Consider the following 117,325-nt stretch of genomic DNA (forward strand, 5'->3'; position numbering starts at 1 on the left):
TAGAGCAGTGTTTTTCAACCTTTTTGGGGCAAAGGCACACTTGTTTCATGAAAAAAATCACGAGGCACACCACCATTAGAAAATGTTAAAAAAATTAACTCTGTGCCTATATTGACTATATATAAAGTAATTCTCTTGAATAGGAATCAAATAAACACAAAGAAAGTATTTTATAATTACTTTATTATGAAATAGTAAGTAAACAGAAATATGAAAAATTATAAAATACTTTATTTTTAAATCTTTCGAATTTTTCAATTTTTCCCACGGCACACCAGGCAACATCTCGCGGCACACTAGTGTGCCACGGAACAGTGGTTGAAAAACACTGCACTAGAGCAAGTGATCTTCCACAAATTTGCTGCTGCGCTGTTGCAGTACCCAAACAATTAGGTTGGTGTTTGTACATGTGTTTGCTTTGCAGTAGTTGGCCTCCTTCCCATGATTCATTAGAACTAAATCCAGGTCCCTTGAACTCCCTGTACTATTATCATAACTAGATATTTATTTAGTAGTCAGTGTAGTCAGTTATATCACTGAAATCATTAAACCTTCTAGCTGTTGTACACCATGGCTGATTCAACAGTGTGCTAAAAATGTACAAAGCGTTCCATCTAGTTTTGTAAATCTTCTTTCTCTTTATGACTTCCACCTCCATTTCAACGGGAATTACCGGTATTTTCTATTTTAAACCAGCCCCCACTTAAAATCCCATTCTAATTCACATTTCCTTTACTTGCCATCTTTTCCAGCATAACTGTTGGATTTTAAAGCAAAAGTAGGTGCTGAATAATTTGGACTTGCATGCCTGATATATTGCAGGCTACAATTAACTAGCAGTGACAGCGGATCAAAGAAAGAACATATAAATGTTCTTTTGCCATCTTAGTCAGCGACCTTAAGCAACATAGTGCAGGAATTATGCAACTCCTACAAGGTTTAAATGGTCTGGAAAGGCTCATTTTTGAAGCTCCACAAACATTGGGCTAATGTTTATTATAATTCCATGTTTAGTGTACCCGTCTCCTGACAACCGGCACAGAGAGATGTTAACATTCTTTAGAGTTGGCAAAGCAAGATTTGGGCACGGAGCAAGTTTTTCTTCTTGATTTATATATGTAAAAAAAATTATATGCCACACATCAATACAAAATATTTTGCGGGCAAATAAAACAGATAGAACAAACTACGGAACACACTGCATAATATCCCACAATCAAGTCCAAAGATGGCTGATAAAAGCAGTGTAATAAGAAGAGATAATAATGAGCTAAAAGGCCTGGGCAGAAAGGTCTTCAGTGGACCTTGAAAATACATCAAAGTAGACACCAGGCAAACTTTTATGGCAAGAGCTTTCCACAAGCAGAGTACCCCCATGAAAGCCTTTTCCTCTCATCAGCACCCAAGTGAGAGGAGAAGCTGGAGGGTGGCATCCAAAGGTGATCACTCTGTATGGATAGACTTGTACCAGAGCAGAATTCTGTGAGGGAAGGTGAAAAATGACAAATGACAATGACAAACCTAGACAGCATCTTAAAAAGCAGAGACATCACCTTGCCAACAAAGGGCCGTATAGTTAAAGCTATGGTTTTGCCAGTAGTGATGTACGGAAGTGAGAGCTGGACCATCAAGAAGGCTGATCGCTGAAGAATTGATGCTTTTGAATTATGGTGCAGGAGGAGACTCTTGAGAGTCCCATGGACTGCAAGAAGATCAAACCTATCCATTCTGAAGGAAATCAGCCCTGAGTGCTCATTGGAAGGACAGATCCTGAAGCTGAGACTCCAATACTTTGGCTACCTCATAAGAAGAGAAGACTCCCTGGAAAAGACCCTGATGTTGGGAAAGATGGAGGGCGCAAGGAGAAGGGGATGACAGAGGACGAGATGGTTGGACAGTGTTCTCGAAGCTACCAGCATGAGTTTGACCAAACTGCGGGAGGCAGTGGAAGACAGGAGTGCCTGGAGTGCTCTGGTCCATGGAGTCACGAAGAGGCGGACACGACTAAACGACTAAACAACAACAACAACAACAACAAACAGAGCCAGCGTGGTGTAGTGGTTAAGAGCAGTAGACTCGTAATCTGGGGAACCGGGTTCGAGTCTCCGCTCCTCCACATGCAGCTGCTGGGTGACCTTGGGCCAGTCACACTTCTCTGAAGTCTCTCAGCCCCACTCACCTCACAGAGTGTTCGTCATGGGGGAGGAAGGGAAAGGAGAATGTGAGCCGCTTTGAGACTCCTTCGGGTAGTGATAAAGCGGGATATCAAATCCAAACTCTTCTTCTTCTTCTTCTTCAAATACATTTTGAAGGCTGCTGAAAAGTTTGGGAAATTAAGGGGGTTATATTCCGCCGGCTCCTCTGCTGACATGTACAGTACCTTAGGTGCATTAGGGCTGCCAATACAGTTTATATCACCTTGGTGATACAAGGTTTCCAAAATGAGGCAGGATATTGTGAAATATGTTGGTCTGCTGCATTGAATGCTAAATGCAGACTCTGGTGCCTCTCCTATTGTTCTTGGTTTGGCTCCTGCTTGGTCACCAAAATAACCAGAGCCTGTCCATAGGAATTATTTGAAATGCATCCAATGTCATAAAACTGGTCCTAGATCACAGTTTAAGATTGGATTTGCTTTCCTAGGTATGTGGTTTATTTATTTTTGCATACAAGACCACTGAAAGGGCCATGAGGACTACAGTCCAGCACATGTTTACTCCCCATCAGTTTCAATGGGATGTGAATGTAGTAAATTATGTGGGACTGTACCTTAATGCTGCAGTCCATGCAAAGTTATTAGGTTCCATTGAACAACTTGGGGCAGACCTTCAATGAAAGATGTGTGGGAGTCAAAACTGTTAAATTGTTTAGTGAAGTTGCATTGAAGAGAAACTGCTGGGTGGAAAGAAAACAAGGCCATATTTGACATGATTGAAAGGGAGTAGGCAAGCTATGTTACAGATAAGAAAACATTAGAAACATCAGGATATGGAGAATGCAACAAATGCTGTAGCAGCTTCAGAGAGAATTGTAGATTAAGCACTTGTGCCTAGCTGATGATGTAAAATAGGGTAGCAAAAAATGAAACTAACCGCGCATGTCAAAAGGTGTAAACTGCTAATCGGTTAGTGTAACTAAAATATACTTTCTGTGTTGAACTAACATAATGAAGGGGTTGGTTTTATGATTTTAGGTTGCTATATCTATGCTCGTTTTGCATCTGAATCCTTTGTAGCGACTTCTGCATAGGGGTTGCCACCTTGGACATGCAATAAATGTTTATTGATTCATACCTTCCTATTATTGACCTCCAGTATGGGAACTTAGAGAGGGACGCGGGTGGCGCTGTGGGTTAAACCACAGAGCCTAGGACTTACCAATCAGAAGGTCGGCAGTTCGAATCCCCGCAATGAGGTGAGATCCCGTTGCTCGGTCCCTGCTCCTGCCAACCCAGCAGTTCAAAAGCACATCAAAGTGCAAGTAGATAAATAGGTACCGCTCCGGCGGGAAGGTAAAACAGTGTTTCTGTGCGCTGCTCTGGTTCGCCAGAAGCAACTTAGTCATGCTGGCCACATGACCTGGAAGCTGTACCCCGGCTCCCTTGGCCAATAAAGCTAGATTAGCGCCGCAACCCCAGAGTCGGTCACAACTGGACCTAATGGTCAGGGGTCCCTTTACCTTTACCTTTATGGGAACTTAGAATTCCCCTACAGATGCAGAGGAGTAGAAAGCAGACGCCCTAAATTTTAGCTGAAATTCTACTTCCTTGCCCACCCATCCCCTTGGCTTGTTTCTACAGGTGCAGATATTAATAGAGGCCAGAAGTTAAGCAGAAATGCTTACTTAATGTTCCTTTTAAATTATCAGTCAACATGGGACACATTGTAATTTTATTGGGTTGACTTTTTAATAGTTGCCCTAGTACACCAAGTCCTGCATTAGAGCACAGCCTCTTCATGTTCATCAGGCTTGCACTGATTATGTGTCTCTGCTACCATTCATTCTCTTTGTGGCAAATGCTCTATTTAGGTAAATTCCACTCCATGATTTGCATAAAATGGATGCCTTTGGGCACCAAAGGCATCACTGATTCATAGAACTTAGAATTCTATATCTTTGCCAGCCATACAGTTAAGGATAGGTAAAGGTAAAGGGACCCCTGACCATTAGGTCCAGTCGTGGCCGACTCTGGGGTTGCGGCGCTCATCTCGCTTTACTGGCCGAGGGAGCCGGCGTGCAGCTTCCGGGTCATGTGACCAGCATGACTAAGCCGCTTCTGGCAAACCAGAGCAGCGCACGGAAACGCCGTTTACCTTCCCGCTGGAGCGGTACCTATTTATCTACTTGCACTTTGACATGCTTTCGAACTTCTAGGTTGGCAGTTAAGGCTATAAAAGAGCAAATATAACTGGAATATATGTATGCAGAGTCCCTTAGGAAGATCAGTGACATTAAAATTATAAGTCTCTTTTAGGGGTAGGGAACCTGTGGCCAGCCATTATTGGGACTCCAACTCCAGTCAACATGGCTTGTTTTAAAGCTACACAGTGTTTCCTGCCTCCTTTTACTTCCCAGGGTAGGAATCATACACATTTTCTTAGTCACACGAAACAGATTCAAATATAATAGAAATTGCCTTCTTGGCCCCATAGTAATCAACCTCAGGATAACAGTGTTCAGTTTCTTCCCTTTCTTTGGTTTTAGTGTTTGAACTCATGCTTACTGCACAGCCCAGATGCCGTTTTATAAACCCAGCATGTTGAGATCTGTGAATAATCAGACTGCATGTCTGTAGACTCCCTGGGCATTTTCAACCCATAAAACAAGGGTAACATGTAAATACAGAGGAAAAATTGGACAACCAAGCTTTACACAGCTGTTCCTGCTCCCATTGGGGCCTATTAAATGCTATACAAACAAAGCTGCCTCTCATTTAGGACTCGGCTAGCATTCTTTTTGTTGTTGTTTTTTCATAATGCCATAAATTGTTTTCAAGTGATGTCGTCATGATTTTTTGATGTTTACTTTCTATGGTTTGAACTAGAATTGTGGGGTGTCTAATAGTAAAACTTGGACAATTTTTATATAGTGTATAAGTTCAGTTTTGCCTTGAAAATGGATTCTGAGTGAGGCCATTCCTTATTTCAGGTCTCAGATTACATGAAATGAATGTAATCTGAATTTACAGGTCCTAAAAACAGCAGAACTCAAATACTCTATGAATCAGATTTGGCTTCTCTACATTTGTTATGGATTTAGGCTACAATCTAAACTCCACTTACCTGGGAACAGGGTTGGGGGAGAAATTCGATTCAGTTTGCATTTAAAGCCAAATTAATCATATGTGCATTTTCTGAAACAGTACGAGAGCCAAAACATAGCCAACCTTCAAAATTCACAAGTATCTGAATTTTACAATGCCATTCTCAATCCAGCCAGTGCATATATGGGGGGGGGGCGGATGTGCAAAACGAATATATTAGTAAAAATAATATACAAAAATGCATTACATTAGGATTATATTGCTTGCAAATATCTGTACATTAGTCAAAACTGCAACTGCATACCAAAATGTGTTTATTAGGAGAAAGTGTTGAAGAATTTTCATGAGGATTTTTTAAAAATTGCAAATTGATGCAGAAACACAGAGAATTGAATTTACTATTGGAACAGTGAGAAACTCAGAGAACTAAAATTGATAGTTTCTTCTATCCTTACATGGGAGTAAGCCCCATTGATTTTTGAGGGGTTACTTCTGAGTAAACAAGCTTTGGATTGTATTTACTTTTAACCTTGGTATTTGCTGCATTGATCTGTGTACTGGCGAGCTATATATGAATAAGATTCCTGGAAACCAGTGGTTTTGTTAATCTGTTTTATGTATGTATCAAATGCATTTATACAGTGTCTTGGATATTTCTGAACCTGTAATGAAAGTAAGGGCATAATGTGTAGGAGTGTGTGTGTGTGTGTGTGTGTTCTGCATCGCAGTAGAGATACTGACTGTATCAGCAGTCCTTATATGTTCTGCTACAATTAGTTGCAATGTACCATCTGTATCCCCAAATTTTAATATGCTTTCCCAGTTGATTAAATATTCCCATGGAGTTCAAAGGAGACATATTGGGTAGCCAAGCTTCTTCACAGATTGGTTTGGAGATCTTATTTTCACAGCATAAGGTGGATGAAGACGCAGTTAACTGAACTCTTCCCCACCTTACTTTCTGCATTACGTTGCTTCAGGCACACATTTCGCATATCTGAAGTGAATCAGGTCATGTGTGAAGTGAGAAAGCAAAATGGGAAAGGGTTCGGTTTCCCCTTAACATCATGTCCCCCTTTTGCTTTAAATGTAGATGACAGACTCATGACCAAACAAGCATGTTTGCCCCATAGCATCTATTCTGGTCCAGAATGCAGTTAGTACATGACAAATTGCTCCATTATTGGGCACACTAGGACATTCTGCAGTTCTTGTTGAATTGTTAATTCTGACTGCATCTACCTTTCAAGCACAATGTGTTTCGGAATCCATTTTCCAGTACTGGAAGGGCAAATTGTTCTTCATGGTAAATATATCTGTGCTCAAATGTAAATGATTTCTGCCTCATGTGTTCTGCCTTATAGTCACGGCACAACACAGTTCTTTTTTCACGCATCAACACACCCATCTCAAATTTGAGTGTCTCCTTCGAGTTTACCTCCAGGCCAGGAAGTTCTTCCTTAGCATCTCTTAGACTAGGGTGTTCCTCTTTGGTTGAAATGTTATGAGTTCTACCACCCGGGAAGAATGGCAGATGAAGTTGATGGACTATATGGAACTGGCGGAAATGACTGGCAGAATCCGAGACCAGGGAGAAGAGTCGGTGGAAGAAGACTGGAAAAAGTTTAAAGACTATTTACAGAAATACTGTAAAATTAATGAATGTTAGAAAAATGTTGGAATGAAGTTATATGGCTGTAGTAGAAATGTTATAAGGAATTAAGTATAAATAGATTATTAGAGTATTAAAGGAAAAAATAAGGTTAGAATATGTTAAGATAATTATAGGACAGAAAACAGAGGAAGATGGAAAGGAATTGCTGAAACAATTAACAGAAGTGGAATACAAAAAGGGAGGTGTGAGGAGGTCGTTGAAACAAGTGAATGAAAGATAAGATATTGAAATTGTTTGATGTGTTTTAAACTGTCTTTGTTTTGTTTTGTTAGTTTAATGTGTTAGTGTTATGTAGTGTTTTTGTATTGTATTGTACTGTGTTTTTTTGTAGTGTTTAATTTGTTGGAAAAGTAATAAATATTATTTTTTAAAAAAGAAATGTTATGAGTTCTGTATACTAATAAGATAAGGCTAGTATATAAGAAAGAAAGCTCAGTTGAAGAATTATTGTAATAAAAAGATGGAATTAATGGCTAATTTGCTAATGAGATTTCTTTTGGGGGGAGGGGGTAAAGGTGGTGTATTTTAAAACCCTTTCCTGAAAACTTCAGAGGTCTCTCCATTTGCAGAGGCCTCCTTAAAACTGTCTTCCTCCAGCCGATTCTTGTGTCTCGTGTGCCACATACTCACTTTACTAAAAGAGGAAGTGATTACAATGGTAGCGCAAAGCAGAAAGGGCAAAATCAATAAGACTGAGTTCAACTTTCTCCAACTCTTGTGGTTTCTTATAACACAAGGCTAAAATTAAGACATCTACAGGGAAGAACTGAATACATATGTCATATTTTTCAACACATAAACTGGGGGGAGGGTTGCTTATTGTTTTACTCAGATTATATATACTCTGCCTACTAAATGAACTTTCTGAGAGACTGCTCAGTGCCTCTCAGCCTAACCTAACTCATAGGGCTTGTTGTGGGGATTAAATAAGGGGGAGAACAATGTATGCCACCTTGAGCTCCTTGCAGGGGGGAAAGTAGGATATAAATGCAATGTACATATTTTTCCGTGTATAAGACGCCCCCATGTATAAGACGTCCCCCCCTTTCTTTTTTAATCCAAAATTTAAAAAATTAAGTTGTTTAGCTTTTTAGGGGGGTGGGGGAGGTCACTTCCGCCAATCGCTCACCTGCCTGCCTGCCACTGCCGATCGCTTGCCACAGCCACTGCCGATCGTACACCTCGCCACAGCCGTCAATCGCCTGCCCAATTGCCGCAGCCGCAGCCACAGCCAATCGCCAGCAGGCCTTGCCGCAGCCACCAATCGCCGCTGCCAATCTCCTGCTTGCTGCTGCCATTAATCGCACGTCCCCCCTCTGCATTCATTCTCCGTGTATAAGACGACACCCAATTTTTGCCTAACTTTTTTTAAGCAAAAGGCATCATCTTATTTTTTTATATACATAATTTTTATTAACTGGCCAATCACATCAAATTAAATCACATCACATAAATTCCAAATTACAAAGCCAAATTTTTAAATTTTGTTGGGGGAACCCATACTTCAAGATCCAAAGGGGGATTCAAATCATCTTCTTATTACTGCGTTAATGTCCAAATCAGTCCAGACAAAATTCATAATTCTATCCAGTCTTACCTTGGTGTTTCCACATCATATCTTGTTCATATAATTTCTCTTTTTCTTTTACGATCTCTTCTGTTGGTCTCCTTAAGCCGATAAGCAAATATAATAATCCTGTGTGAATTTCCCGTTCTTCCAATCTAAGTCCAGATGGTTTCCATATATCTCCTTCATATATAACATCACTCTTTCCATCATAAATTAGGCATTTGTCACTTTTAAGTCCCACTGAGGAGTTAATCCACGCTATGTAAACAACTCTATTTCTCTCTTTCTCCTCCCAGACTCAAAAGCTCCAATGCCTCCCAAAATGGCGACGGCATTTTTAACTGCGTCATTCCAAAACTCTTAACTTTCCAGCTTCGTCTTGAAACATTGCTTTGGTTCAAAAGTTTATCTCCACACAGCCTTAAATCCACAGCTTAAGTCCTTAAAGCGACATTTCTGACTCATTCATTAGGGGAGGGTTTTCTTGTTTAATCACATAAAAAAGGAAAGGAAGGGTTTTTTCCCCCTCCCCCCTCAGTCATTTGCCGTACCGTATCTTGACGCATCTTCTCATATTTTATTCTTGTCTTGTTATCAGAAATCTTGTTATCAGTCTTTACTCCCCCTTTTTCCTTGAAGTATGTGCAATTTATCTCATCCAAATTGTTTCTTTTGAAGATTCTTGCAACTAAAGGTGCGGATCAGAGACGGCGTCCAGGAATGCCGGAATCCCACAGGAGGGCTTTGTGCCTAGTGCCCCCACCCCCACAAATTCGGGGGTAGTATAGGGCACAGCAGGCAAGGGCTGTCCCCCCCCACAATCCTGGGGGGGTTAAGGAGGCTAATTACCCCCATCATAGCCTCCAAATTACCTCGTGTGGGTCGGAGAGATGTTATTGTCAGCCATCTTCCGATGCGTCACCTAGTGGCCCCGCTAAGGCATCATCTTATACACAGAAAAATACGGTAGGTAGATAAGTAAGTAAGTAAAATCATTGGTGGGGAACCTGAAACCTGGGGGCCAAATATGGGACTTCAGGCATCTCTGTCAGCCCCTTTTACTCTCCCCAGGCCATATCCCTCCAAGACTTGGCTGCACACCCCAAATGTTTTTGTCTGGCTGGAATGTAGCTTTGAACTCTGAAAATGTGCATTGCTTCCCTGGGTGACGGATACAGAGGGGCGTGTGAGAGTGTGTAGAACCTAGCTGTGATGGCCTGGGATTCCGATTCAGAGGACGAACCGGAGGAATCCCAGCCTGCACATGAGTCCCCGCCTCCAGGGCCGGCTGAACTGGGGCAAGGCCTAGATGCTGAAGAGCCTGCACCTGTGGCAGAGCACCAGGAGCTGGCCCCAGGTGAAACCCTTCTGGCCCCAGAGGGGCTTGAGGACTCAGTGGCTACAGGTGAGCCTCCTCCAGGGCCCAGTAACCCTTCGGCCTCTCCTGATCTGCAGAGGCTTAGGGCAGAGAGGTGAAGGGAACTGGTTGCTCCCAGGAGGAGTGCTCGCCTTAAGGCCAGAGGAGGCGGGGCTCCTGGGGGCCGGGACCGCCCCTGGCCTTAGAAGAGGATAAAAGCCCAGTCTGCCCGGCCCCAGGTTGCGGGAGCAACGTCGTTGTTGGCTTCGGACCTTCCTGTGCTCCTGTTCCCTGCTCGGCCTCCTGTTCCTGACCATCCAGTGTTCCTGTTCCCTGCTCAGCCTCCTGTTCCAGCGTTCCTGTTCCCCGCCCGGCTCTCCGCCTCGGACCTCGCCCCTCTTCGTGTGGACTCTGCTTACGCCCACGGTACCTTACCCCCGGGTCCAGCACACTAGCCTACTATAGAAAGATAAAAATCACAGTTATTGCTCCGCCCACTTTTGCCTGTGTCTGTGTCTGCCACCAGCATGGAAAGCCCAGAAAGCCACCCAAAAGGACATGCAGTCCTTGGGCTGAGAACTCCCCCTGCCCCAGCAATAGACAGCATGACAATGTCCATAATTGCAACAAGAATATGTATGTTTCCCCCAGTCCAGAAATGGCTGTCCAAGCAGCAGGATGTTCAGTCTGACAAGTCATTGCTTTCTCACTGAGTTCCTGGCCCAGATGGCAGAGGCAGGCGGTGATGGAAGCCTCCCTCAAGGCCACAGATATTTCAGTCGCCGCTCTACAACCCAGTGTTGGTCCAGGCCCATGCAGAGCTTGTCTGAGGCCTGCAGGTGGGGGGAGTCTTGTCCACGAGATGTACCACCGCGGCAGCACCACCTAATCTGATCTGATACTACACACTAGTACACAGTAACTGTTAGTTTCTGTTTTGCCACTGAGCAGCTGCTTGGAATCACAGGACTCTGTTTACATTCCAGAGTCCTTCCAGACTGTTGGAAGTCTCACGGGAGACGGGAGATGGGATGTGCCTTTAGTGGTTTCCTGGTTCCTTTGTTCCTTTGTTCAGTTGCTCTCTGCTTTCAAGGAGAGAGGATGTCTTTTCTGTCTGCGTAGCTTAGAAATAAAACTCTTTGCAATGTAGCCCAAACCTCTCGTCTCTTTCCTGTGCTGGAAACTCTGCTGAAGAATGTGCCTGAGGCCTTATCAAAGGCTCAGGTCGTTAAACACGTCGGGAGGCGATTCCGAAGGACTCGGGGGAAGAAAATGACCTTTATCAGCTTGGCCAAGCGGAGATCCCAACAGTAACACGGGTCCAAATTTTACTGTTGAAGCATTGCAGTGCATACAAACTGGCATGGGCATTTTGCCCATGGTTGTTAAGCCCATTAAGACCCCGGTCATTTGAGAGGCATGGGGTGTTCTTGACATGACAACGTGAGTGGCTGCCTGCATGCTCTGCCTTTGCTTCTCCCTTACAGACCAGGACTTTCCCATAAGATTCTGGCCCTCTTGGCCGATCCAGAGGGTGCTGTGGCAGCAAAGGTATTAGAAGCCTCCCCCCACCCCACCCCCATTCTTTGGTATAATGAGTATCTCATACAAAATATGTTTACTTGGGTATTAGGTCATTACTACTGCTTGAAATCTCAGTTGTTTAGTCTTCCCAGTTGTACAATTCCCATTAGCATTGCTGAGACTTAACAGCAAGTATCAAGAGGAGTACATAATAGAAACTAGACCAAAGGGAATGTGACCGGCTAGTTAATAGATGATTAGAACAGTGGAGCTTTAAGCTTGATTGTCCCTTGGCTATGTACATGTACTGCGTTGTGACATACAGAGAGAGCGTCGCCTCCAGGGACAAGATTCAGAGCAGTTACTATAAACCTTCCTACTACAGAAGTTGAGGCTTTCTAATTAAGCAAATGGGAGGACTGGCAACTATGCTGCAAGCTGAGCTTGCATATTCAACAGTTTGCTAGTTAAAGCTGAGCTCCGTTTGTGGTGATATTGGCAATTAGAGAGCTTAATGAAAAGATGCTTTATCATCTAATTCAAATATGCTGGAAAGTGGGGGACTTGCCACCAAATATTTGGCTGCTTAGTGTAAATAAGGTGGGTGGGGGTTGACTTGCAGTCCTGGAGTTGTACCTAGACTCCAACTCCCATCATTCCTGATTCTTGGCCATCTGCATAATCATCACTTAGCTTGCCCCCTCCCCCCGCCAGCTTAAATTTAGTGGTCAAATTCACACAATAGCAAGTTTGGCGTCTCTTACAATAGCTTCCGTTTGATATTTCATAGTGTTTCCTACAGTTATTACAGCTAACAATGAATTATTTATATTATGATCAGGTATTTCCCTCCAGAAATAGCCATGTCTTCTGGGTGATGAAATTTTGTACCTTTCAGAAACAATAATGAGATGTTCTGAGCTGCATAGGGTTGCCAACTGGCCAGGGAAAGAACAGGCCTTTCATTTTCTTGTTCCGTTAACATAGGTTTGATATGCATACATCAGCAGGTAGTTTTTTTCTTCACATGAAACTAAAGTTTATCTCCTGCTAATTGCTGTTGGGGGACGCGGGTGGCACTGTGGGTTAAACCACAGAGCCTAGGACTTGCTGATCAGAAGGTTGGCGGTTTGAATCCCTGTGACAGGGTGAGCTCCCGTTGCTCGGTCCCTGCTCCTGCCAACCTAGCAGTTCGAAAGCACATCAAAGTGCAAGTAGATAAATAGGTACCTCTCCGGCGGGAAGGTAAACGGCATTTCCGTGCGCTGCTCTGGTTCGCCAGAAGCGGCTTAGTCATGCTGGCCACATGACCCGGAAGCTGTACACCGGCTCCCTCGGCCAGTAAAGCGAGGTGAGCGCACAACCCGAGTCGGCCATGACTGGACCTAATGGTCAGGGGCAGTGGCGTAGCGTGGGGGGTGCAAGGGGGGCCTGCCGCACCGGGCGCAACATCTGGGGGTTAGGGAAATCCACGGGTTAGGGGGTGCAAATCCATGGGTTAGGGGGCGCAAATTACTTGCCTTGCCCTGGGTGCTGATAACCCACGCTACGCCACTGATCAGGGGTCCCTTTACCTTTTAATTGCTGTTGATCAATCTTCACATTAAGGGAAGATAGTTCCCAGGAGGAAGGAATTCAAATGATGGCATCCCTAGAACTGTGGAAGAACGGACGCACACAGTTGAACATACCTCTGGGGTTCTAGAATAAACAAAAGCTCTACATTGCCATCTGATAACCTTACTTATGAGGAATAGTAGAACAGCTACATTGTTCAACTCCTTGTAACATCAAGATATTATGCAATTTTTATGTTGCTGCTGCAGAAAGTGGCATAAATTTAGCGGGTGGTGGTTTACTGTTTCCTGATCATAAATAGAAGGAAGGAAAGGCAGGATACACAGAATACATAGAAAGCTGCCTCAGACCATTGGTCCATTTAGCCCAGAATTGTCTACACTGACTGGCAGCATCTCTCCAGGGTCTGAGGCAGAGGACATTCCAAGTTCTACCTGGAGATCCTGGGCATTGAAGCTGGAAGCTTTTGCACCTTTACAGTGCAGTTCCAACCATGTTCATTACTTGATAGTTAGATGCAGTGATTTAAGTTAAATTTTCTTTCACGGAAATATACCTAGGTTTACAGCCTCAGAATGGAAAGGAAGCGAATGTTTTCGCGGAGATGAAATCTATCCATGGCTCTTTACCATAATACCAACAGGCAGGAACGGGGAACCCCTGGCTCTCCAGCTAAAGCAAATTTTACCTCTTTAAAAATTGGACTGAACCACTCATTTATGAAAATGCTCTAAGGTTTCAGTCCTGTGTTCATTTACCAGGAAGCAAGTTCCGTTGAACATAACCTCTGGCAGTTGCTGCATTTTCAATTGTCAGTGATTCCCTGATACCGCAATATGTTTTTGATTGTTTTAAATGAAGTCGTGAGCTTTGAGTATATTGCACAGAAAGCAAGCTATAAATGTATTAAATACAAATAAACGTGCCTATGATCAGGAACAGAAAAATCTCTCTGTGTGAATAAGGAAACCTGGGAGTTCCTGAAGAAGCTAGTGCTGTAAGTTATTTCTCTCCTCTTACCACCATCTAGTGGGGAAGTAGAACATGTTCTTCTAGAGCATACTGCAGGGAGGGAGAAGAACAACCTGAGTCACGTATCCAAATAAGACCAAAGAAATGTACTTCTGTGACAACCATAAGGGCTTTGATACATAAGTATTTCCAGCAGTCCTGCTCTCCTTTTATATAAACTGCTTGTTAACTTGATGCAAAGAAAACTGAGTCTTTGGAAACAGCAAGGGCAGGAGAAGGGATTATTTTGTGGTTGTGTAATGGATTATGGGGCGGGGGCGGGAATACAAAACCATGGGCTCATGCTGGTGCTTAAGGGAACCTTTTGGATAGGAGAGAAATAAGCAGAAACAGAGATGGGTTATGGGTGTGAGGAAGAGGAAATGGAAATGAGGAAATGGAAGAGAGTGGTATCAAATAAAGAATAATAATATCTAAGATTTTTGTTGTGCTTTCAAGTGCTCAAAGCACTTCATATGCATTATTATCCTGTTGTAATCCTCACAGCAAACCTGGGAGGCAAATCAGTGTTACGACTGCCCATGTTGTAGATGTCGGAGAGGGAAGCTAATAATAATAATAATAATAATAATAATAATAATAATAATAATAATAATAATTTATTTATACCTCGCCCATCTGGCTGGGTTTCCCCAGCCACTCTGGGTGGCTCCCAATCGAATATTAAAAAAAACAATACAGCGGTACCTCGGGTTACATACGCTTTAGGTTACATATGCTTCAGGTTAAAGACTCCGCTAACCCAGAAATAGTACCTCAGGTTAAGAACTTTGCTTCAGGATGAGAACAGAAATCGGGCTCTGGCGGCGTGGTGGCAGCAGGAGGCCCCATTAGCTAAAGTGGTGCTTCAGGTTAAGAACAGTTTCAGGTTAAGAACAGACCTCTGGAATGAATTAAGTACTTAACCCGAGGTACCACTGTACAGGATTAAACATTAAAAACTTCCCTCAACAGGGCTGCCTTCAGATGTCTTTGAAAAATAGGATAGTTGCCTATTTCCTTGACATCTGTTGGGAGGGCGTTCCACAGGGCAGGCACCACTACTGAGAAGACCCACTGCCTGGTTCCCTGTAACCTCACTTCTTGCAGTGAGGGAACCGCCAGAAGGCCCTTGGTGCTGGACCTCAGTGTCCGGGCTGAACAATGGGGCTGGAGACGCTCCTTCAGGTATACAGGACCGAGGCCGTTTAGAGCTTTAAAATTCAGCACCAACACCTTGAATTGTGCTCGGAAACGTACTGGGACCCAATCTCAGGACCAGTGTTATATGGTCCCGGCAGCCAGTGTTATATGGTCCCGGCAGCCACTCCCAGTCTAGCTGCCGCATTCTGGATTAATTGCAGTTTCCGAGTCATCTTCAAAGGTAGCCCCACATAGAGCGCATTGCAGTAGTCCAAGCAGGAGATAACTAGAGCATGTACCACTCTGGCGAGAGTGTGCTGAGAGTGTGCATTAGTGTGTGGTTTCCCTAAGGCCATGTAGCAAGTTCATGGCAGAAGTGAGAGTCAAACAGGGGACTTTCTGATTTGTAGATGAGCCTCAAACATCCGTACATATCAGGTCACACACACCTCTGCCACGAGTTCACTGGAGACAGGCCAGAACCCTTTGCTTCTCCTGAGGGGAGCAAGCTAGTCCGTGGGGTGCATGATAGGTCAGCTGCACTTGTGCCCCCATTGATGGAGCGAGGTATGTAGATAAAAGTACAAGGAGTCCAGGCCTGATTCTACTGCCAGTCAGTTTCATACACTAAATATTTGTGTAGTCATCCTGAGTAGATTGCTGTTATGTCCACATCTGGAAAAGGTTTGTGATACACAGAAACACCTCTGGGCACAGACACCTGGTGAACTGCTGGAAACATCAAATAATAATAATAATAATAATAATAATAATAATAATAATAATAATAATAATAATTTATTATTTATACTCCGCCCATCTGGCTGGGCCTCCCCAGTGACTCTGGGCGGCTTCCATAGAAACCAAAAATACAGTAAAATATCACACGTTAAAAACTTCCCTGAACAGGGCTGCCTTAAGATGTCTTCTGAATGTCAGGTAGTTGTTTATCGCTTTGACATCTGCTGGAAGGGCGTTCCACAGGGCAGGCGCCACTACCGAGAAGGCCCTCTGCCTGGTTCCCTGTAGCTTTGCTTCTCGCAATGAGGGAACCGCCAGAAGGCCCTCGGCGCTGGACCTCAGCGTCCGGGCAGAATGATGGGGGTGGAGATGCTCCTTCAGGTATACTGGGCCGAGGCCGTTTAGGGCTTTAAAGGTCAGCACCAACACTTTGAATTGTGCTCGGAAACGTACTGGGAGCCAATGTAGGTCTTTCAAGACCGGTGTTATATGGTCTCGGCGGCCGCCCCCAGTCACCAGTCTAGCTGCCGCATGCTGGATTAGTTGTAGTTTCTGGGTCACCTTCAAAGGTAGCCCCACGTAGAGTGCATTGCAGTAGTCCAAGCGGGAGATAACCAGAGCATGCACCACTCTGGCGAGACAGTCCGCAGGCAGATAGGGTCTCAGCCTGCGTACCAGATGGAGCTGGTAAACAGCTGCCCTGGACACAGATTTGACCTGTGCCTCCATGGACAGCTGTGAGTCCAAAATGACTCCCAGGCTGCGCACCTGGTCCATTAGCTGTAACACGGAGGTACTTTTAATCCCCTAGAGTGGGGAACCTGTGTTCCTCCAGATGTTGTTGGACTGCAGTTCCCATCATCCCTGATCATTGGCTGTTTGGGTTGGGCCTGATGGGAGTTGGAGTTCAGCAACAGCTGGAGGGACACAGTCCCCCACTCTGACCTTGAGCCCTCTATGAGGATTGTGTTTTATTCCTAGAACTTTCTGTGCCATCTCCCACGTAACCCGATTCCTTTCAGAAGTGTGGGTTCTTTGTAGAAGTGGTGGCGCTTAAAAATAAGCAAATCAAAATCTAATTTTCTTTTTGCCTTACAAAACAATCACCTGTCAGATTCTGGTTTGCTGGTGAGCCAGCCGTAAACAGTTTAAAGCAGTCTATTTTATTGAGTAATTTGATGACTGGGCTAACTGAACAAGCATTATTGCCATTTGGATGGGGACTACTGCACTATAGCGCAACAAAAGCGGGATAACCTTACCCCCCAAACATTTCTAGCATAATAGATGCTCAATTTCCACAGAAAGTTATGGGACAAGCACAGTTTGGAATGATGTAACGTCTGCAGGTGCAAACAGTATTGAATGCAAGATCGCACCCAACTGCCCTGAGCATGAGCAATCATGGAATCACTTGAAAGTGTGTGCCTGGAGGTGCTCTCTGAGGCCAGAGGTGGATTTGGGGCAGCACAACCAGTTCCACCACACTAGGTGCCAAACCTAGGGGGTGATGCAGGGCACCACAACTATGATGGAGTGAAATGAGCAGAACGGAAGATGAGAGGCAGGTGTGCACACACCAAATTTTGTTCTTGCCCAGGGAGCTGCTGAGATTTGAAAGACCAAGGTCTGCCCCTGCTGAGGCTTCCCACCTACTCAACCTTAGACACAGTCACCAGAGTTCAGGTATGTATATCTGTCTTTACCCTTAATTGTATTGAGGACCACTACACTGGTTAGTTACCCTGGTCCTCTTTATGGGCAATGTACTGTCTTCTTTTCTGGGACGCAGGTGGCGCTGTGGGTTAAAGCCTCAGCGCCTAGGACTTGCCGATCGAAAGGTCGGCGGTTCGAATCCCTGCGGCGGGGTGCGCTCCCGCTGTCGGTCCCAGCGCCTGCCAACCTAGCAGTTCGAAAGCACCTCCGGGTGCAAGTAGATAAATAGGGACCGCTTACCAGCGGGAAGGTAAACGGCGTTTCCGTGTGCAGCTCTGGCTCGCCAGATGCAGCTTTGTCATGCTGGCCACGTGACCCGGAAGTGTCTCCGGACAGCGCTGGCCCCTGGCCTCTTAAGTGAGATGGGCGCACAACCCCAGAGTCTGTCAAGACTGGCCCATACGGGCAGGGGTACCTTTACCTTTACCTTTTTACTGTCTTCTTCTATAGTTGCCACATATAAGGTCATATCAGGACGCGGGTGGCGCTGTGGGTTAAACTACAGAGCCTAGGACTTGCCAATCAGAAGGTCGGCGGTTCGAATCCCCGCGACTGGGTGAGCTCCCGTTGCTCGGTCCCTGCTCCTGCCACCTAGCAGTTCGAAAGTACGTCAAAGTGCAAGTAGATAAATAGGTACCGCTCTGGCGGGAAGGTAAATAGTGTTTCCGTGCACTGCTCTGGTTCACCAGAAGTGGCTTAATCATGCTGACCACATGACCCGATCGGCAAACGATCAGCAGCTTTGTGTCAACACCCACTTCCCTCTTTCAAAAAGAAAAAAGCATGATCTGCCTTTTGCCCCTGGGCAGTTAGGCTCCAGGGACCACGCATTTGCTCCATAAGATGCACAGACATTTCCCCTTACTTTTGAGGGAGAAAAAAATGTGTTTTATGGAGCAAAAAATACAGCACTTCTTGTGGAAGGGAATTGCATAGTTTTAACTATGTGCTGTGTGAAGACGTCCTTTCTTTTGACTGCCACAAGGCTTCCAACATTCATCTTCATTGGATGGCCTTGAGTTCTACCATTATGAGAGGGACAGAGACATCTCCCTTTCCTCTTTCCCCAGACCGTGGAGAATTGTAAACATCTCTATCATGTCCCTTCTCGCTCCCCATTTTGTTATGTACTGAAGTTCTCACCCTGGGCCAGCAGGGGGATACTGTAGATAGTTATGCAAAACTATCGAAAGTGACGTTCAGTGATTGGATAGTTTAAGAAAATTGTTACAGTTACGTTGTACTAGAGCTCTATATAAGCAGGCTGACTGAACCCTTCAGTTCAGTTCAGTTCAGTTCTGGCCTGTGAATAAACAAGAGCTGTTTGAAGAATCGCTGTGTCGTCTGATATGTTCACCCACAACTTAACACTTTTCTCTAAACGAAAAGCCCCAAATGTTATAACCTTTATTCTAAGGTTATCTTGCTCATTTTGGCTGTTTAAGCTCTTTTATTGTAAATTGCCCTGTGTTTGATTTTTCACAGGCAGGGGATGGGAAGTAAATGCCCAAGGGTTGTATTTGATGCTGTCCATGCATGAGTGGTATGGACCTCTGCTCTTGCAAGGGTATTTCACCTTCCTCTCCCCCTGTGTACCCTGAAAAACTGCTCTGGGGAGTTGGGGGGGGGGGTCTGGGCAGGGATCTGCAGGGTGGAGAAAAGAAAGATGAAATCCCATTGCGCAAGCAAGAGTCCATTTGTGAAACGTCGGATTCTCCCCGTAATAACTGAATAAAAGCACATTTGGCAAATGACTGGAAAAACGGGGCAACTAAATAATTAAAGACTTAGAAATCCCTGGTATGGAAAAGTTAGTGAAGGGTAGGTACCTGAACAAGAACTGAGCACAATTCTGCCACTGCTGCAAAGGCAAGCTCTCCTTTTAACACTCCCGCAACTGCTGCTAATGTGATAGTGCAATGGTAGTCCTGGGTGAACCTTCTGACAGGGAGAAACACAGTCAAAAGGCATACAGAAACGTTGGATAAGGGCTGTCAGATTGTTCGCGTTAAGGGGCCTTGTTGAGAGGGGTTTCTTCTGGTAATATGCTTTGATTACACAGCTCAGACTGTGTTGACGGCTAATGAAATTATTTATTTAGATATATTAATGATTCATCCTACACTACTCTGCTGTTACAGGTTTTTGTTTTTTTATCAACAGCGTTGAAAACTACCTTTTCCTGCAGGCGGAAACAAAGCAGCTCTTAACTGTACACCTGACACCTATAAGTAAGTGGTCATCATTATTAATTATCATCAATCCCTTTGAATGGTGCAAGACAATGGCTTGGTTTGTTGTTGTTTAGTCATTTAGTCGTGTCTGACTCTTCGTGACCCCATGGACCAGAGCACGCCAGGCACTCCTGTCTTCCACTGCCTCCCGCAGTTTGTTCAAACTCATGCTGGTAGCTTGTAGCAGACCATTTTTATAGTGGCAATCTAGTCTGCTCATAAAATTGTTTTTTAATGCCATAGTGTTGAATCTTTTGGTGTTTGAAGGATAAGCATAATTCATCAAAGGTTCATGTAGGGAATTCTAGAACTGTTTTTTTTTTAAAAAAAAACCAACATGACATGATCAATGTTATTCCTGGCAGTATTCAAGCGCATGAGGGTTATTCTTTGATCTAAGATAAATAACAAGACACTTCACAACTAAACACCACACCCACTTTTCCAAGTTGAGGGGATCCTATTTTCATGTGCTATGCAGAAACCAAGACATCAATCCTGCAAAGATATACATGGAGACCTCACCTTATTTTTATCATAAAACAATGGGGGGGGGGTTACCTGATTTTGTTTCCCATGCCAGTCCCACTAAAAGCAATAACCCAAAGGTTAATGGGTCTACTCTGAGTATGACACTGAGTATGGCATTGGATATCATAGAATCATTTAAATGTACAAGTTAGAAGGGACCCAAAGAGTTTAATCATAAGCTGCTTTGGGTGGGCATTTCCCAGAAAATTGTCCTAGAGTTTTTTAAAAAAGGGGCCTTTTAAAGAAAATTAATGATAAAAATAAATAAATGATAAGAATGTGATGGCAAAAGAGCTTGTTTTAAAGAGGCAGCATTGCTGATTTAGTATATTTGAAGTACAATTTGCACAAGGATAACTGTCCTTAAAAAGTTCACATATTGACACGAATGTCAGTTAAATAAAATGTGACAAAACCTAGGGAGAAAACACAGGTTTCCAGCTCCTTTATTACAAAGGTCAAAAGTTATAACAATTTCAATTATTCACATGAACGCAGCTGGTATGCACGGTTACACAGACACAGGACCATCTTTATTCCATGAGTGAAGCAACTTTCCACCTATTTTATTAGAGATAAGAATGTGCTTCTCATTTGTCACAGCTTTGTAAACAGGTTTACATAGGACATAGCACCGGAGTTCAGTCCCCTGCGCAAGCTTATGCAACTTTCCTTTGACTTTGGAAAGAGCTCTGTTGTGATTATGCTTAACCCGAAAGGCTGTCATTCAGTGCAACAGAGCTTTTGCAGCTCCAAAGTGACTAGCAGCCCAGTTTCATTACATTTCACATACAAAAATATCACTGGTAACCTGAAAACTCAATGGGCTTGATACATGACCATTATACTGAATTACTGCATATTCAGGTATTAGCATTATACACACAAAAAAACTTAAACCATGGATGTATCGTTTCACCACTCTCTTCCACACTTCTCAAGAACTCCACCACTGCTGTTGACTGTAAGAGTTGTTTCAGAGACTGGGAAACAGGAAAACAACATCTCACAGGATAGGAAAGGTTTTACAAGATCCAGCAATCACACTCTCCTTACCCCCTCCCCTGGAACAACCAGCTTGATTAGGGCTGTGTGACTATTGTGGTACCAGATGTACCATCATTGGGAATTTGCATTCTTCCTGTGTGCCATGGTAGAAAGAGATTACTAGGAAGAGGTAGGTAGGGAGGTAGGTGTATTGAAGTTTATGGCACGTGGCAGGCAGGCCACATTGAAGCGCCTACTAACTAGGGTGAAGGAGCACAGTGATTTAAACAAAAAGCACAAGAAGCTGTCACCAACATATTGCAGCATGGGATAAACATAGCTAGGAGCCTTCAGATAGGGTTGCCATACGTCCTCTTTTTCTAGGACAATGGCCTCTCTTTCATGGGTATGTAAAATGAGAGTTCATCATAGCGATCCATACTTAAAAGCAGAAGTTGGCAAATGTGTCCTCCTTTTTTGCTCTTCAAAATATGGCAACCCTACTTCAGACCTCGATGGACACACCTCCAGTGTTCATTATAGCGAAGGTGTGGGAACAGTCAGATTGGGGAAGAGGATAAATGTCAAAATCCCAGTAACGCTGATGTTACGCCCATGATCTGGAACACATTCACTTGGAAACAAGTCCCATCGATTTCAAAATAAGCTTATCCCCAAGTGAGTGTGTGCTTTGAAGTCTCATTTGTCAAACGAAAGCATCTATACAGAGCGCCTCTGTTAAGGCTTTGCACTGGTCTGAAGATAGGTTCTTTCAGCCAAGAGATTGTTCTTTCGCCTCTGCCTCACTTTGCTTCAGAAGAAGGTTTCTTTGTTGATCCACATGAGGCTGCGGGTCTCGTTCGGCTTGCACTCATACTCTATGCAGGCAAAGCTGTTTCCCCACTGACAGTGGTCTCGCTTGTGGTAGTTGTAGAATTTGACTTGCCAGACTGTTTCAAAAGCGCCGATGTCAGTGACCTGGAGAGAGCAAACCCAATTCACTTCTTGTTAAGAGCCAGAAAAACCATCATCATCATCATTATTACTGTTATTTTATTATAAGAATTTTAGAGAGCCAGTGTGGTGTAGTGGTTAAGAGCGGTAGACTCGTAATCTGGTGAACCAGGTTCGCTTCCCTGCTCCTCCACCTGCAGCTGCTGGGTGACCTGGGGCCAGTCACACTTCTTTGAAGCCTCTCAGCCCCACTCACCTCACAGAGTGTTTGTTGTGGGGGAGGAAGGGAAAGGAGAATGTTAGCCGCTTTGAGACTTCTTCGGGTAGTGATAAAGCGGGATATCAAATCCAAACTACTATTTATAGAAGGACAGAGTGAGAAAACTAAAGAAAAAGTGAGACTGAATGAAAAAATGGAAAATACAGTATTTTTTCTTTTTCTTAAAGAGCTGCAAAATCGGCACGACTGCAGATTCAGAGGTCCTGTGAATACCCTGTAGCCTGACAAACACTAACCTAAACAACTGTATCAGAATGAACAGAGTTGCTGCTCATTAAATAAAATAAGTTCTTTGAAATAAAGCTTTCGCAGGACAGTGCTTGCTTAACTCTGTGGCATGAGTAGCAACACATCCCTATGCATGTCTAATCGGAAACAAAATAGACTGGAAAGAGAAGTTGCTGAATTGCAGCTTATTACCAAACTTAAGGGATGCGGGTGGCGCTGTGGGTTAAACCACAGAGCCTAGGACTTGCCGATCAGAAGGTCGGCGGTTCAAATCCCTGTGACGGGGTGAGCTCCCATTGCTCGGTCCCTGCTCCTGCCAACCTAGCAGTTCGAAAGCAAATCAAAGTGCAAGTAGATAAATAGGTACCGCTCCGTCGGGAAGGTAAAACAGTGTTTCTGTGCGCTGCTCTGGTTCGCCAGAAGCAACTTAGTCATGCTGGCCACATGACCCGGAAGCTGTACGCCGGCTCCCTTGGCCAATAAAGCTAGATTAGCGCCGCAACCCCAGAGTCGGTCACAACTGGACCTAATGGTCAGGGGTCCCTTTACCTTTATGGGAACTTAGAATTCCCCTACAGATGCAGAGGAGTAGAAAGCAGACGCCCTAAATTTTAGCTGAAATTCTACTTCCTTGCCCACCCATTCCCTTGGCTTGTTTCTACAGGTGCAGATATTAATAGAGGCCAGAAGTTAAGCAGAAATGGTTACTTAATGTTCCTTTTAAATTATCAGTCAACATGGGACACAGTGTAATTTTATTGGGTTGACTTTTTAATAATTGGGGTGAGTTCCCGTTGCTCGGTCCCTACTTCTGTCAACCTAGCAGTTTGAAAGCACGTCAAAGTGCAAGTAGATAAATAGGTACCACTCCGGTGGGAAGGTAAACGGCGTTTTCCGTGCACTGCTCTGGTTCGCTAGAAGCGGCTTAGTCATGCTGGCCACATGACCCGGAAGCTGTACGCCGGCTCCCTTGGCCAATAATGTGAGATGAGCACCGCAACCCCAGAGTCGGCCACTTCTATGACAGATACTTATGTCAAAACAAAGTCAAATCTGGCTTCATTCCACAACAACTTATATTGGGCAAGAAGATGCTTTAAAAATTGTGATAGCAGAAAAACCACACACAAAGTCACCTCTCTAGGATCAGACACCACTTACCATATGGACCTGTAGGACCAGACTATTGTAAGGGTAGACAAGCCTATCCAGATACGTGGATGTGCTTAATCTCCTGTTAGTTTACTGCTGATGGCAACTGCTTTTAAAGCATTTTGGTTACTTTTAAAACTGTTTTATTGATAATTCAGATATTTCTTATAAACCACTTGCAGGGTATGTTACAATCAAGCCGTCTAGAGGGGCTGGGAGCTGGGGGCACTGTCCTACAGTGGTTCCGCTCCTTCCTCCTGGGCCGTGTTCAGAAAGTGGTGGTGGGGGATGAGTGTTCAGACCCCTGGGCTCTCACTTGTGGGGTGCCCCAGGGTTCTGTCCTCTCCCCCATGCTTTTCAACATTTACATGCAGCCTCTGGGAGAGATCATCAGGAGGTTTGGGCTGGGTGTTCATCAGTATGCAGATGATACCCAGCTCTACCTCTCTTTTAAATCAGAACCAGTGAAGGTGGTGAAGGTCCTGTGTGAGTGTCTGGAAGCGGTTGGAGGATGGATGGCGGCTAACAGATTGAGGTTGAATCCTGACAAGACAGAAGTACTGTTTTTGGGGGACAGGAGGCGGGCAGGTGTGGAGGATTCCCTGGTCCTGAATGGGGTAACTGTGCCCCTGAAGGACCAGGTGCGCAGCCTGGGAGTCATTTTGGACTCACAGCTGTCCATGGAGGCACAGGTCAAATCTGTATCCAGGGCAGCTGTTTACCAGCTCCATCTGGTACGTAGGCTAAGACCCTATCTGCCTGCAGACTGTCTCACCAGAGTGGTACATGCTCTGGTTATCTCCCGCTTGGACTACTGCAATGCACTCTACGTGGGGCTACCTTTGAAGGTGACCCGGAAACTACAACTAATCCAGAATGCGGCAGCTAGACTGGTGACTGGGAGCGGCCGCCGAGACCATATAACACCAGTCTTGAAAGACCTACATTGGCTGCCAGTACGTTTCCGAGCACAATTCAAAGTGTTGGTGCTGACCTTTAAAGCCCTAAATGGCCTTGGTCCAGTATATCTGAAGGAGCGTCTCCTCCCCCATCGTTCTGCCCGGACACTGAGGTCCAGCTCCGAAGGCCTTCTGGCGGTTCCCTCACTGCGAGAAGCCAAGTTACAGGGAACCAGGCAGAGGGCCTTCTCGGTAGTGGCGCCCGCCCTGTGGAATGCCCTCCCATCAGATGTCAAAGCGATAAACAACTACTTGACATTCAGAAGACATCTGAAGGCAGCCCTGTTCAGGGAAGTTTTTAATATGTGACATTTTAGTGTATTTCTCATCTCTGTTGGAAGCCGCCCAGAGTGGCTGGGGAAACCCAGCCAGATGGGCGGGGTACAAATAATAAATTATTATTATTATTATTATTATTATTATTATTATTATTATTATTATTATTAGCTGTATATCAATTTGGCTAAATTATAAAGTAACAATACATCTAAATTCTCTTATGAAAGAAAGCTGAATTCTCCCACCTGAATAAGTTACAAATTAAGGAAACTTGCACATGGGTCTCAGGCTGGCACTTGGGAGACCAGGGTTCAAATTCCCCACTCAGCCATGAGGCTCACTGGGTGACATTAGGCCAGTCATAGGCTCTCAGTCTAACCCATCTGACAGTTGTTGCAAGCATAAAATGTGGCAGGGCCGAAACTAGACTTTCTGTCACCCAGGGCAAAGACCCGGTTCAGCACCTCCCCCTACGTGTGTTTGCACACACACACACACACACACACACACACACACAACTCAACACATTTGTTCATAAAGGGCATAAAAAGTAGTTAGAGACTGGAGAAAAGATAGTGTCTGCAAATAGTAGAATTGTCTGTGGCTTTCAATTCAACCTTAAGTAGATCTCCTCAGAGAGTAATAGATCATTTGAGGAATTCTAAGACTGTATGACCAAAGGGAAAATGAAAAAGGAGGAGTAAATTGAAAGGGTTTGCACAGAAGAACATGACATTAAAATACATGGGTGTGTTTGTCTAACTTATCCTGTTTTCCTAAGATCCTGTTACCATGGGGGGGGGTTATGTGACTGGGGTTCCCTGTTAGCTTGATTGTCAAGCAATTATTCCCTGTTTACCTGGCTTTTTTTAAAAAAAAAAAATATTTTATTGAGGGTTTTCTTGTTTTACAGAGGTAAGTGTAATGCCTCGCATTTTTTCCCCCATGTAACATTTTTACAAATCCGTTTCATTTGTTGAGGCATTAGGGGGAGAAGAAAAAAAAAGGGGTGGTGGAGGGAGGGGAGATGGATGGGGGTGGGGTCGGGTAGCGGTGTTTCTATTATGCTTAATGTATGTAGAGTTTGGTGTCAGTGTGCTTGCGTTGTTCACTTGTGTTCCTTTGGTGGTGAGAGAGGTTGGGGTTGGCCTAGGGTGTGATTGTTTGTTTGTGATTGGCAGTGGTGATCTTTGTTTTCGTGTGTGAGTGAGGTGGGTGGGTGTTTTGGATCAGGTTAGCCATATTGATTTGTATGCTGTTGGTGGATTATTGTCATTGTCCTGTTGGGCTGTGTATGTGATAAAGGGGAGCCATACCGGGGTGAAGGTGTCTTCTTCTGTTTGTCCCCGTGTCAGTTTCAGTTTATTAGTTAATTTTTCTAGTAGGGCTGTTTCCCATACTATTTGGTACCATTGGTCCATGCTTACTCCTGACAGGTCTCTCCAGTGTCTGGTTATGGTGTTTCTGGCTTCTGAAAGTAGGTGGGTTATGAGTGCTTTGTGGTGTAAATGGGCATTGTTGTCTTGGAAGATGTTTAGTAGGGCCAATTCTGGGGTGAAGTCTAATACTTGCTTGGTTATTTTACATATTTCTTGTATGGCTGTTGTCCAGAATAGTTGGATTTTGGGACACTCCCACCACATGTGGAGGTATGTGCCTGTGGAGGTGCACCCTCTCCAGCATTTTGGTGAGGTTCCTGGGTGTTTTGACTCACTGAATGCTCTGTAAATGAAGGATTAAGATGAAATGCTTATCTGTTATCTCTACAAACTGCAGGTCCACTCCACCTCCACTTGCTGACAGGTGGGAAGCCTGGTGCCCTTGGGAAAGGGTCAGAGATACTGACTGCCCCCCCCCCACTGGCTGCAGCCCTGAATGGGGGCAGGAAAGTCCATGTCCACAATCTTGAGCAGAGGAAAGGTGGGATATAAATGTAACAAAATATATTTTGGACTGTGACTAAGTTTTATTCAAAGTAGACGCACCAAAATTAATGAACAGGACTATGTTAAGTCCATTAATATCAGTGGGTCTCCTCTCAGTAAAAGGGACATGGGTGGCGCTGTGGGTTAAACCACAGAGCCTAGGACTTGCTGATCAGAAGGTCGGCGGTTCGAATCCCCGCGACGGGGTGAGCTCCCATTGCTCGGTCCCTGCTCCTGCCACCTAGCAGTTCGAAAGTATGTCAAAGTGCAAGTAGATAAATAGGTACCGCTCCGGCGGGAAGGTAAACGGCATTTCCGTGCGCTGCTCTGGTTCACCAGAAGCGGCTTTGTCATGCTGGCCAGATGACCCAGAAGCTGTATGCCAGCTCCCTCGGCCAATAAAGCAAGATGAGCGCCGCAACCCCAGTCGGTCAAGACTGGACCTAATGGTCAGGGGTCCCTTTACCTTTACCTTACTCTCAGTAAAGCCCCACCCTAACTACCAGAAATCTTGTTCTATATTTCAGCTGCAATTGCCCATGTGTCTTCTAGTACAGGACCAGCCTAATACATTTTGCTTCAAATTGCCCCTGCATCTCCCCAGTCAAGATGCGCAGTAGACAAGGCTGGCCTGCACCATAGACAGAGAAGCTCATGAGCAAACTCTTTCCTTTCCTTCCAGAAGTATAAATATAATAATAAACTAAACTATTCACTTCCCTTTCATGACACTACGCTCCATGCTTCTACAGAACTCTGGCAAAACCACAACCCTACTGCAACCCCAATGAATTTCTACCCCTTCACCTCTTAGTTTTTTCACCTACAATTATGTCTCTTGCGTTAGTATATAAAGTAGAACCTGGTGCAGCTGGTTGCACAAATAAAATGCACAGCTGGGGAAACATCAGCAAGAAATTAGCTTGCTTCAAGAGGCAGTGACCACCAATATACTTTTTGAAATAACTTCATTTATGCCCACTGAAAATGATGACCTGTTATGACTTGGACTACTGCAATGCACTCTGTGTGGGGCTACCTTTGAAGGTGACTCACAAAATACAACTAATTCAGAATTTGGCTGCTAGGCTGGTGACTGGGAGCGGCCACTAGGACCATGTAACAGTAGTCTTAAAGGATCTGCACTGCCTTCCTGTACGTTTCCAAGCACAATTCAAAGTGTTGGTGCTAACCTTTAAAGCCATAAACGGCCTTGGCCCAGTATACCTGAAGGAGCATCTCCACCTCCATCGCCCAGCCTGGACACTGAGGTCCAGCTCCGAGGGTCTTGTGGTGGTTCCCCCACCGTGAGAAGTGAAGTTACAGGGCGTCAGGCAAAGGGCCTTCTTGGTAGTGGCGCTGACCCTTTGGAATGCCCTCTCATCAGATGTCAAGGAGATAAAGTATACAGCTATTAGAAGACATCTGATGGCAGCCCTGTTTGGGAAAGTGTTTAATGGATGATGTTTTGTTATGTTTTTTATATTCTGTTGGAAGCTGTCCAGAATGGCTGGAGCAACCCAGTCAGATGGGTGGGGTATAAGTAATAAACCATTATTATTGTTGTTATTATGATTATGATTAGGCCAGGAGCACTGGAAAACGGAAACTGTAAATCACAACTGACAAAGACTTGTTGCAGCTACAGTCGACTTGCTTAAATCAAAAGGTCTTGAAAGATGGGGAGGACAGAGAGAGAATTGAAAGCAGTTGGTCATGTTATTACTGACAGCTAATCTTTGTCAAGTGCCTTCATCCCAGTGATCAAGAGCTGACCTTTGCTCATCTAAATGCATCTAAGATTTTCCAGACCAGTGATTATTGTGAGCAATTCCAGGATGACTTTTCAGCCTAGTCAGAATCAGAAGCTTGGAGCCTCACCTAACAGACATGAAAGGGGGGGGGGGCTTGCTTGTTATTAGATTATATAGTGGCCCCAGGGTACGCTTCTGACAGAATAACAGGAGAGAGAGATCTCTGTCCCAAGGAACTTACAAATGAAATTAGCAATTGTTAGCCTCACAAGAAGAGAATGGTAGAAAAGGAGAGGCAAGGGTTAACCAGGATGCAGTGGCGTAGCGTGGGGGTGCAGGGGGGCTGGCTGCACCGGGCACAACATCTGGGGGTTCGGGTTAGGTGGCGCAAATCCACGGGTTAGGGGGCGCAAATCCATGGGTTAGGGGGTGCAAATTACTTGCCTTGCCCCGGGTGCTGACAACCCACGCTACGCCACTGCCAGGATTCACATGACTTTGCCCACATTTCCAACTGTAAAACCTATGAGCTGAACTTGATGGTTAAAAAAACAACTCAAAGCAGTTTACAAAAGATAAAACAGCAGAATCGAGAAAAAATTGCAACTACCGTATTGACCCGAATATAAGCCGCACGTTTAAAATTGGAGGTGGGGAGGAGAAAAAAAGGAAAAATACCCAAATCTAAGCCACTCCATTCCTTGCTGCTTCTGGCTGCATACTGGGGGGGGGGGGCGTGCTGCGTTTCCGAGGGCCTTTCCCCTTCCTCGCTCTCTCCCTTTCCGGCCCTGGGGGAAGAGGACGGGGGGGACTACTACATGCGGGGAGGGCCCCCGCTTTGCTGCGCCCCTGCTGCTGTTTGCCCTGTGCTCCTGGCCCCATACCATAAGGTCACAAATATAAGCTGCACTTCAACTTTTCACAGTCGGAATTTGGGGGAAAAGTGAGGCCTATATTCAGGTCAATATGGTAATACAGATTAAAATTAACAAAACTTTTAAAGCATCTGGGTAGGATTGTCTAAACAGGAATGTTTTTAGCAGGTGCCAAAATGACTGCTGTGAAGGTTCTCAATAGGCAGGGAGTTCCAAAGTGCAAATGCTGCCGCACCGAATGTCTGAGTTGCACGATAAGCCTCCCACTGACGACATAAACCAGGGACCTCTGACCTTTTTGGACCCGGAGGCACATTTGGAAATTTAAGAACTGTCACAGGCGCACAGAACACCCATTTCACAGAGGATGCTCATCTCCAGGCAGGTAAAGCACCTATGCTCCCCCCAAATAAGAACATAGATAAAACAGGCAACCAAACCTCTCCCAAAGCCCACAGCTTTAAAAAAATGGAAGGAGCACAGGGCCTTGGTGGGGACAGTAGAAGATATCTGAAGATGCTGTGGTGGGCCCACGGGCGCCACGTTGGGGAACCCAGGCTGAAGATGAGTGAAGGAATAATTGCTTAGGCGTGCCAGAGATGTTTGCAATCGGAACATCTGTTCATAGGAGATTTTCAGGGATCTTACGTAACAGCTAGGCTTTCAGCTCCTGTGCAAGGCAGCAATGCAATGCTTATTTGAGCCCAGCTCCCAAACCATGATGTTTCTGCCACTACAGATATGTTAAAATCGGTCCGAAGGCTGGAACTCTGCCGTCTCATCTGCTTTCAGGCTTGCAAGGTCAGCGTTCTTCCTGCAGAGGTGCACCCTGTGCCTTTAGCACAAAACTGCACAAAGCAATGATGCCAGGAAGGAAAACCTAGACTTGCAAGGTACTGGTTTTTACACGTCTCCTGCCTGTGTGAGTTGTTACCACGCATGGCAGCTGTTCCATTCTCCTGGTCTTACTATGCAGGCTGCTCAGCAATCGTCATGGTTTATATGCATACACCTTACAGTTTGTGGCTATCTGATGGGGTGGGCCAGGAATTCTGCCCCCAACACCCTCCATTTCCATTGAAATGTAAAGCCCAGTTCTGGTCTCCGTTTCACAGTTATAAGAATGCAAGGCTTCTATTATGTTTAATGTATGTAGAGTTTGGTCCATCCTCCCTCTCCCCACCCCCCCTTTCTTTTTTCTTTCTGTTTTCTTCTCCCCCTAATGCCTCAACAAATGAAACGGATTTGTAAAAACGTTACATGGAAGAAGAAGAAGAAGAAGAAGAAGAAGAAGAAGAAGAAGAAGAAGAAGAAGAAGAAACGAGGCACTACACTTCTGTAAAACAAGAAAATCCTTAATAAAATATTAAAAAAAAAAAGAGTGCAAGGCTTTTGAGATGCAGAAGCTCTTAACAGAGAAGGAAAATAAGTGATCTTATAAAGGTGTTCACAGCTAACAGAGATGCAGATGCCTTGCAAAATGGAAAGGGCTTTACTCTGGAGTGTGTGGGTATTACAGCCAAATATGATAGATGATATAAATAACAAACAACACCTTGGAGCTGATGTGTTGACAGAGGGTGCCATAAGCTGAAAAATGCAACTCAAGGGGATTAAATAACTTAAAGGGGCACAGTTTGCCCAGATTTGGTAGCTTTTGCTAAGTGTCTATATGGCAGAGATTGCTCTTTCAGTGGGACGAGATGGGTGAACATAAATCCTACACAGGTTAAAGGTAAAGGGAACCCTGACCATTAGGTCCAGTCATGACCGACTCTGGGGTTGCGGCGCTCATCTCGCTTTACTGGCCGAGGGAGCCGGCGTGCAGCTTCTGGGTCATGTGGCCAGCATGACTAAGCCGCTTCTGGCGAACCAGAGCAGCGCACGGAAACGCCGTTTACCTTCCCACTGGAGCAGTACCTATTTATCTACTTGCACTTTGATGTGCTTTCGAACTGCTAGGTTGGCAGGAGAAGGGACTGAGCAACAGGAGCGCACCCCGTCGCAGGGATTCGAACCGCTGGCCTTCTGATCAGCAAGTCCTAGGCTCTGTGGTTTAACCCACAGTGCCACACAGCTTACATTGCTGCAATAGCACAATACAGCAGTAAAAGATTCCTTGCACCTCACCACCAAGGATGGCAGGGGAAAGCAAAAGCTGTAATCCTTTGCTCTGGATTCAAGAACCCTGAATGGAGTCTCCCAGTAAGGATAAAGAGATGATGGAAAACATGGGAAATGCTAGCATGTTAATGGTCACCACAGCTAATTCTGAGTGTTTTAGCCAAGGATGCATATCTTTAAACTAATGCCCAAGCCAGAAGAGACCAACCTGGTTCCCTCTAGAAAATATTGGACTCCTGTCAGTACCAGTCTGCATTGTGCTTGCCTCTGAATGGCCCAGTTTTGCTGCAAGAATATGTCTAGTCACGGATGACCACGTGTCACTCCTTAAACCTCAGGTGAACTGGAGCGATGAATGGGTCAGCTGAGGTCATGGGCTCTGCAGAGTAATGGCCAGTCGGCCTTTGGAGGTTTGCGCTGTCACAGATGCTTAAAAAGATAGAAGTCCAAGGTAAAGGGGAATTACAACAGACAGTGCTATGTTCTTAAGTGCAATACCTTTTAAACAGAATGCACTGCCCGTGCCCAGGCAACATGATTTATGCTACCCCACACCCCAAAATACACACTACCTGTATGTTGATTTGTATGGGCTGCCTCTCGCCACTTTTAGTGTGAGTTACGCCTTCTGTATCGTAGATTCCAGTGTAGGTAACAGCTTGGGGGTCTCTTGACTTCTCTTCCAGCGGAAACGTTACTCCCCCTATACCCATAGTCCTGAAAGAGTAGTTAATATTCTTAGCAAGCCTCTCTTCCTAATGTGGAGAGAGAAAGTAAGGTTTACAAGCAAACATCTGCCATGATTATAACCAGCTCCCTTTAGTCTTCTGTCCATATATCAGAATGTAACAGAGAAGGGAAGGCAGAATAATTGCCATGCTACTGTCATTCATTACAGTGCGGCGGGGGGGGGGGGGACATACAATGGACAGATACTCTCAAGAAACAAAGAAGTATTCCGTTCCACCACTTTCTGTTCAGGAGGCCATCAAAGAAGATGTGCCTCCTCCACATGAGATCCAGAGGGTGGCAACACAAGAACAGGGCCTTTTCTGCAGTGGCTCCGTTTGTGGAATGCTCTCCTGGTTTGTGGCCTCGGTCCAGTATACCTGAAGGAGCGTCTCCACCCCCATCATTCTGCCCGGACGCTGAGGTCCAGCGCCGAGGGCCTTCTGGAGGTTCCCTCATTGCGAGATGCAAAGCTACAGGGAACCAGGCAGAGGGCCTTCTCAGTAGTGGCGCCCACCCTATGGAACGCCCTTCCAGCAGATGTCAAAGAGAAAAACAACTACCTGACATTCAGAAAACATCTTAAGGCAGCCCTGTTCAGGGAAGTTTTTAACGTGTGATATTTAACTGTATTTTTGGTTTTTATGGAAGCCGCCCAGAGTATAAATAATAAATTATTATTATTATTATTATTATTATTATTATTATTATTATTATTATTGCTCCCAGGCCTTTGAATGATTCACATCACTTTTAAATGTCCTTGTGGGAGAGAGGGTTATGGGTTTGTTTTGTTTTTTGCATTTTTATTTTGTATTTTATGCTGTGAACTGCCCTGAGATAATCATACACTCTCCTCCCCAAGGGATGCCCTAAAAATATACTGGCAACTCTTTTTGCAGGTATCTGTCTATGTCATATAGCTGCAATTCAAAACAATTTGATTATCTGCCACTAATCTCAATGAATACAAATGAGTAACTAGTCGAACAGTTTGAACAGAAACGCCACAAAAGCCAAAGAAGAAAAGTGGGCTGTAACAAGGAGAAACTGGAGGGGTTTGTTTTAAAGCCTGCCTTTTATGACTCAGAAGAAGATACCTCTGTGTTTGTCCTGTGGGTGCCTCAGAACATAGCAAACTGTTTTGTACCAAGGCAGACCATTGGTTGAGCTAGCTCAGTATTGTCTGCAGAGATTGGTAGTGACTCTCCAGGATTTCAGGCAGAGGATTTCCCCAGCCCTACCTGGAGATTATTGGGACTGAACCTGGGACCTAGTGCAGGCAAAGCTCTACCAGTGAGCTATACCCCCTCCCTTAGAGACAGCCAGCTCAGCTACCAACACTTCAAAAATGGAGCTATGGTGTCAGGGGCATAGAAAGGGGGGGCGGTCCACCCCAGGTGTTATCCTGGGGTGTGTGTGACAAAATCCCCCCTGGGCGGATTGCCACCACACTGATCGCACCCCTGGGTGGGCCGCTGCCATGCTGCTGCCCCCCCCCGGCGTATCACTGCCACACTGATCACCCCACCCCTGGGTGCATGGCAAGCGTCTATCTCCGCCGCTGTATGGTGTCTGGACAGTTGCTTCAATGTGTAAATAGAACAGGATCTATTATACAGATTACATCCATCAGGCATATCTATTTTGGAGCTGGGAAGTGCAGTAATATTGTGTCAAGTGAGATTTATGGCCTTGGTTCAAAGAGAGCACAGTGCAAGACGTGTGTCTGGTGCAAACACCATTCCTTGCTTTGAAAGGGAGGGAAACAAGCAAGGAGTTTGTCAGTCCTTAGATAAAACATGTGATCATGTGTATGCACATTTAAACTCACTTAGGAGCATAGCACCACCATGGAATAAAATGGACCTTCTGCTACCCAGAAGCAATTCATATTTAATTCAATGGGTTCTGCTTCCAGCTACAGTGGCGGACTTTGGGCTTTCAAATTTCAACAGCACCAAAATTTGGTGGCCTCTTGCCTTCCATTCCAAGTCATTGTTGTGACGCCCCCTGCAGCACGCTCTTGGCTCAGCACCTAGTGCAGGTAAACCAGTAGCATTCCCCTAGATCCACCTCTGCCAGGTAAGTGGGGAAAGGTTTGCAACTTCACTTATGGAGCTCCTAAGCTCCATTTCACTGTATAAAAGGTAATACCTTCTTAAAGTAAAAAGGAAAGGAAAGGGGGGGCTCAGACTTTGGGGGTCCATTAGATTGCTGCATTTTAGCTTGCTTATTCAGTGAGTTATTAAATTTGTACACTGCCCTTCATCCAAAGATCACAGGGCAGTTCACAACAAAATGAGAATGCAAAATGAAACAAAAACAACCCACTAACCCCAACCTCCCCTCCATTTAAAAGGGCATAGAATGCTAGTCAAAGGCCTGGTTATAGACAAACATTTTCACATTCCACAAACGGGGAGTCACCCTCCAGGCCTCTCAAGGAGGGGGCAAAGAAGAAGGGCCTCAGATGATGATGATAGCAGGGTCTGGGTTGGAGACAGTGGCATAGCGTGGGTTGTCAGCACCCGGGGCAAGGCAAGTAATTTGTGCCCCCTAACCCGTGGATTTTGCGCCCCCTAACCCGTGGAGCGCGCCCCCCCAGTGGCATAGCGTGGGTTGTCAGCACCCGGGGCAAGGCAAGTAATTTGCGCCCCCTAACCCGTGGATTTTGCACCCCCTAACCCGTGGAGCGCGCCCCCGCCAGTGGCATAGTGTGGGTTGTCAGCACCCGGGGGAAGGCAAGTAATTTGCGCCCCCTAACCCTAACCCCCAGATGTTGCGCCCGGTGCGGCCGGCCCCCCTGCACCCCCCACACTACGCCACTGCCCCCAGATGTTGCGCCTGGTGCGGAAGGGGCCCCCCTGCACCCCCACGCTATGCCACTGGTTGGAGAGGCGCTTCTTTGGATGCTGCGGCATTTATTACTTTAAGGTCCTGATTTTAATGAATTCGTCTTTGACATTACCCTAATATCCCCACCCCACCCCCCAAAAACCCGTTTGAATGGAAGGCAGAAAATGAATGTTTTAAATAAATGTCTCGCTGGCAAACGCGCCCCCCTTACAAATTCCGAAGTCAAGGATGCTGCAGAGACCAGGATCAGTCCCCTGGCGGTCCGGGAGTCAACCCTAGGCCCATATGCTGCTGCTGCCCCTCCTCACCACCTGCAACTCTGCACCAGGTCACCGGGCGGGGGACTGGCGGTGTCCCCTGATTCCAGAAGCCCTGGATCCGCCCTGCTTCCAAGACACCCCTAGAGGATGCGCGCAAGAGGGGAGGCCGGTTACATAAGCAAAGCCGGAGCGAGGACGCCAGGCAGATCCGCTCCATTGTCCCCCGCATGCCCTATGCGTCGCCCTCCTCCGGTCTCCAGCGCCGCACCTCGCCGGGCCTTCGAGCCCAGCCTCTCCAGCCCCTTCCCTGCACCCGCACCGGCCCTTTTCTGCTGGCAGGGAGCGGGGCGTTTGCTTGCAAGGCTGGCCTTCGCTAGCAGGCTGCTCGGCGCTTTATTCCTCGGGCGCAACGCAGCAAAGGGAGCTCGGTTCCTTTTTTGCCAAGGTCCTGTTGGCACTGCGGGTCCAGCTGGCCGCTGTGCGGGGTCAGGACGCAGGGATGCCGAAGGGAAATAATAAGAATGGGGATAAAGATGGAAGCCTGTCCCTTTGCCAGGGAACAAATCTGGGCGGGCAGGCGCGCTGCAAGACGCAGACGCTGCTCTGGGGAGGAAAAGGTGAGGAAGGCAGGTAGGTCCCACTTACGTGGCCTGGATGGCTCCGGGCTTAATGGCCACCTCGACTTTGTACTTGGCCCCCGTGAGCAGCTTGATGGTCCGGTTCTGTCCGAACCTCTGGCCGTCCACCTTGAAGTAGACGGGCCCGTCGTTGGGCTGGATCTTGAGCGAGATCTTGATCCGCACCACGGTGGGCACCTCGGCCATGGCTGCGTCTTTGCGCTCCGCTCCTTCGGCGAGGATGGAAGCGCCAAGGGAAGAGGAGAGGGAGGAGGAGGGCAGGATCTTCGCCCGGATCCCCCTCGCCACGAATGACGACGGAGGCCCGCTACACCCCCACCCCACCCCCCTCCCGCGCGGGTGCGCGCTCGGGTGCGGACGGAAAGAGCGGAGCGCGCGCGCGCGCGCGCCGCTGGGTCTGTGCGCAAGGCGAGGCGCGGAAGTTAATCCCCGCTGGCCTGATTCTGGGCCGCCCCCGAGCCAAGCCGGGCGCCTCCCCGCGGACTCGGTCAGACGCGGCCAGCCGAGAAGGGAAACCCCCCCGAGAGCCTCGCGGGTGGGGCTGCTTTACGAAAATCAGTGCGAAGGGGGGCTTTGGCTCGGATTTAATCGCTCCGGGTGGAAACAGCTGTCTGCCGACGAGCATCTTCTCTCCGGGTGGCACCACGAAGAAGCTGGACTTTGGGTGCCGTAGATTGATAGAATCGTCGAGTTAGAAGGGACCCCCGGGGGTCATCTAGTCCAACCCCCTGCAAGGCAGGAATCTCAACGAGATCATACATCCAGAGGTGGACTTTGGGAATATGGTGCCCTGAGCGAGGATGACGCCCCCTCCCTAATATTTCTGATTTTCAACAATTCATTTCTGTGCAGTTGCTTTCTTAGATCTTCTCAGTAGGTGCCCAAATAAATACAGTGGTACCTTGGGTTACATTCGCTTCAGGTTACAGACACTTCAGGTTACAGACTCCGCTAACCCAGAAATAGTACCTCGGGTTAAGAACTTTGCTTCAGGATGAGAACAGAAATCGTTCTCTGGCAGCGTGGCAGCAGCGGGAGGCCCCATTAGCTAAAGTGGTGCTTCAGGTTAAGAACAGTTTCAGCTTAAGAACGGACCTCCGGAACGAATAAAGTACTTAACCTGAGGTACCACTGTATAGGTTTTATTATGATCTTCCATACTTGCTGGATGGGTTTTGATGCTGGGTGTCATCAATGTTACCTCTCTCTCCTTAGGTCCCAGCAAGGTAGTGAGGTCCAGGTGTCTGAAGTTGGTGGTGATAAACTGGGTGACTGAAAGTTAATTCAGATTGGTTGGTGGGAAGCAATCTGGTTGATCTAGGATCAAGTGCTGAGCTTATTCTGGATGGGGTTTCACGCACCCATCCTTGAAAGAGAAGATTTGCACCTTGAAGGTGCTTGTGAGTTTGGCTATTACAGGATGAACCAAAGGAGCAGCGGCCAGTAGTTTTGCCTACTACACCAGTTGAACAAACTTTTAGCCACAGAGATGCAGACCACAGGAACCTCAAAATTAGACTACTGCAATGCATTCCACATGGGGCTGCCTTGGAAGAGTGGTCAGGATGTGCAACTTGTTCAAAATATGACAACAAGGTTCTTGATGGGCTTCTAGTTTGTATCTCACACATCTGAATCGCTTACCGGCTTGTGTCCTGGCCTTATTGAAAGTGCTGCTTTGACTTTCAGAGCCTGAAATGGTCCGGAACCAAGCTATTGGGGAAAAAGGGTGTCTTCTTACATATTCCCCTACTTACACCATCTTGGGTTACTTACTTTGCTGACCCATGGACAGTGAGAACCACATCACAGGCTTTCTCTGTGGGATTCCTTTTGCAGGAGGAGGCCTCTGGCTCACCTTTGTGAGTTTATGAGGGCAGCCAAAGCTTTCACATTTAGGAAAGCTTTCATACTGCTGGACAAGAAGAGCCAGTGTGGTGTAGTGGCTAAGAGCAGTGGACTTGTAATCTGGTGAACCGGGTTCGCGTCTCCGCTCCTCCACATGCAGCTGCTGGGTGACCTTGGGCCAGTCACACTTCTCTGAAGTCTCTCAGCCTCACTTACCTCACAGAGTGTTTGTTGTGGGGGAGGAAGGGAAAGGAGAATGTTAGCCACTTTGAAACTCCTTCGGGTAGTGATAAAGCGGGATATCAAATCCAAACTCTTCTTCTTCTTCTTCCTTTTGTCTTGTTTTATCTTGTTTGATACTAGTGAATGATATGTTACTTGTCAGCTCTGATTGTTGTTTTCTTTGTGTATAATTTGCCAGCTGCTGCAATAATGTACAGAGCGTGCAGGATACACATGTCACGCTCAGGGACAGGGATCCCAGTTATAGAAGATCTAAGCCACAGGTAGGCAAACTAAGGCCCGGGGGTCAGATTCGGCCCAACCGCCTTCTCAATTTGGCCCGCGGACAGTCCTGGAATCAGCATGTTTTTACATGAATAATAATTTTTTAAAAAATTATACCTTGCCCTCCCCAGCCAAGGCCGGGCTCAGGGTGGCTAACGAGCAATAATAAAAACAAGTTGAATGAATACAACTTAAAAACAAGATTAAAATACAACATTAAAATATTGAAACAGTAAAATATTAAAATGCAGCCTCATCACAGGAGGAGAAAGGAAAAAGAAAGGGGGAGGGAATCAAATTGATTCCAAGCCAAAGGCCCTGCGGAAAGAAATCAGATCCTGCAGGGCCCTGGTCTCATGAGAGAGAGCATTCCACCAGGCCGGAGCCATCACTGAAAAGGCCCTGGCTCTGGTTGAAGCCAATCTAACTTCCTTAGGGCTTGGGACCACTAGGGTGTTGCTATTTATGGACCTTAAGGTCCTCTGTGGGGCATACTGGGAGAGGCAGTCCCATAGGTACGAGGGTCCAAGGCCATGAAGGACTTTAAAGGTCAAAACCAGCACCTTAAATCTGACCCCTGTACTCCACCGGGAGCCAGTGCAGCTGGAGAAGCACTGGGTGAATATGCTCCCATGGCAGAGACCCCGTGAGGAACCTCGCTGCAGCATTCTGCACCCGCTGGAGTTTCTGGGAGTTTTTGAGTAGACTGTGTCCTTTTATTTAAAATGCATCTCTGGGATATGGGGGGGGGGGGCTGCCTGGTGTTTTTACATGAGTAGAATGTGTGCTTTTATTTAAAATGTATCTCTGAGTTATTTGTGGGGCATAGGAATTCGTTCATTCCCCCCCCCCCCAATATAGTCCTGCCCTCCACAAGGTCTCAGGGACAGTGGACCGACCCCCTGATCTAAGCCTTCACCAAAGTACTCATCAGTGTGGGGAGGGTTGCAGATGCAGCCCAGTCCAAGCAAACCAAGGTCAAGTGCACATAATTAGTCTAGGTCCAAACATGATCCAGAGACAAGGCCAGTTGACAGTCTAAGGATTTTGATGGTTTGAGTTAAATACATTTAGATCTGGCAGGATTAGTTGAACATTCACATATTGACCAGCTTCTATGGTGTCACGTCATGCTGGCTGACAGGCAGCTAAGGGTGGGTGTTATGTATATTTGGATGATACTGCTAGCATCTTTATATAACAGGCCCATGCCTAAAATGTAGGCCTTTATTCTTGCATTATTTGTTTCTCATTTTTTTAATGTGCTGGATTTGGGATTTCAATCCAGCGTGTCTCTTTCGAAGATTCAAGCAGATTTTTATCTACAGATTTGACTCATAACCTGGTGCCTGGGGAAGTTGTGTTTATTCTTCTTTTGGGAGTTTCCAGAAAAATGCTAGACCAGAATCTACTGCCAGGGAATCCAATGTAGTGCCCTTCAGATGTTGTTGGACTCAGCCAGAACGGTTGATGGGAGTCCACCCACATCTGGAGGGCACCATGTTGCATACCCCTGATCTACCACAATGTTTTGCGTACAGAACCAATGGTCAACTGGTTCTTTTCATGCTCTGCTTTGTTGGAATCCTTTTTCCTGAATTTCACATACATTAGAAGGATACTTTCACAGTACCCTTCAATTTCTGCAATCAGCTCAGAGGGAATGAAGGTCATTTGGGCGACTAGTAAATCCATCCTTTACTTTTCCTGTTTCTTGAAGCTCAAAATGTTAGTAATATGCATCTATATTAATGCTGCCTTAGCATTGGTAGCTACAGGTAGGTAGCACTGTTGGTCTGCCGTAGTCAAAACAAAATTAAAAAATCCATTCCAGTAGCACCTTAGAGACCAGCTAAGTTTGTTATTGGTATGAGCTTTTGTGTGTATGCACACTTCTTCAGATACTGGACTTCCATTTCATGTGGCTCAATGTGGTGCCTTCCATGGTTCTAGTTACAGGTAGTAGCCATGTTGGTCTGCCGTAGTCGGAAAAAAAATATCCAACAAACTTAGTTGGTCTCTAAGGTGCTACTTAGTGATGTATGGAAGTGAGAGCTGGACCATAAAGAAGGCTGATCACCGAAGAATTGATGCTTTTGAATTATGGTGCTGGAGGAGACTCTTGAGAGTCCCATGGATCAAACCTCTCCATTCTGAAGGAAATCAGCCCTGAGTGCTCACTGGAAGGACAGATCCTGAAGCCGAGGCTCCAATACTTTGGCCACCTCATGAGAAGAGAAGATTCCCTGGAAAAGACCCTGATGTTGGGAAAGATGGAGGGCACAAGGAGAAGGGGACAACAGAGGACAAGATGTTTGGACAGTGTTCTCGAAGCTACCAGCATGAGTTTGACCAAACTGTGGGAGGCAGTAGAAGACAGGAGTGCCTGGCGTGCTCTGGTCCATGGGGTCACGAAGAGTCAGACATGACTAAACAACAGCAACGAAGGTGCTACTGGAAGGAATTTTTAAATTTTGTTTCAGCATTGTTAGTTTTGAGAGATGGGACATTGAACTAAAAAGCAATCTAATGTCAATTGTACATGAAAAGTGTGCATGAGAAAGGGGAGTATCAGCTGTTTTCAAGAGTGGAGTTTACATTTGTACTGAATTATTTCCCCCCAAATTTACCTAAATTCAGTTTTGGGATGTTTGGAAAATCCATTGTACTGTGTTGATCATAAACAGTACAGTTATGGTGAACTGAGATATACCACTTGATATCACACGATGAGGGTGAGAGCGTGGTCAGGATATCATCTTGTATTTGGGGCTCATTATAAATGCTTGCGAGTATTACATTTTTAAGGTCAGGGTTCATATTGTAGCACCTACTTACTGCTACAGCTATTATTATTTGAACTTACATTTTAAATGCAAAGTTAGTAGATAGAGATAGATAGATGATAGATATAGATAGATAGATAGATAGATAGATAGATAGATAGATAGATGATAGATCGATAGATAGATAGATGATAGATAGATAGATAGATGATAGATAGATAGATAGATAGATAGATAGATAGATAGATAGATGATAGATAGATATAGATGATAGATGATAGATAGATAGATAGATAGATAGATGATATAGATAGATAGATAGATAGATAGATAGATAGATAGATAGATAGATAGATAGATAGATATAGATAGATAGATGATAGATAGATATAGATGATAGATAGATGATAGATAGATAGATAGATAGATAGATAGATAGATAGATAGATAGATATAGATAGATAGATAGATATAGATAGATGATAGATAGATAGATGATAGATGATAGATAGATAGATAGATAGATAGATAGATAGATGATAGATTGATAGATAGATGATAGATTAGATGATAGATTATAGATAGATGATAGATAGATAGATAGATAGATAGATAGATAGATAGATAGATGATATAGATGCACAGCCACTTGCACTGGGAAAACAGGGCAAATTGCTCTTTTACCACTCATTAATCATCCTGACTATACAGGCAAATAGGCAATTAAGGCTGTACTAAAAAAGTAGGTCATTTGTGCAGAGTCATCCTGAGGACACACCCTTAGAACACTTGCATAATCGTAGGTGAGAAAGGCATCTGGCTGTGTCATACCAACATGATAAATTGGCCAACAAGGAAAGTTACCATAATACTTTGCAAAAACAGATTTGGAGAATGGAAAGCACATGGGGCAGGGGGTGAAAATGCCTGGCAAACAACAAGTACAATACTGGTGCTGGCATGTGAGAAGAGGACTAGAGTTAAAAAACCCCCAGCAATGATGGGATCATTCCCGTTATAAAAATGTTTAACTTAGCTCTAAGTATGTCTTAGCAATGTAAATTATTGACATGGGGTTGAAAGTTACTCCTGTCTAGACACCCAGGGTTCTTTCAGCACCATAGATGTGGACAGTTACCAACTAAGAAACTGATTTATACACTGGTAAAAGACAGCTACTCGATGTAAACTCCCTCCCCCTAGCTACAGTGGTACCTCAGGTTAAGTACTTAATTCATTCCGGAGGTCTGTTCTTAACCTGAAACTGTTCTTAACCTGAAGCATCACTTTAGCTAATGGGGCCTCCTGCAGCTGCCGCGCCGCCGGAGCACGATTTCTGTTCTCATCCCGAAGCAAAGTTCTTAACCTGAAGCACTATTTCTGGGTTAGTGGAGTGTGTAACCTGAAGCGTATGTAACCCGAGGTACCACTGTATTTTAATTCCTACAGAGCCCAAATCTTGTGAGTCCCAGCTAATCTAACATTTCATTATCCAATTGAGGAGTAACAAATGATAACACAGGAAGGTACATGCATAGAAACAAATAGTCAAACTATTAGCAGAACTAATAGCAGAAGGCAGAATGCCAGAACATTGGCTAGCACATTGGCTAGAATGAGCAATCAATTAGAACTCTCGCTTGAGTGGGGCATATCATGGCTGGGTAAATTGTGTGGAGCTGAAAATATTGATTTGAATTTACTTTTCTCCTAAACAATAGGCTGGATCTATAATGAGTTTAAATCCATTGCCAGCCTTTTATATTTATTCCATTTGAACAAACAGCTTTATGTAGACAAAGGGAGAGTGGCATTTTTATTTTCTTGTCCTGGGAGTTTTGCAGCATAATTTGTTGTTGTTGTTGACCTACCCTTCACTCAAAAATCCCTGGGTAGGTTGTTGGCATCCATATGTTTTGGGAGACAGTGGAAGAGTGCACTTTTGGGGGTGAAGTCAAACTGTTGGAAGGTTATAGAGCCTGCTGTGGCTGTAGAGACCGATATGGGAGAGAGATGTTTTACTGCAGCTGCAGAAGTTGAGAACAGTTTAAGATAACTTACAATTACAAAAATGGGGTGGGTCCTGAAAATATCTCAAGTGTTGAAGACCAGGGTTCAGAAGTGCTTTCAAGGAAATCTGTGTCGTGAAGGTGACAGATGCACTACAGTGGAGAGGGAGTTCCACAAATGAGGTGGTCCTTCAGAGAATGTCCTCTCCTGGGCCAATATCTCCTCAAGCTTCTGAGAGTGGTAGAGCTACTAAGAGTGCTATCTATATCTATCTATCTATCTATCTATCTATCTATCTATCTATCTATCTATCATCTATCTATCTATCATCTATCTATCTATCATCTATCTATCTATCATCTATCTATCATCTATCTATCTATCATCTATCTATCTACCTATCTATCATCTATCTATCTATCTATCTATCTATCTATCTATCATCTATCTATCTATATCTATCTAATCTATCTACAGTATCTAATCTATCATCTATATCATCTGTCTATCATCTATCTATATCTATCTACAGTATCTAATCTATCATCTATATCATCTATTTATCATCTATCTATCATCTATCTATTATTTACCTACCTACCTCCTTACGTATCTAAATAACTTTTTATTAGGTTTGATAAATAAGAGTGATAGGAATAATAAATGATGTAAATAAATAGACCTAGAATAAAGGGCTTTCTTTTTCATCTCATTAATTAAATGTGGGCCAAGTTCTATCAATGCTGTGGCTTTGTCATAATGCTTCATTGAAGTAAATTTGGCACTCAATCCTTGGGAGCCCAGCTGCTTTCAGGGCCTTTTTGCTCTCAGTTGTCGTAAGCATGGGTGGGCACACACACATTTGCATATACAGTGGTACCTCGGGTTAAGAACTTTCTATGCTCCTATGATTGCCACCAGAATCTGACTCTGTTGCACCCTATTGCATTGGTTTATGTCCCTACTGCATTCTGACTTCTCCATACAGTGGTACCTCAGGTTAAGTACTTAATTTGTTCTGGAGGTCCGTTCTTAACCTGAAACTGTTCTTAACCAGAAGCACCACTTTAGCTAATGGGGCCTCCTGCTGCCGCTGCGTCGCCGGAGCCTGATTTCTGTTCTCATCCTGAAACCCAGTTCTTAACCCGAGGTACTATTTCTGGGTTAGCGGAGTGTGTAACCTGAAGCGTATGTAACCTGAGGTATGAGGTACCACTGTATTCATGTGTGCGCATGGCGGGGAATGTGAGAAATGTTAGTTTCTTAACTAGTGCACTGTCTTTTGAGGCAGCAAAGCTGCATCTGCCGCGCAGCCACAACCAAAGAGCTGGGCTTACGTGCCACCTCCCTGAGTATGCGACCTCATGCGCAGCAAGGCAAGCAATACATTCAACGCAGCGGCGTAGCGTGGGTTGTCAGCACCCGGGGCAAGGCAAGTAATTTGCGCCCCCTAACCCGGGGCAAGGCAAGTAATTTGCGCCCCTAACCCCTAACCTGCCGCCGCTGCCAGCTTCTTCTTGCTGCTGCCTGGGCTGGGGTATTTACGGTAAGGTAGCCACAGCGGCGGTGGGGGGTCCGTGTCAGGTGATGTGAGGCGAGTTGCCGCTGGCGCTGGCGCCCAAACGATGCCGCTTGCCTGGAGGAGGAGAAGGGCAGACTAGGCGAGGAAAATGCAACATGGCCCAGCAGCTGCAGTAGCGGCGGGGCTGTGAGGAGGGGCTGCCTGGCGCGCCCTCTGTGGCGAACGCTGAGAGCCGCTGCCTGCCGGACGCCTTCAGCCCAGACGCGCGCACAGCTCGTCAGTTCCGCGAGACATGGGGCTCTGCTACAGCCTGCGCCCGAGGCTCTTCGGCGACTCCGGAGTCGGCGAGAGTGCCCCCCCCCCGATGTTGCAGCCGGTGCGGCCGGCCCCCCCTGCACCCCCCACGCTACGCCACTGATTCAACGCAACCCTTCAGATTGGCTCTGGGGCATATTACATTTTTCTGTTTTCTGCCTTTCTCAGCTTGTGACCGTCCAGATGTGGCTGCCAGAGTATATGGAACAGTGAGGGCAAACTGGGAAATCTTTCTGTTGTGTGCATTTGTTTAGACTCATTTGGTTTGGGAAGGCTTCAGCGCTTTAATTAGTGGAATGAAGCTGAAAGTCTGCTCTTCTCTAAAAATAACATCCTGTGAAATTTATGTTGCAGGCTGTGAGCTCAGTTGTGGCATTGTGGTTTTTTTTATTAGCTCATTTCATACCTTTTGGGATTTTTCTCCTGCTTAGAAAAACAACTGGGTTTTTTAATAGCCTTAACAGAATCAATGGCTATGTAGATTTGTTACCCTCTTATTATAATTCTGGCAAACAGCTTTTGACTCTGCTCTTCTCTCCTTGCTTAATAGTCTATTGACAGGTGGAGTCAAATCAGCACCAGATTTAGGGTGGTGCAGGGAGTTCTGCCAGCACACAGGGTGCCAAGCTGAGGGGGCGCAAAGTAATGATAATAATAATAATTTTTGTTCTTCAGTCATTTAGTCGTGTCCGACTCTTCGTGACCCCCTGGACCAGAGCATGCCAGGCACTCCTGTCTTCCACTGCCTCCCACAGTTTGGTCAAACTCATGCTGGTAGCTTCAAGAACACTGTCCAATCATTTCGTCCTCTGTCGTCCCCTTCTCCTTGTGCCCTCCATCTTTCCCAGCATCAGGGTCTTTTCCAGGGAGTCTTCTCTTCTCATGAGGTGGCCAAAGTATTGGAGCCTCAGCTTCACGATCTGTCTTTCCAGTGAGCATTCAGGGCTGATTTCCTTCAGAATGGAGAGGTTTGATTCATTCAAACCGAGAGTCCATGGGACTCTCAAGAGTCTCCTCCAGCACCAGAATTCAAAACATCAATTTTTTGGTGATCAGCCTTCTTTATGGTCCAGCTCTCACTTCCATACAGCACTACTGGGAAAACCATAGCTTTAACTATATGGATTTTTGACGGCAAGGTGATGATGTCTCTGCTTTTTAAGATGCTGTCTAGGTTTATCATTGCTTTTCTCCCAAGAAGCAGGTGTCTTTTAATTTTGTGACTGCTATCACCATCTGCAGTAATCATGGAACCTAAGAAGGTAAAATCTCTCACTGCCTCCATTTCTTCCCCTTCTATTTTCCAGGAGGTGATGGGACCAGTGGCCATGATCTTTGTTTTTTTGATGTTTGAGCTTTGGACCATATTTTGCACTCTCCTCTTTCACCCTCATTAAAAGGTTCTTTAATTCCTCCTCACTTTCTGCCATCAATGTTGTGTCATCTGCATATCTGAGGTTGTTGATATTTCTTCCGGCAATCTTAATTCTGCCTTGGGATTCATCCAGTCCAGCCTTTCACATGATGAATTCTGCATATAAGTTAAATAAGCAGGAAGACAATATACAGCCTTGTTGTACTCCATTCCCAATTTTGAACCAATCAGTTGTTCCATATCCAGTTCTAACTGTTGCTTATTGTCCCACATAGAGATTTCTCAGGAGACAGATGAGGTGATCAGGCACTCCCATTTCTTTAAGAACTTGCCATAGTTTGCTGTGGTCGACACAGTCAAAGGCTTTTGCATAGTCAATGAAGCAGAAGTAGGTGTTTTTCTGGAACTCTCTGGCTTTCATAATAATAATAATAACAATAACAATAATAATTAATAATACCACCTATATTTATATGGTACATTCTGAGGAGATCTCTAAAAAACAAGTGTACCAAAATGAACTATTGTGAAAATAAGAAATATTGAAGGGTGGGGCACCAAATTTTGTCCTCACCAGGGCACCGTATTACCAAAGTCTGCCCATGGTCAAATGCACCCCAACAGCGCTGAGAGAAAAATCTTTAGACAATATTTTTCTGGTCAACTGGCTACCCTAAGGTTGAATGCATATCAAACCTCTAGCAAGATTAGGATGCACATATATGAGGGCTTTTCCTTGTGGGAAAAATAAGCATTCAAATTTGCTATAAGATGTGAAACAGTATATGCAACAAGATAATCCGTAGGTGTTCAAAGATGGGTTTAAATACTCTGGGGCTACCATATGTCCAGATTTTCCCAGACATTACTGGGATTAAAAAAGCAGAGACATCACCTTGCCAACAAAGGTCCGTATAGTTAAAGCTGTGGTTTTCCCAGTAGTGATGTACGGAAGTGAGAGCTGGACCATCAAGAAGGCTGATCGCTGAAGAATTGATGCTTTTGAATTATGGTGCTGGAGGAGACTCTTGAGAGTCCCATGGACTGCAAGAAGATCAAACCTATCCATTCTGAAGGAAATCAGCCCTGAGCGCTCACTGGAAGGACAGACTCTGAAGCTGAGGCTCCAATACTTTGGCCACCTCATGAGAAGAGAAGACTCCCTGGAAGAGACCCTGATGTTGGGAAAGATGGAGGGCAGAAGGAGAAGGGGACGACAGAGGACGAGATGGCTGGACAGTGTTCTCGAAGAGACCAACATGAGTTTGACCAAACTGGGAGGCAGTGGAAGACAGAAGTGCCTGGCGTGCTCTGCTCCAGGGGGTCACGAAGAGGCGGACACGACTAAACGACTAAACAACAACAACATTGGGATTTCAAAGCCAGAAATGACGTCTGGGGTGGAGTGCGATTTCTTAAAGGCAGCACTTTGTCCTGGGTCTTAGGCAAGTCAATAAAAAATGTTTTTTGGAATTTTTCTAAAAAGGGGGGGAGGGGGGAAGTCAATAACCTCAACAATTTTTGCGGTGTCCTGGTTTTTACTTTTTGAAATATGGCAACACTAAAATACTTGTATGTCTGAACCTGAGAATGTAGTAGGAGAGTCTGTTATAACCTTGCTTTCCATCTACCAGTTTAGCTGAAACTTTAGCAGTCTAGTGTCACATTTGACTACAATGAAAGAAAAGGGGGCCGCCACACAAACACATTCCAAAATAGGTACAGTGGTACCTCGGGTTAAGTACTTAATTAGTTCCAGAGGCCTGTTCTTAACCTGAAACTGTTCTTAACCTGAAGCACCACTTTAGCTAATGGGGCCTCCTGCTGCTGCCGCGCCGCCGGAGCACGATTTCTGTTCTCATCCTGAAGCAAAGTTCTTAACCCGAGGTAATCATTCTGGGTTAGCGAAGTCTGTAACCTGAAGAGTATGTAACCCAAGGTACCACTGTACATCCATAGAAACAAACATTTTATAAATATCTCCGGTTGCTTCTAGTACCAGAAGGGGGCGCTTCTATAACTGAGAAAAACAGCCGAGTAGACTATGGTGAAGTAAGCATGCAATTTTTAAATCTTACCAGGAACAGCGATTTTTAAAACCCCTAAAAACCCTACAGTAACTATACCGTTCTTATTGCGGGGCACCCTGACATCTTTCCTCAGCGTAGCCCTTGAGAGGATATTGAGTTGTTCTAGGACTGTGCTTTGTCCCTTGGAAAATATGCCCTATGGCTAACACATTCATTTCAGTTGTGAATATGACTGGAATTCTACCACTGGATTGTGTCTGTGGCAACAAATCATTCTCCCATTGCACACTATTCTGACCTGTATGTTATATATGCTTCTTTTTAAAAGCAGTGAATTCTAGCAGAGCTCTCCTTCTGTAGTAATGCTTCATCTTTGGGGTTTATTTAGTCTTTTATATAGAACAGGGCTGGAGAAACTTGTGGTCCCACCAGGATTTTTTTAGCTACAGGTCCTACCATACCTTTCTGTTGGCCATGCTGGAGTCCAGTAACATCTGGAGGCTCCCCGCAACTGGGTGCTCAAAATGCCTCAGATGCCTTATTCTATTGTGATCCTGACCGCAACCCTCAAAGAGCAGATGTTCCACTCTGCTGTTATTGTATTATGTATGTGTTGTCATACCTGCGTGATTCTTTATTAGAGAATTTGTATATCACCCTTGATAAATTCCAGGGTGATTTATAATACAGTGGTACCTCGGGTTACAGACGCTTCAGGTTACAGATGTTTCAGGATACAGACTCCACTAACCCAGAAATAGTACCTTGGGTTAATAAGTTTGCTTCAGGATGAGAAGAAAAATCGTGCTCCAGCGGCAGTGGGAGGCACCATTAGCTAAAGTGGTGCTTCAGGTTAAGAACAGTTTTAGGTTAAGAATGGACCTCCAGAACAAATAAAGTTCTTAACCTGAGGTTACCACTGTACACAATTTAAACACAATGTGAAAACTAAAGCAAACATATCATGGTCAGTGTTGTTACTCCCACATTTCAGAGAGGGAGCTCCTCTAAGTGGTGTACATGGAATGCAAGACAATGAAAAGAGGTTAAAATGATAAAATCAGAATTGAGTTAACATGCCTGCTGGCACTGGAATTTCAATAGGGGTGGGGACAGCCTGACCTCATATGGGAGGGAGTCCCGCAAATTTGGGCCCACAATAGTGAATGCATGATTCCTGGTGGACTTGAGCCGTGTGTCCACACCATAGGAGACTGCTAACAGTGATGCCCTCAGAGACCTTGGTGATCAGGCAGGGACACCAGGCAGACCTTGACATAACCTGGACCCAAAACACCCACCCACCCCATTCACACACGGAAATGAAGATCACCAGAGCCAATCACAAACAAACAACCACACCCTAGGCCAACCCCAACCTCTCTCACCACCAAAGAAACACAGATGAACAGCAGAGAACCCACACGAGCAACGCTGACACCAAACCCTACATACATTAAGCAAAATAGAAACATCGCCACCCGACCCCACCCCCACCCATCTTTCCCCCCTCCACCCCTTTCCCCCCTCTAATGTCTCAACAAATGAAACTGATTTGTAAAAATGTTACATGGGAAAAATACGAGAGACTTTACACATAGTTCTGTAAAACAATAAAATATTTAATAATAATTTAAAAAATAACCTGGACCCAAGTTGTTAAGGACTTTCAACCTTGAACTCCACCTATCAGCATATGGGCAGGGGGAAAGCATGGCTAATAATAATAATAATAATAATAATAATAATAATATAATAATAATAATAATAATAATAATAATATATTTATACCCTGCCCATCTGGCTGAGTTTCCCCAGCCACTCTGGGCGGCTCCCAATCAGTGTTAAAAACAGTACAGCATTACATATTGAAAACTTCCCTGAACAGGGCTGCCTTAAGATGTCTTCTGAATGTCAGGTAATTCTTTATCTCTTTGACATCTGATGGGAGGGCGTTCCACAGGGCGGGCGCCACTACCGAGAAAGCCCTCTGTCTGGTTCCCTGTAGCCTCACTTCTCGCAATGAGGGAACCGCCAGAAGGCCCTCGGCGCTGGATCTCAGTGTCCGGGCTGAATGATGGGGGTGGAGACGCTCCTTCAGGTATACAGGACCGAGGCCGTTTAGGGCTTTAAAGGTCAGCACCAACACTTTGAATCGTGCTCGGAAACGTACCATTGCTATCCAAAGATGATAGATGGAACAGGCAACAGAGCTTGCTGACTAAACCTCAGTTGGTGACCAGAGTTATCCGGGGAGAATCCTACCTCAATGTTCTTTATCCTAAACAAAGCTGAAAAGATGTGTTGTGATACCATTGCTGCCGGGTCATTGTCATTAAGAGAACTTCATTGTTTTTGTCTGGGTCAAATATCCCAGGCTGCCACTCCACAAGAGCACCTCTTAAAATGTGTACTCACTTAATTTAACAAGAGAAGCTCTGTTCTCCGAGACTTCTGGAAAAAGAAAATACATTGGTGGTTATTTCCCCCACCCAGTTTGTGCTAAGAGCTCAGTGTAAACAATGTTATTATTAGTTTATACTGTATTTTTAAAAGCTCTTAACTTACCATGTACACATGGTTCTGCATTTCCTTCTTCCGGAAGAGGAAATGAGCCTGCTTTCATGTGATTAACAAGCAGAGGGATTTGCGAAAGTGACAGCTGTATAAATGCAGCTGGCGAAACCTTTGCATTGTCAGATGTGTTTGAATTCTGCTGGAGCAGAAGGAGCAGCGCGGAGATGGAACCCGAGCGAGAACCCAGGCGTATCAGGGAAGGATACCTCGTCAAGAAGGTACGTGCGAACCATTTTGGACAAAAGCTGTGGGACGGCAATGCTTGATCTGAACAAACTGAAATGCCAAGTTCACTATGCTTGAGCGTGTGAACCTCAGAGCTATAACTCTCAGGCAGAAAGACAGGACATTTACGTAGAACGTAAAAGCCTTCGCTAATCTCTGTAATATTTACCGTATTTTTTGCTCTATAAGACTCACTTTTTCCCTCCTAAAAAAGTAAGGGGAAATGTGTGTGCATCTTATGGAGCGAATGCAGGCTGCGCAGCTATCCCAGAAGCCAGAACAGCAAGAGGGATCGCTGCTTTCACTGCGCAGTGATCCCTCTTGCTGTTCTGGCTTCTGAGATTCAGAATATATTTATTCTTGTTTTCCTCCTCCAAAAACCAGGTACGTCTTGTGGTCTGGTGCGTCTTATGGAGCGAAAAATATGGTATGCTTGAAATACAGAGTGCCTTTTGTTTTCTGTGAGCATGCAGTGGCAAGCGGGGCAGGGGGGCAGGGCAGACATGCCTCTTCCATGATATCTCAGTTGGTAGAGCATGAGACACTTCATCTCAAGGTCCTGGGTTCAAGCCCCATGTTGGGCAAAAGATTCCTTCATTTCAGGGGGTTGGACTAGATGACCCTAGTGGTCCCTTCCAACGCTACAATTCTATGATTCTACACATGGAATTATGCCTGTTGTGGAGAAATTGGATAGAGAGACAGCATAATTCAAGAAGATGGACTAGCCAAAAAAGCTGGCATCAGCTGGTGAAGGGCAGGCTATAAGTACAAATAATAAATATTTATTTGATGATGCTGGATGAGACCACAGAAGACTGAACTTAAAGCAAGTGATCTTTCTCTCTAAACCAATGAGAATCCTCCGGGGTAATTGACACCCACATCCTACAATACAGGATTGATGGAATGTTTGATGAGTAGGAAAACCCTACAAGGAAATGCCCAGACCACAAGACCAACTAAGATGGCAAGGGAGGAACCAAAAGAGGCTTCTTGTGTGCTGATAAGGAACTTGCCAAAGCAGAAGCTGTTCTGTTGGGGAATTCTGAGTGCCACAAACAAGAACAAAAGAGTTGGCGCTTCATCTTTGCCTAAAGTTTATTTTGGACATTTATACCCTACTTTTCGGGGGCAATTCATATGAATTAACGCCGAGGGCCTTCTGGTGATTCCCTCGCTGTGAGAAGCCAAGTTACAGGGAACCAGGCAGAGGGCCTTCTCGGTAGTGGCACCCGCCCTGTGGAATGCCCTCCCACCAGATGTCAAAGAGAAAAATAACTACCAGACTTTTAGAAGACATCTGAAGGCAGCCCTGTTTAGGGAAGCTTTTAATGTTTAATAGGTTATTGTATTTTAGTGTTTTGTTGGAAGCCGCCCAGAGTGGCTGGGGAAACCCAGCCAGATGGGTGGGGTATAAATAATAAATTATTCTTATTCTTATTATTCTTATTATTAAAAACAAACTTAACAAGAAAACAGCAGTGTCATAACACAGTGTTATAAACACCGTTATCAACAGCAGACAAAAGACATATCAAAGGCTCAAATAAAAAAATGCCCACTTGATTGAATTAATCTTAAAAGCAGGAGAAGGCGTGGGGCCTCTTTTCACAGGCTATTCCATAGTTTAGGTGCCACAACTGAAAATACCTTCTCTCTTTAGCTGGTGAAGGGAAAACCAGAATCAAGCAGATTCATATGGAAGGGAGTGATTCCTGAGATGTGGTGGTCTGAGGCCTCAGGTCTAGGGGTAGAATGTGGCCCTCCAAGCATCTCTATCTGGCCCTTGGGACTCTCTCCAGGCCACTGCCCTCAGCAGCCATGCTCCACATGCTTTTGCCTGGCTGGAATGTGCTCTTTCCCTGCAATAATGCCTCTTGCTTGCCTGAATGAAGTTATCTCTCTCTCTCTCTCTCTCTCTCTCTCTCTCTCTCTGTGTGTGTGTGTGTGTGTGTGTATACTTCTGACTTTTACACGGCTAGAATGTAGTCAGCTATACAAAGGTAACAGATGCATTTAGGAAATACACAAAGCAAAACACAGCCATTCTTCCAGATTCACACTTCTCTGAATTTTGCCACTTCCCTAGCCAAGAAATATATGAGGGTTAAATGTGGATAAAAATACATGTATCAATAATATTAACATACAGAAATGCATTATATTCAGGGAGAGCGTTTTGCAAAAAATATGTGTGTTAGTAATTCCACATACACACAAATAAAATTGTTTACTGGGAGAAATTAGCACTAAAATGTGATCAAGTCTTCATGAGAATTTAGAAAGATAAATATTTGCACATTCCTGCAGAAATGACCTGAACTTAAGTTGGAAAAATGATATGCAAATGAACCCAAATTGATAGATCTACCCACTCCTAGATCCATCTGGGGCTGGGTTATGACAACAGATGTGGGATGGCTTTCTCATCTGGGGCAAGCTGGCCATGGGCTTGACTTACCAGCAGAACATATGTGGTACAATTCTCAGTGTTCAACAGGTGGGGCAGCAGCCGTTGTGTTTAGGCATGTGGTGTAACAGACTCAAAGGAAAGGAGAAGTGGTATTTTGGGGAAGTTGCCCAGAGGCCACACTTCTAGTTTTCTATCTCTTCCCCTCCTAAAAAAAGAAAAGAAAAGAAGTATTATTCATTTGAGAATAATATTCAGGGAACTTCTGTCTTGGCTCCGTTCTTTGATTGATTGAAAGAGTAGACAACAATGGGTTAAAACAAAAGCACATTGTGTGGGGGGGAGTGTTTGTAGATGCAAAAGAGGACAGGTCTCCTGCATCTTTACTAATTGCATAGGAATTTCAGCAAGTGTAGCTTTGCGTCTATATAATTATTTACCGTATTTTTCGCTCTATTGGACGCACCAGACCATAGGACACACCGGACCATAGGAGGGGGAGAATAGGAAAAAAAATATTTTTTTTCTTGTTCTCCCCCTCAGAAACAAGGTGCGTTCAAGGTGCGTTCAATAGCTGGCCTTGCCGCTGCCCCCCGAGCTTGTGGGGCAGGCGGTGGGGGGAAGCGCTGCTTTCCCCCACCACCAGCCTCAAAGATCCCTGAAGCCTTTGGAGCGCAGCTGCACTCCAAAGGCTTGAGGCTTCGGGGACATCCTTTGTAGCCTCTGCGGGGCGGTGGGGTGCCTTCACTCCGCTGCCCTGCGGAGGCTTTGCGCAGCCATCCCAAAGCTGGAACAGCGAGACGGAGGGCTGCGCAGCGCCCCGTCTCACTGTTTTGGCTTTGGGGACAGCCTTTCAAGCCTCTGCAGGGTGGCGGGGTGCCTTCACCCTGCCGCCCTGCGGAGCCTTTGCGCAGCCACCCCGAAGCTGTGCGCAAGCCTGCGGAGCCTTTTGGGAACTCCCGCCGGGCTCCGCAGGCTTGCGGATAGCTTCCTGAAGCCTGGAACGTGAGAGGGGTCGGTGCGCACTGACCCCTCTCGCTCTCCAGGCTTCAGCAAAAGCCTGCATTCGCTCCATAGGACACACACACTTTCCCCCTTCATTTTTGGAGGGGGAAAAGTGTGTCCTATAGAGCGAAAAATACGGTAAGTTACAGGAGCTCTGTCCTCTTTTCCATCTGACTAACCTACTACACCACAGGAAGTGAAACAAATCCCTCCCTCCCCTACATGAACTCAGTTTGGGTTCCAGGGGTTGGGGTTTCCAAAGCCAAACTTCTTCCAGCTTGCCTTAGAAATATTACTGCGAGCTCCAGGCATGCGTGCCAGGAAGAGAAAGCCCTAGTCATTTGAATATCAGTTCTAGAGAACACAGTTTGCCTCTCATGTACATCACAACCTGTGAAGCCCTACAAGCTCTTCAGAAATGAAATCACCCATTAATTATTTCCAAGCCAGAGCCTACAAGTCTCTTTTGGGATGGTGCACAATGCGTATGAGGATAGAACTTTGGGAGCAATTCCGAAGAAGAGATTTTGTGGCCACGATTTCAATGTAGAAAATCAGACTCTACATGAAATAGGACAAAATTGCCATTATAAGCCGTAAGGTATCACAGAAGGCAGCAAAGATTCTCTGGCCTTCGTGCACAAAGAACGGACATCCCATACATGTAAGAAGTCCTACAATCTTAGTACAGTGGTACCTCGGGTTACCTACGCTTCAGCTTACATATGCTTCAGGTTACAGACTCCGCTAACCCAGAAATAATATCTCGGGTTAAGAACTTTGCTTCAGGATGAGAATAGAAATTGTGCTCTGGCGGCGCAGCGGGAGGCCCCATTAGCTAAAGTGGTGCTTCAGGTTAAGAACAATTTCAGGTTAAGAACGGACCTCTGGAACGAATTAAGTACTTAACCCGAGGTACCACTGTATTGATTGATCTAGTTCAGTATGGTTGACACTGATCAGCAGCTCTCCACAACTTCAGTCCTTTCCAGCCCTACCTGGACACCCCAGGGATCAAACAGGAAACCTCTTGTCTGCAAAGCATACTGTATGCTCTGAACTGCAACCCTTCCCCTTTCAAGGAATCCCTACCCAGGCCCAGCGCCAGCTTTCAGCACCCTCAGGCAGCAGCAGCTGATCAGACGCAGCATCATTTGAGTCACTGTGGGAGATCTGAAATGGCAGCTCCCTTGCCTTGGTCATGGTGCTGCCGCTGAAGCAAAAATCTGCCTGTCAGCTAATATAGACCGCTTTACCAAGACGTGCCCTCAGATCTCCAGTTGTCCCTGACCCTAACCAGGACCGGCCTAGTGGTTTGTATTGCGAAGCCTTACAATATGAATAGGTAACAACAGCAAGCTAGGGAGAAAGCAATTAACGGTATACAATGGTACTCTAAAGCTATAACCCTATACAGTGGTACCTCAGGTTAAGTACTTAATTTGTTCCGGAGGTCCATTCTTAACCTGAAACTGTTTTTAACCTGAAGCACCACTTTAGCTAATGGGGCCTACTGCTGCCATCGCAATGCCAGAGCATGATTTCTGTTCTTATCCTGAAGCAAAGTTCTTAACCTGAGGTAGTATTTCTGGGTTAGCGGAGTCTGTAACCTAAAGCATATGTAACCCGAGGTACCAGTGGCATAGCGTGGGGGGTGCAGGGGGGCCCGGCCGCACCAGGCGCAACATCTGGGGGTTAGGGTTAGGGGGCGCAAATCCACTGGTTGGGGGGCGCAAATCCACGGGTTAGGGGGCGCAAATTACTTGCCTTGCCCCGGGTGCTGACAACCCACGCTACGCCACTGCGAGGTACGACTGTACTGAGTTACTTGGGACTCAAGAAAGCTCAGTGTAAGTCTATGGGCTGTAAATCTGAGTAGACGTATGTGACCAGGGGACAGAATCTCAAACCCAGGGTTGAATGCAACCTCTCTACCAGCCCTCAGAATTGCACTACATTTCACAAACAGCATACATATTGTAACGAAAGAGAACGCTTCTCGCTTTCACACGGGACAGCACCTTGTGGTTTTCTCAGCTTCTTCAGTTGAGAAGTGCTGGGGAAATTACACGATTTGCCTGTTAAGTTTTGCTTCTTGATCTCATGTGAGTACAATTATGTGACCCTAACTGTACTGTGGTGAGGACAGGGCACTCTGTGCTGCTCTGAGGCACTTTCCTGAATGGTTATGTCTCATGTTTCAGGGCGTTGCCCTGGCACTGAAAAGGGATTCTGGGCTCAACTTTTACAGTGAGCACAGCAACAAGCTGTTAGCCCTTTGTGTTAACATAACTCCTTCTATCCAAAGCGACTTTCTTTTCCTTTTTCTTTCTAATGTGTTTTTATTAAAAGTGCATACCGTGTCTCTGTATCCAATCACAGAGTCCTTCATGCGGGTCAGTTACATTCAGTGTGACATCACTGTGCAATGTCAATGAGCAGTCATCATTCAAAGGCAGTCCCTGAGCCTTATAGCGCCCTCTCTGGCCCTTCCACTTCTCTCTCCTTTCTGCCTGCCATCCCATCCCCTGGAGCAACCTTGACCTGAGCAAGCAATGACATCCTTCTGTGATGTGTACAGAGCTTCTGAACTGAGCCAACATTATGCCTTCAAACCATGACTGAATCAAATAATTCAGAAACCCCAATATGGGCAGCAATTAATTAAAGCTTTATGGGTCTGGTTTTAGAGACCTCTTCTTTTCAACTGCTTTATGTTATAGTGCAGTCCTGCTGGCCACTACTTACAGGTACACAATAGATCATATATATGTTATTTTCCTAATCACAAATTACCAGCCTCTGTCAAATAATCAGGGGCATCTTGTTTTTAAAACCCTGTCCTAAAGCCATACAGCTGAACATGCCTGCTTTCTTAATATATTGGTATGTTAGTTTTTGCTTCTTGGAGAAACCTCAAAACAGCCAGTATAGTGTGAGAATTAAGTAACCAAGCTAGTTGCTTCACACTTTATACAGAACTGCGAAATTGCAAGTCACCGCTAAATGCTGTTCTAACCTAACCACTGTTCATAATGCTCAGCATTCCTTTTCCCTTAACCCCCTGTTCCCCTATTATTTTTCAGACTACTGCAGAGATCACATGGCATTTGATACAAAAATTATATTGTCTAAGGTGTTTGAATATCGGGTCAGTCAAATTCCTCTCCCAGCTCTAGGAATAGGCACGATTTACTTAGTTATTTAATTTGCATCTTGCTCTTCTTCCCAGAGGAGCCCAGTGCAGCAAACATCAAATTTGTTAAGAGTAAGGCATTCTTCCAGAATGGCAGCTGAAAAAAGTAAGAGAGGACTTCTGCAGGAACCCAAACCTCTATTGGGTCTGTGCCTGTTGTATACGCCTTTCATTTCATTAAAAGGTAGAATACACACATAAGAACAGATCAACCCCATATATACAAAGCACATTTGATGCACCTTTAAAGCATCAACGTTAAAGGTCAGTGTTTTGATTAGGATTTCGGCATCAGTGTCAGCCCTTGTGAAAAGATAACCGCCCAATGGTTCCCAAGCAGTTATCTTTTCACACGGGCTGACATTGATGCTGAAATCCAGCATCGCCTGAGCTCTGCGGGTGCAGCTTTCTCCTGATTGAAGTGCACAGTGTTTGAGGTTTGGGACATTCGCAGGGAAACCAAAAGGCTTGTTTACAAAGCTATTGTACTACCAACCTTACTGCATGCTTGTGAAACATGGACCGCTTATAAACGCCATCTCCAACTCCTTGAAAGTATCCATCAATGGTGTCTCCAAAAAATGTTACACATCATTTAGGAAGACAGACAAACTAATGCCAGTGTACTGGAAGATGCAAAGATCACCAGTGTCAAAGCAATGATTCTTTCAACATCAACTTTGTTGGACTGGTCATGTTGTTCAGATGCCTGATTATCTTCTTCCAAAGCAGCTACTCTATTCCGAACTTAAAAATGGAAAGCGTAATGCTGGTGGTCAACAAAAGTGGGTTAAAGACTGTCTCAAGGCAAATATAAAAAAGTAGTATAAACACCGACAATTGGGAAACACTCGCCTGCGAGCGCTCCAGTTGGAGAACAACATTTACCAAAGGTGTCATGCTCAAACTCAGGATGAAAGGGAGGAAGACATGTTGTGTAAGGATGTGTGGATCCAGAATTGGCCTCCACAGTTACTTATGGACTCACTGTTAAAACCATGTTCATGGAAACCTCCTTACTCGGATATGAGTGATTGCCAAAGAAGAAGAAGCTTGGGAGCCATTGGGTTCCATGATAGAAGAAAGGAAGGATCTAAATGTATGGGTGGGGGAAATGAATAAATAACCCTAATACTGTATGTTACATTGCTTTCAGAATCTCCTTGTGTCTTTGGGGATTGATAGGTGCTTGACATGTTTTGGATAAATAAGGATTTATTTAGACGCAACTTCATTAAAAATGCTTTCATTGGCATTGTCACAGGATGCATAGATAATTTTGTCTTGTTTGCATACAGGGTAGCATGTTTAACACCTGGAAACCCATGTGGGTAGTCTTGTTAGAAGACGGAATTGAATACTTTAAGAAGAAGACAGACAACAGCCCTAAAGGAATGATTCCTCTGAAGGGAAGCACCTTCACAAGTCCCTGCCAGGATTTTGGTAAAAGGATGGTGAGTATGCATGTCTTCTGAAGTACACTGAAGAAAGCAGGCAGGAAGGGGGGGGGGTTAAGCTATGGATTGGTTTTTTTCCACTGTAGTTAAGATATTGTCAGATCTTGCTGGCTGCAGAAGCTGATACTAGCCTTCCTAGTGTTTAGAGAGGATGCTATGCAAATTCAGCCCAGCAAAATGCTAAGACAGGGTGGGGAACCAGATGATGTTGGACTCAAACACCTATCAGCTTCAGCCAGCATGGCCAATGGTCAGGGATGATGGGAGCTGTAGTCCACCAGCACCTGGAAAGCTGTTGGGTTCCCCAGCCCTGTTCTAAGAAAACAATGCTGGTCGTTTTCTTTCTAAGGATAGACTCAGGGCTTATTCACAACTCCCTTTGCCCTGCCTCTTTCCCCTGGGGTAACCCAGTCAGAACAAGTAGCCTTGGGGTTTTTCATGGATTGATGTTCCAATTTTGTGGTGGGACAATGGCAAAATCACTTGGACCTGTGCCTAGAAAGATGGGGAAAGCAGAAAACCAAAGCATGGGACGAGCGGAAGGGTGGACAAGCCCTCGCTTGACAGATTTTTGTTATTATGGGAATTTACATGAAACAGAGTTGTTAAGGTCCAGCATGCATCTCAACTATACTTTGACAGTGCAGTTCTTCATACAGATAAAGAACTGGGGCTATTGATATTGTGGTGAGACAGCTTCTCTGTCTTCAAAAAAATCACATATCTGAGTGAGGGGCAGTAGGAATTGTTGGCTGGAACTAATGCTCTTCAGTTAGGAGGAACAGCAGTCTGAGCATGTAACTGTTGCTGAACTGGATGGGACCATTTCTTTCCAAATCAATATGTACAAGATCAGACTGTGCTAGTCTTCCAAGATTGGGGCAAATTGATTCAGTGTTTCCACCCCTGGAACACTGTAGTAGTCTGAGTGCTCGGTGCCTTTCTCAGATATCCGTCTGGGCAGAGAAGTCAGAAAGATGATTAGACCACTGCAGTTTTCCGGAACGGGCAACATGAGAGCAATAGTTTAAAATAGTCCTACTTTGGAAAGCATGCATGTGATCCCAAGTCCCTTTCAGTTCAAACTGTTGTATCCAACTTCGAACAAACCCATTAAAATGAATGAACCTAAGCAAGTCATTTCCATTAGCTTCAATGGGTCTACTCTGAGCACTCCTTGGATACAACCCTATTTTCTTCAATATTGTGTGGATTGTGCTAATTCCCTAGCCTAAGATAAAGTAGATACTCAGCTTTTCCTATGTTGTGTCTTTGTGTATAAACATGAATGTTTCCTGGTTATTTCTGTATTGCATGATCAAACCAAGGTTACAGGTTTGATGGGACAGCTGCATATTTCTGCAATGTAGGAGGTTAGAAATGATCCAACTCTACAATTCTATGATTCTAAGAGCAGGATAATGGTGTAAAAATTCTATTCTGTTCCATACTACTTTACAGTTCCTTCCCAGCTTGCCCAGTTTAAGCAGTTTATACTGCTGTATTTAGGCTGCAATTCCATACATACTAAGGGACACGGGTGGCGCTGTGGGTTAAACCACAGAGCCTAGGACTTGCTGATCAGAAGGTCGGCAGTTCGAATCCCTGCCACGAGGTGAGCTCCCATTGCTTGGTCCCAGCTTCTGCCAACCTAGCAGTTCAAAAGCACGTCAAAGTGCAAGTAGATAAATAGGTATCTACTTGCGGGAAGGTAAACGGCATTTCCGTGTGCTGCTCTGGTTCTGCCAGAAGCGGCTTAGTCATGCTGGCCACATGACCCGGAAGCTGTACACAGGCTCCCTCGGCCAATAAAGCGAGATGAGCGCCACAATCCCAAAGTCGACCACGACTGGACCTAATAGTCAGGGGTCCCTTTACCCCTTTACCTCTATACATACTTACCTGGGCATATGCGCCATTGAACTTGGTGGGTATTACTTCTGAGTAGGCAAGTGCATGCTTGTTTTGTTAGTTGCTTGTTCATATAAGCTGTGCTGACAAATATATGTAACCTGCACACACTGTACCTTTAGAGCACATTTGAAGCATATTATTTCTCTCAAAGAATTCTGAGCGTTGTAATTTGCCTTTCAAAGAGTTATAATTCCAAGCAATACTTAGCAAACCACAGTGCCCAGAATTCTTTGACGGGGAAAATGTGCTTTAAAGGTCTAGGGTGCATGCAAGCCTTATGCAATGGACAAGTGTAAATCATTATGAAATGGTTCTCTTCTAGTTTGTCATGAAGCTCACTACAGCTAAGCAACAGGACCACTTCTTCCAAGCCTCTCATCTCGAGGACAGAGATGTCTGGGTGAAAGACATCAAGAAGGCCATTAAGTGCATCGCGGGAGGTCAACGGTTTTCTAGGAAATCTACCAGGAAGTCTATTAAGCTTCCAACCACCATCAACCTGGGGTTTGTTAAAATAGACTTCTTCAAATATTAATTTAAAAGGCAGGAACATATCCACTTGTTTACTTAGGGGCTAATTACACATATGGGATGCGGGTGGCGCTGTGGGTTAAACCACAGAGCCTAGGGCTTGCTGATCAGAAGGTGGGCGGTTCGAATCCCTGCGACGGGGTGAGCTCCCGTTGCTCGGTCCCTGCTCCTGCCAACCTAGCAGTTTGAAAGCACAAAGTGCAAGTAGATAAATAGGTACCACTCCGGCAGGAAGGTAAACGGCGTTTCCGTGCGCTGCTCTGGTTTGCCAGAAGTGGCTTAGTCATGCTGGCCACATGACCCGGAAGCTGTACGCCAGCTCCCTCAGCCAATAAAGTGAGATGAGCGCCGCAACTCCAGAGTCGGTCACGACTGGACCTAACGGTCAGGGGTCCCTTTACCTTTAATTACACATAAATGTGATGCTATGATTTCAAAAAAGAAAAGAAGAGCAGCCTTGAGAGATGGAAATTTGGGCTGGAGAAGTGATGGGAAGGTAGAGGAGTGCTTCATCCTTTCCCCAGCTCCCCCCCCCCCCCATCGCAGTTGTTTATCCTCCAATGGAGCCTGGAAAAAATACATATTAAAATTGTGAGTAGAGAAAGGATTAAACACACACACATCCTCTTCTCCAAATTCCCATCTCTCAAAGCTGCTTTTTATTTATTTAAAGGATATATGTGTGTGGAGCTATTTTAACGGCATTCATGCTTGGTTTGTAATAATCTGGTTTTATTTAGTCATCATTTCTTTACTTTTCTGTGACAGTAGCTGTTGGGCAGATATGTAGGCATCAGGCATTGTCATAAAGCGAAGCTTTGTTTCCCCTATTCCCAAAATGCACAAGAAACTCAGAACCTGGCTAGAACAAAGCAGTGAGATTACAAAAGTTTAAAATATTAATTGACAGAAGAGGAAGGTGATTTTTTTGTTTGTTTCCAAGTCCACTTGCAATTTGACTTTCACTTAGATTCAGTTAGGGTAGTAACATAAAGAGCCTTGCAGGCTCAGTCCAAAAGCCTATATATAGCCCAGCATCCTGTTCTTACAGTGGCCAAGTAGATATGTGTTGAAAACCCACAAGCAGGACATGAGTAAACCAACACTCTTCCCCACTTGTGGTTCTCAGCAGCTGGCAGTTAGAGCCATCCTGCCTCTGAAAGGGGAAATATGTGCTATGAATTGGTCTAACATCCTTGTAAAGCCATCCAAGTTGGTGGCCATCACAACATTCTGTAGAAGCAGAAAGTCCAGTCTTTGAGGGAAGCAGATTTATTGTGCAAGAGCTCCAAATCAACTTTAATTGTGCAACCTGAATTTGCTGGAATGTGATTGAATCCCACCTGAAAACAGGGAACAGCCTGGAAGCAGCCTGTGTTTAGACTTATGTCTGTATGATTATCACAACTGTGTTGTTGTTCTTCAGTCGTTTAGTCATGTACAACTCTTCATGACCCCCATGGACCAGAGCACACCAGGCACTCCTGTCTTCCACTGCCATGGTCAAACTCATGCTGGTAGCTTCGAGAACACTATCTCGTCCTCTATCGTCCCCTTCTCCTTGCGCCCTCCATCTTTCCCAACATCAGGGTCTTTTCCAGGGAGTCTTCCCTTCTCATGAGGTGGCCAAAGTCTTGGAGCCTCAGCTTCACAATCTGTCCTTCCAGTGAGCACTCAGGGCTGATTTCCTTAAGAATGGATAGGTTTGATCTTCTTGCAGTCCATGGGACTCTCAAGAGTCTCCTCCAGGACCATAATTCAAAAGCATCAATTCTTCGGCGATCAGCCTTCTTTATGGTCCAGCTCTCACTTCCATACATCACTACTGGAGAAACCATAGCTTTAAATATACGGACCTTTGTCGGCAAGGTGATGTCTCTGCTTTTTAAGATGCTGTCTAGGTTTGTCATTGCTTTCCTCCCAAGGAGCATGGACAAAAGCTTTCATAGAAAGGCCACTTATTAGTTGTCTAAGTTATAAAAGCATGAGGTGAGCCTCCTTAAAGGATGTAGGCTTTTCCTATGCCTGTCTAAGGCAGGGGTAGGCAACCTAAGGCCCATGAGCCACAAACAGCCCACGGGGGTCATTTAACTGGCCCAAGAGCCACCTGCTCAGTGAGACCCCGTCTGCTATGCTAAACCGGCACAGTGTGGTGCTGGGACTCGCTTCTGTGGTGCTGGAAGTCACGTCTGCACATGCACAGATGCCGAAAATCACTTCTGCGCAGATGCAGATGCCGGAAATAACGTCTGCGCAGATGCTGGAAATCGCGGGCGCATGCTCATGCGCACACAGTCCAGCCCACGGAGAGATCTCCGCTGGAGTGAACTGGCCCAGGTGAGGGAAACCTTGCCGACCACCCCTGGCCTAAGGCATCTTTCCCCCTGTCTGCTACATTGTCAAGTGGGTCTGGTAATTGCCTTGTAAATATGCTTTGTACTGCTGGCTGGGTGAGTGGTGAAGCAAGCCCATCGCCACTTCAGAAGAAGAAGAAGAAGAAGAAGAAGAAGAAGAAGAAGAAGAAGAAGAAGAAGAAGAAGAGTTTGGATTTGATATCCCACTTTATCACAACCCTAAGGAGTCTCAAAGTGGCTCACAATCTCCTTTTCCCTTCCTCCCCCACAACAAACACTCTGTGAGGTGAGTGGGGCTGAGAGACTTCAGAGAAGTGTGACTGGCCCAAGGTCACCCAGAAGCTGCATGTGGAGGAGCAGGGAAGCGAACCCGGTTCCCCAGATTACGAGTCTACCGCTCTTAACCACTACACCACACATTGGACTCAAACCATATGCTTAAGTGGTGATTCAGGTTTGAGCAAATAAGGTAGAAGGAAATGCCTTCTCGCCGGTCAGGCTAATGGTCCATTAACACGATACCAGCTACCCTGACTGTCAAAAGCTCACAGTCAGGTGTTGCTTTCTCAGCCCTAGATGACAGAGTCTTCCTATTACCCAGAAAATATGTGCTCCACTATGAGTTATCTGCAGTCACTGGTGGAGGAAGGGGGCGCGGGGGGGTGGTGTCCGCCCCGGGCGTCATCCCTGAAGGGGGGGTGACATCACCCCAGCCCCCCTGGGACAGCATGTGCCAGAGCAGCTAGCTCTGCCTCTGACTGCAGTGAGTGGCCTCATTAAAATGGTGCTTTTAAAACACCCATCTTGGATGCCCCTACACAATGTGCTCTTTTTTGGTTTGTTCATCTGTATAGAAGCTCCCCACAGAACACATCTGATTCTATAATTAGGGGGTCATTAAGGACTGGAGTTTGCAGAGTCCCTTTGATGCATTTGCAGAAGGAATTTAAACCCCAAAGAGCCAAATCGAACATTGTTTCCTAATTCTGCCCCACTTCTCTCACTGCACAGTGAACTGTATCTCTCAATGAAAGACCCCGACAAAGGGATACGAGAAATGAAGCTGGAAAAGGACAAGAAAATTTTCAACCACTGCTTTACGGGTAAAGAGCTCTTATTTTTCCCTTTCAAAAAATGCTCCGTTGAGTAAAACAGGTGCTAGAAAATGGAGTCGCGACAGGAAGCAGTTTGATGGGAGGAAAATGTCAGTTGGCATTCCAAAATAGTTGAACCTGCCAGTTCCTGGAGAAAATGTCCTATAGATATTGGACAGACTGTGGCGGCATTGAGACGAGAAATTGTTTCTAGTAGACAGAATGTGAAAACCGCATGGTCAAGGCTCTCCGATGAAGTGGGCTTGAGTTTTGAAAGCTAATACCACAGCAAATTTGTTAGTCTTTAATATGGACTGGACACAGCCCTAAATACTTCATATAATTTACATATTCACTGGCAATTGGAATAATTTGCAGAGCCTGGCTCAATCCAAGTCCAGATATAGTCACCACTGGCTTCATATTTCCAAACTGTACAGTGTTACCTCGGGTTACATACACTTCAGGTTTCATACGCTTCAGGTTACAGACTCCGCTAACCCAGAAATAGTGCTTCAGGTTAAGAACTTTGCTTCAGGATGAGAACAGAAATCGGGCTCTGGCGGCGCAGCAGCAGCAGGAGGCCCCACTAGCTAAAGTGGTGCTTCAGGTTATGAACAGTTTCAGGTTAAGAAAGGACCTCCAGAACGAATTAAGTACTTAACCTGAGCTACCACTGTAATTGCAATTTGAATTTAATTGAGAACATACCGTAATTTTCGCATCAGACCACAAGACGCACCTAGTTTTTGGAGGAGGAAAAAAATATTCTGAATCTCAGAAGCCGGAACAGCAAGAGGGATCGCTGCGCAGCGAAAGCGGCAATCCCTCGTGCTGTTCTGGCTTCTGAGATAGCTGTGCAGCCTGCATTCGCTCCCTAAGACGCACACACATTTCCCCTTACTTTTTAGGAGGGGAAAAGTGAGTCTTATAGAGCAAAAAATACGGTATCTCTTTGATTTGCTTAACTACTTGCAGTCTGCAGTACTTCATTTTGTGCCTTTCTGCTCAAATGCCTTGGTTCATTTCCTTGCCCTTAGGTAGTTGTGTGGTTGATTGGCTCCTGTCAAACAACTCTATCCGGAATCGCCAAGAGGGTCAAATGTTGGCATCTGCCCTGTTGAACGAAGGTTATTTTCAGCCTGCTGGAGATATATCCAAGAGTGCACTAGAGGGCCTGTCAGAAACTTCCTTCCTTGACCACGAAGACGCCTATTATTATTTTGTAAGTAGCAATGCATGACACTTCTTTGTGAGATCGCCAGAGGTGGGGCAGCACGGGAACCCTAGAAAACATAGCTTTCCAGACTGGCTGCAATATGAGGGTCTCATCTAATGCAGTCTCTGTGGGTAGGTGTATACTGTATATATGTGCATGTGTGTTGAAATATATGTCCATGTATATTTCCTGGTGGGACGCGGGTGGCGCTGTGGGTTAAACCACAGAGTCTAGGACTTGCAGATCAGAAGGTCGGCGGTTCGAATCCCCGCGACGGGGTGAGCTCCTGTTGCTCGGTCCCTGCTCCTGCCAACCTAGCAGTTCGAAAGCACGTCAAAGTACAAGTAGATAAATAGGTACTGTTCTGGCGGGAAGGTAAATGGTATTTCCGTGCGCTGCTCTGGTTTGCCAGAAGCGGCTTAGGCATGCTGGCCACATGACCCGGAAGCTGTACGCCGGCTCCCTCGGCCAATAAAGCGAGATGAGCGCCGCAACCCCAGAGTCGGTCACGACTGGACCTAATGGTCAGGGGTCCCTTTACCTTTACCTTTACCTTTCCTGGTACTACACTTGGGCTCCCCATTGACTTTTTTCACAGGGCGCATACTCCACATTGTTTGATACAAATTAATCACCTTTCACTACTGCAGTTGGTGAGATCAGAGCTGAAAGGTGGTCTGTTTGGTGCAAACATCTTCAAATATTGATGCTACCTGATTGGCCCCCGAAGTTTCATGATTCATCTAATTTTACCTTCAACCAGAATCCTTCCTTCTGTTTTTAAACTGGATGTGTTAGTTATGCAGTAACAAGGATTGACTTTTGACTGTTACAGGATTGCAGCATTGGTTTGGTTTTTCCCCCTAGCTGCCACAATTTTTTAAATATGTCTTGGATACTTATATTTAAATCTCTGCTTCCCAGCCTTTAATTTATTTAATTTATTGCAAAGCACTTGGGAGGAAGAATGACTTGGCATCCCTCTGCTTCAGCAGAAGCAACAGAGCAAGCCAGCGTTCCTCCGAAAGCTAGTAACTGTGAATCACTGAAGTGCAAGACCTGGCTTCAGTTAGCTGTCATTTCAGAGGAAGCTGCCTTGACTTCTTCTGTAAATGTATTCCATTTACATCTTTGTGGGTATTTTCCTATCCTAAGAGGGTTAATTGTAAATATATGACTCCAACCATTTCCACAGGCCTTCTGGAAATACAGGGTTGAATTCAGTGAAGTTCTACTCAGGGTAGATCCATTGAGGTTAATGGGCTGAAGTTAGTCCATTTATTTGAAGGGTTCTACGCTGAGTATAACTAATATTGGATATTATGAGTGGGAATCAACAGAGTTGCTGCATGTATAGAATGTGGTCTGCCCATGTAATGGGCCTCTCCAGTGTCAGGGACTGGCTGGATCAGGAGGAGTGATAGAGGCTGCCAGCCCAAGAGGATGACAACTTAGAGTAAGGTTACCAGATTTTTTTCATATAATCCAGGGACACTTTTTTTAAAAATAGAGAAAAAAAGTTATTATTTTTTTAAAAAAAATTAAGAAGTAATATCCTTCCTCTGGGCCCCGGTCTGCTCCTTTGGAGCACTAGCTGCCATAGAGTAGGCTCGGGTCGGGCTTGGGTTTGGCCATGTGTCCTTGCCCTCCCAGTGCTCTCCTACTTCTCCTCCTAAGCGGTGGCGGCAGTGGTGCGGCAAGGTCAGGGCTCCTCTCTTTTTTCTCCTTCCTCTTTCTCTCTCTTCCTTCTCCTTCTCCTCTCCTCCTTCTCCCTGCATCGGCTCCGGGGATTTCCTGGCCCTGGAGTGCCGCTGGGCAGTCGGCTGGGTAGCCGGGCGCTCTCGCTCCCGACTCAGTTTGGGTCACGGGGGGAGGGGTCTGTGGTTCCCCCTTGGCAGTGGCAGTCTCAGCAGCCCGGAGCCAGCCTGGTAGTGCAGTTGGCTCTTGCTGGCTTCAGGAGCTGCTCGCTGCCATGGCGCTCACCATTTTGCCTCGCTGGTAGTCCCCATATGTATGATGTGTATTGAAGCAATCATGCAACATTCATTCCCTACTAATACATCTACAACACTTAAAATATAAATCCGGGGACATTAAATGAAATCCGGGGACATTCCGGGGACGGATTTTGTCCGGGGACAGATTTGCAAATCCAGGGACTGTCCCCGGGAAACAGGGATGTCTGGTAACCATAACTTAGAGCCCAGAGCCTGGGGGGGGGGGAACGACTGAGGAGCAGTCAGCAGAAGGGATGAGCTGGGAACTGATAGAAGCAGGAGACCTGAGCGGTCAAGGGTATAGAGACAGTCCCAGTCCTACAGACTCTCTTCCCCCTCTGACCCCTCGCTCCAGGAGGGTCCTATGCCAGACAGGCCCAGAGGAGGAGCTCACCCCCTCAACACAGCCTTCGTTTGCTTGGGAGGAACCTAGAGTGAGAGCATAGATGGGAGGGGCATACCTAGGGTTTAGTTTCAGCAATGCCTTCATCGAGTTAAGATGAAACAGGGACATTGATGTATTGTTGGTAAGTTGTTCTTGTTATTGTTTTGCTAATAATAAGCTAATTTCATTCCGTGCCTTCTGTATATGTGTCTACCCTGTGGATAACCTGGTTCTTGACAGCTCCTTGACACCCATCCTCTCCCCCCCCCACCCTCTAATCTGCTCTGAAAAGTACAGATGCCTCGCAAGACGAACGCCTCGCAAGACGAAAAACTCGCTAGACGAAAGAGTTTTCCGTTTTTGAGGTGCTTCGCAAGACGAATTTCCCTATGGGCTTGCTTCGCAAGACGAAAACGTCTTACGAGTTCTTGCGAGTTTTTCCCTCCCCCCCCTTTTTCTAAGCTGCTAAGCCACTAATAGCCGCTAATAGCGCTAAGCCGCTAAGCCGCTAATGGCCGTGCTTTGCAATACGAAAAAACCGCTAGACGAAGAGACTCGCGGAACAAATTATTTTCGTCTTGCGAGGCACCACTGTAAGGGGAGCCCTCAGAAAAGGTTGGGTGTGTGCGTGAATGGGGGAAGGAAAGAGGGGAAAGTCCCATTGCATGAGTAGACCTCATTCCCCATGTCCATACTCTACTTAGCACTACAGTGAATTCTATAAAACCAGACCTTAGATTTGGTACATCCATCCTAGTGAGTTTGAGATTCTACTTTTATCACTAAATGGAGCTCGCGGGGGTGGAAGAGGGAATGAACCTTCTCTTTCACCCTCTTACCTCCCCCTGTTCCACTGCTTGAAGACTTTTGGAATTGGAGTTTGTGGTGTGGATTTAAGCAATGAAGCATGGGAAGGTAAGGAGTAGGTACATTGTACTCCATCCCCTGTGTGCTTCACTTCATGACAAAAGTGCTTTATAACCAGTGCACAACTGTTTGTTGTTGTTTAATCGTTTAGTTGTGTCCGACTCTTCGTGACCCCATGGACCAGAGCACGACAGGCACTCCTGTCTTCCACTGCCTCCCGCAGTTTGGCCAAACTCATGTTGGTAGCTTCAAGAACACTGTCCAGCCATCTCGTCCTCTGCTGTCCCCTTCTCCTTGTGCCCTCCATCTTTCCCAACATCAGGGTCTTTTCCAGGGAGTCCTCTCTTCTCATGAGGTGGCCAAAGTATTGGCGCCTCAGCTTCAGGATCTGTCCTTCCAGTGAGCACTCAGGGCTGATTTCCTTCAGAATGGAGAGGTTTGATCTTCTTGCAATCCATGGGACTCTCAAGAGTCTCCTCCAGCACCATAATTCAAAAGCATCCATTCTTTGGTGATCAGCCTTCTTTATGGTCCAGCTCTCACTTCCACAACTACTTTGGCCTTAAGACTGGCCTTCTCAGTCTTCTGTATGCATGATTATCTAGATTGCCAACTTCATTTGCTGATGCTGTCTAAGGGAATGCTAGTTGCATAGCTGTTGGCAAGGTCCCATATAATCAGTCCTGAGATTCTACAACTCTAGTTGGCAACTTTTTTAAGAAAGAAAAACAAACACACGCCATATTTTGTTGCTGAACAATTATGGTTGTGCCATCTGACTCACTCCTCCATGACAAGGGCTTCCTTAAATTAGGTACTCTAAATTTCTTTTTCATAGAATGCCGATGAAGAGAAGAGTTATTTAACCCTCCCTTGACCCCACCCCACCCTGCTCCAGTGTGACCAGTGAGAGGAAGAAAGAGTACTCTCCATATTCTGCATTTCAGTTGCTCAATCCATTTCGCTCGGATATTGACTTGTATGCACAAGAAAGCAAGGCGAGAACTTTCTCTGAGCCTCTACTGATCACATCAGAGAGGAAGTACCTTAAAATGCTGTTTGCCACAAAGGAAAAAGGAATTTGGTGCATACTTCCTATACACATGCTTTGTGCATGGTGCATGCATTCACTACGATGCATAAATCTTAGCCTGTAGTCCAGGTAAAAGAATGACAAGTGGGATCCCAATACTGGGATAGGGGAGAGATTGAGCTCACATCCTATTTGTTTGGAAGCTTTGGAAAGTTCAGCAGATGCTGACATTATTTGCTGCCTTATTTTAAAATACTTTTAACCTTCATTGCAAAGCAATGAATCTAGAGTAACACATCAAACTTGAAATATACTCGGAGTCGAATATGGATTTCATTCTCTTTATTCAGCTCATAGTAGTGAGGAATGAAACTTCCCCCACAATATCTGCTTTATGGACATTATTTACACAATGGGTCAGAGGTGATTGGCTAATTCTGGGATTCTCCTGTAGGCCAATCAGGTTGCGGATTCACTTCCACCTGGAGCTGGATTGGGTGGCTCCTGTGGACCAGTCATACTGCTGCATTGTTCTAGGACCAATAAAACTGCTGCATTCTGAATCCTATTGTTCTAGGACCAGTCAGACTGCTGCATTTTGGATCCCATTGTTCTAGAACCAATCAAACTGCTGCATTTTGGATCCTATTCACTCAGTACATATCAAAACTCTTTCAGGTGACGTTAGCAACATGGTCTTGTTCTTTCCTTAAAACAGGCAGACAGTGGATTCTTCAGTGAAGGGAATTCCAGTGATGATGATGGGATCTTCAAGGAAGAATTCAGAGGCACAGTGGTCAAACAGGGATGTTTACTGAAACAGGTTGGTATAGACCTTGGTGGCTGTGATGGCTCAGAAAAGTAGTCAATATAGTACAGAAATATAACCCTTCTTAGGAAAACTGCCTATGCTGAAACTTCTCTTGACTCTCATAGCTGTGCTGTGTTGCTCAGTAGCGATCAGCATCCTTCAAATCCTCCAAGGGGGATGTCACAATCAATCTGGTTTTGCCCAATTCCAACAGAATTGCAACACTGCCGTCACGCACGGGGCATATGAAGATTTTATAACCATGTGACTCACTGAGCTTGTCACTTGCTTCATGCAATCCTAAGAAGAAATTGCAGCGCTGAGAGGAAATGATCACAGACTGAATCCACAATAGAACATTGGCCGTCAATTTTGAGGCACTTTCAGGAATATAAGTGGCACAGTATCCAAAATGTGAAGGGGAAATGAATTCTAAATGTTGTGTTTTCTTTCTAGTACTTTAGAGACATTCTTTAGTCTGAATTATTTCAAGAGATACTGAGTTTTATAAGGAAGCAAAAGTACCACTTTATAAAAAGGGTGTGTATTTGGAGTTACCCAAGCGAACACTTTTAAGAGGCTTTTTGATGTAAGCATTGGTGCAAGAAAAGCTTGCATTATAGCTAGTTTGAGGCTGAACAATATATTGCCTAAGGTCTACAACTGACCTGTAAAAGCTGTTGCCACAGATCTTCATTCCTTCTTGGGAATAATACTCTTATAGTCTGTGCTCTAGACCAGGGGGTCCCAATCTGTGGTCTCTAGACCACCAGTGGTCTGTGAGCTTTATTCAGGTGGTCCACAGCATGTTCACATTAAATTGACATATTGATTTTTTTATTGCTTCTTTAATTTCTTATATTGTACTTTGCTGGATTGCAAATTGAATTCTGTGGAAGGCAAATAAAAGATAAGAAATGAAGGAAGCAATGGAAACAGTAAGAAATCATACAGCATCTAGCACATCGCATTGCAATTGCTAAAACAGGCAGAAAGAATCATTAAGTGGTGATTAGCAATTTTCAAGTGGTTCATGGGAAAAATAGTTTAGAGCAGTAGTTGACAAACTGTAATGGCTATTTCCCACCCAAGAAAGAACCAGCAGGCTTCTGAAAATGAAGATACTGTATGTGGCAATTGGTTTTAGAGGTCAATTTTAATTGCATTGGGAATTCTATAGAAGGGTGACATATACATCCCTAAAATAAAATGAAGTGAAATAACTTTTAGGGTCTTGATTGTGCTGAGGCAGCAAAAACAGCAGAACTCCAGCAAAAGCCATGGATACTCTCCTTCTGACATTCCTGGGATGCAGCCAGGGGTTTTTTTGAGCAGAAACGTACCTTTTTAAAATTAATTTTGTGTGTTAAACCACAGAGCCTACGGCTTGCCGATCAGAAGGTTGGCGGTTCGAATCCCCGCGACAAAGTTGCTCAGTCCCTGCTCCTGCCAACCTAGCAGTTCGAAAGCACGTCAAAGTGCAAGTAGATAAATAGGTACCGCTCCGGCGGGAAGGTAAACGGCGTTTCCGTGCGCTGCTCTGGTTCACCAGAAGCGGCTTAGTCATGCTGGCCACATGACCCGGAAGCTGTATGCTGGCTCCCTCGGCTAATAAAGCGAGATGAGTGCCGCAACCCCAGAGTCGGCCACGACTGGACCTAATGGTCAGGGGTCTCTTTACCTTTACCTTTTCAATTATTTTTTTGGCCAGGGGAGAGGGGAGCTGTAACAGATATACACCCAATGCCTGAGCCAAAAATCCACCTATATCTGTAATCAATAAAGTTGTGGCCATTTCTAATCCAGATCCCTGTCTGCTTGAGTTTATTAATAATATCTTACATTTAGCCACTGCCCGGGGGGGTGGGGTGTTGCAATGTGACTGGATCTGCAATAAACAAAACAAAAAAACTTACTTCTTGGTGAGTTTCCCCAACTCCCCCCCCCCCCAGAAAAAAAGCACTGGGTGCAGCTACGTCACCATTCTTGCTTAGCTACCATAGTGTTCTTCAGTTCTGTTTTTGGGATTTGTTCTTGCAGTGCAGAAAATGAAAGTCATACATTCATTACATTTATTTAGGGGCATCGGAGGAAAAACTGGAAAGTACGAAAGTTTGTCCTGAGAGAAGACCCTGCCTACATGCATTACTATGATCCTGCAGGGGTAAGTCCGTTTTCTGTGGTTTTGCTGGACATTTGATATGAAACCCGCCTTCAGAATCATGGGTTTGAGTGGCAGGATTGTTTATGTGAATTGTGTTCAGTAGCTGGGACCTCTTCTTTTTAAAAATTAAAGCATCTTCTTTTTAAAGCATCTTCTTCTACTTATTTATTTTATTGAACAAGAAAAACCTTAAAATACATTCCATACCAACATACATTCCATACATTCCATAAATTATAAAGATTATAAAGAATTGAAATAGAAGGGGGGGGGAGAAAAGAAGAAAAAGAAAAAAGGAATTAAAAGAAATAAAAGTATAAGTAGAAAAAGGCTATACTTTTATCTGAAGTACACATCAGCAAAGGAAAAGAAACTTCCAACTAAACCCATTGTACTATTTTACCTTTAAGCTATTATTTACACAGTTTCCTAAAGTTGTTTCTCTTCATCTTAAATCTGATGTTTTCCAACAATTACTTTATATTACATGGCTCATTCAATATCTGCCATGAAGTTTTCATTGTCACAGTACCCTTTGAGATATTCCTTAATTACTATCCATTCCTTATTAACTTCTTGTGTTGAGTTTCCTCTCATTGTTCCTGTTCTCCTTGCTAATTGTAAATACTCTATCAATTTGGCTTGCCACTCAATCTTTGAAGGGATAATTTCGCTTTTCCAATTTCTTGCTATTAGAATTCTTGCTGCTGTATCTTCAGGGCTGTATATTCTAATATATTTTATCAACTTATTTATAGGCCACCTTTCAGGGCATAACCCCACGCAAGGAAGCTTATGTGTAATAAAAACGCAATACAATGCAAAGTGAAATGGCAGCAGTACAATCGTTTTTTTAAAACATGGGCTAGTTAAAATAGGGCCGCCATATTCCAAAAGTTAAAATCCAGACAAAGTTGTTGAGGTGTTTTTTTTGGGGGGGGGGGCGGTAGGTCAAAGTTGTTGAGTTCTTTTTGGGAACATTTCCACACAAAAAGGAAGAAGTTTCCGGCCTTTTTTGGAATTTTTTATGGATTATTTTTTTGAAAAAATGACACCTCTCCCCACCATATGTCTGGGTTTCCCAGACATTTTGCAAATTCTGCAAAAATCCACCTGGATGCCATTCTGCTGGCTGATTCCTGGACATGTCCGCAAAAATCCGGACATATGGCAGCCCGAAGTTAAAATAAGTGAATAAAATAACTGAATAGATTTATGCAGCCAAAAACGCTGTATGTTCTAAAACAGCTCTCTAGTTTAGTCACATTTAATAAATACCTAAATAAAGGGGAAGTATCCCAATTTTGGGGTGTGTGCAGTGAGTACAAAATGCACCTTTTTCAGAAAGGCTTTGTCAAATGAGCTTCAGTCAGCAAAGTGGCTCCCATCCCCCAACTTTTGCGGCTTGTTCTGTTGTTCTAGCACAGTTTTTCTTCCATCTGTTCTGACCGTCTGCCAATACACTGAGTTCTAACGTTATGTGTCTGAGAGAGAGGGGAAAAAACCTTTTCATTATTTCCACATGGTTCATAATGTCAGTAACTCCGGGTGAAACCTACTTTCCTTCACCTTTCTTCTACACTGAAGAACCCTGATTTTCTGGTTTTACTCCTCGATTGCCTATAGCCCATAGCTGTCAACGTTTCCCTTTTTTTTAAGGGAAATTCCCTTATTCCGAATAGGATTCCTTGCAAGAAAAGGGGAAAGTTGACAGCTATGCTATAGCCTGTGCCAACACACACACACACACACAGCCATAGCCATGTCCATCTCATTCCAAAATGAGTTTTTAACCAAGATAAGAGACTCAATTCTTCATGATTTCCTCCTAGATTGCACCATAGCCTGCATAAACCCACACACGGATGGCCGTAATAATTTCTGTCGTGTTGGTTTCAGCTGGAAGCGAAAAATGGCTTCCAGAATGAGTTTTTAGCCAAGCTAACGATGGTTTGATTTTGAATCATTTCAGGGGGAAGAGCCACTTGGAGCCATTCACTTGAGGGGTTGTGTGGTGACAGCGGTTGAAGATGCACCAGATGGTAAGCAGCAGCACATAGAGACCGTCCCTCGTGCCATGCATGTTCATGCCTCATTCTAAGAAGTCTTTGTAACACTTCTGGGGGTGCCCTTGGGCGGGTGCCTCAGACATTTCCTTCCTTCTTCCTTCCTTCCTTCCTTCCTTCCTTCCTTTCAAGTAAGAAGTAAGTCTCCAGTCCTCCAGTCTCCAGTCTTCTCAGAAAGAAAGTTGTGAAGCAAAATGTGCCAATATCTTCTAAGAGATTTCTGTGAAACAAGAGTGGTATGGCTGCCTTGTAGATTTCTCCTGGTACTGAGGAACGCTGCCTCTTGGTTTTAGACAGGAACAGCAGTGTATAGCTGACTTTCCATCGTATGTGTTAAGTTGTGGGTGAACATATCAGACGACACAGCGATTCTTCAGACAGCTCTTGTTTATTCACAGTCCAGAACAGAATAGGGCTGAGGGGTTCAGCTAACCTGCTTATACAAAACAACAGTAGCAACTTTCTGTCACTATCCAATCACTGAATGTCGCTTTCAATGCCTTATTTGCATATGCAGACCTGAGTGAAAACTATCTACAGTATCCCCCTGCTGGCCCAGGGTGAGAACTTCAGTTCATAACACCATGCATAAGATTGTCAAGGGCAGGGCCGTCTTAACCATAGGCACCAGGGGTGCGGGGCACCCGGGCTCTCAGGGGCACCAGGCTAAGAGTCCGGGGCCCTAGAGTTGGAGTCCGGGGAAGAGCCCACCCGCAGATCCTTGCACCCCGGCGCCACATATGCTTAAGATGGCCCTGGTCAAGGGGTGGTTGCCACTCTAGTTTTGTGCTATGCCACATCCCCTCCATGGCAGCCATTTTGTGATGGGCAGCCCCAGCATGCCTTCAAAATTCAAAATGTCTCTGGTGCTCTAAAAAGGTTGGTGATCCCTGCTTCTTAACATATTCGAGGCCTGGAAGCGAATGGCTCAAACACTCAGTTTTGTTGATTCCCAAACTGGGGCGGTCACATGAAAAAAATCAGCATCTCCCTCTTAATATGTCAATTAGATAGAATTATCTTTGAATGTGAGCTGAATTGAATGCCTTTCCCCATCCCTATTTCCTTGTCACGAAGGCATTTTGATCTGTTCATTTATGCTTAAATCTGCCTGCAGGTAAAACCAGCATTGGCTAGAATTTTCTTGTGATTTATTCTGTCTTTTCAGTATCAGTATTTAATATCCATACACTGCCTAAACAGAGCATGAGAGAGGTTTAAAAAAGGGGTGGGAACAACGATCAACATTTCTAACCATTAGTGCTGGCTCAGGCCCAACCATACTAGGTCACTGGCATGGCTAACCATGATGCTGGCAGATATGACTCCCAATTTCAAATGAAATACAGGCTTATATATTTATGTAGAGTTGATTTTCTACATGGAAATTGGAAGAATTTCAATTGTGTTTGCGAGAGTCGTGTGAAAATGGAAGAGACCATTGAGCCAGAAGAACTGAAACAGCTCCCAGACTCCTTTGCTCACAGTCTTCTTTCTCTCACAATTAGGCAAGAAAAATGATGTTGGGGGCAACCTGTTTGAAATCATTACTGCAAATGAGGTCCACTACGTCTTGCAAGCAGCCACCTCCACAGAACGTACAGAATGGATCAAGGCCGTTCAAGTGGTTTCCAGGACTGGAAAGTGAAGAACTATAAACTCTAGCAAAATACTAGTGCCTCTTGTTCAAAGGGTTTCTCCACACAACTGGCTATCTGTAGCCTTGTTCTCGTTCACAGATACCAGGGTGGTTATAACTCTGAAACTTTTATTTGACAATAACCTGTCTTAGAATTAGCACAGTATTTCATATGCCTGTGTCCTGTTCGCTTTCTATACCTTCCCATTATCCAAAACAGGATCATTTGGCCTCGTCACAACAGTCTGTAAAGTTTTCTCCTGTACCACCAAGTAAAGAAGATGCTACTATAAGGCAGATGCATGACTAAGTGTTACGTAACCCTTATGATTTCTGCATATGGTAGTGGTTTGGGGGGGAATTGTTTGTAAAATGAGTTTTGTATTTTAACGAACCCTCAGCCTCTTCACATATATGTGTATCTGTAAGAAGCTCCAACTGAAGTAAATGGAGTTCTATTTGCCCTAATAGTATTAAAACTACAGCTAATGTCATGGAAATATATATATATATATATATATATATATATATATATATATATATATATATATATATATGAAAAATGAACAAACTTGCTTTTCTGTCTATTTCTTCCTTCCTTTCTTTCTTTGATGAGCCAATGAGAAGAATGGTGAGGATTATTATTTTTAAAATACATACATGTATAAAAATACACACGCTCTGTCTCATACGCACCCACATCCACACAGCCAGCACTACTGTGGTCACTGAATAAGCCACAGGCTTCAGGCCGCTATTCTAGATACGAGTATGGCTTGTAACTTTAAGCCAAAGCTGTAACCCAAAGTTATGATGGGGATGTTTATTCAACATCTTTATCAACGACTTGGATGATGGACTCAAGGGCATCCTGATCAAATTTGCAGATGACACCAAACTGGGAGGGGTGGCTAACACCCCAGAGGACAGGATCACACTTCAAAACGACCTTGACAGATTAGAGAACTGGGCCAAAACAAGCAAGATGAATTTTAACAGGGAGAAATGTAAAGTATTGCACCTGGGCAAAAAAAAATGAGAGGCACAAATACAAGATGGGTGACACCTGGCTTGAGAGCAGTACATGTGAAAAGGATCTAGGAGTCTTGGTTGACCACAAACTTGACATGAGCCAACAGTGTGACGCGGCAGCTAAAAAAGCCAATGCAATTCTGGGCTGCATCAATAGGAGTATAGCATCTAGATCAAGGGAAGTAATAGTGCCACTGTATTCTGCTCTGGTCAGACCTCACCTGGAGTACAGTGTCCAGTTCTGGGCACCACAGTTCAAGAAGGACACTGACAAACTGGAACGTGTCCAGAGGAGGGCAACCAAAATGGTCAAAGGCCTGGAAACGATGCCCTATGAGGAACGGCTAAGGGAGCTGGGCATGTTTAGCCTGGATAAGAGGAGGTTAAGGGGTGATATGATAAAAAGGTAAAGGTAAAGGTACCCCTGCCCGTACGGGCCAGTCTTGCCAGACTCTGGGGTTGTGCGCCCATCTCACTCAAGAGGCCAGGGGCCAGCGCTGTCCGAAGACACTTCCGGGTCACGTGGCCAGTGTGACATCACTGCTCTGGCGAGCCAGAGCTGCACACGGAAACGCCGTTTACCTTCCCGCTAGAAAGCGGTCCCTATTTATCTACTTGCACCCGAGGGTGCTTTCGAACTGCTAGGTTGGCAGGCGCTGGGACCGAGCAACGGGAGCGCACCCCGCCGCGGGGATTCGAACCGCCGACCTTTCGATCGGCAAGCCCTAGGCGCTGAGGCTTTTACCCACAGCCATGTTCAAATATATAAAAGGATGTCACATAGAGGAGGGAGAAAGGTTGTTTTCTGCTGCTCCAGAGAAGCGGACACGGAGCAATGGATCCAAACTATAAGAAAGAAGATTCCACCTAAACATTAGGAAGAACTTCCTGACAGTAAGAGCTGTTTGACAGTGGAATTTGCTGCCAAGGAGTGTGGTGGAGTCTCCTTCTTTGGAGGTCTTTAAGCAGAGGCTTGACAACCATATGTCAGGAGTGCTCTGATGGTGTTTCCTGCTTGGCAGGGGGTTGGACTCGATGGCCCTTGTGGTCTCTTCCAACTCTAGGATTCTATGATTCTAACTAGGGCTGGCCCAAGACACCTTGCTGCCTGAAGTGAACCAGAAAATGGCTCCCACCCAGAACTGTCGTTTGTCAAGGGTGCTGGGTTACAGCATGGATAGGAATATCAGGCTCACGGAGGCAGGATCTGCTGCCCCTTCCAGCTTTCCGGAACCCTCCACTCTGGGTTTTTCCTGCTTTTTTCTTTTTCTTTTGGAGTATTTTTTACTTTATTTATACTTATGCATCATATAATTAAACAGAAAAAATACAAATCATACAAATAAACAGAATAAAGCCAGAAATACATAGATACAGTCATACCTCGGGTTAAAGTCGCTTCAGGTTGAGCGTTTACAGGTTGCGCTCTGCGGCGACCCGGAAGCAACGGAATGCATTACTTCTGGGTTTCGCTTCTCACGCATGCGCAGACGCTCAAAATGAGGTCATGCACATACGCAGAAGCGGCGAATCACGACCCACGCACGCGGAGATGCGCAGACACGGGTTGCATTCTGCTCTGGATACAAACGGGGCTCCGGAACAGATCCCGTTGCATTCCAGAGGTACCACTGTACAAACATAATGACATAAACTGCAATAAAAAAATATAAGCACTATACTCTCCTAAGAAAAAGGAAAAAGAGAAAATAAAAAGAAGAAGAAAATTTAAAAAAGATTAAAAGAAAAGGTGACTTCCAACTAACTAGCTTTAACAATTCACCATCCCTCCTCCCCAAGCACTGTGACTGGATTCTAGTCCTGGATTGGAAGCTGGAGCTGTCACTGAGCAAAGCTCAACTCCTGTCTAGCTACCACAGCATTCCCCCAATATGGTGGTGCTTTGCAACACTTTGAAGACAGGCTGTCTGGCTTTCTTAAAGCACACTGTACAAGCAATTGTCTTAGAAATCTCTTCCCCTTCTTTCCTTCCCTCGCCGTACTTTTCCAAAGTGATCAACAAGGTGGCATGGGCAGGGCAGCATTGTTACCTGGTTTCCCAGTGCTACACATCGCTGCTGGTTACTGAGAGGGAGAGGGAGAGGGGTGAGGCCAAGGGGAACTCCACGTGGTGCAGACACAGTAGTGGGGCCAATCTTGCGACTTCACTACTGCTGCCTCCATCCCATATGTTTAATTAAGGTTTAAAAACCCCAATTAAACAAGTGGTTTGGAGTAGGAGAAGGCAACAAAGCATGTGTTAAATTAGGATTTAAAACCCTTAGGACTGGCCACCAAGTTGATTCATTTGGCTACAACACTGTTCTACAACACTGTTGCTAACTTCAAATTATGTACATTGTGCATATATTTACATATTTCCAATTTTATCATTGGAAACATTTTATTTTATCTTTGTTTTTGCACAAGCAAACAATTTCTGAATTTTCAGTTTTCACAGAATAATTTCAAAGCACCTTATAATAAAATAAAATAAAATAAAATGAGAGGTAGTGACTAGCTCAGGGATACCCAATGAACTTCATGGCTGAGCCAGAACACAAACCTGGGTCTCCCAGTACAAGCCCAACTCATAGAAGCTTCTACATACTTATAATGAGCTCCACTTAAAAAATGAAACAGATACCACACACATCTTGTGCAAAAAGGATAGGCGGATGAACTTATGTAAGCTGTGTGAAAGTGGAATGAGTTCGATACTCATTAGTTTGAATTTCACAACTCCAGTCTATCTCATGAAGTAGCTTAATCACCAGATAGAAAGAAATGGTTAATGCTGAGATAAGCAGATCTTCTTTTTTGGTCTTGGCCATAAAATGGTCAGGATTTGCTCTGAATAACATCCAGTCTGTGAAAAGACTGAATCATTGATAAGGAGTTATGAGAATCAAATAAACTGTGCAGTAAATGATGATGGAAGTTCCATTGAATCTATTTTTCTCCCTCACATCTTCGACACTAACCCTTAAAGGAGAAGGGAAGCCTCATTGCTCCTGGTCTCTTGTTGTCTATAACAGCTGTTCCTGGGTGATCTGGGCCTCCAGATGTCACTGGACTGCAACTTCCATCATCCCTGGCCATTGGTCATGCTGGCGAGGGCTGATGGGAACAGGAGTCCCAACACCACCTAGAGAAACCTTAGGTTTGCTAACCATGGTTTAGAACAGGCTTCCTCAACCTCAGCCCTCCAGATGTTTTGAGACTACAATTCCCACTGGTCCTGCTAGCTAGGGATCATGGGAGTTGTAAGCCAAAAACATCTGGAGGGCCGAGGTTGAGGAAGCCTGGTTTGGAAAATGCACTGCAGTATCTAGCACTTCAGTCTGGTTTGGATGAGCTTGAATAGTAAGTAGGTCAAGGCTGGCTGCAGGGGCTGTTGATAGAAGCAGATTTAGGGCAGCACAACGGGTTCCGCTGCCACTGGTATGGATGCATTGCATCCCCTCTTTGACTTGTGCCATCTAATATAGACCCCTACAGTGCCACCTGATTGATATTCGCCAATGTATTGTTATAAGTTTTTGGGGAGTGCACCTCTGAACCCAATAAAGTAATGAATGTCAGAATCTAGCGAGGAAATGAAAATGCAAGGTACAGAAATGTGCCAGAAAAGGAATTCCTGGCTGGGCTGCTTGAATGCAAACCCTTATGAAACAATGGCCAGGCACCTACACAGAAAGTTCACAGGTCTGTGCAAAACAGGGGTTGCCAAGGTGACGCGGAGGACTGTGAGCTGACAAGAGAAAGTGGTGTGCTGGGAAGAAGGAGGAGGACAAAGGCCAGGCCTCCACAAACTGCTGGGCAGGTCAGAAGTCCACACTGGGGCTGGAGGTCAGAGCTGTATTGGCTACTGACCACTGAGCCTCTTGGACTTGCCGATGGGAAGGTTGACGGTTTGAATCCCCGCGACGGGGCAAGCTCCCATTGCTCTGTCCCAGCTCCTGCCCACCTAGCAGTTCGAAAGCACACCAGTGCAAGTAGATAAATAGGTACCGCTGCAGCGGGAAGGTAAACGGGGTTTCCACGTGTTCTGGTTTCCGTCACGGTGTCCCGTTGCACCAGAAGCAGTTTAGTCATGCTGGCCACATGACCCAGAAAGCTGTCTGTGGACAAACGCCAGCACTCTCATCCTGAAAGCGAGATGAGCGCCGCAACCCCATAGTCGCCTTTGACTGGACTTAACCATCCAGGGGTCCTTGGCCTTTTTACCTTTGCCTTTTACTGACTGGAGGTGCATTGTACATTGCACATTGCGGCAGCCTTTGGCTATGTGCAATAAAACTGACTGACTGATTGACTGGAGGTGCTGCAACACAGATACTAGGAGCCATGTCTAACTGCTGCTTTGAACCCCAGCTTGCTGAAGCTATGACAGGAGCAACAGGAGACACTTGGGGTTCTGCACCCCCTCCATTGCAGATTTCCAGGTATAAATATGTGCTAATAGAACATATTTCTTAAAGACACTAGCCTCTGCTGTGCCTTGCTCTTTCCAATGGAGACAACCCTGGGAAAGGCCTGGAATATCGCACTGCTCATGGACCTTGGGGTGTAACAGAATGAATGTATGCTAAAGGGCAGGACTGAGTGTGTCAAGATGAAAACCACAACGCAGATGGCCCACAGAATGTAGTACCTGATCCAGAAGTACCTTTCTGAGTATATCAGCCACTTTGGTTGTAGTAGGTAAGCTTGAAAATGTGTGCACACGCCGCTGCTAAAAAGAGCATGATACTGCACAGACAGAATGATAGAAATCAATATTCTCGGGTTTCTTTCCCCAGAGTGAGTGGGGAAATTCTTTGTTAAAAGTGGGATTGATATAGTGCAGTGTACCCCAAAACTTAGTAAAGCTGTGTGACATACCTGCTTGAATGAATGCATAAATTCATTATGCCAAAGAACAATGAAATGTGTTACAAACAGAATTGTTGTTGTTGTTTAGTCATTTAGTCGTGTCCGACTCTTCGTGACCCCCTGGACCAGAGCACTCCTGGCACTCCTGTCTTCCACTGCCTCCCGCAGTTTGATCAAACTCATGCTGGTAGCTTCGAGAACACTGTCCAACCATCTCGTCCTCTGTCATCCCCTTCTCCTTGTACCCTCCATCTTTCCCAACATCAGGGTCTTTTCCAGGGAGTCTTCTCTTCTCATAAGGTGGCCAAAGTATTGGAGCCTCAGCTTCAGGATCTGTCCTTCCAGTGAGCACTCAGGGCTGATTTCCTTCAGAATGGAGAGGTTTGATCTTCTTGCAGTCCATGGGACTCTCAAGAGTCTCCTCCAACACCATAAGTCAAAAGCATAAAAAGAAACCAGGCGAATTTATAAAGGGAGCAAAAGGAAGTTCTGACTTTATTATCTGCTTCCTAATTTGTACTGATGACTAGCTCACTGAATTCAGTTCCCTTATCAGTAACATAGCCAGAATCATCAAATGAACAGACAATATCAAAATATCTGGAAAGAGTACTAAATTTCTGGAAGAATCAGCCTCTCTCTGGCCTCCCTGCAGTGTAAAAAGGAGATGACCAACAGATTCATCATTCCAGTTCCACAAAGACAACATATTTAACTTAAGCAGAATCTTATTAAATTGGGCAGTTAGAAGAACAGAGGGCAAAACATTAAAACAAGTGAGCACTAAAGCTTTCCAGTACTGGTAAATAGTTAATGTCCGCAAATATGAAATTCTGACAATTTCATAAAGTGTGGAACTGGAGGTCATCACAGCACAGTGCCTCTGAATGCCACAACCTTACATGTAGTATAATTTCATGTCCCTGAACAAATTTCTCATTTTGGACTCAAGGAATGATTACAACAGCAGCAGCAAGAATGTTTTTTTAAAAAATGGGGAAAGTGGTCAGGTTCACGTACACCATGCCTCAACCCTTAATCATGTACATGTTTCATCATTATTTCTGAGTTCTAAAAATTAATGTTTTAAGGGGAAACTACTCATTGCTAGCCTTTCCTGTAAGTCATCAATGCTGACAGGACTACAGATGTGTCAGTGGTTCCACAATGAAAAGGGAAGAGAGAGGAGGAAGATAAAGCTTGCTCATTTAGCTAATGTCTTCATGATAATTGCTGTGTGGTTCCTACCACCCAGGCTCTTTCCTCTAAAAATATGCTGTAGTGTTGCAAACCAAGGAAACCGGAACTCATCCTATTTTTTGTACTACAATATGATGTGTTGGTCTCAGAGTTATAAAAAGGTCACTGAGGCTGTGCAAACTCTACACCACTGTCTGTGTTTCTGTGCTATCTTGGTTATTTCATTGCTTCATGGCTGCTGTCCTCAGCTTAAACAAAATATAATTATTATTACTATCTATCTATCTATCTATTTATTTACTTATTCCCCGCCCATCTGGGCAGCTCCCAACAGAATATTAAAAACACGATAAAACATCAAACGTTAAAAACTTCCCTAAACAGGGTTGCCTTCAGGTGTCTTCTAAAAGTCAGATAGTTGTTTATTTTCCTTGACATCTGATGGGAGGGCGTTCCACAGGGTGGGTGCCACTACCAAGAAGGCCCTTTGCCTGGTTCCCTGCAACCTCACTTTGTATTCCTCATTCTCCCATTATCTGTCATCATAAATCCCATTATCTGGTTTGGCTTCCATTTAAAAAAAATTCATTATTTATTAAATGTTTTCCCTGACCTTCTTCCCAAATGAGCACAGGGTGGTGAAGAACAAATTAGTAAAATATTATTGAATGTACTTAAGAACATTACGAACATCTCAAAGTAGCCATCACAGCTAAGAATTTCAAGGTTGCCAGGAACAGTGTCTTTCGACCATCGGATATCTGACCATTAATGAAGGAGACAGACATGCTTCACCAGGGAGAGTGGAACCTTCATCAAGTATGCCCTGTCGCAGGTTCATGCCAACTGGGCAACATCCAACAGCATCACCAACAGGGCCTCCTCTGCTGATTGTAGTTATCTGAGATGTTAATGCCATCTGGGCAGCACCGACCCAAGAGCAGCATTAGCAAGAAGCCTCTCCCCACCACCACAAGGTCAAAGATGGTTAATATTAGAGGAGTCACTCTAGAAAACAGGGACACTTGGAGGGTCCGCTTTTGCTGCTTTTGCAATATTTGATTTACTTACAGATGCACAAGTGGAACAGAGGTGGAAGGAAGGAGCACAGCAGCCGATAGATACGCTGCCCCACATCAGATCCCCAGAGATACCTGCATCATACAAGGCCTAGGCAGCTCACAGCTAGTGCTTATCTCTCTCTTCCTCCAGAGTTTTTCACAGAAACAACCTCAAATCATTCGTGATTGTAGCATGAGATTGAGACAAGAATACCTTATAAGTATGGCAGAAGTTGTGCTGAAGGCCTCTTGCTCTACAGAAACCTTGCTCTCTACAAAGTGCTGCAATCATTTGATTACTTGGGATAGTAATCAAACTGGCCTGGCTGGAATATGTCCTTGAACTCTAGTATAACACTTCTTACTTGCCTTGATGGAAGATGCTGTTGTTTGTGAGTGTGTCAAAACTAGACTACTGTACAAAGGTAAAATTCACATTTGTTCTTCTGCCTACTTTTGCACTAGGCAACATTCACTACTGGCATGTTCCATGGAAGGTAGCTCAGATGAGGTTGCAACCCCCAGGCTGAAAAAGGTTTCCCATCCCTGGGGTATAGGATTGCATTCCAAACCACCGTAAGCCACTCTATATTATTTTACCTCCTAGTTATCTGGTGATCTCCTAGAGTAATCAAATGAAATTTGAACATATGGCATGATAAAAGTCTGTAATTCTGTCAGGACAAGTTATTTGTTGTTTACTGTTGCAGCAATTGTTTTCTCAAAATTTATCTTCTGTACCATGAAAATGGGACGCAGGGGGCACTGTGGCTTAAACCACAGAGCCTAGGACTTGCTGATCAGAAGGTCGGCGGTTCAAATCCCTGCAACGGGGTGAGCTCCCGTGGCTCGGTCCCTGCTCCTGCCAACCTAGCAGTTCGAAAGCACGTCAAAGTGCAAGTAGATAAATAGGTACTGCTCCGGCGGGAAGGTAAACGGCGTTTCCGTGCGCTGCTCTGGCTCGCCAGAAGCGGCTTAGTCATGCTGGCCACATGACCCGGAAGCTGTACGCCGGCTCCCTCGGCCAGTAAAGCGAGATGAGCGCCGCAACCCCAGAGTCGGTCACGACTGGACCTAATGGTCAGGGGTCCCTTTACCTTTACCATGAAAATATATGAAAACATTTAGAAACCAAAAATGTACAATACAATGCACGTCTACTCAGAAATGTTCCATTGAGTTACATGGTATTGCTCTCAGATTACTGGGTACAGTTATTATTAATCTTCCAAATATTTTTGGAAAATGTCTGTTCCCTATGCATTTGGAGCACTTCTGCCAATTGCTGAAGGCAATACTGACCTTGATAGACCAGTGGCCTGCTTTGGTATAAGGCAGCTTTCTACATTCTCTTTTCTCCCTTTTGTCTACAACCAGAGCTCGCTCATGAGCTCTAAGGATTTACACATTGAGGGCAGAGAGATAAAGGACACCTCCCCCCCGACACACACATTTAAACACAGAACTACAAATTCCCAGCAACCTTAACAAACTACCATTCCCAGGAGTCTTTGGGAGAAGTCGTGAGCTTTAAATGGGTGTGCTTTAAATGTACGGTTTGGATCTACTGGTATGTGGGGTACATATACGGGTGGTATAGTTACAGCATATCCTCTGTTCTGTCATGGTAACCTGGGGTTGTATGCAACTAAATACAGTGGTACCTCGGGTTACATACGCTTCAGGTTAAATACGCTTCAGGTTACAGACTCTGCTAACCCAGAAATATTGCCTCAGGTTAAGAACTTTGCTTCAGGATGAGAACAGAAATTGTGCAGCGGCAGTGGGAGGCCCCATTAGCTAAAGTGGTGCTTCAGGTTAAGAACAGTTTCAGGTTAAGAACGGACCTCCAGAATGAATTAAGTACTTAACCCGAGGTACCACTGTGGTTGTGCTAGTGGAATCCGCCACAAAAAAATATTTCCACTAGCGCAATGGGGATTCCCCCTTCTCTTCCTCTACATGCACTGTCCTCTGTCTCCAAATCTGCTCTGAAAGGTTGGGGGAAACCCCAGAACAGATTTAGGAAGCGCATAGGGAAGGAGAGGGAGAGAGGGTTCTGTTGTGCAAGGAAAATCCTTGTGCTGAGGGAACCTTAGCACTGGGATGACAACCCATGGACACAGGGTTTGCTGATACGAGGCCTCTTTTAAAAATCCTTCTCCCCCTCTCACTGCCCCACACTGAAGTCAACGAGATGAAAATTCTTTGTAATATTTCTGGAGGCAGCAATGCTTCTGAATACCAGCTGCTGAAAACCATGAGAGGTGCTCTTGTGCTCATGTTCTTCTCCTTGGTTTCCCATGAGCATCTGCTTAGCCCAAAATAAGTATCTGATTGGTGAAAACAATCACCAATCAGATGGTGATTGGACTAGACTGGCCTGATCCAGCAGGGTCTTGTTTGGATCTTATGTTCTTAGCTGCTGCAAAGATGCACCATAGGTGGGATGTGATCATGGTCTGTCATAGTTTAAGATACAGTGGTGCCTCGCAAGATGAAATTAATCCGTTCCGCGAGTCTCTTCGTCTAGCAGTTTTGTCGTCTTGCGAAGCAAGCCCATTGACGGCTTAGCGGCTTAGCGCTATTAGCGGCTTAGCAGCTTTTATCGGCTTATCGGATCAGCTGATAAGTGGATTAGCGGCTTAGAAAAAGGGGGGGGAGGGAAAAAACCCCGCAGGAACTCGCAAGACATTTTCGTCTTGTGAAGCAAGCCCATAGGGAAATTCGTTTTGCGAAGCGCCTCCAAAACGGAAAACCCTTTCGTCTAGCGGGTTTTCCGTCTTGCGAGGCATTCGTCTTGCAGGGCACCACTGTACAGCGTAAGTGTGCACCTCCTCTGTGCCATCCATCACACCCACCTCTCCACACCATTTTAGCCATGCTAGCAGTTCCACTGGCCTATCTTGGATATTCTGCTGGTGTATCCTTTGTGCTAGAAGTGTAGCTCAAGTTCATGCAGTATGGTAGGGCTTCCATCAAATCCCACAAACCATTAACTACCAGCTCTCAGGTATAGGATGGCTCTGTTTCTCAACCTTTTCCTCTGGCCCAGCATACCAGATAATAATGTGAACCAGAAAACTGCATGGAAACAGACAATGAATTACAAATGTTCTTTCTCTTATTCCAGATGTATATCAAAATCCTTCTGATGACTTTATTCATGCAGCCGGCATGTTCCTTTTCTTTTCATTACTATGTCATCCTAAGCTTCCCTTCCAACTAATTCCTGCAACAGGTTAAGGCAGAATATAATAACATTCCAGCTTTCAAACATGTTTTGACATAATTTGCAAAGTACATTTTGAGAGAGTAGTCCAAGAAGAGAAATACACAGTCACTGTGTTTCAAACTTTAAAATAAGCAATTAAATAACAGCAGCTCTGAAAATGCAAAACAAAACAACAGCAATGTATAGAGCTGCCACAATTGTATATAGAATACTCTTTCCTGCAGATGAGTTCATTTCTAGTTCCTTCTGTGTAACATCCTTCTTTGGGCATCTTATCTTTCCAGTTCGGCTTCCAGGATTTCTCCCCAGGTGTCCACATCCATGGGATACATGCTCTTTTCTGGCAAGGCAACACGGGAATGAATATTGCTATATTTCCCACTCAGCCATTCATACTTCACCTTGCTTTTCCAGTAGTTTCTTAGGAGCGTGACCTGAGGGTGGGAATATGAGAAAGGCATGAGCAATGAATTAAATTGGCCCTCCTCTTAAGGGCACAAGTAACCACTGTTTGCAAATCATTTCATAAATAGAACTAAGGACTGCTTATTCCTGTTGCTAAATGTGACACATTGGAACTTTTTTTCATGCAGGTTGTACGATGTTAAAATACTGCTAATGCACAAGAGAAGGTGAAAGAAATAAATGAGACTACATTCTAGCCATTATAGGTTTAACATTTGCTCTGCTGATCTATTCAAGCATTATATATGGAAACACCCTAAAACTGAGAATGACTTACACCAGAAAAATGTACAGTGGTACCTCGGGTTAAGAACTTAATTCGTTCTGGAGGTCCATTCTTAACCTGAAACTGTTCTTAACCTGAAGCACCACTTTAGCTAATGGGGCCTCCTGCTGCCGCTGCGCCTCGATTTCTGTTCTTATTCTGAAGCAAAGTTCTTAACCTGAAGCACTATTTCTGGGTTAGCGGAGTGTGTAACCTGAAGCATATGTAACCTGAAGTGTATGTAACCCAAGGTACCACTGTATTTGCAAGTTAAAATGAACTCTCAAGATATAGGTTTACTACTGCCCACTAGTGGACTATGGAAACGTTTACCTTAAGGCTAGGCAATGTGGTATTGTCTAGATTTTGCAAGCCTTTGAACTCCTATCATATCTGACCATTAGCCATGTTGTGGGGGCTGGTGAAAGTTGTAAACCAAAATATATTGATGTGTGTACCATGTTGAATATCCTTGTTTTATAGCAGTGCAAGGTAAGATTAAGAACCTAACAAGCAAAGCAATTCAGTAATTACTGTGGCACCAGACATGTGCTGCAACTGTGCTAGCCAAAGGGCTATTATATCCAATGTATGGTTAGGAGATGATTATTTTCAGAAATAATCAAAGATGATTATTTTCAGAAGCCTTGAGAATGCATTGTTCTCTTTTACATATTGTTTTTATTGATTAAAAGGGGGCGGGGAGCTAAGCTATGTTTTTCTGTACTATTATGTTGCTGTATCTAGGTAAAGGTAAAGGGAACCCTGACCATCAGGTCCAGTTGTGGCCGACTCTGGGGTTGCAGCGCTCATCTCGCTTTATTGGCCGAGGGAGCTGGCGTACAGCTTCCGGGTCATGTGGCCAGCCTGACTAAGCTGCTTCTGGTGAACAGCTCACGGAAATGCCATTTACCTTCCCGCCGGAGCGGTACCTATTTATCTACTTGCCCTTTGACGTGCTTTCGAACTGCTAGGTTGGCAGGAGCAGGGACCGAGCAACGGGGATTCAAACCGCCGACCTTCTGATCGGCAAGTCCTAGGCTCCGTGGTTTAACCCACAGCACCACCCACATCCCTGGTGTGTCAAACCACCTTGTTAAGTGGGAATGGTACTTGAGATGAACGGCCCTACCAAATGGCAATTGAGCCTAACAACTTGGGTGCTATTGTGCTTGGACTGAAAATCCGAATGCAAGATCTTCATTCACCACCACAGTTTCAACAGTCAAATGTTTACCTTCCATGAATAACCGTTTCCTCTGTCGTCGTCAATCTCTCGCTGACAGACAGCCCTTACAGTCAAGCAATGATGTTTCCATAAATCATCACAGTTCTCAATGGTCTGATTCCAGCTTTTGCATGTCATTGCAGCATTGCATAAACTCTGAATGTCAAGTTCACTAAAAACTTTTAAGCTGACTTCTAGCGGGAACAGCTGCACAAAATCTCTTTGGCATGTTTTTATCTTCTGCTCAGAGGGTTGAATGGACAATTTCTTACAGGTAGTACTGGCAACAGTCTGCTTGTTTCTTCTGGAAGTTGTCTGCTTAGAGCCTTTCTTCATAATTCAGATATTGTTAAAATACCAACCACCCTTTATGGAAAAAGTAGAATTATCAATGAATGTTGTGTTAACTGATGTGGAATTTGTAACATCAATTCTGCTTAGAAACACTTAACTGATTACCGTATTTTTTGCTCTATAAGACTCACTTTTTCCCTCCTAAAAAGTAAGGGGAAATGTATGTGCATCTTATGGAGCGAATGCAGGCTGCGCAGCTATCCCAGAAGCCAGAACAGCAAGAGGGATTGCTGCTTTTACTGCGCAGTGATCCCTCTTGCTGTTCTGGCTTCTGAGATTCAGAATATTTTTTTTCTTGTTTTCCTCCTCCAAAAACTAGGTGCGTCTTGTGGTCTGGTGCGTCTTATAGAGTGAAAAATACGGTATGTTGGGCCCCATCTGCACTACACATCTGAAGCTGTATCATACCACATTAAACACTCATGATTACCCCAAAGAATCCCAGGGACCGTAGCCTGTTATGTTGTTAGGATATTCCTATTCCCTACACAGAACTACAATTCCAAGAGTTCCATGGGAAGTGTAGCTCTGTAAGGGGAATAGGGGTTTCCTAAAAGCTCTCAGCACACTGACAAATTACAATTCTCAGGATATTGGCACGGGGGAAGCTTTAAAATGGTATGAGACTGCATGTGGGACCTGGACAAGTGGCAAGGCTGCCTTAATAAATGCAAAAATGCACAGCAGTCCTTGCTTGGGCTGCAAAACAGCATTGCTCTTTAGCCTGCTGAAAAAGGAGACTGAGAGATTTGGTAACTGTCTTCAAATATCTTAAGGGCTGTAACATGGAAGATGGAGCAAGCTCATTTCTCCAGAGGGAAGGACCTAAACCAATGGCTTCCAGTTACAGGAAGAGAGATTTTGACTAAACACCAGGAAGAACTTTCTTTCAGCTGTTTGACCCTGGAAAGGTTGTGGACTCTCCTTCCCTGGAGGTTTTTAAACAGAGATTGGATGGCTATCTGTCATGGATGCTTTAGTTGAGAGTCCTGCTTTGCAGGGGGTTGGACAAGATCACCCTCAGGATCCCTTCCAACTTTAAAATTGTATGATTCTATGTTTTCGGACTTCCTCTCTTGACACTATTTCCTCCCAGGTTTTCATAATATGTATTAATCCATTTAGGATCATCCACGCTTCTGCTTGTCCCGCCGCTTTTAAATCTGCTCTTTAGTGTGGAACTGGAGCAAACACTGGTCAGGTTTTTCACAGACTGATGTTTGTGCCAATCCGGCAGAAAAGAGTAAGTAAAGCAGCGGGGCAAATGGAAAACTGCTTGGACCCGTGACTAGAAAGCCGCGGACAAGAGGAAAACATCTTGGACTTGTGCTTTCTAGCCACTGGACAAGCTGAGTGTGGACAAGCCTGTTAAAAGTGGAAATGTAACAAAAGGCAAACACAGAACTGTTTGGATTTGAGGAAGGAGAAATAACTACTGTAAAAACATATGAATGTAGCTGTGAGTTGCATCTAACATAAAGAGCCATTAGATTTTTCTGGTTTGGTCCCCCCTCCGAGTTTAAAATGTATTTATTTGTTTCTCTCCCTCCCCCCAATTACCCGAGTTAAAAATGTATTTATTTGACTCCAATTTAAAAAGGGCCACGTGCAATTGGTGGCTATGCAACTGCTCTGAATTTCTGTGAGTATTTGGGCAGCTAGCCTTATTCTTATTATTAAGTAAGTAATTAAATTTGTATGGACCGTGAGCACCAGAAGGTGCTAGTTACTTCGGGTCAGTTTATCGAGAATGCAAGTGTTTTGAGGGAAATATTTTGTATGTGTTTTTCCTGGTAAGTTTTGAGAGAACTGAGGCGAATTGACTCGGCCAAGCGCAGGCAATGTTTGTTTACACGGCCAGCTGTGGCCAATGGGAGCCTCGGGATACTCTGCCACCACGCCCCCAATCGCTAAACCGGCTTCCAGTTGCGCCCCCTCCCCTTTCTACTCGGGATTGGATGTCTCGAGCGCTCGCGGCCCCGCCGTCACCACTCAGCCACGCGGGGCCGCCTCGCGACTCGCCGAAGCGCCTGCCACTCACCTGCGCTCGTCCGCGCGCAGCGTCCGTTAACGGCCCAAACGGTTTCTCCATTCGAACGCCATTCGTTCCCCCAACCGCTCAGTTGACGTAATCACAGAGGCTCTGAGGAGAAGCTGCCGTCGCCGAAGTGCGTTGTGGGGGATGTAGTTTGATAAAGAACTGGGGACTTTCTTCTTCCTTTTCTTCTTTTTCTTCTTCTTCTATTATTATTATTATTATTATTATTATTATTATTATTATTATTATTATTATTATTATTATTATTATTATTATTATCGCAGGCCGGAACTTTTTACCTCAGTTTCAGTGGAGAGGCGGGAGCGGAGCGGAAGTGGCGAGGCGGTCCGCCCGTGTTTTGCGTCCCCCTCCCTGTGAGAAGCCCTGCTGGACCTCCATGCCAGGGTTTGAGTTGGCGCCGGCGGACGGGGGTTGCCCCGTGGTGCTGCCGCCTGGGGAGACAGTGATAGGAAGAGGTGCCCTGCTGGGAGTAAGTGCCCCCCTGGCGGCGCTCCAGAGGTGTCTGGGGTAGGCGGGTGGGTCGGGGTGGAGTTGGTGCCAGAGGAAGAAGACGGTGCGGGTTCTGGCGGAGAGCTTAGATCACAGGACTGTAATGTTGGCCTGGATATCTGAAGGAGCATCTCCGCCCCCATTGTTCTGCTTGGACACTGAAATCCAGCACCGAGGGCCTTCTGGCGGTTCCCACCCTGCAAGAAGTGAGGTTACAGGGAACCAGGCAGAGGGCCTTCTCGGTGGTGGCGCCCACCCTGTGGAACGCCTTCCCTTCAGATGTGGAGGAAATAAGCAGCTATCCTATCTTTAAAAGACATCTGAAGGCAGCCCTGTGTAGGGAAGTTTTTAATATTTAATGCTGTATTGTTTTTAACACTCAATTGGGAGCTGCCCAGAGTGGCTGGGGAAACTCAGCCAGATGGGCAGGGTATAAATATTATTATTATTATATTATTATTTTGTTGAAGGGGACCACATGGGTCATCTAATCCAGTCCTCAGCCATGCTGCAATCCTGCCCCCAGGGTGGGCTCGAACCACCGACCTTCCGGTTAACAGCAAGACGCACTGACCAATTGCGCCACACACAAATATTTGCAGCTTAAACTCGTGATGCCCCCCCCCCAAAAAATGAGACCGTTGGTCCAGCTGGCCCGGTATGTTCCAAATCTGGCTGGGGGGGAAGGCTTTCCAACTTTTTGGCTGCAAGTCAAACCATCATCAACCAGCGCGACCAAGGCAGTTTCAGTCCCATGATGAGGCCTGAATCCCGATTGGAAGGGAGATCATCAACCAGCGCGACCAAGGCAGTTTCAGTCCCATGATGAGGCCTGAATCCCGATTGGAAGGGATCCAAATGGTCCGCATCCTCCAGGCGTGCCTGGAGTTGTTCAGCAACCACTCGCTCAATCACCTTGCCCAAGAATGGAAGATTGAGACTGGGCGATAGTTGGCCATACTGGCCGGGTCTAAAGATGGTTTTTTAAGAAGCGGTTTAATGACCGCCTCTTTCAGCGGATCTGGGAATGTTCCCTCACAGAGGGAAGCATTCACCACCCCGCAGAGCCCATCGCCCAGCCCTTCCCGGCTTGCTTTTATTAGCCAGGATGGGCAAGGATCAAGGAGACAGGTGGTTGGTTTCACGTGTCCAAGCAGCCTGTCCACATCCTCAGGGGTAACGGATTGAAATTGATTCCATGCAACTTGACCAGACAGAGCTCTAGCACTCTCCCGCCCCAGCCCTGCTCCTACGGTGGTGTCTAGCTCCTTCCGAATATGAGTGATTTTATCTGCAAAAAACTTTGCAAAATTGTTGCAGGAGATCTTGGGGTCTTTACAAGGCCCCGGTGGTAAAGATGGTTCCGATAAATTGCGAACCACCTGAAAGAGTCTCCTGCTACTATTTTCTGCAGATGCAATAGAGGCGGTGAAGAAAGTCTTCTTCGCCATCACTATCGCCACTTGGTAGGCTCGACGTTGAGCTCTAACCTGAGTCTGGTCAGATTCGGAGTGAGTTTTCTGCCAACGACGCTCTAGCCGTCTCAGCGATTGTTTCATCGCCCTCAGCTCCGAAGAAAACCACAGGGCTGTCCGGGCTCCATGCAATCGGAGAGGGCGCTTCGGAGCCAGACAGTCAATAGCCCTGGTTAACTCCGCATTCCAGTGGGCCACCAGGGAATCAGCTGAAAGGCCATCAACATGGGATAAAGCATCCCCTACCACTCTCTGGAAACCATTTGGATCCATTAAGTGGCGGGGGCGGACCATCCGAATTGGTCCCACCTCCCTGCAGAGGGGAAGGGTCGCGGAGAAGTCCAGTTGCACCAGGACAGTACAATCCTAGGAATTCTATCCTACAATTGTACAGTACAATCCTAGGAATTCTATCCTACAATTGTACAGTACAATCCTAGGAATTCTATCCAGTATATTTAGTCTTGTAGCTCCCAATGTATTTTTGCACTGCATAATCTGGTGTGCAAAGAGACAGACTTCTGGTTGGAAAACCAGGTTTATACACATGCAAGGACACGAAGCAAAATTAGCTAAAGGCATACTGAGAGGCTCTCTTTTCCACCTTGTGTTATTGGTGTGTGTGAATTGCACTCTTAAGGTTGTACAGTGGTACCTTGGGTTACAGACACTTCAGGTTACAGATTCCGCTAACCCAGAAATAGTACCTCGGGTTAAGAACTTTGCTTCAGGATGAGAACAGAAATAGCCCGCCAGCAGCAGCAGGAGGCCCCATTAGCTAAAGTAACTCTGGTTAAGAACAGTTTCAGGTTAAGAACAGACCTCCGGAACAAATTAAGTTCTTAACCCAAGGTACCACTGTACAGATCACTGCTGAAAGTAGTCTTGCTGCTTACAAGGCCATGGAACATGAGGATAGTCTTCCTGTTGCCCAGCAGTTCCTTGCATTGGCTGAAGCTGAGCAAACTGTTGCTGTTTCTTCATCTGATGTGTTAGGGAAGTTTGCACGAGTCCCTCACACATTGGAAGTGTATATGGTGGGGTTGTGGGATCCCAGTTAGTATCCTGGTTTTCCAGTTAGCAGCCCTACCCAAATTATGATATCTGGGCTGGCCCCATAGGCCACCTCCATGTGAAGGAGGATCCACATTGGTCCAAAATGGAGGAGTTCTATCTACATAGAGAGCTACTTCATATGGCTGAATGTGCAACAAAGGGGCTAGCTAAAATGACCAGTGTTCTCAGTGCTTGAGGCGGGGTTGTGTAAACCCTCATAATTACACACAATTCTATGCCCACAAGTCCGGAAGTAGTTCCAGTTGCTGCTGTCTATTGCTGGGAATATTCTTAGCAACTGGTGGAGAACACAGGGTGAAGAAAGCACTGTGAGGGGAGGGGGGCCTTTTCCCCCATTTCTCCCCCCCCCCCCCCCCCGCTTTCTCCTGAGTTGTGTTGTCTTTTTGGTCAAGTGCACTAACTGTATTACACACTAGAGGTCACAATCCACTGATACTGTAAATATATCCCCCTCACTATACTTTTTGAAGCCCATAGAGTATGTTAGTTACCCATTTGGAAGTACTCAGAGGATGTTCTTCGGAAGTGACTTCTCTAAATTCAATTATAATTGCTTTAATTACTTTTCCTCTTAGTTATATTAGTTTCTTGTGTTGTATTAGTTTCTTGTATACACTTGGTTTTATATTGGTGCTTTTAATTACTACCCTACACTAGTTGTAGTTCTAGTTTATTAATTTCTACTATTCTTCCCTTTGTAGGCCAGATAGAATTTATCCATAAGGCATGAATTTGGAGAGTGAACTTTTCCTTGTAGATGTCCTTTATAGCTAAAAAAAATCACCCCCACCCTCAATATATTCCTATAACCAACACATATCCTACTTTATATTGATGCTCCAAGCATCTCTATAAGATATTAATAAGTAACTTTAATGTTGCAACTACACAAAGTATTCTAAACACCATTGTCTGGAATTACCAATTTCCCCTAGAATGAGTTATCTAAATAGAGGAAGGTTTTAGGGTTTTTTAAAAAAAACAGAAACCAAACACCTCTCCCTCCTCTTGTCATTTAGTTGAAACTCACAGGTATATATGGAAGGTAGCTTCTTATTTTGATAAAACTCAGATTTCTATTTTGCTTTTCTTTGATGAAAGTTTTAGCATTTAACTTGTCAACAAAGTGAACAATATTTTTATACTAAAAAGTGAAGCTAACAAATCTTGTTATCACAGTAAAAACTATATAGTAGCTTTATTATTTTTAGATATCTTTATTGGTGGGTTTTATGCCCCCACTGTTGACATCTGTTGGTTTTGTGTCTTTACAGATTACAGATAAAAGAGTATCCAGGAAACACGCTATTCTCAAGGTAGTTGGTGACCAGCTTAGCATCAAACCGGTAACTGTTTCCTATTTCTCAGTACAATAAAAATAATAAAAATCAGTCTTGGAGGTTCTGATTTTACATGTCTTTAATGTTCCAAACAGAGATTGGGATAGAAATGGTAGTCTATTCCAAAATAAGGTAATTAGGCCTGACTCTGTAATTAGGCTATATCATCTGTAGTAAGAGTCTCTTCTTAATTGGCAGGTCCATGTAAACCCCTGTTTTTCTCAGTCAACTGAAAATGACCAACTATTGCCAATGGATACTGATAGATGGCATCAGCTGAGTCCAGGTGACAGATTTTCCCTGCTAGTAGACAAATATATCTTCAGGGTTGTCTTCATTTCTTCAGAAGGGGAAAGTCTGCTAAGGTAATGCTATCTGCTTGAGTCAAGGTAATAGCCATTAGCAAAATATATTATTTATCTTGTTGGTTGTTTAGCACTACTAAGTGGTGCCATCTATTTCATGGAAAAATTAAGATGGTGTAAAAGGCTATTAATGTGCACAATGTTGTTTGAAGATTATGGTACAGTCATACTAGTATATATTATCTTAAATGTCTAATCCTCCTATGATGTTAGAAGATAGAAAAAAGAATATTTTCCCAAGAAGAGAAAACATAATAAGAGTTGCTATTCCAGAAAATTAAGTGCAAAAGTGCAACATCGCAGTGACAGTAGAATTTTTTCCCTGTAGTATCCAAGAGAGAGAAAATTGCTTTTTTTTATCAAGTGTTAATGATAAATGGAAAGAAGTAGCATTGCTGACTCTTCTTTCTGCTTACAGAACAGTGTAGTTCAGTGGCTTTCAACCCGTGTGCCATGGCATCCTGAGGTGCCTTGAATGATGTCAGGGGTGCCATGGGCAACACTGGCCTCTGTCCCTCTTTGCTTTCCTCCCTCCTCTGATGTCTTCTTGCATCTCTGCTTCCTGAGGCTTGCACAGCTGTTTGTTGCAGCAGCCCTGGCTACAAGCTCAGCAGGCGAATGGCGCCTCTGGGGCTGGTCAAGGGGTGCTGATTGCCAGGAGCTGAGGTGGCCTTGGAGTAAGCAAGCAGGCGAGGGAGCCCAGCCAGCCAGTCCACCAGCCCTTGCTGTTGGGAATGGATAGATAAGTCCCAGGCCCCTATGGGGCAATACAAGGAGACATCTCTTTTGGGGTTCAGGGGGGGGGACTCAAAGACCAGGGGCGGCAGCAGTAGCTGCCTGAAGAACTCTCAAGGAGAGGCTGAGAAAACACTCCACAAGGGAGGGTGTCAGAGAAAGGGTGAGAGTCTGCCAGCTCTGCAGGCAAGGTGTGACATAACTGATTAGTGATACACCATGATTATTTTACAAAGAGCCTTTGTGTCATGCAATAGGAAAAATGGGAACCTCTGTGTAAAAGACATACCATATCGAGCTACCTCATCACTTCAGCAAACCAAGATGCCTCGCAGACAGCCTTCATCCCAGCAAACAGCATCCTCCAACAAGAGCCAACTTTTGGAAGTAAATTCACAATTAGAAGAAGCAGCTGAAATCCCAAAGAAGGTACCTTATAAACATTAGGGTGCATAGCAGACGTGAACAGATTGTGTTTTTGTTATGGACAAGTTGATGGAACTTTATGGGATGACTGTTATGGATACATATTGAGCATGATGGCATGGAATAGACCATTTCAAAGGTTCTGTTTCTGAATAATGTTGCTTGTTCCTTTCTCAAATTAAATCTAGCAGCTCTGTCTTATGTGTTAGACTTGTTTTCCAAGTTGCATGAGGCAGACTGACTAAAACCAGCTGTGCCACTCCACAAAGGAGACTTAATGTTGCATCTGGTCAGCATGGAACTATTTTCCTTGTGAAGGAAATGTAATACAAAATGTACCCAAAATGATCTAGGATACATTTCCTTAGTTCCTTTGTGCCTTCTTTAGATATTATGCCAGTGCCTGCTACGCTAAACAAGGACATGTGTTTGGTGAATCACCAATTTTCATTTTAACAAGGTTTCTGTCTTGCAATGTGGGCTCTGTGGCAGTATGTGTGGCAGAATACATGCATCAAATAACAGGTCTTTCCACTTTCAAGATATTGTGGGTGGTATTCTCTTTGTCTCTTCCTGCTTTCCAGTGTTTAGCTGGGGAGAATGAAGTAAGAATGGATGTCACCAGTAACTTGGTGGGAGGGAAGAGCCTGTCTCTTAGCACTGTAGCCTCTTGCCTTTCAGCCTTGAGTAGATGAAACATTGCTTAACAAGGAATAACACAAGTTACTGACATAGTTGCACAAATCCAGTTATGGAAATCCTAATGATGGTAATTGAATCCAATATATATTATGTGTATCCAAGTCCTATTGAAATTAATGGACCTAACATAATGTGTCAGTTAATGTCAGTGTCCTGAGTAGGACTCTTGTGTAGGACTAGCACTGAATTCCACTCATTTATTTCACAAATTAATGTCATATTTTTCAGTTTTCTGCTAGCATTTCTGAAAATGAAGAAGTAAGACTTCCTCAAAGGAAAAGAGTGCTTCCAGCATGGATGCTGCAAGCAGACATAATAGTCCAAAGTTCATCAGCCTCAGGTTCAGGAAGAGGTAGGTCTTTTTTTAATTGTATGGTATTATTGCATTGTAAAATATTACAACATGTGCAGTTCTTCAGAGTTTGAATACCACCATTTCTGATAACTAATGTCATTTGCAATTTTTCATAGGAAATAGTGGAGAAATAAAACAAAGTCCAGGGAAAAAGCGAAAAAGGACTGAAAATGAAGATGCTGCCCTTGCTACACAGGTGTTGTAAACAGACCTGCTATTTGTTTCAGATATTTAAAACTACTGTTTGTATTGTGTTTCTATACCCTATGCAAACCCTTTTTGTGTATCAGGACTAGCAGTCAATAGAGGAGAGGCTCCCCTCTCCCATAATATGTGCACCGTGTCTTACCTGGTGTTGTTTTAGAGTACTAAATTTGTTCCACACTTGGAAGCTCGGTCATGAAAGCTTAACAAAAGAATGACATGAATTCTGTTATACTAAAGACTATATTTCTCCGTGTCCCTTTGCAGTTAACTCATTGTTTTCCATTCTGTTGCTAGAGTCAGACAAATTAGATCAGCCAATTCCAAATGGTTATCATTGGGTGTGCAGTTCAAGTGCAAGTGCACTGAGTTATGGGTATAGAGTAGCCTCCTGGAAAGCCAGTTGCCAGGAAAGAGAGAATTCCTTCCAGTTCAAATGACTTCATGATACATGGACAAATGTAGGTGGCAAATATTTTTTGTGGCTTTGATCCTTGAAGTTGGAGTAGAGCCAAACAGCTTGATTTTAATTACACTTCCTTGGAAGTACGTATATCACATAGATTTTAATTTGTCTTATTTCCAAATAAATTTGTTTAGAATTTCAACCAGAGGGCAACCAAAGTTATAGCTTGAGTTAGTGGATAGAACTATCACAAAATTTTGTGTGGGATTTGGGAACTGCAGAACTAAAATTGCCTGGCAAAGCCACATTAGCTTTTATTCTTCTGTGTATTAGCCAAGAGAGATTCTATTAGAAGAATTGGATGTTTTCAGTTCATACTAACGAAAGCTAGTCGCAAGAGAGATGCTCATGTCCAATCCTTCAACATCTGCTTTGAAGATATACATATGTTTAATGTTGGTAACTTCAAATCCCAGTATTTTCTTGGCACAGTAGTAGAAATTATTCTTGAAACTCTTCCTGCAATACTAATTGGACATTTTTCAGTCAGGTGTGTTAAAACATACAATGGAGGCTGTCTTTGAAGACACAGGTGGAAAGTTATGGGAACAGTTATGGACCACCGGTTTGAAATTCACAGCATGTACTGCTTTGAAAGAAAATATTATGAAAATGATTTACAGGTGGTACATGACTCCAGTCAAGCTTGCTAAGATCTATCATTTGCCCAATAACAAATGTTGGAAATGTAAGGAAGCTGAAGGAACCTTCTATCACCTTTGGTGGACCTGCCCAAAAATTAAGGCCTACTGGGAAATGATCTATAATGAAATTAAGAAAGTCCTTAAATGGACGTTTTCAAAGAAACCAGAGGCTTTTCTTCTGGGCATGGTGGGCCAATTGGTACCGAAGAAGGATAAGACTTTCTTTATGTATGCTACCACGGCAGCAAGAATTCTTTTAGCAAAGTATTGGAAGATGCAAGAACTACCCACTCTGGAGGAATGGCAGATGAAGGTGATCGAATATATGGGATTGGCAGAGATGACCGGCAGAATCCGTGACCAGAGGAAGGAGGCGGTGGAGGAAGATTGGAGAAAATTTAAAGTATACCTTAAGAACTACTGTAAAATATTGGACGGTTAAGATGTCGAGAGGCTAGAAACAAAGAACTACAGCTGTAAATCGTAAATTAAAGGGGGAAACTTAATGAGAATATATAGAGAAATTGACTGAAGGGTTGCTGACACATTATAAAATAATGATGCAGAGAAGGGGAGGTATGGGGAAGTCATGTTTTATGTATTTGTTTGTGATTTGTTTGTTTTTCCTATACCCTTGTTCCCTGTTTTTTTTTTGTTTTGTAAAAATAATAAAAAATTATTATTAAAAAAAAAAAAAAAAATTGCCTGGCAAAGCCACATTAGCTTTTATTCTTCTGTGTATTAGCCAAGAGAGATTCTATTAGAAGAATTGGATGTTTTCAGTTCATACTAACGAAAGCTAGTCGCAAGAGAGATGCTCGTGTCCAATCCTTCAACATCTGCTTTGAAGATATACATATGTTTAATGTTGGTAACTTCAAATCCCAGTATTTTCTTGGCACAGTAGTAGAAATTATTCTTGAAACTCTTCCTGCAATACTAATTGGACATTTTTCAGTCAGGTGTGTTAAAACATACAATGGAGGCTGTCTTTGAAGACACAGGTGGAAAGCTAAAGTTGCTCAGGATAGCTTTGGAACTGTGTTTGCCCTTCTACTCTATCAAGCACAGAGGCATGCATGGTCTCTTTCAGTAATGTTTCAAGCCAACTTCATCTTTCCCAATTCAGATTCTTAATGCTGTAAATGTTGCTTTCTCTAAATATGGAGGTAGTGCCCCCTGCTCTCCATATCTCCATTCAAATCCTTCATCAAATCCCTTCTTTCAGGCCTGTGGCTTCATTTCAAGTTGGCATGCATAGGATTGTGGCGATAATTGTGACCAAGGTTAAAAACATATAACTATAGGCTCCCATTCATACCCTTGACTCTTCCTCCTGCCTTCTATTGTTTTCCTAATAGTTTATTTATATTATAAGCTCAGTGAGGGCAGGGACTTGTTAAGCTTTTGCTCTATAAAATGCCATGTACAGTTATGAATTAATCCAACTTCACTAGGCACTATTCTTCTGCAGTGTTGTGGACTGAAATCTGTTTCATGAATAATTTCACACTTATTTCCACAGGATATAAAACATCTATCTGCTGAACCTATTGTGAGAAAAATGGAAAAGAATGAAAGCAAAATGTTACCCCAAAGAGCTGTAAGTCCTACAGGGCAATGTAATCGTCAACTTCATAATGAAGAGTTACAGCTCAACACAGATGGACTCGCTTGCCAGCCTGCTGAAACAGATACAACTCATAAAAATGAAAACAGTTTGGAGAATGTTAAATGTAATCCTGAGCAATTTCATCAGGACATGTCACAAACTCCAGTTCACCAGGGTGAGAGTCAAGAGCGTCCTCTCAATCCGTCTACTGAGACAGGCAATTCTAATGTAACTGGAAGTCAAGATGTACCACAAAACACTAACAAAACCGGACACCAGAGGACAGCTTGCCTCTATGGGAGAAGCTGCTACAGGTAAAATCAAATTGTATTTTTTTAAAAAAATAATATTTATTAAGTTTTTAACAAAAAAAAGTTACAAAACAGTAAACAGTAAACAAAGAACACACAAAGAAAATACAAAAAACCAGAATTTAACATAAAAGAAAAAAGAAAAATCCCTCTTTCTAGTATCTTATCGCTCATTTACTTAGTATCATGACTTCCTCACACCTCCCTTTTTTGTATTCCATTTAAAAATTTGTTCAGGAAATTCATACCCTCTTAATTTACCCTTAATTGTTTATCCTCACATATTCTAACTTCACATTTTCATCTGATATCAATCCATTCTTGCATATTCTTATTTTGCCTTATTGCTAGAACCACTTCGTTTCATTCCAACGTCATTAACATTCAATAATTTTACAGTGTTTCTGTAGATAGATTTTAAACTTCTTCCAATCTTCTTCCACCAACTCTTCTCCCTGGTCTCGGATTCTGCCAGTCATTTCCGCCAATTCCATATAGTCCATTACTTGCATCTGCCATTCAAATTGTAAATCTTCTAAGTGAACTGATTCAGATAACCTCCTGCTATATAGTAATGTGGGACGCGGGTGGCGCTTTGGGTTAAACCACAGAGCCTAGGACTTGCCGATCAGAAGGTCGGCAGTTCGAATCCCAACGACAGGGTGAGCTCTCATTGCTCGGTCCCTGCTCCTGCCAACCTAGAAGTTCGAAAGCACGTCAAAGTGCAAGTAGATAAATAGGTACCGCTCTGACGGGAAGGTAAACGGCATTTCTGTGCGCTGCTCTGGTTCACCAGAAGCGGCTTAGTCATGCTGGCCACATGACCCAGAAGCTGTCTGCGGACAAACGCCAGCTCCCTCGGCCAATAAAGTGAGATGAGTGCCACAACCCCAGAGTTGGTCACAACTGGACCTAATGGTCAGGGGTCCCTTTACCTTTTATATAGTAATGTAGTCTGTGGGCAATGGAGATCTTATACTGCCAGCTCTTAGGTTAAAAGCCTGTCTTAATTAAGCTAGAGTGAGCAGATGAGTGGCAGATGAGAAGTGAATCTAGGGAATTTTATTGAGATAGATAGATAAAAAGTGTGATGCTCTGTTAAGCAATATACAGTTTAGGTAAATAAAAAAACAATTTCCTCCAGGAAATAGAAACAGAATTCTACAAGGCAATAATAGCATTGTAGCTTGTACTATGAATAGCCTTTAAAAAATTGTACTGAAGTTTTGGTGTGGAAGATAAAGTTTAACAAACATTGTGCTAAACTTCTGCACTTAGATAAGGTCTATTGAGTTTAGTGGGCAGATCCGCAAATCTGGAAAAATGTTCTTGCATTGCAAGTAAAATGAATATTGGAACAGAGCTTATCAACCATCTGCCAGGATGTACTGTTTGCTTAACTCGTAATGGCTATAATGTAACATTCACCAGGGACTGCAAGTGCTCTGAACATTTTATATACAGTTGGATAATGCTCGGGAAAGTCCTCTTTGAGTAGACAGAGACATATCTGAGGTATTTGTAACAATGGGTGTATTATCTGTTATTCCTCAACATTCTATAAGTAATAATGAAAGGAAATCCAATCTGGATGCACTCCTGTGATAAAAGTCGATCGAAAGCAAGAAGGAATGGCATGCTGAAGAATTACTGAAATAGCTATACTTTTCAGGGTAAGAAAGAACAGGATATTAGTGTTCTGTCCTGTAGATCGCCATAACCAGGGGGCTGCATTTAGAAGATACATGCTTGATTTAGTTTGTTGCATGGCATGGCATGGCATTTTTCTAGCTCTGTTTATACGGATTACATATTTTCAGTATAGCTTATAGTGTCTTTTTAAATTCACAGGAAAAATCCTATACATTTTCAGCAGTTCAGTCACCCCGGAGATAGTGATTATCATGATACGCAATCTGTAACTCAAGCTGACAATGATAACAGACCTGAATGCCCTTATGGAACTGCTTGCTACAGGTTAGAAATTTTGCCTACTACAAATTATTACTTTTAATATTTTAAGAGAGGGCATGTACTTATATTTCTGGAATTTTATTTTAAATTGTGATAATTAAAGATTTCAAACCTATCCTGACATTTGATGTGTCACATGTGCCTTATAGTGATAAGCTTAAAAACACCTGGTGAATATATGACCTTTGCAGATAAATTTTTAAATTACAGCTTTGTCTAAACTGTTGTTAAGGGCTGTGAAACCATGGCAAACCATAGGTAACAGTTCTGGATGGTTTTGCAATGTTGGAGACTGTTTCTTGACCAAGTTTGAGCAACAAACCAAGGTTAAGTGTTGTGTCTGCACTGGACAGTTTTGGCTTGCTTCAAACAGGGTATCCTCTCTGTTTCACATGAGATCAGATGGGTGAATACAATAGAGGTCTTTTTGATAATGGCACTGAAACTGTGGAATGTCCTCTCCAATGAAATACTCCAGATTTCCTTTCTGGTTTGGGTAACTGTTGGAGGACTCTTCAGAGCAGAATGTCCCATTGTCAGCTCCAACTTATAACATGGGAGCCACTTTAAAAATGTTATCATGTGTGTCCATTACTCCCCTACTCCCAGCTCAATCAAATTCAGAGAATGAAAGGGTTGTAACAGCTGTATAGAAAAGAAAAATTTAGCAGGCACAGCTGGTTTTGTATGGGTGAGAAGCTTGTTGAATTTCTCTCCTCTGAACAACGACTAAAAATACAGGGGTAGCAAATTGAAATCCAGAGCCTTATAGGTAAAGGACTCCTGGATGGTTAAGTACAGTCAAAGGTGAGGGAGCCAGTGTTTTTCCACTGACAGTTTTCTGGGTCATGTGGCCAACATGACTAAACTGCTTTTGGCATAATGGAACACTGTGATGAGTGCCAGAGCACATGGAAATGCCATTTACCTTCCCGCCACAGTGGTACCTATTTATCTACTTGCACTGGTGTGCTTTCGATGTGCTAGGTTGGAGCAGGGACAGAGCAACAGGAGATCACCCCATCACACAGATTTGAACCGCTGACCTACTGATTGGCAAGCCCAAGAGCCTCCGTGGTTTAGACCACAGTGCCACCCACATCCCTTTTACAAAGTGCCTTATACAAAGTGATAGAAGGCAAGGCTTTTTTTCAACCTGAATTTGCTGGAACTCAGTTCTGGCACCTGACAGGTGGGTGCCATTGCCATTATAAGAGAACAAGGAAGGAGTTCATTGTGAGTTCTGGCACCTCGTTTTCTAGAAAAATAGCACTGGATAATCACTTTCCACAACTGGGACACCATTTCCTGAGTTGACTAGACCCAACAGAAGATGAGTGTAGGTTCTCAGAAAAGTTTGACTTGGCAGCACCAGAAAGATGTACCCAGAAAATGAGACTTGGTACACCACTTTCGAAGAACCACATGTAACTCTAAAAAGGCAACTCTAGGGCGAGGGGAGATTAGGGTGGGGGGAGATTATGGGTTGTATCTGGTGGTTGCATGACCTGCAACCTATATCTTTCTCTTCCCTTCCCGCTACCACTTGCAACAAGGTTCCTCTGCCCCATTTCAGGACATTTCCCCCACCCCCTCCACACACAAGCACACTACAGCCCTGTACAATAAATCCTACACAGTTCAGGAGCCCTTCCTAAGCCTCTGGAGAAGATTTTCAGGGCTGCAGAGGAGAGGGAGGCTTGGGGGAGAGAAAAAAAAAGTACAGTGGTACCTCGGGTTAAGTACTTAATTCGTTCCAGAGGTCCATACTTAACCTGAAACTGTTCTTAACCTGAAGCACCACTTTAGCTAATGGGGCCTCCTGTTGCTGCTGCGCCGCCAGAGCACAATTTCTGTTCTCATCCTGAAGCCAAGTTCTTAACCTGAAGCAGTATTTCTGGGTTAGCGGAGTATGTAACCTGAAGCGTATGTAACCTGAAGTGTATGTAACCTGAAGCATATGTAACCTGAGGTACCACTGTAGTCTGAATTGTCTTCTGCAACCAGTAGATATAATTTTGTTTTGCAAGTGCAAATTACACAATACATTGATTTTAAAAAAAAACCACATACAGTAAAACCACATAGTTGATTGGTTTATATTCAAGGCCTCGTAAAAGTAATTTAATTTTCCCGTTTTCTAAATACTCAATACTTTGTACTGTTTACCCTCTTAATATTTCCATTTTTGATAGATATGTACATCATTCTTCAATACATTTAGATTGTCCAACAATTAAAAAACTTAAACTAAGGGCTCAGATTGAAATCTTATTCATCTGGAAGTGAAAAAAAAAAAACCTCCAGTTTGATTAAGCAACATTGTACTTGTCTTCCCTTTTTAACAAAGATGAAAAGCATTTCTTTTGCCTGCCTTTTTTCTTTCTCTCCCTGAAAGGATCAGTTAAACACTTTGAAGTTACAGTACACAAAATGACTGATTCCTCCTCCCTCTTAAACACAACCCCCTGGAGCATTATGGTTGTAGCTTTCAGTGGTTAGAAAATATTATTAAAGTTACGAAGACTCTACAATGGGAATTTCAGGTTTCATCTCTTTGCCCCCACCCTGCCTTTTCTTTGCAGGAAAAATCCACAGCACAAGCTGGAATACAAACACACTGTACCACCAGGTAAAGTGCTTTGGTTTCATTATATAGGAAATGTAGAATCTATATCTGTTAACACAACTGAGTGAGGAGGACCGAACAGTGGACCTAGCTGGTCCTCAGCACGCTCATAAAAAGGGATGCTTTTCGTTGTTAAGACGAATGCTCAAATGGGACAAATATAATGCAGCTGTATTGCAGCTGAGATACAAGAATATGTCCATACCTATATGCAGTAATGTAACTATTTCTCAGAGTCTAAATGGGTTTGCGGCGCAGTCCTTTGCATGTTCACTCAGAAGTAAGTCCTACTGTGTTTGGTGGGATGTACCCCCTTATGTGTATGTTGAAGTCTTACATTGTGATCCTATATACATTTACTTTGAAGTAAGTCCATCTGAGGAGGTTACTTGCTCCTCAGTAAATGTGCTCAGATAGCAGTGTTGGACCTTCTCCTTCCCCCAGGCTTTTTGGCAAACTGCTTTTGAAAGTCTGCTTTCAAAGACAGCCAACGATATGGCAAACGTGGTGCATGCCTATTGTTCAAAGAAAAAAAGAAAAAATCCCATAGGGCTATTGCAAGCACCTTGCATAAGTAATAATTCAATTCTGTGAGTGGAGCAGTGTCCATGCTCACAGTACAGGCATCATACATGGGGATTATATGTGTACCCAAAGGATTATATGTGTACCCCAAAATCTCATATAGCCAAAATTACATTTGGAGATACCTCGTGGCCAGCCAGACCATCTTTTATATGGCAGCCAGTGGGGGCGGGGTGGAGATCAGAGGTGGGATGAAGCTGGAAGCCCCAAGCAGACCTGCTGCTTTTCACACTGGATCTGCTTAGGGTTTCCAGCTTCCTCCCACCTCCCATCTTTCCTCTCTTCAGCCCACGTTTAACCACGTATGGTTGAAATAAAGGTAAAGGGATCCCTGACCATTAGGTCCAGTCGTGACTGACTCTGGGGTTGCGGCGCTCATCTCGCTTTATTGGCCGAGGGAGCCAGCGTACAGCTTCCAGGTCACGTGGCCAGCATGACTAAGCCGCTTCTGGCGAACCAGAGCAGTGCACGGAAACGCCGTTTACCTTCCCGTCGGAGCAGTACCTATTTATCTACTTGCACTTGACGTGCTTTCGAACTGCTAGGTTGGCAGGAGCAGGGACCGAGCAACGGGAGCTCGCCCCATCGCGGGGATTCGAACCGCCAACCTTCAGATCGGCAAGTCCTAGGCTCTGTGGTTTAACCCACAGCGCCACCCGCGTCCCTATGGTTGAAATAGTGTGTGTTAAATGTACAGAAGATGCAAGTTACCTTCTCAGGACTTTCTTGCCTCTTCGTTCCCTTTGCCACCCCCTGTACCTCTCAAAGGTCTTAGGGGAAAGCCATGACTGTTTAAACTGGTATGATAGTGGTTTAAATGTGTGTTGTAGATGGGGTCTTGGATGAAAATCACACACACACATACACACACTGCCACTAGCTAAGGAAGAAAGCCCCTATTGGTGTCAAAGGACGGGTTTAGGGCTTGTTTGATTTTTTTTACTGAGGCTAATAGCAGCTGGGGGCGTGTTCATTGGGATTGCAGCTGAGAAGAGAAGGATTAAGCATCTCCCTATGCACTGTGGTCCCATTGAAAATTACCCACTTCCAAGAACTTCCTGTGTAGTTTGGCTCTCAGATACTATTAAAATATGGAACGGTTCATTTCTATTGTTGCCTTGGTAATGGTATTTTTTTTTGTTTCTTTAGAACCTGAGAGGGGGCAGACAAGACCGAAGGCTATTAAAAAAGGTTAGGATACTGTGTATTTCCAAATGGTGCAAGATAAATAGCTCTGAGTAATTTCTCATGTACTTTCTGTAAGCAGACAACTTGCAGAGGGTTGGTTTCTCTTTGAAATAAGATTTACTTTGAACAATATTAATAAGAAAATATACAGGAACAAATTATGGATTTGCTTTTAAAGCCCACCTTTCTTCAATCATGGAACTTAAGGGTGTTTGCTGGTGGTCTCCGTGGAGTCAGCCACTGCTGAAACTCAGAACTGCCCTAGCTAGGACCTCTCCTGCATTTAAAGAAGAGTGGAGCTCTTCTTATCATTCATTTGTATATTGCTGGGTCTCCACAGTGCTAATCCTAATTTTCAAATATTCTATATGATTAATACAACAAGCTTGACTTAAAAAAGCTTTGTAAAGGAACAGTGGGTCCCTACTGAATTCACATACAAAGACATGGGGTGGGATTCAGCTAATAAGTCTCATCAGAAGCCCTGCATAAGGACTTCCACTTCCACAAAGGAGCTTCCCCACCTCCACATGCCCCCTGTGCTCCCTGAAATCTTCTCATCCAGAAAAGTTAAAAAGCATACAATAGCAAATTTACTTACAAATCCGAATGGTTTCTGATTTGGGCACTCCTTTCTTGATAGCCATTTAGAATTCTTAGTGTAGATATGGGTGGTCCAGTAGTTCAATTAATTTTAGAAGGAGAGTTTATCCCCCTCCACACACATTCCCATTAAAATAATGAAGTCTGCATAAGGTAATGACTGGTCCTTCAATCACACGATGTCCTTGCTTGCTAGCCCTTGCCTGCTAGGCAGCTACTGCCAAGATGGAGAAGGAGAGGCACAGTGGGAGCATGGAGACAAAATGGGGTGGATTTGGCAAACCTGCTTGTTGTTTCCTGTGACTTCTCCCAAGACTTAAAACTTGTTGAAGGTTAGAATAGATGAATGCCATCTTGGATTCCGTTCTAAGATGGCGGCGCGTTCATACGCTGCGGCTCTGAGCTCCCAATACCTCACTTACTCATGCACAAAACTGGTAAACATCAGGCTCATAAGAAAGATAGAGATAACTAGAGAGTTTCAAAGGTCCCACATTATACCAAACTGCATAATAAGACCTCCAGGATCTCTATGGATTGTTGACGGGAGGGGGAAGTGCCGAAAGAAGCGAAAGAGAAAAGAGCGGAAGCAAAAACGTGGTTGCAGAGCTGGTCGGCTTCGAAAAAGACCCTCGAGACCAGCACTGCCAAGCGTCTTCCTCCACCAGATCTCTCGACCACAAAATCGACGAACTACAGTTGCTGATGGTAGCAAACAAGCTTCTTTGTGAGAGCTGTATGGTAATTATTACAGAAACATGGCTACATTCAGCAGTACCGGATACGGCAGTTGAGCTGATAAATCAAATAATTTATTGCTCTGATAGAAACAGTGATTCTGGTAAAGCTAGGGGCGGAGGAGTCTGTATTTACATACGCAATGGTTGGTGCGTTAACAGCAAAGTAGCTTACAAGTATTGCTCCCCAGATCTAGAATTGATGGCAGTTACATGTCGGCCATTTTATTTGCCTAGAGAAGCAACTGTCATAATTATTATAGCTGTTTTAGGTTTTTCCTAAGTTTGAACAGTTTGTGAAATTTCCCACTAGAGCAGTGTTTTTCAACCACTGTTCCGCGGCACACTAGTGTGCCGCGAGATGTTGCCTGGTGTGCCGTGGGAAAAATTACGAGCAACTCCAACCGATTAAGATAATGTATTTTATAATTTTTAACACTTTGCCTATATTACTATTATAATAAAGTAATTCTCTTGAATAGAATCAAATAGAACACAAAGAACTATTCAAGAGAATTACTTTATATATAGTCAATATAGGCACAGAGTTAAATTTTTAAACATTTTCTAATGGTGGCGTGCCTCGTGATTTTTTTCATGAAACAAGTGTGCCTTTGCCCAAAAAAGGTTGAAAAACACTGCACTAGAGGACAGAAGATTCTAGATCTCGCGTATTCCAGTTTGAAACAGGCATACAGGGCAATCCCCTTCCCCCACTTAGGCTCATCCGACCATTCTTCAGTTTTTCTATGTCCAAAGTACATCCCTCTCAGAAGAAGAATTCAGTCAGTTATAAAAACAGTTAGAATTTGGCCAGAGGGTTCTCTTAGTCAGCTCCAGGATTGTTTTGAGAGCACTGATTGGAGCGTGTTTGAACATCAAGATCTGCATAGATACACAGATGCTATACTCTCCTATATTAAAGTGTGCGTCGATAATGTAACATTGCAGAGATGCATTAGACTCTATGGGAACTGTAAACCATGGATGACTGCTGAAGTAAGAGGACTCCTGAAAATCTGGGATTCTGCCTTTAAGACAGGGAATATAGACATATACAGAGAGGCGAGAATAAATCTCAAAAAAGGCATTAAGGCAGCAAAACAACAGTATAAGCTTAAGATGGAATATTATTTAGCTGATAACATCATGAAACAAGTGTGGCAATGACTGCAGCACCTAACCAACTACAAGGGCAATACAAGGAACATGGTTAAGACTGATGCCTCATTGGCAGAGGAACTGAACATAATCTTTGCTCAGGGTGCGGTTGGTTGGGTTTTATCTTCTAGGGATAAATACCCTATCAAACTTTCACCTCTTCCCCATACCATTCTGACCCAAGAGTCCTGGCCCAGAGATGACTTGTTATTGAGGAGATCTTACCCCTCTATTGGGGAGGCTAGTATGGGGTCTGGGATTCCCACTATAGAAGGGCTAGGGAAGAATGGCGGTGGGGCTAAATATCACTATCGGCGAAGGGTTTTGAGATGCAGTGATGCTCGAACCCCTTCAAATCTACGCTCCATCCCAAGGGACAAGGGTAGGGCGAGCAGGGATTACACACCTCCGTCATTGACGTTGTGCAATGCTAGGTCCATAGGCAATAAAACCGCCACCCTGCATGACCCTTATTAGGAGACCAGTTGCTTAGTGAGTACAGTGGTACCTTGGGTTAAGAACCTAATTTGTTCTGGAGGTCCGTTCTTAACCTGAAACTGTTCTTAACCTGAAGCACCACTTTAGCTAATGGGGCCTCCTGCTGCCGCCGCGCCGCCAGAACACGTTTTCTGTTATCATCCTGAAGCAAAGTTCTTAACCCGAGGTACTATTTCTGGGTTAGCGGAGTCTGTAACCTGAAGTGTATTAACCTGAAGCATATGTAACCCGAGGTACCACTGTACATCTTTACTCAGAAATGTGAAGGCCCAAGAGGGGAAAACCACATGCACACAAATGATTTCCACCATTTTTTCTAAAGCCTCCTTCCCCAGCCTGGAAACTTTTGAACTATGACATGTAAAGGGATATAGAAGCAAGATTCAACCCAAGCAAGCCTTCCATTTGTAGAAATCCATGATAAATATGACAACCACAAAGAAGCAGAAATCAGTAGCTGAGAAAATAAGGCTACTTAAATTTAAAGTAGTATTCATACACTCTTGATCTCTCCTGTTGCGTTTTCTCAGTTCTTTTTATTGGAAATGATTGCTTTATGTCTGCTTCATACTGGAGCACTGGGGAGATATTATCCACAGGATATAATACTTTTATTTCTTTTGTACTATAATATTGATTATTTCTCCTGTTTTTATTGGTTTGCCTGCTCATAAACTGCTAAAATGAGATACCAGATTCCTTACAATTTAGCAGCTTTTAGAAGCTTGCAGCTCCATTTGTCACAATAACAGTTTAAAAAGTCAATTCAGTTTGTACTTCTAGTCTGAATAAGCCATACTTTTAATATGCCAAACATGATCTTTTAATGGCAAACCAAGTAATACATAATACAGTTTATGTTCCTAAAGTAACAAAGAGAATTTGATCTCTAAAGGACACTTGACAGCTGTATCAGGTTATCTGTGAGAAATATCCTGATTCCTGGACATTTGTTTGTTAACATTGACAATTCAAGTATATGAAATTGTAGTTCAAGACATGTGAAAATAGGTTAGCCGTGTGTACCTTGCATTGAAAAGGACCACCAGTTTAGCATGGGAAATAGTTCTTGTAAGGTCCCTTTCCTGAATATCTTCCTTACAACTTTTCAGCTACGCTTCTTTCTTTTTCAGTCTATAATGGGTAATAGTGAGTTAGCAGAAGGTCCCCTTAAAGAAAAGGTAAAGGTACCCCTGCCCGTACGGGCCAGTCTTGACAGACTCTGGGGTTGTGCGCCCATCTCACTCAAGAGGCCAGGGGCCAGCGCTGTCCGGAGACACTTCCGGGTCACGTGGCCAGCGTGACATCGCTGCTCTGCCGAGCCAGAGCCGCACACGGAAACGCCGTTTACCTTCCCGCTGGTAAGCGGTCCCTATTTATCTACTTGCACCCGGAGGTGCTTTCGAACTGCTAGGTTGGCAGGCGCTGGGACCGAGCAGCGGGAGCGCACCCCACCGCAGGGATTCGAACCGCCGACCTTTTGATCGGCAAGTCCTAGGCGCTGAGGCTTTAACCCACAGCGCCACCTGCGTCCCTTACCTTTCCTAAAATTCACTCTAGTGAAGGAGGTTAGTGTTAGAAAAAACAGAGGCCTCTGCCTGCTCCAGCCCATGTGTTCATGTAGCTAGGAGTTTTTGTCACTCACTGCATAGAAGGTTCTGCTATCGCTGGGAAACTCCCAGTTCCAAGGCTCTCTGACGTTAATGGATGTCCGCACCATGCAAGCATCCAGGATTTAAAGATGCTGCTGTAATCCCTACCACCATGCCATCAGGATAAATTTTAGCAAAGGGCAGTAGAGAGTGTTGGTCAGCAGCAGAATTGCTGGACCTGCGACAGGCCCATAACGAGTTGGACCCAGACTTGAGTGGAATTCTAGGCTTGGCTCATAATGACCTTGATTTACAAATTTTGGTCAGATTTTCATATTGTTGCTCATATTGACTAACATGTAGCATCTATATACACTCGTATAGCAATTTTAACTGTAAAGTAACTTGTACTGGGAAGATCAAATGTTAAGTGATATGATTTAGTTGATACATTTCAAGTATTAAATAATATTGTGGTCTTACACCACTATAATTCTAAATGTTAATTACAGGGGACACGCTAACAATTAATTTTAATTTTTATATTTGAAGCCTTGTTATATTCATATTGTCCCTTGTATTTCTGATATTTTTTGTGATCTGTGATGTTGTGTGTGTTGACGCTGGTCTGTGACCGTATTAATAAATTCATTCATTCATTCTAGTTTTTAATCTTCTTTTAAGGGTGCTGTCTTTTTTACTCTACAGGAAGAAGTGTTTTGGATGATGATAGTGATAATGATGGTGAGCCCAATGAATACAACTTGAATGACAGCTTTATAGATGATGACGAAGAGGAAGAAGAGTGTGACCCTACTGATGAAGATTCTGACTGGGAGCCAGATTTTGAAGATAAGGATAATGAAGATGTTGCCACACTTCTGAAAGAAGCACAGAAGATTGTTAAAAGCAATAAGTAGTTGTACATGCTTTGCAAATGTAGTGCACAATTCAGTTGAAATACATGAAACGTCCTGAATTCAATTTGGTTTAAATGGTTCACTTTAACCCTTAAATCAAGTTGGCATAAATGTTCTCTTGATTCTGTCCCTTGCATTTAAGAAGACAAGAGGCAATTTGGAAGACAGTCATAATAATTTATTGATACCAATTTGTATCTCAAGATATTGAGACCAAATAGATTGTTTAATGAAGAAAAATATATTGATCAGGTTGAGAGAGGTTACTCCAACCCAATTAGTGTGAAGGGGATGAAAGCATTTAAATCTGGCTCAATAGTGCCAGTTGAGTGGTAATTTCCCCTCTAAGAATAGTGGTTTAGATGAGCCTTTACCTCGAAATCATCTCTTTTGCACTCATGTATACTTAATTTATGTAAATCTTAAATGCTGTTTCTTCACAGCTGGTAATGTCTGAGAGAAAGTCATGTATCTTGAGTTGTAACACTTAACACTACTGATTTTGATGCCTGATGTACTGTGCCACATACGGCATTGAGGCTTAAACTAGGAAGTTTTTATTTACATTACTAAAGTTCATGTTAAATAAAGGGAACATTATGTTGCATATACGTAATCATCATATATGGTAGATCATGACAGTTTTAGATGGACAGTTAAACCAAGTTGGAATTTGGTTCATTAGCTGCCAAACTGGTAACCAGGTTGTAAACAATCGCTGTCTTTCATATTCCAGCTAATACTACAAACTGCATTTGTTTTCTCTCTGTATTTCAGAATAATGTTTATAAATTTATGATGAAAGCAATTATGTCCCTAATCTCCTTCCAGTATTTTTGTTCTTCTAAAAGTGGTTGTACAATACTACGACACTCTGCTTCTTTACTCTGAAACATAAATCCCGGGTGACTTGGCTTTGCAATGGAACCTGAGGCACAGGTTTGTCTGTAAAAACACTGATTTACATTTAAATATGCTGTGTAGATATTGAACATGAAAGTCTTTTTGAAAAGTAAATAAATCAATATTGCCACTAGCCCTGGGCAAATAGCAATTCCCCCAGGTAAACAGCCAAGTGGCAGCAACTTTTCACCCCTCACTTGCAGCAGTACATTTTTTAGATTCCAGAAGAGTGTTTTGCACAGCTGTTAAGGGCAAGAGAGTCAGTCTTTTCATTTTAATGACTTTTTCCAAGTTGAGGAAAGAGTGCTGCAGAGCAGTCCCAATATTAACATTTTGTTCACACAATAACTTCATCCAAACTAGGGATAATGTGCCTCTTTTGTAATCAGTAGGTCCTCCCCAAAGAAACTTGGGCAACCAATTGCACAGAGCACTTGATAGTATCCTGCAGATAGTGCTCCTTCATATAATTTTGTGAACAAGAGGGAGAAAGAAAAATGGTTCTGTTATTCTTTTTCTTTAATTGTTAGTTGTCCTTAGAATGCTCCAGGGTTTGAGGGTGTTATATAACTGTATTAAATAAACAAGATTCACCTGAGGTTTACCCTTCTAATTTAACATTTTAACTAGTGAGTGGATTGACGTAACGATAGGATGTGAGTGCTGCCATGGAGATGGACCCATACAGAGCAGGGGTAGTCAGTGAGATGCCCTTTAAGTGTTGCTGGACTCCCATCAAACTTGATCATTGGCCATGTTGGTTACTCCTGATAGAAAGTTCAAGCAGCGACCATTTTGCATGTGGCCAATTGATGTACGGCCGCTGATGCACAGGCCCTTTTGGACAGGAAGAGGGCAGAACACAAGGTGG

The 117,325-nt window shown here is 44.3% G+C and overlaps 4 protein-coding genes across 6 annotated transcripts; 2 read left to right on the forward strand and 2 right to left on the reverse strand.

Annotated features, from left to right (window-relative positions):
* Window positions 1-20,773: 20,773 nt before the first annotated feature.
* On the reverse strand, window positions 20,774-36,802 carry CNRIP1 (cannabinoid receptor interacting protein 1). Its single transcript, XM_083730908.1, has 3 exons — window positions 36,354-36,802; window positions 32,433-32,577; window positions 20,774-22,308 (listed from the first exon to the last, which is right to left on the reverse strand). Exons 1-3 carry the CDS (start codon window positions 36,530-36,532, stop codon window positions 22,144-22,146), a joined length of 489 nt encoding a protein of 162 aa, XP_083587034.1. The 5' UTR covers window positions 36,533-36,802; the 3' UTR covers window positions 20,774-22,143.
* Window positions 36,803-51,369: 14,567 nt separating this feature from the next.
* PLEK (pleckstrin) lies at window positions 51,370-78,154 on the forward strand. The gene is made up of 9 exons (XM_083730737.1): window positions 51,370-51,534; window positions 59,454-59,609; window positions 61,849-62,030; window positions 65,423-65,514; window positions 66,546-66,730; window positions 71,725-71,829; window positions 73,898-73,981; window positions 75,954-76,023; window positions 77,556-78,154. The coding sequence occupies exons 1-9, from the start codon at window positions 51,481-51,483 to the stop codon at window positions 77,693-77,695; spliced, it is 1,068 nt and encodes a 355-aa protein (XP_083586863.1). The 5' UTR covers window positions 51,370-51,480; the 3' UTR covers window positions 77,696-78,154.
* Window positions 78,155-88,993: 10,839 nt separating this feature from the next.
* Window positions 88,994-91,502, reverse strand: FBXO48 (F-box protein 48). The gene is made up of 2 exons (XM_083730910.1): window positions 91,060-91,502; window positions 88,994-89,526 (listed from the first exon to the last, which is right to left on the reverse strand). Exons 1-2 carry the CDS (start codon window positions 91,384-91,386, stop codon window positions 89,365-89,367), a joined length of 489 nt encoding a protein of 162 aa, XP_083587036.1. The 5' UTR covers window positions 91,387-91,502; the 3' UTR covers window positions 88,994-89,364.
* Window positions 91,503-93,433: 1,931 nt separating this feature from the next.
* APLF (aprataxin and PNKP like factor) lies at window positions 93,434-116,359 on the forward strand. 3 transcript variants are annotated; one of them, XM_083730487.1, is made up of 11 exons: window positions 93,434-93,572; window positions 97,779-97,850; window positions 98,043-98,209; window positions 99,202-99,373; window positions 100,301-100,424; window positions 100,544-100,623; window positions 103,267-103,667; window positions 105,516-105,641; window positions 108,224-108,270; window positions 110,002-110,043; window positions 115,340-116,359. In XM_083730487.1, the coding sequence occupies exons 3-11, from the start codon at window positions 98,097-98,099 to the stop codon at window positions 115,549-115,551; spliced, it is 1,317 nt and encodes a 438-aa protein (XP_083586613.1). In that variant the 5' UTR covers window positions 93,434-93,572; window positions 97,779-97,850; window positions 98,043-98,096; the 3' UTR covers window positions 115,552-116,359. The 3 variants fall into 3 exon arrangements, with proteins under 3 accessions (XP_083586613.1, XP_083586612.1, XP_083586611.1); XM_083730486.1 differs by lacking the exon at window positions 93,434-93,572 and adding an exon at window positions 93,732-93,932 and having other exon boundaries at window positions 110,002-110,069; XM_083730485.1 differs by lacking the exon at window positions 93,434-93,572 and adding an exon at window positions 93,732-93,932.
* Window positions 116,360-117,325: the final 966 nt, after the last annotated feature.

Source organism: Podarcis gaigeae, assembly GCF_964106915.1.
Source record: "Podarcis gaigeae genome assembly, chromosome: 3".
NCBI classification, from domain to species: Eukaryota; Metazoa; Chordata; class Lepidosauria; order Squamata; family Lacertidae; genus Podarcis; species Podarcis gaigeae.

Bases quoted from the DNA above. Each gene is read 5' to 3' on its own strand.
- CNRIP1 (XM_083730908.1), bottom strand. From the start codon at position 36,532: ATGGCCGAGGTGCCCACCGTGGTGCGGATCAAGATCTCGCTCAAGATC. The intron at 32,578-36,353 runs GTAAGTGGGACC...CTACTCTTTCAG, and splicing joins CCCGGAGCCATCCAGGCCAC to GACTATGGGTATAGGGGGAG. The intron at 22,309-32,432 runs GTAGTGTGTATT...TGCTCTCTCCAG, and splicing joins CCATACAAATCAACATACAG to GTCACTGACATCGGCGCTTT.
- PLEK (XM_083730737.1), top strand. From the start codon at position 51,481: ATGGAACCCGAGCGAGAACCCAGGCGTATCAGGGAAGGATACCTCGTC. The intron at 62,031-65,422 runs GTTTGTTAAAAT...CTCACTGCACAG, and splicing joins CCAACCACCATCAACCTGGG to TGAACTGTATCTCTCAATGA. The intron at 76,024-77,555 runs GTAAGCAGCAGC...TCTCACAATTAG, and splicing joins GGTTGAAGATGCACCAGATG to GCAAGAAAAATGATGTTGGG.
- FBXO48 (XM_083730910.1), bottom strand. From the start codon at position 91,386: ATGAAGAAAGGCTCTAAGCAGACAACTTCCAGAAGAAACAAGCAGACT. The intron at 89,527-91,059 runs GTAAACATTTGA...TCCCACCCTCAG, and splicing joins GAAACGGTTATTCATGGAAG to GTCACGCTCCTAAGAAACTA.
- APLF (XM_083730485.1), top strand. From the start codon at position 93,840: ATGCCAGGGTTTGAGTTGGCGCCGGCGGACGGGGGTTGCCCCGTGGTG. The intron at 98,210-99,201 runs GTAATGCTATCT...GTCATGCAATAG, and splicing joins GAAGGGGAAAGTCTGCTAAG to GAAAAATGGGAACCTCTGTG. The intron at 103,668-105,515 runs GTAAAATCAAAT...TTAAATTCACAG, and splicing joins TATGGGAGAAGCTGCTACAG to GAAAAATCCTATACATTTTC.